The 121,896-nt window shown below is 41.4% G+C and overlaps 3 protein-coding genes across 3 annotated transcripts; 2 read left to right on the top strand and 1 right to left on the bottom strand.

The window, feature by feature from the left end:
- The first annotated feature begins 220 nt into the window (after nucleotides 1–220).
- Nucleotides 221–22,423, top strand: fam53b (family with sequence similarity 53 member B). The gene is made up of 5 exons (XM_074663319.1): nucleotides 221–373; nucleotides 9,100–9,320; nucleotides 10,133–10,193; nucleotides 15,623–16,383; nucleotides 21,327–22,423. Exons 2-5 carry the CDS (start codon nucleotides 9,231–9,233, stop codon nucleotides 21,675–21,677), a joined length of 1,263 nt encoding a protein of 420 aa, XP_074519420.1. The 5' UTR covers nucleotides 221–373; nucleotides 9,100–9,230; the 3' UTR covers nucleotides 21,678–22,423.
- Nucleotides 22,424–32,419: 9,996 nt separating this feature from the next.
- Nucleotides 32,420–64,565, bottom strand: lhpp (phospholysine phosphohistidine inorganic pyrophosphate phosphatase). Its single transcript, XM_074662503.1, has 7 exons — nucleotides 64,422–64,565; nucleotides 63,986–64,173; nucleotides 63,705–63,858; nucleotides 63,557–63,620; nucleotides 63,372–63,464; nucleotides 59,620–59,711; nucleotides 32,420–35,464 (listed from the first exon to the last, which is right to left on the bottom strand). The coding sequence occupies exons 1-7, from the start codon at nucleotides 64,550–64,552 to the stop codon at nucleotides 35,371–35,373; spliced, it is 816 nt and encodes a 271-aa protein (XP_074518604.1). The 5' UTR covers nucleotides 64,553–64,565; the 3' UTR covers nucleotides 32,420–35,370.
- Nucleotides 64,566–67,233: 2,668 nt separating this feature from the next.
- oat (ornithine aminotransferase) lies at nucleotides 67,234–73,629 on the top strand. Its single transcript, XM_074663186.1, has 10 exons — nucleotides 67,234–67,364; nucleotides 68,606–68,824; nucleotides 68,924–69,148; nucleotides 69,223–69,318; nucleotides 69,763–69,890; nucleotides 70,541–70,663; nucleotides 71,852–71,980; nucleotides 72,109–72,222; nucleotides 72,317–72,461; nucleotides 72,553–73,629. Exons 2-10 carry the CDS (start codon nucleotides 68,611–68,613, stop codon nucleotides 72,711–72,713), a joined length of 1,335 nt encoding a protein of 444 aa, XP_074519287.1. The 5' UTR covers nucleotides 67,234–67,364; nucleotides 68,606–68,610; the 3' UTR covers nucleotides 72,714–73,629.
- The last annotated feature ends 48,267 nt before the right edge of the window (nucleotides 73,630–121,896 follow it).

The following is a 121,896-nucleotide window of genomic DNA, read 5'->3' as shown; positions in this document are numbered from 1 at the left end:
GACTCCTCGATACATTTGCTGTCCAAAAACCCAAAATTTCCTCTAAACGTGACTACAAGAGACGATAAGAAAAGAAATGTAAAAAAAATTATGATAAAGCGACGGGTAAAGGAGTAAAAGTGACCAAGCGGACACCCCTCTCCCTTCTGTCAGTAGTGGTATCGCCTGTGTGTGTCGTCACGGGCTCGCAGTAGAGCACTGGGCTAATGTTGTAGTTTGCAGGAGCTGCTTAGAGTGGGACGTGAAGTGACCTGCTCGCTCCTCTTCCTGCCTTGTTCTACATTTCTGCAGAAAGAAAAACACAGCATGGTCCAGAGAAAGTAACCAGCAGCCCTGTTGGTGTTGGAGCTCCAAGCCTCTCACTGTAATGCTTGTAAGTTGTTCTTTTTTCTCATAGTGTAATAAGTTTTGTACTCTTTCTAACTGAGGAAGTGTAAACTAGTTGTTTAAAGTGGGAAGTGTTTTGCTCTCTTTTGTTTTGAAAGTGTGAGACTCGTAGGAGTACTTATTTTAAAGCTGACAAATTTATTTTAAAGTTTTTTTTTTCCTAAAGCAGTCTTCTTTGTTGGTTGTAACAGTTCCCTGTGGTTAGCTTAGCAGCTTTTCCTCATGGTTACAGCCTTATCTGTGTCTTCTCTTGGGTGTTACTTGCATAAAACTGCTTTATTATTCTTTTATTACACTGTTTATGTCATTCAAGTGAGTAATAAAGACACCACTAGGATAAAAAATGATAGGGGAGGCTAATATAAAACATGTCAATACAGTGTGTGAGTCTATAACATGTTAAAACATGCCAAGTTTCTAATTCTATTACTGGTAATTACCACTTTTCATGTCAGTATCATCCATTCATCTTCTACATTCAAGCCTAGAGAGCATGCCTGGCCTGTTTGTCCTCACTCTGCCAGAATAGTTGGCAAAGTGATCAAAATTCCCATGATGTTTGCAAAGAGACTACTCTCCTTGGATCAAAAGCATTTTATGTGAATTGGCCAGCTTTGAAGCACTCTGATCACACAAAGTGGGTTTCCACCCATGCATGGCAGGATAAGTGCTGAGGTACTTCTAGTTTTAAAAGCAAATGGGTGCATGGCCCTTCATTTAATGCCACATCATTTGGTGGCAGTGATATTTCATCCTCTTTCATGTGTGTTACAGTTTGTGCTGTTGGTGAGGAATGCTGTCTTATCTCTATCGAGCTAACCTTCCCCTCAGGTATGAAGACACGGCTGGCTGACATACAATCCAGCAGATTCTGCAATTTGTGCTCTGTGGGATCATAAACACAGGAGCTTGTTAAACCTGAACTCCTCACAGCGTCCCCTGGCCATGAGTCTGTCTGCTTAAGTTCACAAGTGGCTTAACCATGCATAAATTACAAGCATAAAGGAGAGAAAGGGGAGATTTAATGTGAGAGTATCATTTTACTTTTTGTGCATGTATATTTCATTTTTCACATCAGCTCCTTCTGGCCTTTCAGTTGAGTTCAAAATCCTGTTTGCTCTGTAGCCTGCGTGTAACATTCTGTGAGCTCCCGTCACACCACTTTCTTTGCCAAACTCATTTCCCTTTCATGAGGGATTTTGGAAAAGGGGGTTTAAGGGACTGTTTGTGCTGGTTACTTGGGCAAGCTCAGTTTTCAGGGCCTTTTTTTTCCTTCTCTGAAACTGAGAGGCATCCACCTGGAGGGCTGGCAGGCTCATCTGAAAAACTGTTGAACAGCTTTAGCTGGAGTACAAAAGAGGCTTCCTATCAGAGTTTGCAGATGATTCCTTTTTCCTTTTTCATATCAGCGAGGATATTTTGACATTTTGAGGCTGTCTCTGTTCCTGTGCATTGTAAAGGCAGTGTTGTGACACTGTTAAAGCACTTATCTGGGGGGAAAATGGTTCCCTGGCTTTGTCATGAAGTGTCATGGATGCATATATGGTCAGTGTGGGGGATGGATGAATTCCTGCATATAAAACTCAAGAGTGCTCTTTTCTCTCATTCTCAACTTGGAATGAGAGTTTACAGGCTTGTATTCACTGGATGTGGCTGGTCTCATATGGGACTATTAAAATGCAATGTTCCTCTGCTGTGAGAGTTGGAATATGTCGCTTTGTAATTAAAAGATTTGGCATTCAAGTGGACAACATGTCTCTCCCTCTCAGACAGGTGTGTTGAAAGCCTCGATTACAGCGCTGAACAAAGCTCTCGTTCCGGACAAATATATACAGTGCGAGTGATTATGTATGAGATAATTAAACAGCAGGCCTGCTTGAAAACGCAGGCCTCCTTGGCTGCCATGCATAGCCATGCTGAGCCTTTGTGTTTATGGTAAGTGGGCAGCTGCATGCTTGTGGGACCTTGGCTGTACCCCAGGCCCTCTACTGAGCCTGATAACCAACTATTGAAGCCTCCCAGCCATGCTCATTTCTGACTATTCACTGCCTGCTTTAAATGTAGAGTGTGCCTCCTGTTTGACATCCCCTTAATTTCTGTGAACGCGCAGACAGCTGTGGACTAGCCGGCTGTCTACAATGAGTTTTCATACATTTCTTTTCAGTCAGGCAGCCGTGGCAAAACGAGGTGGCACCTGCCCTTTGGGGCAATAAATTAATGGTGATGACATAACATAAAGTTTTGTGTTTGGTCAACTTCACTGTGAAACATCATCACTCTTTTAAGATCAATGTTTTAAAACAAATAAATCAAATTTTTCTTAGCTTAAATTGCTGGTCATATGTTGTGTTTTAGCTTTAACGCAGCCTCAACCTCTAGCAGGGGCTGTAGCTTCAGGCACCGTTTACACGACAACGGTTCATCTGAAAACGCTAAAACGCAGTGGAAAAAATCAGCATTGACACGGAAATGCTGATGGACCGAAAACCCTGTAGTTAGCATGCCAGGCCTGTAGGTGGCGCTATAACTGTCTTGTCCAGAAGCCACTTTTGGGAGACCTCCACCGAAGTAGAGTTGAGCCGGTCATCTGGTGTATTAGGGAATACTAAGTTAAAAAGTGGAGCAACAGATGCTCATTTTGTTGAACGACAGTCAGCAGACACAGCAGATTGAGCAGCACAAGCACAACACAGTAGTTCGCAAGGATCGTAACAACGGTACTGCTGTCCTGTTGTATGTGCGTGCGCGAGGCGGAGTGTGACGTCAGCGTTACCACTGAAAATGCTGGCTCACTGTTTACATGGCAACGGTGTCAGGAGCGTTTCAGAAAAATCCCACTCTGGAGGCCGTTTTCAAAAGTTTGCATTTTAGGTCAGCTGAAACGCTGTTTCCGTGTAAACGCAAGGCTCAAACGCAACAAAACTTTTGCGTTTCACCCTAAAACTGTTGTCATGTAAACGGTCCCTCAGTTTATAGCTACTCCATGTTAGCATTATTGGATAGTGACCAGGTTGGTCTGTAAAATAGAATCCAAACAGGGTGAGACAAAACCCTCTGTTCTGTCTTCATTCATGTTAAAGTCAAAACATTAGCATGCTAGGGATGTGAGCGTTAAGTCGCTACACAATTAGCCATCATAGCAAGTTGACATCAGAATGACTTCTTGTTTGATAAACAAGTTACAAAGGATGTCCCAATTCAATACACTGATCAGTATTGGCTAGCATTGAATTTTGTTACGCAACCGGGTCCAATCCAGTTTTCATTTGTTTTCAGCAACATCAAGCTTTATGGCTGCTGTAAATCAAACCATGTTGCAAACATGCTGGTTGGGACTACTTCTCTTTGGAAAGCAATCATATTAAAACAGTGTCTTGAAACATTTGTAAAGTGAGTTTACCTCAAGGAGGTACCAACAGGGCTCACTTTAATACAACAAATATGATTCGTCATTTATAACGGAATCACCCAACAGAGTACGAGATTCATCAAAGAAAGGTATCGGATTGGTATTGGCAAAACATATCGGGAAAAATCGGATCAGGAATTTAAAAAATCTTTATTGGGACATCCCTACAAGTTACTACTATGCTATCATCCTAGGCTTGAAATGCTGTAGTGCAGGTTTAAACACACACAGATGACTGATGCCATCTTGCAGTGTAATGTGTCTTAGCAGTAGTATGATTCAAAAAATGTTGATAAAGTTGTGCATAGGTTGTGGGTGGTAAACTCAATCAAAGTGGCGTGTAACTAACTCAGATATGTGGACGTTGATCTGGCGCTGCTGGCGCTGCTAACGTAGCAACACTTTGGAAATGTAGGATTGCTTGTGTCTTTTCTTACAAATTTAGCCGTGTTACATATAATTTGCTGGTTTTTGATTTTGTTCAGTTTTTTTCTTACCTAATGAGGAGTTTTTGATATTTAAATAATTTCTTCAAACAGCTAGAAAATGAGTCACTTCAGATCTTTCCTAATGAAACGTTTACTCTGTTGACACTGTCAACTGATGCAGAAACTACCAGCAGCACCTGTATAAGGTCCTCTTCTCCGTAACTTTAAATTTATTGTTTCATTCTTACTTAACCTGTCCTGAAACACTTCCAAAATTTGAATGATGATGTGGTTTGTGGTTACATTGTTTGACTTTTCTTGAATTTGTTTCGATCTGCTTCTTTTGTCTTTTAACACCCTTGGCTAGTTTCTCGCTATTGCTCATTTTCTTTTTTATGTGCCGGTGACTTATTAGTCTTATGTTTTGTGCTTTCCTAATAAATCAAGAGTGTTGTAAGCAATATTAATACAAGGAAATAATTTTTTTTGACACATTGTCAACAGGAAAAGGTGAAATCATACATATTCTTAGACTGTTTCTGTGGATTGATGAGATTGTTCCTTGGGTTGTTCTCGCTATTTAGATTTAATAACCACTGAGAGGAGGGTTTGACCAATCAGAATCAAATATTTAACAGAACTCGTCATCCCAGTAAAAATATTTCCCAGTAGTACAAGAAAAGCAGAACTGGTTGGTCATTAAATCATCAGCCTCACATGCCTTTTCTTCTTTTAATAACATGCTCTGTCAACACTCACCCCCCATGACAACATGAGAACCTGCAGGGTCCAAATACAACCTCTGCAAACCATTACGCTTCAAGATGTACGCTAATAGCGTGGAGAAACAAGCTTTTCTTGAACATACATACTTTCTCAGAGAGAATCTTTCAGTACAGTGGGGAAGCTAAACTTTTTTTTTTTACCCAGCATTCCTTTCTCAAGCGGCATGGTGGGGAAGAGAAGCACAAATCCTACAGGTTGGGCCGTCTCAGGTGCTCGGCAGATGCTCGGATTACTGAGAAGGTTACAATCCTTGGATTGTTGAGAGAAAGACGCAGATCCGACCACCGTGCATCGTGGAATGCTGAAGAAGGGATGCTTGAAAATGCAAATCATTGACATCAGAGCATTTATGTTAGAGTGATCAGTTGATTGTTTGTACAAGTTGTGAAAATGCTGTCAGACTGTGTTGTTTTCCACCAGCTGTCCAAGTGCCATAAAATGGATTAGTATTAGCTCTAATTGTCAGTCAGACGCAAAGCTGCCAAATCCTTATGTAATGTTGGGCTAACCAGCAGGATTACAGTCTGAGCAATGTATGGAAAAGCTGCTCTAATTGGGAAACGCAGCTCTGATGGGTGAACACAGTTCACATGCTTACTGTAACAGCTAAACTGGCACTTCTCAGTCTTAAAAAAAAGTTTTTTAAAGTGCTGCTTTGGCAAATCTTAAGTAAGCAAACAGGAAAGTTGTTGTGTTTGTGGACGTTGAGTTCTCTCATGCTTTACTCTTGACCCGATCTACTCTGTGGTTTCCCTCTCGTCCTATCTAGCGCTCTTTCAGAACATGCGATAGCTTGCTATTTCTGACACCCCAAAGCTGCGACGCTTGAAAGGCTTTCGGCGACCACAAAGGATGTGTGGTGTCCCATCAGCCCGTCCACGGCAGAGTCCTCTGCGTCTCTTCTTCACCGCCGAGGCCGCTGTCACTGCAGACTTTCTTGCACTGTTTGCAACATGACAGCTGAGGGAAACGCCGTGCAACGTTCTTCCCCTTCTCAGAGATTAGACTTCTCAGTTGTCACGGTGGCTGCTGCCCCGGCCCTGATAAAGAGCTATCGGGCTGCAGAGGCATAAAAGCCCCCACTGATTCCAGATAACAGCGGCACCATTATGGAGGGTGATTCAGGTTTTGACGTCAAGTTCTAGATGCATCTTTTGACGGCTGTAGCTCTGAAGCTAGCATGAGGTGAGGAGTGAAAGCCAGGCTTACATTTGCTCTGTATAAGAAAACATGTTTCCTATTCACAAATTGTCAAGGGTGCTTTTTAAAGGCTGTGGGGCTCGCCTTCTATAATTTTGCGTTCAACTTATGTCATGGAGCTGAGGAACGTTTATCATTAAGTTATAAACCTCGCCCATTTAAAGCACTGAGGACAGATTTATTGAGGTATAAGCGTAATGCCTAAACCCAAGAAAGATGAATGGATTGTCAAATCTCTGTTACAGAGTTATAGATGTTGTTAAGAGTCCAGGTTTTTTCTCTTTGAGTCAAAACCATCTACATCCATCACTGAGCCATTAAGAGCAACATATAAACAACTCCTTCCTCCAAACCAGAAAGTCCTGAGGTCCCTGTGCTGTAAAACACACACTGGTGTAGTTAGCAGTCTCACTCTTGATCATTGCTTTGTGCCAGACGCGCTTGAACCTCCCCGGCTAAAAACATCCTTGTGTTTAAGCTGTTTTCCTGTCGGGGTAAGTGTTGGTAATGGAAATCATATGCTCAATGCAAACACCTCCTCCTCTTGTATGTCAGCTCCCTCGGGGTCTTGTGATGTGATGCTGCACACCCCCTTCCTCTCCCTACACACACACACACACACATACACACACCACCCACAACCTCTGATGTCGCCTCTTTTGTTTCCCACGGTGTCTCATCTTCTGCACAGAGCCCCCTTTTGTCTCCGACTGTATCTCCTTGTCCCCCCTCATCAGTTTTGTGCTCGCAGTTGTCCCGTCATTCAAACCCTCAGACCCCCTCTGACCTCGCAGGCATCCTTACACCGTCTTGTGTCCTCTACCTCGGCTATGTGAGAACTCTCTGTTACTATTACCTAGATTTACATCTGTGGCTAATCAGCTGTTTCACTGTAACCGTGGTGCGGCACTAATACGAGGAGGGTTGTTTTGATAACCGCAAGGTCAGCTATTCCCAGCCAGCCCCTGAGTATTCAATTACACAACTTTGACTTTGCTCTACTCCTCTCTGAACGCTCCAGTGTGGGACACTTTGAGGAAACTCACTCACTCAGATGACTGATAATCCTCCACATGGACAGACGCGAACAAAACAAGGTATAGGGTTCATGTTTTGGTGACAAGGTCGCACGGAAGTGAACTTGCAAAGAGCATATGCGACGCACACAGCAGCTTGCAGAAAAAGTGCACTGATGTCAGCTGGGATGAGAGTTTTCATCTTTAACTCCTGTTGAACAGATTTGAAACTGGAAACTTACAGTAACCTGGATACCAAAGAGTTAAAGTTTCCATACTTTGAATGCTTGTGAGATTAGCTTGAGGGTTCATCTTCGTTATCCACCAAAAATCAGGTGTTTCAGCCTCAGATTCTCGATGCCTGCAAGCCTGACAGGTGCTTCTGGAAGGTTTGCAGCCCACTCCTTAATGAAGCCCTTCAGCTCTGTGCAGCCTGGTTTCTGTAGCTTGTGAAAAGATGAAATCCTCTCATACTACAGCTGGGGACTAATCTACTGCTCAGAAGCAGTGTTCCAGAAAAACCACGACTCAGCAGTTTCTCTAGAAGAGGGGTTCTCAACTGGTCTGGCTAGACCTGCCATCGCCTGTTAGCAAAAAAACTACAACCCAAATTTTCCCAAATTGATTTCTGTAGTTGGTGTTACACTAAGCACATGAAAACAAACTCACAGGTTTCTGTCTTCACTATGAAAACTACAGGTGTCAATAAGGGTTACAGGCTTTTATCGTTATGTACTGTTAATGAGTGTAAACAAACAGTAAATGAGGCTAGATTTCACAATAAAAGCACAGTATTATTTTCCTCCAGATGTTACCTGAATGATGAAAACAGTTCACTTTGCTTCTCATTGAACGAAGTACGAAGCACATTAATGTGCATTAAGTATAGCACATTTAGTAGGGTCATTTCATACCATTCCAACTGTCAGAGTTTTCGTAATTTTCAAAATAAACTGAAGTGCAAAATAAATCCGTTCAAGTGTTTATTCATGATGTCTAAAAAGGAAAATATGCACATTTGTAATGCAATATAGCGCCAACTACTGGGGTGGAGGACTAACTCAACGTAAGATTTTTTTGCCTTAAGTATCAGCTGCTTGTATCGGCAGCCTTCGTGAGTACTGATACCTTGAAAAAAGGCTGGTATCAGCCCGATATCGATACCAGTACTCGCCCATCCCTAACATTAAGGGCGACGTGCCTGTTGTGAGAAGTGAGGCCAAAATAATGGGTGCTAGCATATAATGCAAGCAGAGCCAAGGCATACAGAGAATAATCTGGCTTGTAGAGCAACAGGGCTGACATCAACACATATGTAATGCATTTCATAGCTGAAACTTCTTCTATGGAACTTTTAAGAAACTTTTGCATGAGTTTTTGTGGCTTAATCTTGCTGCTAGCATTTGTCAAAAGAGCCGTCTGTCATCACCTATCATCAAATAATAAAGCAAACATATTTGAGAAACTATATAATAGTTAATATGGAGGAGATGAGCTTTGTGTGCCACCAGAGGGAGCTCTACATATTATGGATTCACAACTGTTGTTGTGATGCTGCAGGGCTATAAACATCACGCCTTGAACCTGTAGTATTAATAAAGCAAAAAAATAAATCATAAGCATATTTAAATGACCATTTTCAAGTGTTTTTGAAAGTAGAATCTGCGATAACTGCTCTGATACCATCTTTCGCCCTTCATGAACCCTGAAGAGAGCACTGAGTTTGCTCTCCATCAACAGCCTGTTTCAAACCCTAAACCAGAGGGATCTGTTCTGCTCAATTCAGCTGGATTGCTCTCCGCTTATATGGTCGACAGAATGTCAGAAATGTACTGAATTCTAATCCCGTGCTCATCCCTGTGTGTCCGCTCAGGATCGGGCCGAGGAGTGAAGCGAATTCCTGCAGGAGTCGAGGCCCGCCGCCTTAAGCTGAACCAGGGACACCGTGCTCGCCAGGATGGCCGCCAGCTTTTCCTGCCCTCACTGGAACCACTTGGGACAAGGATGTGTGTTGCCATGGTGATCATATTCAAGAAAACACTGGAAAAGAAGGGCGGCGACGATGTAACCTCCAGGAGTACAGATTTGGGCCAGGTGAGAAGTGACTGGTGTAAGCATTTTCTGAAATGTGTCACTTTATTTTCATGCCAACAGGCGTCAGCGCTGCTCTGAAACCACAAACCGGTGCCAGTTCTGTTTTATATTTTCCTATTTTCACTCAACTTTAATAAGGACTCAAATTTGACTTTGAACTTCCCCTGGGTCAGAGGAAAATTCACACACGCTGCTTCCATGACTGCAGGGAAGTGATGCCAAAAGAAGTGTTTGGATGGTTAAAGAAAGGGATGTTTATTCTACAATCACTAATAACTGCATCATAATAGCTGCCGGTCGTTATCAGCAGGGCGTGTGTCATCTAGACCTTGAATTCCCAGTGCTGCATTTATTTCCCCCAAAATCACAATGGAGTGTTTTAGTTTCACTTGGCTGAGAAACTCATTTTGGAAGCCGGCAGCAGAAAGCCTCTTTCTGTGAGCGCGGAGTCAGACCCCCCCCCCCCCCCCCCCCCACACGACTCATGTGGACTGTGTTTGCACTCTCAGCCTCGTGAAATGAAGTCACCATTTTTCGAAAGGCGGCGTGTCAATCAGAGGCATTTACAGTGGAACTCGCTCTGTTGACGGGTTGTACTTACGCCTCATTAGCCACAAATGTGTTACAGCATACACCCTTGGGAGAAATACCACACAGAAAATCTGACTCTCCAATGAGTCTTGTCTCTAATTTGTGGATTTATTCATTTTCTTGTGAATTCGTCTCTTCATGTTTAGCTATTTACGCTACTTGCTGAGTTTTTTTTTCTCGGCTCATTGACCTGATCTGGATCTCTCTTTACATTTCTGCAGTTCCAGTTCCAGGCACAGACCATGACCCAGGGGACTGCACTTTTCTCTTGTGGACTCATGGGTAAGAGTCTGCTGTTTTTCATGTCAGTACAAGAAAGATAGTAAAAACCAAAGTAGTAATTTAGTAGCAGTAAAACTTGTGGGGTTACAGTTGAAAAACAAAAAAATATGGAATTGATTAAAGTTGTAAACACCAAAATACAGCTCCTCCACGTAATGCAAAAAAACAGCTCAACAGGAACAGAGACATACGACAACTTTCTATTTCCATTTCCTGTAACCATGTGAAAGGACAGAATCTCTACTTTTAGAAGCTTTAACACCAGCTCCATGCTCATGCTTCAGGTTGTCGGTTTTACAATGTGCAGAATAATGAGTAAAGCCCTTCACTTCTCTTGACTGGCTTCACCTGGAGCCAGCATTGTAGTCTCGTCTCCAAAAAAGCAACTGAACGTTCTGCAGGTGTGTTTAAAGTTTCCGTTTCAGTGAATCAGCAAAAAAGAACCAACCAGAGCAGAGAGCAGAGACACGCTCAGAGCTGCATGGAAAGCGAAACAGAAGGCTGTTTTTACACAAGGCAGCCACTGAGAGAAGCTTCAGGTCATCTGACTGGCAAACGCTTCAGGACTCACAAAGGGTTTTCAAACTGGCACGGTTCTGTCCTGGTTCCAGTTCCCAAACCTGCTGTGTTCAGAAAAAAATGGTTTGGAACCTGAAAAGCTGGTTCCCAAATGAGCCAAAAAAAACTTGGTTCCAGATCGTGAAGCTTGAAATCATTGTTAGGCATGTCGTATTCTATGTTGATAAAATGAGCAGGAAGTTGAGAAAAATGGAGGAAACAAAGTGTGCAGTACACTTAATTTACTTTTGAGTGTTACTTTATGTTCAGAAGATTTTATTTATTTACATTCATGTTTATTTTATTGATAAGTCTTCATTTACATTTTATACTAGACATGCACTGAATCGGTTGGCTGATCAATCGATGCCGATTTCCTTAATTTTGGGAGAACGGTGATCAGGGATCGGTGATCAGGGATCGGTGATCAGGGATCGGTGATCAGGGATCGGTGATCAGGGATCGGTGATCAGGGATCGGTGATCAGGGATCGGTGATCGGCTCATCCTTACATATGAAACTGATCTCATATACCTCTGAGAAGGTCTGACAGCCAGCCATTGTTGCTTTTTGCTCTGAGACCTAAAACGCAGGACAGTTTATTGGTTGTTTAAGTTAAAACAAAAAGATTTTATTGTTCAATGATTTTCAATAGAATAAGATTGGAAAATTGAAGGTATATGCTGCTAGTTCAAAAAAATAAAAATCAGTATCGGTCCAAATCAGTATTGGCAGGTCAGGCTTTTCAAAGATAAGTGATTGGTGATCGGCCAGAAAATTGTGATTGGTGCACCCCTATTTTAAACCAAGAAGGAGATGGGGTTTTTTTTTCTCTCAACATCAGACAATTGTTTTTTAATTTCAGTTTTGTTAAAAAAAGAAACTGAAAAAAAAAATGTTATTAAAACACTTTTCTAACCAACTATAGCGTGGCACTTCTCTGTTGCACAGAGAGCTGGCTGCACATGGAGTGGAAATTAAAGACCTATTCTGCTGAGACAGCACTGCTTGTTGAACGAAGATCATGCTGCATCAAAACTATCATACTTCCCTTTATACAGAGTTAGCAAAACTCGAGCAATGCTGCTCTCACATCAGCTCCTTTTTCCTGGGTAACACTGAGTAATACCCTCCCATTTTGCACCAAGGTTCTGAGAATCCAGAACCTGAACCGTGTGGGTGTGAAAGCCCTTACAGACACCTGTTTGACCTGGAAGTAAATACCACAAATATGGAACAAAAGAAAGAAATCAATTCATTATGGAATACATTTTTAAAAAGGGTCAACAGGCAGCTAAAGACGACCAAATCCAATGCATAAAATAGTAATAGTACCCATACTTGCTGAGAATTTGCTTTGTTTGTATGCAATAATGACTGATGTTTTAATCCTGTAAAGCACTTTGTGAGCTTTCTCTGTGAAAGATGCTAAACAAATAAATGTTACTTACTTCATGCAGTAGATTTTCTTCTTCTGTAAATGTTTGCATAGGATGAAACCCCAGATTGACGATTGTGATCAGGTCCAAGTTGAGGCGCTACTGTCTAAGTCTGAGTCTTCATTTATCATTTTTTATACAACTGATTTATATAACACGTCATTTGCTAACATTAGATTATGACTGATTCTGTTGGCATTCCTGGAGGTTGAAATGATCAGTGCAGTAACTGTGCTTGTGTCCTTTTTAAATGTGCCCAGTGTTTTTCTTAATGGGGAGACACTGTCACTAATGTTAGTCAGATCTCTGTGAGATTTTTATATTTATTTACTTAATCAACCTTTAATTAATCAGGTTGATCCCAGTGAGATTAAAAACCTCTTTTTTTTTAAGAGAGACCTGGCCAAGATGAGCAGCAGCAAAAACACAAAGCTACAGACAGGAAGCACAAAAAAAGACAAAGCAAGCTCAGTAAAACAAAACATAATGGATTAAAACCACGTTCTTATCTTGTCTTGATGTTGGGTTTATGTTTATTAAATGTTATTTACATTAAGGTATAGACCTGTTAATGTTTCTGGAAAGTTTCTTGAGATAACGTTTGTTTGGCGCTTTACAAATAAAGACTGATTGATTGATTGATTGACTAACTTAACAAAACATCTTGGACCCTTTGGTTGAGTCTCTTTAGCTCATGACATTATCGTTGTGTTGCTAACTAGTAGGCTAGCTTTAGCACCTCATTTATTTTTTCTTTGCTCGTCCGGGACAGATGTCGCTCAAAGTCTCTACTTGTGTTTTCCTCAATGCTTCTTTCACATACTGTACATGTACATGCCCTGCTCTGCCTTTACTGTAAAATCTCTGAAATTAAATACGTGGTTCATTAGACTTCTTCAGGCGTTTTGGCAGTAACTGTTGCTGAACATCCAAAAACGTGCAGGTGAACACACGTAGAAACTGAACAAGTTAAAGAACAGTCATAAGAATCAAACCAAGTCTGAGTCCCCCTCTTCATTTTCTGAGAGAGGAGCTGGACTCCCACTGGATAAATACTGTGTCAGATGACAGCCAGTGGGCTCCAGTATCGAAGGGATTCCCACCTTTCCCACACAATTAACTTTCCCCTTTTAGCCTCTGTTTTCAGCCAGTGTCACATCCCTCCCATCACAAAATAATTACCCTCCTGCAGTGTCTCCTGCAGCATGCTGAGGCAGGAACTTGCCACGTGTTGGGTGACAGCAGTTGTTTGGGGGTGCTCGTCTTTTTGTAACGTTTCTGAGAAATTACAGGCAGCGAGCCAGCCTCTGCTGCATCTGGTCTGCGGTCACACGGCGTTATGTGGAACATGTCTGACAGGTGTTTCTGCCAAGATGAATGTGAGTTAATGACTGTGTGTTAGTGGCTTTTATCGCTGGCAGGGATCTCATGGCACTCCTGCAGACATGTTGTCCTGAGGTTTGAAATATGGTCGTGACTCTAAAGGTCTCTAACCTGAGCTTACCCTGCATTATGACTGAGTGTGTTTACAGTCTTTGTGTTGTGAGATTAAATGGCACTCTGTCCTCGGGTAACTTGGCATGGAGTGTGTAAGGCTGGCAGAGCACATCAGCTCCAGTAGGTGTTGTTAACACTGCCCTTTGTTCCTCACCCTGCAGATGGTATTTTGGGGATTTTATCTCTGGCGCAGAAGAATAGACTTTTTGCATACCAGGAGTGGGCAGTGGCTTCGATGCTGTGTGTCTGACTCAGAGTTGACTGACCAGTTCAGTTGGCTGACCCATTCAGTGATTCAAGGGAGTTTCTGTTGTAGCAATAACAGGTGTTTTCCTGGCACGGCTGCTACAGCGCTAATGTGGAATCAGCTCCTGATGGCAGACGATCTGATACAGAGTCAAATAAAAAAACAACACGAGCAGCTTGAGCCGAGTGTTTATGATGAGTTATTCAAATGTTATGGAGCTCAGCCCCAGCAGGTTTGACACAGAGTCAGGCAGACATTGAGCTCTGTTCTCTTTCCCAATAAGCTGTGCTCACAGACTGTGACACTGAAGCAGCGCCTGGAGGACAGGATTTATTTTTAGTGCCAATTACGCAAAGCAGCAAGTAGTGTCAATACAAAGTACACATGCTGGCATCAACGCTCTGACCCAGACTGGAGCAGAGTCAGGGGAGTTCTCTGTGCTAAGGTTGCTGAACATAACCTCTCATGACTGTGGACCCTTGGCACATAAAGCTGTGCTTTCCCCTCATTAAGCTCCTCAGAGATTCATGCTTAAAGTCATTCTCAAAAATAATCTTTTTTTAAGCTACGCTAAAGCTAAAGCCTTCAAGCTGCCAAAATGACAGTCTTCCTGATGGGAAACAAAGGGAATGTAAAGACAGGCGCAGAGTTAGTTATCCATTACTGCTCTTGTTGGCTGTCAAATGAAGAGACGTAAATGATTTTGGGGACTGTTAAGACAACAACGGTTTTAGGATGCAACGCAAAAGTAGTGTTGAGTTTCGGCCGTGGAAAGGGCAATTTAGCCAACCTAAAACGCAAACTTTTGAAAGCGACGTCTTTCAACAAAATGTGCATCTGTTGCTCCATTTCTGTACTTAGCGTTCGCCAATACGCCAGATGATTGACCCAACTCTTTTTCCGTGGAAATCTATCAAAAGTAGCTTCCTGACAAAACAGTTATAGCGCCCACTACAGGCCTGGCATGCTCACTACAGGGTTTTCCGTCCCTCAGCATTTCCATGTAAATGCAGATGTTTTTCACTGTGTTTTAGCGTTTTCTGATACAACGTCATGCCAACAGGGCATTTAGCCAGGCTAACATCTTGGTTTGAAGTTAATGAATTCATAAAAACACTGGAAATAAATCAAAACAAAGTAATGAATGAGCTAACTAGCATGAGGATACACATGCACAATATTTCTTTTAACCTTTTGTTGGCTTAAAACCATCAACAGATCAAACTGTTCTCTACATTGTTCAGACCTTAGGAGTCTTAAAGCCCATTTATACTTCCTTTACGACTTTCACGCTGGCATTGCTGTTGACCAATATGTCCACTAGGGGAGGCAGCCCAGAGTTTCTGACATCAACAAACCCCAAAACAAACTTTGCGGCTGTCGAAGAGGTATTAATTATGTACCTCTCAAAAGACAAAAACAGATGCAGAAGTTCCTCACCAAGTCACAAAACATTTCTACAAAAAGTTCCAACATTGTTATTTCTTCTTCGTGTCTCACTAGAGCTATAGCGAGTAACAGCAACACTGCCCCCCATGGTTTTTGGTGGTACTACTCTGTTTGGCCTGTATTTGTAGGTTTTATAGAAATACAGATGAAATGAATGCAGAGCACAGACAGAAGGCTGAATGTTGAGCAAAGATGTACATGTTGTACTGATCCTAGTCTCTTTTCTGGTCTTCTTTCAGAGACAGGCCGCTGGCATGAGGTGGGTCACAACTGCTCCGTACAGCAAAGGCCGGTTGGCGCCAGCCTGGAGAGCCTGTGGGACGTCTTGCCAGAGGTGCACAAGACCTCAGCCCACTGGGACTGGGATGTGGGCTCTACCTCCAGCACAATCACCAGCCTGCTGCAGGACCTGGACCTCACAGAGACCGGGTCTTCACACTCCACCGCTCCCCCCAGCAAGCGGCAGTGCCGCTCCCTGTCCTGCTCGGACGAGCTGGGCGGCTGCCGCTCCACCTGGCGCCCTCAGAGCTCTCGCGTGTGGACGACTGTGGAGAAGAGAAGGTGCCACAGTGGTGGGAGTGTGCAGCGTGGAGGCGTCACAAACTCTGTGCTGGGCTTCCCGGGGATGCAGCGCAGCTCCAGCTTCAGCCTCCCTGCTCGCTCCAACACCCTGGAGCTGCCCTGCTTCACCCAGCGTCCCCCGTGCCCCTCGGCCTTCTCCAGCCTGACGCCCTCCTCTGTGCCCCTGGCCTCCGAGCCCCCGGCGCAGCCCCTCTACCTCTCACACGAACAGATCTGCCTCCCTGAGCAACGTGGACCCTCGCCACCCAGTTCCCCGGACTCCACCCCAGAACTGGAGCGCCGTGGCGGACAGGGAGGCCTTGCTAGAAGTCGCTCACAACCGTGCGTCCTGAACGACAAAAAGATTGGGGTGAAGCGCAGACGACCAGCTGACACACACAAACAGAGGCCCTCTTTGGACCTGGCCAAGATGACACAGGTTGGTGTTGAACAGATCGCTCTTTAATCAGGGTATTATCGCCATATCAACTCTGTTTGTTATTAATCTAAGAAGTGTTAATCCTGTAACATCCCACTCTATATAAACTGTATACAAAACAATTTCTAATATCACTCCTGGGCCCAGTGTTGTGAATAAATCAGAGGCTATTATGAGGCGACCCTCACGTGATCCAAAAGATCAGAGTCTGCAGCATGAGACCAGACCCCTCAGGAAACAGTCGTGCCAGCTGGAAGCTCTTCTCGCTCCGGCGCTCTCACAAACATTAGCTGGTTATATTCTGCTGTTGTGGCAATCTGCCCCCTTCCATGTTGGATAAACAAACACTTCCAAAGAAGGTCACGCCATTGTGTCTGTTCTCCCTCAGCACACCTCAAAGTGTTTCTGCAGGCGCTGTCACTAAACAGCAGCCACCCATCCATTCATGCGGGCCTCTCTGGGTCACAGTTTCCTGTGAGGGTGTGTGTAGTTTTGCACCTAAAATAGAAGCAAAACTCTTTTTTTTGTGGTAGAGGGATGATTTGATCAAAGCATGAATTTAGGAGTCAGATGAGCTTGATTTCACAAAAGAAAAGATCTAATCAGCTCACTAGTCTCAGCTGATCCTCTTCTTTAAGTCAATCGGTTTCATCCACACGTCCTCTGCCTGAAAGCCACACACACATGTAGAAAAATATCACACAAACAGACCGGATCATAAACAGAGGGTGTCACACAGAGTTCATGGGTGTCCTAACAACTGAGCTGCTGTGTCACGACGAGCAGGCGCCACACACGCTTCAAACAAGGATGAGGTCAGCGTGGAGAGAAGGGCCTGAGGCCGAGCCATGGACAATATTTTCACATCAGGAACATCAGGGTGCAGAGAGTGTTAGCACAGGACCAAACCTTTGAAATATGAAACAATGAAATCAATTCTTCTTTACTGAAACGTGCTGTGAGGAGGATCTGTTTTAATTGGACTGAAACTGAAACTGAAACCTTTTTGCTCGGAGTCTTGCGCACACTGTCGTGAGGATATGACTCCTGTGTGTTTTGGAAATTTATAAAGATAAGATCTTCTTTTTAACTCTACTTTTATTTGTTTGAGACAAATTTTTACCATATACAATGCCACAAGGTTTATTTTATTTATCAACAAACTTTGCTAGTTTGTACTGTAGTTTAGTTGCTGTTTATATTTAGCGCAGTTGGCAGCACGGTACTCTAAGACATGTCTGTAATGTGTAACTTAGTGAATCCTGGTTATGTCCCTCCAGTCATCTACCAATCAGAGCTAACGTAACCTCACTCTTCATTTTATTGATCAACTCTCAAGTTTGAACAGACCACAACAGAATAACTGCTGGCTGTGGGTTGGAATCAACATTAGCACAAACAGATTAGCTCTTTAGCCTTTAGCTTGTGCTCTATCACTCGCCTGTTTAACTTTCTTCTGCTCTTCTGTCCTTTTTCTGTCTGACAGTTAGGCTCCAGTGTCCACCATCACTACAAAATTAATCACAGAAATAGTTTTCAGCAGAGAAAAACACAGATCTCTCTTCTCTCTACTAAATTTTGTCAGCCAGCATTCAGCAAACTAAGAAGTAGCATTTAGAAATAAGCGATATTGGTGCTAATAATCTCATTTTAAAGTGTGGATTACAATCAGGTATATATCTAGAAGAAAGACTTTCAAAATCACTCAGAAACTCCTCACAGTTCCGTTTTAGTTCTACTTTTTTAGCGCTGCTCCAAAACTTTGGAAGTGCCGCTTTGTTTTTTTTTTAAAGTGATGTCTTTGTCTCTTTAAAACTTTAAACTACCAGAACTTAAAGTTAAAGCTAGTTTGAAACTTCATGAACTCTGTAAATGATAATTTAATCAATCAAAAATGTTGTTTGAATCAGAGTGAGAAATGTCAGAAAAGATGTTCGGTCATGGAGGTAAACAAAAACTTTCTTCACACTCACTCAGGGGCTTCACCGCCCATCAAATGTATCCTCGTATCAATATTCAAAGTCACCTTTCTATTCAAAGATTGCTCACAGTGCTGACTGTGTCTCTCACACACACACCACTCACACGCACTCTGCGGTGTAGTTTACTCTAGGAGGAACGCGGCTTGCTGTGGCTCCATGACTGTCAGGAAGTAGAGCAGCTGTGGCAGAGGTTATGGATCGTCGCACTGGGGAGATGCATGTTGGGTAAAGAGATATTGATTTCTGTAAATTCAGCTTGGTGGGTGGATCACTGCCACAACCGGGCCTCATGAGCTATTGATCAGCTTTTATTGACGGAGAGTCAAGGTCAGTATGGATGAGGAGACTTTCTGCTCACTTCTCCATTTCATGTGAAGGGGAGCGATGGAGGCAGAGCAACACGGCAGCACAGATTCAGAGCCTCAGGTTGAAACTCTTCCTCAGTCTGAGTCTTGGTTTACTTAATGTCAGTGGAACTTTTTCATACTGTGGTCTAGACTGCTCCTGGCCTTATCAGCTTGCTCCCATGCTCTGGGCCAGAGGCCCGACGCTTCAGACTCAAGTGCTAACGCAGAAGGCAGCAATGTGACACTGTCCCGGTGCTGACAAATGTACCCGCTCGACCAGCGCCAAGAAAAACAGCAGGGCCTCATTTGATCTACAGCCGCTGCCTGGCGTAGAGACCTTTCTCACCGCTGTCAGGTCACAGACACATCAGAACTTTACATATGAGCTAGTCTGATCGCACTATCAGCAGGTCTGAGGTTTTGACGAGTGGGTCGATAAAACCATGAAACATATATGTTGTAGATTTGGTCTAGACCAGTATACCTTTATACAACAAATAGGATGATTATTTGCTATGATGTTCATGGTTTCAAGTTCCTAACAGCTGTAGACCTGGGAACATTCCCATCAGCTCCATCTGTCATGTGTCTTCAAGTGCTTTAAAGCTCCTGTGAGGATCTTTTAGGTTGTGGTGAATTTGGCGCCCCCTTTGGACAAACTGACTTATGAAACCCGTGTTTTCTAACATTTAAATCTTGTTCTGCTTTCTTTTGCATCCATCACTAAGAATATTTGCTGTGTCAAAAAAATAAATAAAAAATGCTTTTTCTTTAGCTTGTTGACGCCTACCCCCTACGGTGGTTACAACCATTAAAAACAACAAAACAGAAAGAGGTAATTCTGTTTTTGGTTGTCGAGTTTTTCTTTTAAGATTGTTTAGACGCAACACTGCTAGTTTCAGTCTGTTTCATAACCAGCCAAAAACTTCTCACAGGAGCTTTAAAGTCAGGTGTTTACTCTCAATATTAAAGGGGCATTTAGTGCAACCAGCTACATTTTGTCTCAACTATCATCAAAATTTGTGGGGGTAGCTTTTTAGCTTTTACAATTTTTATGCAAAATCATACCATTAAATTAAAAGAGAGTACACAACAGCTGAAAATTCATTCATTTCAAATACATTACCAACATTTGCTCTGGTATTTAGCTGCTGTACTTATTCCAGCATATTTAACTGACACATCCTGCTAAAATTCTTAACGTGCATTTTCTGAAAAAATATATACATATATTGTTATAAATGCAAAACATTTTAAATTCCTAATCCTTCTCTGGCAGAAACATAGGTTGACAGACAAAGAGGGGAAACGTTTCTTTATTTTCTACCGTTTTGGAATAGAAACCAACACACTGAACTATGTAAAGCACAGCTTGATCTTTAACCCATCACTTCGTCACAGTTGTAGTTCATACACTTGGCTTTGAGCTCCATCTCTAACAGTCCCATGCCTGTTAGTTATTACGTAAGCTCACAAGTGACAGGAGGTCTCACAGAGGCTTTATTCTCCAGCGTCCTCCTGCGCTCACACGGCACCGCCCGGGCATGAGGCAGCTGTCCTGCCTCCTCCACATTAGCTGGATAAGCCTGTCATAAAGCCCCCCACACCACCACCACTCCAGCAAGCACAGCTGTCACAGGACCTGCCTGCAGCAGTGCTGGCACATGTGGACGTAGCCTGAGGAAGTTTTCCCAGATGTATGTGTTCATTGTGCGGTGCCAGTGAAAGGCCAGCAGAGTCAAAAGGCTTACATGAGTGATGTCTGCCTGCGGGCTATTTGGCCACTCTCTGCCGGGATCCAGGTCCCAGAGCGGTCCTCGTCCAACTACCAGTTGCTCCAGTATGTAAGGCATGCTAAAATTATACATGCTTTTATTTTCTGTTGTAGTGGTTTCTGCTCAGTGTCCAGCTCTGACCTCACTGACTCACCCACACATGGTATGAGTACAGTGGAAGGATTGTTTCCTTCTGATGGCTGTGTGCCTTTAGCTTTTGTGCCCTTGTTGGGACATGGCTCATAGTCCAAAATGAAGGAAATATGTTTAGAATTCCTTACCAAATATGTCATCACCGTTTAAGCTAGCAGACCAAAGGTTTAACAAATATGTTAAAGGCTACTACGTCAATTTCTGCCCCCTAAAGTGAAATATATAAAGCAGCTATTGTCATATGTAATGTCCCTGATGCTCAAGGGATGTGCTCTCCCCACCTTAGGCTTTGGCTTCCCACACAAGCATGTGGAAGGGCAGGGAGCTCCCAGAACAGAGCTGAACTGGTAGATTTATCCTATTGTGTGCAGAGGCAGATGTCTGTCTAACATGAGTCTGGTTCTGTCCGAGGTTTCTGCCTGTTAAGGGAGAGTTTTTCCTTGCCATTGTAACTTGCTAAATGCTGCAAAGTCCTGTGCTCATGGGGGGTTAAGATGAGATCAGACTCCTTATCTTGTCTTAATGTTGGGTTTCTATTAATAAAGTTGTATTAACATTAATGAGTCTAGACCTGTTAATGTTTTTGGAAAGTGTCTTAAGATAACTTTTGTAATGACTGGGCGCTATACAAATAGTAAAGACTGACTGAAGACTGATTAAATAATCTTTATTCTGTTTCATTACAGAAACTTCGGAATTTCCACAGCCTGAGCTGCCCTGGAATCACGGGCGATGACGTCTGCGAATCCAACCAGACCCTCTTCACTCTCAGGAGCCCCGTTCAGTGCGACACAGACAACTCAAATGACTTGGACTGCATTCAGCCTCGGACCAAAGAGGGCCAGACCACCGGGAAAATGACGTCAGATCGTACTATAGAAGAGGCAGACTGGAGCTCTTCAGACTACGGCGACCTCACGCCTGGGACGACTAACGGGAAGGACAGTGAGCCTCTGTGGGCGGGGCTCTGTAGCATGAGGAAGGACGTGTACCAGCTAGGAGGGGAGCTGGACATTGAGCAAATCGAGAGGAACTGAGCTCGACTGCCTTCCTCTTGTGAGGGAGCTTATGTAGCAGACTTTACGTGTATCTCCAGGTGGTACGGTGAGCAGTACTGATAGTCTTAAGGACAAAGCAGGTGAAAAGCTAACGCCATGGGCGAGCCAGCACTTGTTTTTATTTCTCAAGGAGGGACTGAGCAGACCCTTAGTCGGTGAAAAGCTACATTGTTTTGGGACTTTGTGCCGTCAGAAGCTCCTCCCTCTCTGTGGGGATTCTCAATGTGTCTCAGGAGAACAAGGAAGTCTAGAGAAGTGGATTCAGGTGGCGGTGAATGACCTTATAAATACAAAACGATATTAAGGTTGGCCCAGAGACTGGGGTCTCTAACATTTCTGTGTAACCCTGATTCCCTTCCTTGTACTACATTTGGAGAGAATTTACAGCAGGTTTGTACGAATTCTCTGCACTAGAACACGCGACTGTCCCTCTGACCATCGTCATTTCTACGTTGGTACATGTTGGACAGACACTGAGACTACTTCGAGCTACTGTTAGCAAAGCCTCTTTCACTCTTAAATGAGCAACAAGCTGCACGCACACACAGCCTGTAAAGCGTATGGAAGAGCTTAACATTTCACACAGTAACATCAGGCTACTCTTTGACATCCATGCTCCTGTTTATTCAAGAGAAGCTATGTGATGCTAATAGCGTTAATATTCTTTTCTTTTTACGATTTGTAACTACAAAGTTATGTAAAACGAGCATATTTCTGTAAGAATAAAGCACAGTTTGAAATGTGTCTTTTAAAATTGCATTATTTGTGTTTCTTTGATTATGAGATCCGGATTCCAACACTGGAAGCACTCATGCACTCTATAAACCTCCTCTACTGCTGCCATTCTACGAGGTCATTGTCACTAAGTTGGATACAGTATCTCTATTTAAAATCAATAATTGTGTTATTTGGCTGAAAGTCTTGGAGCACAAATTGGACCTGGAAGGTTTGAAAATGGACCAAAAAAATCACCAATCTGTGATGTCATGAATTGAGCAAATCTCATGTGGATCTCACTTAAGTCCCGTTTTCACCCAGCAGTCTGGCATGGATTAGTACAGTTTGGTACAGGTCAGATCTGTAAAACCTGATCCTGTTTGCTTTTCAGAGATGGATGCTGATAGCTGAGCAAGCTATATAATAGCTTGACGATAGCTGTGCAACACATTGTACCCCCCAGTGCAGTTTCAATTCAACAGCAGTTTCATACTCTCTGTTTCATGACACCATTTCACTAACAAAAAAGTTTTCTTCACGAAGTCGACTGGAGATTTAAACATGGCAGGGTTATGTGTTCTTCTTTATTATTGCTGTTGCACAGGAAGTGATGATTCTTTTCACCAATCAGTGGACAGCAGTGTTTGGGATTGGAAAACCTGGCACCTCAACAGAAGGGTACCAAAAAGTGGGACGGTGCGTACCGGTAATTTGGGGACCTGTCCCAGGTTTCAGTCTAAGGAAATGCCACAAAATGTGTGCCGTACTGAGACAAACTGAACTGGACCGCTTGATGGAAACAGGTCTTGGGTTCTTGTGGGACTATTTGAACAAACTGTTCAGGGTAGCCTGCAGGCTCATCCTGGGATTACTCTTTCACAAGTTAACCTCATAATCTGAAACTTTGTCCACACTTATTGCCTGTGATAATCTAAAGTAAATCAAATGAAATTACCAACTTTTGCTTGAGTTAATTCTAAAACAGGACTTCATTATAAAACAGAAACTGTTATTGTCGTTAAGTTACTAACTGTAAGAAATCCTGGACTACAGCTCTCTGCAGAGCAAATGCATTAACAGAAAGGTCATTGTTGAAGACTTCTTTAATGCAACAGCGCAGACTGACCCAATTAAGAAGCAGGAAAGACAATCACAAGTGTAGTGGAGGCTCCACTGATGAGCCTGTGTTTGTGAGCTGAAGCGGCGACTGACTGAGTGAAGAGGACGCCGGGGCAGGGGTGGGAAGTCCGGTCTCTGCTTCTTTTCTTCTTTCCCCCTTCTTTTTTTTTCTTTGGATGGCGGGTGGAGTGGTTGAAGCTGAGCGGAGCTTCACCCCAGAGACCTCCCTCCCCTCCCTCACTGCGCTGACAAACAAAAGGGGCTTTTTCTCTGAGGAGCACAGTGACGTGGGAGGCGGCTGTGAATGTGGGCCATGTGTCAGGGCTGCTGCTGCTGCTGCTGCTGCTCTGTTTGTCTGCTCCCCCTGCCCCAACTCTGGTGCATGTGCAAACTCTTGGAACAACACCGTCATTAACTTTTTGATTTGCTCAACCTGCAAGATTGCATTGAGCATCTGCGTGTTTGTCAAAATGACCGACTAGCTGGATCAATTCTTTGTAGCTTTGCTACTTAGAGAAGTAAAATCACCTGATTCAAGATGGCAGAATAACTTGAAGATAGGATATATATATATATACATTTTTTTTTTTTTACCATGGTAGCAAAGTACATAAACAGTTCAGACTATGAGACATAAATATCAGAGCAGAAAAAAAAACACTCAAAATTGTTTTACATAGAGAAAAGTGATGATGCAGGCAGAGCACAAGGGCAAAATCCAGACACCTCTCAGGACGATGAAGTGTTTGAATTACATATTATTTGATGCATGTAATAAATCAGATTTGAGAGCATGGCTCTGTTCTGGGAGCTCCCTTCTCCTTCCACCTGCCCGAGGCAGAAGAGCACACCCCCCTCGCTTTCAAATGCATACATAAGAAGCCAAGGCAGGGAGAGCAAAAGCAAAGACAGGACCTGGTGACAATACGTATCACTCTGGTAACATCAGACACAGCACCAAAGGAGGATCTGGAGTGGAAATGTGTTGTAAGCCCAGCAGAAGCCATTCACAGCTTTAATATATCACCAGTCAATCCTGCTGACGACCACAGAAAAGCTCAAAGAGCGATGCCTTGAGGATTCTTAATGCCTGCACTGTAAAGTCATATTTACACTGTTACGGATCTGCCCGTGCTACATTCAAACCGCTTCTTTTCACCAGTTGAGCTTTTTCGGGTAATGAGTGGAGGAGGAGATGTGTAAACAGAGGCCTTGTAAACGTGCTGTGTGGCAGACTGACACACGGAGGGCCCCTCGCCTTTAATCAGCCCAGTGACAGAAGTGAAAGGAGGCTGTGTTCTCAGAGCAGATACGAGTACAACAGGAGGGGCGTGCCGTGCCAATGTTCTGCTCCACACTCGTCCACAACCCCCACCGGCACTCGCACAACAGGGTGGTGGTCACTCTCAAGCTGTTGCTGGAGGTTGTGAACGGGCTTATCTGCTGTGATGATGAGTCATATCACACTTCATTCAGCTTTCAGGCAGCAGATGTTTGACTGCACGCAGGAGGATTTGGGTTCAGATGTTTCAGATGCAGATCATACTTTCACTTTCTGTAATGACGTGGTCACTAAAATATTTTTCCTCTACAAGTTAATTATCAGGAAGTTACATAAAGCATGTTTAAACTTACAGTAGGTCTTTGTTTCTAACATCGACACTTTGACCATGGAGGGCAGCGATGTTACATCTGCAGGGGATCAGTTTGCTCAGAGTTTTGTTCAACATTTTTGCAACAGATTCTTTTTGAATGAAAACAAACCAGAGTTTTATTTTGAAGCCCTTTGTTTAAATGTTGTGCAGATTTCACTCCTTACCACAAACCCTCTCCCACACTTCATCTCCAGTCAAACTGCTGGAGGGTTAACAGAGAAGTCCCTTCCTTCAACTTGTGTTTCCAGAGAGAACCAGCCAAACACAGGACATTGACATACTCAGAATAAAATGGCCAAAAAATTATTGTTCCTAACGTTTGTTTACATAATGTTAAAGCCTTAAACAGTTTGTAGGTGGGCATTAACAGATGGTTCTAGACAGAGCTACACAACTGCATAGAAAATGCAAATTGCTACATATATGTGTGTGTGTGTGTGTGTGTGTGTGTGTTTGTATGTGAACCTGGGAAACAGCTACTACCTGCAAGTCAAATCAGCGATGACCTACCAATTGTGCTCAACTTTAAAGTTTTAGAAAGTGAAACTATTTTTACAGCCTGGTACAAAACATACTTAATTCTGCTTTAGATATTTGCCATTTTATAATACAGGATAAGGGGCATGTTGAAGCCCAAAATGCAACAACAACATAAAATATAATAAAAAAAAAATCTATTAAAGCCAAAAATGAAAAAACTGACCCAAAATGTATCAAAAGTGCTGAGCCCGAAATGTAATAAATTTTTTTTTACAAAACACAAAATGTAACAACTTTTGCCTAAAATGTAAGAACTTGTTACATTTGGGGTCAAATTTTACATTTCAGGTTTTATTTCATTTCTCTTATTACATTGTGGGCTCAGAACTTTTGTTACATCATCAACTAGTTATTACATTTCAGTAGACATGGGTACCAAATTAGGTACTTTTATAAGTACCAGGTACCAATTCATGAAAATAAAAAGGTACCATGTTTAGGTACCTAAACACATCATTGTGACTGTGAGGGAGTGGAAGAGTAGCCAATTTTCCATGCTGGACATGAAAACAGCATCGCAGGGTTATATATAAAAGGATTAATATGTTAAATGAAAAAAAACTTTTATTATTAAACAAATGTATATGTTTTTACCACACAAACACAAAAAAGTACCGAAAAGTGATACTGTTGTGTACCGGTTCAAATGTGAAAGGTACCCATCCCTACATTTCAGGCATTATTACTTTTTTTTAAATTACATTTTTGGTCATTAATACATAATGACTTGTTGCTACATTTTGGGCTCTAACAGGCCACATTGAGGAGTGAAAAGGTAAATTTGCCAGATTAATCTTATATTTACAGGGACAAAGTCATAAATTTATGAGAATGAACTCACCATTTTAGTCTAAAGCTAGGCTATCAGACCATCTTATAAAATGATAAATGTGAGATAACGTGTAATATGATTTTGATGACACTACACTTCTCCTGCTTGAAGTTATTTATCATGTATTCTGTGTCATATTTTTGCCCTAGTGTTGCAATTTGCAAACATTTCATTTGAGCAAGAGCTGACTCTGCACAGAAGCCAATGCAAGTTCCCCAGCATGGAGGAAAGCTTTTGAGGAAAATAAGTTTGTAGCTCTCAGTCTACCTTCCTGTGATTGCAGAGAGGTGTGGATTTCGTAGAAGCAATGTCCCAATGATTGGTTATTGATCTGGGAAAGCAGTATCTGTGAATGTCTGTCTGACTCTACCAGAGTTCTCAACAAAGCCCAAGTCTCTTTGTTATCTTTTCAGGATCCTCATACGTATGACGTTGTGATACTAATGTGCCAAAGATGAAATAACACATTATTTGTAAAACTTAATATAGCTGCAACAAGATGATCTATGTTCCCCATTGCTGCACAGATGGCTGTATAGGTCTTCTGATATCCTAGTTATAGGATATCAGAAGACCTATACATTTATGAAATTATTATGTTTTTGTAAATTTACGAGATTAATGTAATAAATTTATGACTTTATTTTTTGTGAATTTATGAGGTTCAACTATGTGTTCCATTTTTTTTAGTACAGGTTCCTACATAGTTTCTATGTCTTTTTGGGACTGGCTCGTGTGGACACTTGTGGAACAGCAGTTTATTTTCTGCTTCCACTTAGGCTTCATTTTTGTATCACTGGCATTTGCTGCTTGGTTTAGCCTCATTCTATAAAAGAAATGGTTTGGAAGAATTGGGACCACAATATTTGGTTTCCTAGAAAGATCCATTATTGGCATTATTAAATGTTACTGTGCAGGATTAAACGACTTTATAATGTTTTTCACTTGCTACAAAGTTTTGGGGGATTTTATTTCTCACAAAGAGAGAAACAGAGAGAAAAACTTCCCTGCAGGCATGGCAAGTTTCTGTTAATGACTTTCCTCTTCAGTAGTGGAAATTTTTCAATAAACAACATCAACCAAACACTCTGTGCAACAGCGAGTTCTTGAGGTTTGGTGCCTGCCTCTGCTTGGCAGTTTCAGTGTGGTCAGAGTTAAAACCTTTTTAGCAGTCGCACCCGGCCACAGAACATTTCCAGTTTGGCAAGTCTTGTTTGAAAGTTTTCTGACTGAAAAAAGAGAAGCTGGGGAAAACCTCTGCTTCTTTGCAGTCACTCTGAATGAGTCTGCTTTTCCACATGGAGTCAGTTGTCATCTTGAATCTGATCCATGAACTTTTCAGAGAGCATGAAAGGCTAAAACCCACAAAGTGTCTGAGGTACAAGTGACATATTAAAGTTCAACCAATGTTTTGTCTGAACAGAAACAGTCTGAGATCTATCAGGGTCCGACATGCCGTCTCAAGTCAAATAGTTAAGAGCTTAAACTAAGAAATGTCCCTTCAGCGACAGGTTTATGGGATCTACAGTGTGAACGCTTTGGCTTTCACAAAAGGTAACTGGAAACCCTCAGAGCAGAGAGTCCCGCACAGACAGACAGAGCGTTTTAAATGGAGGTCAGCTGTAAGCCTGCAGAACCTTTAGCAGAACAAGACGGTTGGTTTACACAGCACGCTGACATACGACCACCCTCTCGCCTGGATTGTACACACGCACACGCTCAGGGAATGACATCACGGGGTCATGCTTTGTGTCCGGGGACTGAGCCCCTCTGAGGCTTTAGTGGGCAGTTGAGCAGGGGTCGTGTCCCCTGAGGGGGGCCTGTGACGACTGTGACCATGTCAGCCAAGTACAGACTGCTCTGTGTGTGAACCGAGACACTCTCAGAGCGCTTGTGAAGACTCTGAGAGCGGGAGTGGGGTGGGGTTAAGGGGAGACGGGTGGGGGTAAAAGGGAGGAAATGCAAGGCTCCACTCCAAACCCGACGACATCTAAAGTTTCACGGCCCTCCCACGCCACTGAGCACTGTTGGCATGGCTGCCCACAAGGGAAGGAGGGTGATGAAATGTGGGGAAACTGTGTGGCTTGGCGGCTGCGAGAAAGAGGCCTCCATACAGGCCGGGAAGGGAGGGGACACATAACGGACTGCTGTCATAACAAGTGCGCGTATCCATGGATAAGATCACTCCAGGCTGCAGGTGTGCAGCGTTGTCTGGTCAGCTGACCAGCCATTTCCTGTCAAACAGGAAGAGTGAAATGAGCAGAGATGAAAGCTCAAGGTAGCACACAGCTGGCAGTTGTTAAGGTGGGAGAGTGCAGGTGTGACACAAGAGCAGCTCTGTGCGTGCTGTGTAAGAGGAGCTGCAACCTCAACACATGACATAAAACATATAAACGCTGCTTACAGAGCACACTGCAGCCGTGTGTGTACGCTCTGCAGAAAGTAGAACGATCTCCTGGGGCCTCCTTTCTAAAAATAGCTGACTTTATTTTCATTCCACTTCAACTACCCCATCAAAAATAAAAACAAATAATAATGTCCTGAACCAGATTTAAAGTTAAAGAATGTATGCCACTCTTAAATAAAAGATACCTTTCCTCACAGGGGACAAAAAAATAGACAACTTTTCTGAAACCTGGCGAAAGTGCAGGGTATAGTATGGGACACAAACATTCAGCAGAGTATTGTGTTATCAGGTTAGTTAGGACAATTTCCAACAAACAATTAAAAAAGTGCACCTCATTGTTTTGTTATTTCCAACACCTACCTGTATTGAGTGGTTCATTAAACTGTTAACTTTAAGGAGTGGATTAAGGGGCTGTGTACCTGACAATGGTTTTAGGCTGAAACACAAAAACATTATAGCGTTTTGGCCTCTTGTTTACACAGGATGAGTTTTAGCTGACCTAAAATGGAAACTTTTCAAAATGCCCCCCAGATTGGAACTTTTCTGAAACGCCTGGCACCACTGTTGTTGTGCAAACAGCAAGCTTTAGTTTTCAGTGGTATTGCAGACAACACGCTTGGCTTTGCACATTACACTTTCATCATGGCAACTTAAATCGCTATGCACGAACTGGACAACAAGAGTAAGAGTTGTAGACTATCTTGTTGTGCTTGTGCTGCTGAATATGTTGGCTGCCTTTTAACAAAATGTGCAACTGTTGCACCACGGTTGTACTTCAGTTTTTTTTTATTTGCAGCTGGCTTGACTTCTTCTGGTCTGTGGAGGAGCTACTGGTATATCGCCAACTACACGCCTGGCATGCATACTACAGTGTTTTTCAGGCTCTCAGAATTTCTGTGTAAACACAGGTTTCTTTTTACTGTTTTTTTGTGTTCTTGGGTGAAACGTGTGAACATTTCAGCGTAAACATGAAGGTCGAAAAGCATGTGAATGCATTGAGGGGGTCAAAGTCTAGTGTACCGTACCTTACCATACTATACCGTATCATATCGTATTGTACTGGACCGAACTGCAGGGTACCATAGTATATTGTGTTGTATTGTATTGTATTGTACTGTACCGTAGCATATCATATTGTGCTGGACTGGACCGCATGCTACCATAGTATATTGTATTGTATTGTATTGTACTGTACCATATCACATCGTATTGAACTGGACCAAACCTCACGGTACTATAGTATATTGTGTTGTATTGTATTGTATTGTACTGTACCGTATCATATCGTATTGTACTTGACCGAACCGCACAGCACCATAGTATATTGTGTTGTATTGTATTGTACTGTGCCGTATCATTTCATATTGTACTGGACCGAACCGCACTGTACCATAGTATATTGTATTGCATTGTTTTGTACTGTACCGTATCATATCGTATTGTACTGGACCAAACCGCACGGCACCATAGTATATTGTATTGTACTGTATTGTACTGAATTGTATTGTACTGTATTAGGGCTGCATGATTATCGCAATCGCAATCGCAATGTCAGCACATGCAATTACGTAATCGCAAAAGAGGATATCGCAATCACAATGTCAGCACATGCAATTCAGATTTTTCTCCATGATAACCAAGCAAGTCTGTAGACTCATCATGACACAACTTTTTTTATTAAATCGCAAGCACAATCGCAATCGCAATATTGTCCACCTAATCGCAAATCGCACCAAATCATGCAGCACTATACTGTATCATACCCTGTCGTACCTCACTGTACCGTACCAAACAGTATAATGTTGGACAGCACCAAACAGTACGGTACAGTATCGTATCATATCATATTGTGTTGCGCCTTATCGTATTGCAGCATATTTTATCGTACCTTATCGTCTTGGTCTGTACGCTTTATGTTTTGGACCACTTTAAAAACAAGGTGCTGCATCTCAAGGGGCTATTCTAAATAAATCAAATTGAACTGTTTGTCCTGGTATATCTTATCACATCCTATCAGACCATTTGTGTTGAATTGTTAACACTGTTACATGTTACTATTACATACCTGAAAACAGAGAGCTGGACTCTATGTGCAGCATGCGACTGTCTCCTCATACACGACACATTGAACGGAGCTGTGCATCCCTGTGGTGTCAACTTAAGACGGAAATAAGATCAGCTCAATAAGCTGAGGTTGAACAAGGAGAGATGGGATGCTGGAGAGGACATACTCTTCTGGACAGTCATAATCATGTTCTAGGATAACTGCAGAAGCTAAGATAGCACGCATGCATAGTTAAAATGATGCATGCCAAGAAGGCTTAGTGGAGATCATGTTTGGAGGAAGGATCATTAGGAATATGAAATCTAATTTATAAAAATAGAGAAAGGGGTTTCAAATTATGATTTGGAGACTGTTTGGTCTGTTTACAGCCATGGTAGCAGCCTTGTCATGCTGTGCTAAGCTATAATGGTACAAGCTGAAGTTAGCTTAGGAAGCTTCTGCTCATAACAGTCAAATTATCTCCTAAAGTTTTTTTTAAGTCCATCCCCTCCTCATGAATGAGAGTCATTAATGTACAATGATCAGGATCAACATGTGTGACCCAGACAGTCCCACAGTATTTAGCCATGACCTGGTTACTGAGATAATTTTCCATTTTAGCATACGGCTAAAAAGCTGAACCCCTGATTATTTCTCATCTTCATTTTCCACATCATTTACTGATTAAAACTGTGTAATGTGATACAACTGGAGATAATAGTATCATGACGACTGAGGGAAAAGTCTCAGACATAATTGTGTTAACTTGGGAACAAGTGCACCTGTAATGTAAGGGAAACTGAACACTGAACAGAGTAATGTGCTCATAACCTCCAACTGGAAACTATCCACAACAACAGCTTCAGTCAGTCAGGGCTTTGACAGTATATTAAGTCTGTCAATACTGTCCTGTGTCAGTGAGGTCATACATGCCCAGACATGTCTCCTGAAATGAGGTCAGCTCTATTATTTGAAAGGTAATCTTGCTTAACAGTCTGCGGTCACACAGAGGGATCAATGTGCTTCTCACAGAGAGGAATATCTCTGTTTACATCCAGTGACAGCCAGCAGAGGTGAACTGCTGCTAATTTGTAACTTGTGTGAAACGGGTGGATGACCTCGTCTAGCCTTAGAAGTGTGGTAATCAACGAGCTAGCTCTGTGTGTTTTTGTGTTTGACACTTAGTGATGGTGAAGCTGCCAAAAGGAGTCGTTAAAAACTGTGGCCTTCATCCCTCATAGTTACTGCACACAAATAACCCGGTTAAAGCCAAGTGAATTCATTTGAGAGGAGTCAATCCATGTTTAATAGCTGCATACAAGGCCAACAGACAGTTTAATGGACAAAACAGAGATTCAAACAATGTGTAAGCTGTTAGGAAAGTGGACACCAGCTGCCAGTACTTCCCTGTATACATTAATATTTATTCTCCAATCTGAAACAGGAGTGGTACAACCAGCTCAGGCACAGTTTCATAATACTTCTCAGCTTTTCATTACCTTTAATTGCCCAATAACATTCAAGCTTGTGTCAGCTAATGGTGAAGTGAACCAGAAAGACCTCAATGAATCACTTGGCAATGGGCTTTTGTTCTTGATGAATCTGTTTGGAGCACTGAAACCTCGGGGGCAGCGATGGGGAATCGTTTGTTTTACGCCCTACTTCCAGAGGCCCCAACGATCCAGCTGGCAAACTAAAGCCCGATAACCAATTTTTTCCCCCTCATCATCTTATTTAACCCCACTGTGAAGGCCAGAGTGAATGCATGACTAATGAGCGGCAATTAACCATGCAAGAATGACAGAGCAGTCCCAGCAGAGGCCGCTTACAGTCAGGTAAATAAAGATAAGCAGCTTAGGATTTGTGATTCTGCGCTCTGATGATGAAGAGAATGATTCATTTTTGTTTACGGAGGGGAAACATGAGCTTGAGCACCAGTGTAATTCATCACACTCGGCAGGGTTCTGCATTTATCATCACTCAGACCGGCTCACTTCCCATTTCCCAGCTATTAGTTTTTGTAAGACAAAGGCTGCTTGATATAAACTCCAGTGTAAATCTGAAACAGTGCTTAGAGACCTTGACCTCTTTCACAAAAAACTTGAAGTGCTCCAGCGAGGGGTTGGACGAAATGGCAAACAGAGGGAGATAAATGTTCTCAACACCTCTTAGAGTATCAGAGTACAAAAATAACTTTATTAATGTATTAGCAGCATTACAAACTAGCCATCACTTTTCAATCAATGATGTGCAATTTTTTATTTATGTAAACAGAGCGAGAGACAACATCATTACCTTATTGCAGGCTCGTTAATTAAATCAATTAGTGTGTTACACAAGCTACGGTTGTTACATCAGAGTGGAAAGCTAAAAGGCTGCTACAGAAATACTGCTGTGTCTATAGGCGCTGTATAAATGTATGAATATCTGAAGATTATTTACGATCTAACCACTTAGTGATTTATTATAAGTCACAATGAAAAGTAGACCTGGGGTGGGAGCGCTGGACCTGATGTCCGTATAAATCACTTGCTACTGATATATCTGAGTTAATAATAGAAATTTGCTAACACAAAAAGACAATTTAAAAGAACTGAAACAGCAACAGAAATTTTTCATATTTATTTTGGCAAGAAAGTAAGAGACACCACGTATTCCCTTTTTCTCGGAACACCGTCAACCTGTAAAAATTAATGCTATGGATTTATTTAATGCTAATGTTAGCTGAGTTTTTAAAAAAATGACATTTTTGGGTGTATTTCATTGAATGACAGAACAGCAGAAGAGAGACAAATGATGTAAAAACAGTCTCTTAAAAGGGCTTACAGTCCATCAGTAAACAAGAAACTGGTTTTATTGCAATTTTAAGCTGTTAGCTGCTGTATAGAATTAGCAAGCACAAGCACGGTTAGCTATGAGGTTGTATGACGTTAACAATAGATATTGCAGAAAGGCAACAAACGGTTAGCTAGCAACCTGTTAAGAATATTCTTAGCTACTGTCTATAATCAGCTAACAGTCTTGCAGTTAGCCAGGGAGCTGTAAAATGTTATGATACCTTCTGTCTTAAAGTAGCTTACAGCCTAGCAGTTAGCTAGGAAGCTGTGTGATGTTAACTGTAGCTATAGTCTAAAAACAGCTAACAGTCTAATAGTTGTACAGCTAGTTGTTTGAGCTATCAATAGCTGCTGTCCTTGAGCATTAAACTGTCTTGAGTTAGCAAAGGAGTTGCTTAATTGTAACTTTAGCTGCCCACAATAAGTAGCTAACACTAGAACAGCTAGCAGTTAGCAAGGAAGTTGTTAAATTGAAAAGTGTTAGCAATCGTATGAAAGAAGCTAACAGTCTAACAGTTAACTAGGAGCTGGTTTGATGCAAATATTAGCCGTGTTAGTTGTTGGATAGATTTAGCAAGCAGTATCACAGTAAGCTACGAAGTTGTATGATGTAAGCAAGATGCTGATGAATCTGTAAAAGCTATTGTTAGTTGCTGTTTATAAGCAGCTAACAGTCAAGCAGTTGGCTGGGAAACTGTATGATGTTAACTGTAGCTGTAGTGTAAATCCAGCTAGCACTGTAACAGTTATATGGCTAGTTGTTTAAGCTTTCAGTAGCTGTTGTTAATTAGCTTAGAAAAGTCTTAAGTTAGCTGAGGAGTTGCTTCATTGCAGCATTAGCTTTTCAAAATAAGTAGCTAACAGTTGAACAGCTAGGTTGCTTTTCAGTTGCTGATCCATCTGGAGGCTAAAAATCATGATTAACCATCCCTGGTGTTCAAATGAACTTCATTCCACAGCTGAGCAGGTCATCATCTCTTTGACTGAGATTTCCACCTTGAACATGACGTCAGAGGCTATCGTGGGAATGTGATGAACAGTACATTCCTACTCTGATGACAAGCTGCTTTCATACGCGCTATCTCTACAAAGAATACAACCATCTCATAGAGTGCTTGAGCACACAGAAGTACCCTGCCTTTTTAACCGTCAGTCAGCAGCTGGTTACAGGAGCATTCATGTCAGCTCCAGGTATCTTATCTATGTCACTCATGTACTAAAAAAAATGCACGTTGTTGCTGCTGTAAAGCCTCCCAGACTATCTCTTGTACACCTGGGTTATAGTTCTGCAAATTGATTTGTTATGCACTTTGTGGAGCACCAGATGGGTGGGTGTTTCCCATATTTGACAGTATAATGAGTTGACAGTTACAGGATATGCACTCTATGGGGGGTATTTTCAGTTTATACTGCTTTGAACACCCTTCCCGCTGGAAACAGCACTACAGAGCTATATTAAAATCCTATTGTGCATCTTCCTGTGTCAGTTCAGGAGAGTTTGTAGTGTCCAGAGCTTTTTACTTAGATCCTTTGATTTAAGATCATGTCCACAGCCTGGGCCAGGTTGTCCACAGTGCCGTCTGCCGTCACTGTCGGGTGCCTCTCGTCGCTGGGCCTGAGGGAGGAGGAAAGAAAGCTTTACGGACCCACTCCTCATGAACAAGCAGGAACAAACAACTGCCACATACCAGTCGGTAAACAAGCAGCAGTAACAGTTTGATGCTATCAGATGAGTTAACAATGCTGAGTGCATGAACTGGAGCAGTCTCAGCAGAATCAGGAAAGCCAAAGCTTGAACAAAATCCAGCGCAAAAAAAACAGGCTGTCTCATGGGAGGTCAAGTGGAAAGTTTTGGTGATACATTGCCCCTGTGTCCTTAGAGCTCACTTGTGATCAACCGCGAGGTTTCACGGTGAGTTTTCTCTTTGCTTTGTTGAAGCCTTTACACTTACAGGTGACTGTGTTTGCATCTGCTTGCCAAAAGCCCCTGCAGGGAAGTGCATGCTTTCTGTCTCTGTCACGAGCTGTCAAACACCGCTCCAGACTATTCTAAGGCAACTGAAAAAGACCAACTGAGGACGTGGATGAGAGCTCCCATTTCCAAAAAGCTTAATTCCTCTAAATAGTTGTTAGAAAGAATTTGGTTTCCAGAAAAAAGAGCGAACAAATACCTGTCAGAAACTCTTTCAATGAAAATAATTAAAGGGGCTTGTTTCTCCTTTTCACTATAGCGTTCTCAATATCCTCAGTTTAGGCCATTCTGAAGATCTCGTTGAAACGCTCCGTTTGGAGAATGACCTCCAGTAACCTCGCAATGTCACAGCCCTTTGTGCTCTGATTGGTCAGTTCTATCAGAGGGGCGGAGGGGGTGGAGCCAGGGGGCTGTTTTTGCAGCATGGCAGTATTTACAAAATCGCCATATTGGATGGGGCAGACCAAACGAGTTTGCTGTTTGTCAAAACTTCACCGTAAGGCATTGATAGCACTAATAAAATGGCAGAGTGTAGGATACGTCCTTTTGTATTGGACCCTGAGTCAGACCCGGACGGTTCTGCAGCTCAGGAAGAAGAAAATCCACCTTGACACAGATCATCTCAGGACGCCTCAGTGAGGTGAGTCAAAGCGGTACTGTAACATGTATAGTTTATACTTGGAAATATAGGCAGACTTCACCAATAAACTATTTCTATAACAGGGCTCCATCCTGCTCCTTCACTTTTCTCTGTCTGTTTTATCCATCATGCTGAAAGTGTAGTCCAAAGATCGCCTCTACCGTCAGTTCCTCACTATGTTATTACCACAGCATTATAGTGGTCCAGGTTCACAGTGCATGTCAGAACAAGCATGCAAATATCACAGAGGCATCAAATCTCGTTCTAGGATATCAGAAAAATACTATATCTCATTTTTCAAAAATTCAGGGGGTGTAAGGTCTTGTTTTCAAAATTTATTATATTATATGTAAGTATTACATCAAGGATCAGCATGATATTTCCCCTGTAATAATTTGTCAGCTAAATTTGTTGTTTTGGCTTTGTTCTGGGAGCTCCCTGCCTTCCACATGCCTATGACAATGTGGAATGCCAAAGCAAGATGCGGGGAGAGCACACCAGAGATGTCCTGATACAGATTTTTTTTACTTCCGATCCAACCCAATTCAGGTCATTTTGTATGTTTTGCAGATACTGCTCAGATACTGATACCATTCTCTGATAAATCCTGTACTCTGATGTGTGATTCTGCGGTAAATGATGAATCATATTTATTGTTTTAAATTGAACCCTGTTGGTACCTCCTCGAGGAACACTCACTTAAGAAATGTTGCAGACGCTGTTTTACTATCATTGCTTTCCAAAGAGAAGTGGTCCCACACAGTGGACATGTTTGCTACATGGTTTGATTTACAGCAGCTGTAAAGTGTGACAGTGCAGAAAACATGTGAAAACTGGAACGCTCCAATCACGCAACAAAATCTGATACTATCTGATCCACCAAAATGCAAACATAAAAGCCAAGGCAGGGGGAGCAGCAGCAAAGACACACCAGATGGAGAATCGGTGACAATACCATACCACAAGCACATTAGCGTGTTAGCAATGAGGGGACATGGGCTACCTTTTTAAAAAAAAAAAAAGTAGAACACCATGTGTGCCGTCAGGATATTCAAGATGAATTGAATGCGACTATTTTATATTGAAGTATGAGTTGGTTTGGTATATGACGCTACATGAGCTGTTTTGCTAGTAGCATACACATTAAATTGGTAGGAAAATAAAAACAAAGGTTAAATAAAGGTTAGCATGTTAAGATGCTAAACAGAGATTATGAACAAGGTGCAGCTGACATTATTTAATTAAATGTCACCCTGTGTAGCCATTATTTCCAAACATGGCAACGTGTCACTTGACTTATGAGGACCATTTAAGCTTAGGTATGCCGGTTTTTAGGGCTTTTGTGCCTCTGCATGTGAATATTCATGAGTGACCATGGGAAAATTGAGACAAAGGTCACAGGCCAGCTGAGCAGCATCATCATTTTGTCTAAACTGGGCTTCCTAAACGCTGGAAAATGTGTAGAAGGCGTAGGTCAGCCTTGCCCATGTCCCCCTGGCTGCTGCTCTTATTTGGCTCAAGTCCCAGCGAAGGATGCAGATACGTCTGTTTAATCAGCTGGTAGGGGAAATGTGATCCATTTGGCGTGGCCCCAGACCCCGGCCGGCATGCATGACCCTTTTCCTCCTCATCACATCAAAAGACTGTGAAGCCCACTTCATTTATCTGCAGGCCATTTATGAAGGGGTGCTTATAGATCCAGCCCCCTCTTCTCCCTTCCCTCGACCGGGCTCTGTGTGCTGCCTCTGTTCCCTCAGTCACACGGCTGGAGCTCCAGATGGGGAGGCTTTGTCTGGCCCCGGGTGTGCGGCACACACCGCCATTAATCCTGCCCTCTGAGAGCCTGCAGAGCACCGTGGCAAATATTTGTGAACCGCCCAAGTGTAGCGTCAGAAAGAAGAGGCCTGTGGGGGGGCTGCCGAGGAGAGGTGTTGAATACTGAGGCTGCGGTGAATACGGAGAAGCGGTGCCATGTGTTTACTGATGTCTGTCAGCCACTAGTGCTTGGGTTATGTGAGCCGCTTCACTAATGGTCTGGGTGTTATGTCTCCTGTGCTGGATTACTCCCACACCCTTCTCTGCCCTGGGACTGATTGAGTTCACACACGCACATTCAGTCGCAAACACACTAGTAACTAAGTCACATGGGTCTAACGTTTCAAGCACTGAAGCCAAAAGCATTGACTGCACCGTCTCTCCAACCTCATGCTCCTTTAAATCTCCGGTGGCCTTTTGCCTTTCAGATATGCATGCATGCATGTGTGTATTCATTTTGCAGCTTTCCTCCGTCGCCATGAATAATAAAGGAGTAACCAGGTCAATGTGACCATGCAAAATTCAGCACAACGCAGCTAGTGTTACTGATGAGGTAATGTGCGGCACACTGCGCGTCCTTCAGGTCAATGCAATATCAATACACGTGAAAGAAAGGTCTGGTGTCTGAGTTAGATGGACTGTGTGGCCTTCATGTAGGTGAGGTAAACTATGATGTAGAAGGTGGGACACAGCTGAGTGTTTAGTTTAACACAGCTGCCACCATGATGCAAAACTCTATCAGAGAATGAGTTAATGATCACAGAGTTTGGTGAGAATATGGACAAATAACTGCAGGAGAAGAATTTGGATGGGTTTGAAAAACAGTTTAATCATTAGTTTACCATTAGACCACATGAACCCAACCTTTAGTGGAACTGGTTGAAATAAATATGTTCTCAGGTGAAATGTTGTAGATTCGGTCTACTGTGCAGGTTTTCAGAGCACTACATGTTCCTGAAATCCCTGGATCTGTCTGTAAAGCGCTCAGAATGTCCTGTTCTAAGATTTGAACAAGATCTTCAGGAGACTGAAGACATGATGATTTCACAACACAAGGATCTCCAAACTACTTCAAGAGACTGAAGGGTGGGCCTCAAACACCAAAACCAGCCTCAAGAAAGCTGGCCAATCAGAGAGAAGGGGGTTTGTGGAGCAGGGGGCCTTAAAGATACGGTATAAAAAATCTTGAATGTCTCCAAAAGAGGATGAAATCAGGGTTTTCTAAAACACCAGTTGGAGAAAAAAAGGTAGATTTTTTTAAGCAGTAAATCAAAGAAAGCTACCATAGGGTGTCAGAGGGTCAGTATTTAAGCCTAAAGAAAAGCATAACAGCCCCTCTAACTTCACTCTGACCTCAACAGCTGATCTGATCTAGGGTCACCAAAGGAAAGGGGCGAAGAGTTACAAATGCTCAACATCCAGTGTACGCTCGAAGTGTACCCACTTGGTTTTGGGTGGGGCTTAAATCCAGTTCGAAGCAGCATAGCCCAGACTAGTGTCCATGTTGGTACATTGGCGAAAAGTTACAAATGAGTCACTTGATCACGATTACCATGGAGATCAGGTTAGCTTGTGGCAGTGTGCTCACTTTTGAAACTCACCGTAAAACTTACTTTTACAGGTACTGACCAAAAGCTGTCTGTGGACCGAGTACTGATTCATGTAAAATCAAACCATATGTAAACGCATCCTTGTGACCATGAGGGAGTAGAAGAGAAGGCGATTTTCCATGCTGGGCATGAATACAGCATTACAAGTTTATATATTGAGAAATAAACATGTTACACTGAAAAACTCTAAAATTTGATTATCAAACAATTGAATATTTTTTACCATATAAACACACACAAAAGTACAGAAAATTGGTACCATTGAGTACTGATATTCATTGTCAGGTACTAGGTATTGGTATCATGTCATATCAAATGTAAAAGGTGCCAACCCATATATAAAACCAAATCAAACCAAATCTTTTTCCAGTCAACAAAACGTCCACCACATCAGTCACCAAGCAATCTGTGTTGTGTGTGTGTTTCCATGAGCTTTAGAACAAGTACATACTGGACTCATATAATCTCTAACAGCAGCCAGGACATGACAGTGGATTAAACAGTAATGTAAACTGGACACAGGAACATGGGTATCATGTATACGCTGCACAGGCAACACAAGATTACTGTGGCTTAGAGTGTCATACAGACTCAAATATAACATGATGCTCAGCTCTGTAAAAGCCATGGATGCATTTTTATAAGGACAAACAGTGGCTGCATCATTGAAAGAGGATCATAAAGAAAGTGTGGTTAAAAGTCAGACAGAGACGAGGTTTGATACAGGAATGGCAGGAAGGGTAGCTGACCGTGAGGTAAAAGGTTTGACAACCTTCCTATCAGTTAATGCTTAACAGGCTAGCACATACACAACAACACAAGTGTGCACACAAGGAAGCAAAACTGTCACATACACCAGATTTCGATTTACACTTCTCTTAACCTCTCCACCTGTGCTGAGCGTGCATTTCGGCTGACACCGTGCAGATAGGGCAGATAACAGAGACATGGGGGCAGAGATGAGACGCCCAACCTGAGCCAACAGAAAACGACATCCAGAGCAATGTTTACGTGTGCAGGTGAGGACTTGCTGAGCAACTGTTATGTAGGAAACAAAATGTCAGACAGAAGAGCTGTGAATAAAGAATAACTTTATCAATCAAGCACATCTAAAAACACAAGTTCTCAAAATCACAAATTTATAAAACAGTTCAAAAGAGTCAAACCAGTAACCATGGCCTCTGTACATGGGGCGCACCTCTGTTTTAGCATATAGCCAGCCACTCACTAAACATTAGACATCTGATGCAGATTAAGTCTACATCAAGTCTGTTGGTCTAAGACCCCACTTGGACATCTATAAATATTCAAATTAGGTCCACTACTTAGACGTCTAACCAAGACCCCACTTGGATGTCAATATGCAGTTCAACACTTGAACATCAGCATTTTTGGACGTCATGTGGACTTTGGAGCAGCAGTGAGTGAAAGAGACCGACGTTCAAAGGAGTTCCATTAAATGTTGTTTTTGAAAGTCTAGTTTTGGTTTCCTGAGGAGCAAACTGTAACTCCAGATGACGTCTTTTTCCTGACGTCTAGTGAACGTCCATTTATGATGTTCCCAGAACCTCCTCACTGCAGATGTTCAAAGGACGTCCTTTCAGTGTCAAAGTTTAAACATTAGTTTTGATTAAAAGTAATTTTTTGATTGTTTAAATTTACTGTTTCCCATTCTAAAACCATGATGTGTTTTCCTGTAGCTTCATTTGGTGTGACATGCTGAGAAAATTAAATGAAATTACAGGAAAATGAACCAGTACAGCTAACTTCTGAAATTGGACTACAGTTATGAAAAGAAACTAGAAATAGGATTAAAAATAATAAGAATGCCTGAAATGGCCACAATGGCATCAGTAGCAACAGTAGATCAGTTGGTTGGGACTTTGCTTTTGAACTGGAGGGACACTAGCCACGGTTACATGAGGAGTTTTTCGTCTTTCCGAATGGAATCTTTCCGAATGACTTTTCCAAAAACACTAGTATTCATGGAAAGGAATATTCCAATCTCTGGTCTACACGCGCCGCTATAATCAAACAGAATAGTCAATGGGGAATGTGCAAACAAACGTAAACATCACAAGATTTATCAAAGCTGGAGGACGAGTTTGTTTATCATGGTGTTGCAATACTCTGTATTGCGAGTTTTTCGTCCGTCCAGTCTTGAAATTATGTTCATTTCTTTCAAAGTTTGGAACAAAAACTTTCCGCAGCAGTCCAGTGCTGACGGCTCACCGCCATTTTTAAAGTTGAAGAACGTCTCTAGTTGCGCTGAAAGAACACACCCAGACAACTTTCCGTTTGGGTGGATACATGATACATCAATCGGTTTGGGGAAAGGAATATTCCACCCCTGTAAAACCGATTAAATGTCCATTCCGACTGGCACTTTTCTTTTGGAATGAAGTGTATACAAAGGTTAAATTCTTTCCGTTTGAGCAAATAAACCGAATGCAAGCGGAATATTTGGGTCCATGTATACGTGGCTACTGATTCAATGCCTAGCATGGATAAAGATTGATTGTTTTCATCTTCTGGAGTAACAATCTGCACTACCAGAAGACCAAAGTTAGACCTCCAAAAAATGGCGTGGCAAGGAAGTCTCTTTGCTCAGTGGGCATAGTCTAGATATCCCTGTCATGTCATTGCCTCCATCTACAGTTCCTGTCTCTCTATAAAGCTATCCTTACAAAATGAAAACAACAAGCCCCAAAATATTCCAAGAGTATTAATAATTATGACTTTTTGGGGATTGCAGGTTTTCATGATGTAAAAATCGTCTGCCTCAATTAAAACTAAACTGCTAACACTTTGAGTGTTTTGTAATGGGTGCTGTCACCTGGCCCTGCTGCCAGAAATCACCTTTGTGAGGGCCACGAAAACTGGCCGAGTGATGGAAAAACACTTAGGCCAGCTCACTGTGTCAAAGGGTATTTTTCATACCAGACAAGCGGAGGCACGGTTAGTCAAAACATGTCCTTTTCTCACTAAAAAGCAGACTGTATAGCCCAAACCCCAAGGAGAGCAGGATAACTATAGCCTTTATGTTCAGCCAAGCCTTGTGGGTGACATAAGATACTAATGCAAGACAAAGCTCTCTCCCCGGCCCCGTGGGTGGGAAGGTTTCTTTCTTTCTGCGTGTGTTTTTGCTGCTCTGTGACGTTGCAGGAGTCTCGGCCTTGGGGGTGAGAATGTGATCACAGTTTGACTCTGCTATAAATAAAAAGGTCATGGGAGAGATTTATAGAGCATAAAGGTTCTTTAAAAATGAAAGAGTTCTTCCTGGATTTATCATCATTTTATGTTTATCTCTTTTACCTTATACTAACAAATTTGCAATGAGCCACAGCTTTAATACAAAACAGCTGCAACCTCTCATGACAAACAGCCCAACTGAAGAGAGGAAACCACCATGATTCGTGTGTGTTATGGCAACAGACATGACAGATGCTGAGCACATCCTCTGCTCAGTTTGTGGCCACGCAGCAGCCGTTATCACTTCACCGTACCGAGGCTGCATAATGTTGTGTCATGATGGGCAAACAGCTGCAGTATGGTTTCACACCTAACACAGATTAACGGTTCTTTCCACGCGAGACGGACACAAAGGGGATTCCCTGGTCGCTGCCTGAAGAGCCACTTGATTTTTTCCATCCTGTAGCTCTGAAAACCTGTAGTATGTTTGTGTGTGTGTGTGTGTGTGTGTGTGTGTGTGAGAAAGAGAGAATCCTGAACTGTTGAAAACCACCCACTGGAAAGTTTCTGCCCTCAACCACAAAAATATCTGAGGCTAAACAAACAGGACCTAAACAATGAACCTTCACTTTCTGTCTCTGTGAATCTGAAAGAACAGTGCTCATGTGTTGGTACACTTTTAAAAAAAAATGTTGTTCCCAATCAGATTTTATTTTTTAGATGCGGTTGTATTTTTAGAAGCCAAAGATTCATTTTCGAAAACTTATCTAAAAATCAAGCACCAGACACTTGAGACAAAGGTTTTATTGTAGCTCCCCTAGCCTTAGCAGATGAACTAAAGTGCCCCTACATGGAGTGGAAATCTTTCTAAGAATAATTCTTAAACTGGTCCAAAACTCCAGTTTCAACACCAGCACTATGTTTCTCTGGTAAATTGCACTTGAAGGATTGCATTTTGTTGTCGTTGAAGTTACAGGTTTCAGTACTTTTAGCGAGCTATCTAAACAGGAAAACACTAAAGCTGTTGATTTTGTTCTTTCAGTTTTTAAACTGCCAGCAGTAGAGAGTGGAAATTTTCCATTCAAGCGACTTTTCAATTGCTTAAAGTTCAACACTTGTACTATGTTTTCTAAACTCCGTGCCAACTTTTCTTTTGCTTGTTTTGCAGTTAGCACTCATTTCTCACTTATTACTTCTGAGCAAACCATTGAATGTGATATGGTCTGTTTTGTTTACCTCCTTAGCTTTATTTTATTGAGGGTTATTTTGGTGGTTAAATTCAGTCTGGGCGATTTTATAAAAAAATCCTAAATTTTCCTGTTTTTGTTCAGCTTGTTCTACAGACCATTAACATTTATAATAAATCGCCACACTGGCATTATTCTGATGTACCTATCTGTCAGGATGTTGAGCATGCACCCCGCATGCGTCATGATGCAGCTCAAAACAGAAAACATGCTCTGACCGCCTGTGCCGCGCTCTCGGACGGAAAATGCTGAAGCGTAAAAGCACTTTTACAGACGAACTGCAGAAAGTGTCCCTCTTTTCATCGTGGTCGTGTACTGTCTTCAAAGCTTGAACTGATGTGTCAGGTGCAAATAAAGACTCTGCCAGAACCTTTATTAATTTAGCTGCCTCAAAATCCTACTTAAACTTTAAGTTTTTGAGGCATTATTTATTTTTTTGTGCAAAAGATCACTTCATTTTATCACTACAATGAGAAAAGGGAAGTTCTAAACTAGTGTGTGGTTTGTAAAGCTACTTTGTGGTCTTTGAGTATCTTTGGGTATTATTGCAGTATCTCCAAGAGGCCGGGACGGGGGGGGGGTTTCAGTATATGCTCACCCAACTCAAGCTAATTATCTTAGAGCGTGGTCACACCGGCCCTCCAAACCGTGCCGTGCTAAAGCAGGATTGCCCCCCCGCAGGGCTGTTCCCCAGCTGGAGAGTACGGCCGGTAGTCACACTGCCCCTGTATGAACCAGACTTTAGCAGGTATCACACACGCTCATGGCCTGCCTACGTCATCGTGAAGCATCTGTTTACATGAAGCACGATCTCATCAGAGTCAGCCCAATGAGACAGAGAGAGCACTGCTGCAACTTTTGGACTTATGCTAAGTTGTTTTCGCCCGGCACAGCCCTCTAACACCCCCGCTTTGTTTAAAAAGATTGCCACGAGATGCGCTCACGGCGATCATACGTAATGGATTGCACGTGCTGTCCGCGTGCTTGTGCTCGTGCATGAAGTAAACCGTGCCGAAGCCCACCTCTTCGAAGCGTGCCGAAGCACGGAAGCAAATCGTGCTTGAGCACGGCACAGTTGCGGTCACACTGGCCTTTCCAAACATGCTTTAGGGCTGAAGCATGCTTAGGCACGATTGGCCAGTGTGACAGCGTCCTTAGCTGCCACTTTTAGCCACCCCATTAAGAACCAAACATCTAAGTGAATATTGCGACTGTTTTAAAAGTTATTAATTATTTGTATTTAGTTCAGCAACCGTACTAAGTAAACTTTAGGCTAAATATATTTAGTCTGAATTGTTATTTTTTGCTAACTTTTGTAAGAGTCAAATGTGTCAAGTCACTTAAAAATGATATTAAGGCATCATTTTCTCTAAGCATCAGGCTGCATTGTGGGTAATGCAGGTGCCAGATTCATAGAGTAAAACTTTTGACATTTCTTGTTTTTCTGAGGTGTTTTGACCCTTTTCATATTGTTTATCCTGCGCCTCAGGCTGATTGTTATCTAGTACTCTTCAGGAGCCAAATCACATCAGTGATTAAAAAAAGAAATGATATAAACTTTTGAGATGTCATCAAAGAGTTTCAAACCGATTCACTTATCTGACTAAACTCTGATGAAACCAACTTCCTGAGTCGTTTTGCTGCTATTATCAGTGTCATGCTCAATATGCGAAGCTTCATGTGACCCAGATCGAACCACATCTTTTCATCAGAGTGTTTTTATTAGCCGTGCTGTCGCTGATGTCTTGCAGAGTCTTTGTTGTTTACATGTCTGTCTGTTTCTCACTGTGTAGGAGTGTTCTGTAACCCATATGGGACTGCTGAGTCATTTGTATCTGGTACAGAAAATGCAAACACACATGTGCTAACATGCAAACACATCCACACAAACCATGAGGAGGGAAAGTGGCTCCATCTGAAACCAGGCAAAAGCCCAAGTCCCCCCAGCCAAGCAGCCTGTCTTCTGGTAATTGCAAGAAGGATTGGACGCCCATTGAAGGAACTAAGGGCCTGTGTTCATGTATTTAAGAGGCAGTGCTATGTTTCAGCCTGCCATCTGTGGGCTTTAGCGCTCCCATTCTCTCCCACTCTCACTCCTTTTCTCTTTTTCACTCCCTCGCTCATTCTCTCTCAGGGTGGAAAAGTACCATCGAGGGGCTCAGCGGCCAAAGCCCGGCCTGTTCCTTTGTCTCGCCGTGGGAGTCTGGTCTCACTTTGAAAAAAGCTCAGGTTAATTATTAATATCTCATTGACTTATAACGCACAGCAGGCTTCAGAGGAGCCTGAGGGACAGAGGAAGCTTTCACTCTGGGGTGGTGAGGGACTGTCGGCCCGGCTCGGGCATCCAGCGGCGTATCAGGGCTTGTTTTAGACAAGAACAGCTCCACTAAAGGAGAAGTCTTTTATCTGCGTTTCTCATAAACTAAGCTTCCTCGTTAACTGAAAAACAGTCTGCATGAACAGAGGTCGGATAAAATGTTGTATGTATATCAGGCCAGTAGTTGGCAGCATACCTTTGTGATACGATACAGTACAACACAATACTGGAGAGGTCAGGATGGGACAGGATGGTTGTTATTAATGTGATTAAATAGGCTACAATACACTGCAGAGTCTCCTGGTCAGAGCCAGAAGATACGTCTGGATTCCTTCCCCAACATTTTATCAAAAACCCTGAAGATGTCCAGAGTGGAGCAACACTGAATATGTACAGGCAAGCATCCATAAGGTTAAGTGTCGCTCTGGGCCAAACCTGCCTAAATACCACATTACGTCACTTTCACAGTGTAGGTAACCTCGCCTAGTTCAGTAAAAGGGCAGATTCTTCCACCAAAGACCTGGAAATGGATCTCCAGGTATTAACTCAGCTGTACATTTTATTTACAGAAACTTGATGTGCTCTAATCATTAAATCCAGTTTTCTTAACCCTTTGATTACAATCCTGTGGGTGCTGACAGAAAATGACCTACTTTCTTAGTATGTTCTTCCCTTTACTCTCTGAATGTTTATGCTATTAGCTTAACTCCAACAGATTCTGAAAGCTGGGAACCACAGGTTTCCATGTTACATTAGTACAGTAGTTTTGCCATTGTCTGCCTTTTTATATATTCACTCAGTTGTTTTAAAACAGTATTAGTCATACTGAACATAGTGGAGGAAAAATGTTGAGGCAGTCTACGAGGAATGATCTCCGTCGATTTTTCTAATAATGGCGCGCTCTTTCTCTCTGAACTACCGCGACACATCCTCAGTTTGAGCGTGAGCTGCCTGAACTTTTCTGACTTGCAGCATCCCCCTATGATTCTGTCATCTTTCATCTTCTACTCATATCCATGCTGATTTCTCATCCAAAGAGCACACCGCTCTCACCCACACTAGTTAAGAAGCAGGATTTTGATTGACGAGCTCCACCAGATCTAGCCTCCCCCCCATTAAAAAAAAAATAATACACTTCTATAGACACAGTAAACAGTAAATTGAACTGATGTCTATAGACATTAATGGCGGCGAACACGGACATTTTAATATTGGTCAGTTGAAAAAAATGTGGATTTACAAACCTTCTCTTCTTCAAATATTCATTTGATTAGTCATGCACTATAGTTTTGTAATGTCCTAGAATTCAAATTCTTTATTTGGGAACTTTAAGCAGATATGAAATTGAAATGCGATTAATTTGATTAATTAATCACAAACCCTGTAATTAATTATATCTTTTTTTCAATTTCCTGACAACACTACTTTCAATACCTAGTGACTTCATCATAAATTGCTGTGTTTTTGCTTATTTTTTACTTTAATGTCTCATTATTTTTACTTTTATTTTTCTTATATTGTTGTACATTTGTTCTTATACATGCTAACTGAGATTCCTCTCTAAACGCAATCTGGACTCTGCCTTTGACTGGACAGACACTTCATAAGAAAAACACCGGCCATCACTGGACTTTATCAAGTTGTTACAGTAAAATTAAAGTCCAGGCAAACAAAACTTCTTGTGTTGTTGCATATTTGTTACAAATTTAATTTTTGTTATCTCAAAACTTTCTGACCTGTACATCTAGAGCGTTTATAAAGAGAAAGCTAGCTTTAAGTCAATTTTTTTTTTTATTTCACATATTTTAAAGCATCTAAAACATAAGAAATGACAAATTCTTGAGAGACTTTGAAAGTTGAATTCATCCCTAAAAAGGGGCAAAAGAATTAACACGAAAAACATCTTTTGAAGCAGGGCAAGAGTGGGGAGCAAAAAGAAAGAGGTGGGAAAGCGGTGACAGGCTGGACCCGAACCCAGGACGCCCGCGCGAGGAGGAAGCCAATGGAGAGGAACCCAGACCAGCAGGCCATCTGTGCTCTACAAAAGATATTTTCTGGTGAAAACTGTTAGTAAAAGCTTTAAAGGGTTATGGTCGATTTCCATTTCACTAATTCAGCCTTTCACAGCTCCTCTACTGTTGATTTATATGAGTCATGAGTCCTGAGAACTGTTTTTTCTGAATTGTTGTAAAAAGAGCAGCTTCTGTTGCTTGCATGTCTGCACAGAGCTGTTATTGATACATCAGGGGAAGTGTTTGGAGTGAGCATATAGAACAGACATGCAGATGGATCGCACTTGTGGTTTGACGAGTTTCTATGGACATTTCCTTGTAACTTTTTATGCCATGAGTCACCATCTGAATCTAATGCAGCTGTCCGATCCCGGCTCCAGTTTATTCCAGCTGTCATCCTCTGTAAGCACTGAGCTAGCAACCAAGCCTACAGGCGGTAAACGTTGGACTAGTTGGATATTCTATGAAAAGCAGAGAAATATAGATGTAAATGTTGGAGATGGAGAGACAAAGCAGCTCTGGGTCTCCAGCCAACAACAGAGTGCTGGCTGGATAAGGGGAGCAGAGCGATGGCTTGATTGTGTTTACATTCCCCACAGAGCTGCCGGTTCCAATCCGTGGGAATGGGAGAAAATGTAGCTTACACTAATTTAATCAGCGGTATTGTATGGAATTATGGTAAATGCTTCCATTAAGCTGAAGGCTGATGTTGTCTAACATAAGTAAGCATAATATATAAACAACAAAAACCCTCTCCAGGTGAGCATGCAGAAAGATCCAGCCCTCATGTGTTATCTGTTAAAAAGAAGACAAATCCAGGGATGGGAGCAGAAATCTTATGAGTTTTCCTGCGTTTCCAGGAAAATATCCTGTGGACTGACAGAGGAGAGGCTGCTCAGAGTTACAGGAATGGAATGGACAACTGTAACAAGGGCAAGTACACTTCAGCCTGCAAGGTATTTTTGTGCCACTATGGCAACAAAAATGAATGAACAGTCTCTCTGTGATGTTGCAGAAGCAAACAAACCTCAGTGACACGTTAAGAAAACACTGTAGCTGTCAAGATGATGAGCTTTTAAGCCCACAGCCTGTACAGAGGAGGGAGACATGAGATAACTTCTGTTGGTACAGAGCTAGCATGCTAATGGGGGTTAACAGGACAGGGCGTGGGACTGCTGTTGTTGGACTAGACTTTATAAAATGCATGAGTGCTTCTCTGCAGTGAAAAGAAAAACATTTGGAGAAGCAAAGACGAGACAAAAAGTTCACCTCATGACTAACCTGCTCGGACGTGACTGAATCTGTATCTACAAACGTGTGTGACATAAAGAGAGTCAAAGGTATGAAAAGAAGCTTCATAACCGTCTCTGTGATCCATACAAACAAGGCTTTGAAATATGGTAAGTGGTATAAGTTGCAGACAACACTCCCTGTCTGACGGGCACACACTTGAAACCATGTGTATTATCACTGCCTCTGACGCTATAGGACACCAGAGCAGCTCTGAAAGATAAGCTACGCTGAAATACAGTATGTGCCTGAGAGCCATCCCAGGGGCAGCTCATAAAGGCCAAACCCTCAGCCGCCCTTTCAGGGTTCAGTGTCACAGATCTGCAGAGGACAAAGCCCATCCATTAACCCAACACTGCTCAGCTGTGTTCAGTCTGATGTCTGTTTGACTCTGAAGAAAGGCGACCTGAGGAGGAGGGAAAGTAAAATCCAGTGAAAAGTCTCACTCTTGTTTTTCTATAGAGACTTTCACTCAGTCAGTCATTCAACCCGTGTATTTATCCAGGGTGGAGAATTGTTAACTGTCTTTTGCATAAGTGTCCTGAGTACACTGAACAATAAAAACAGACGTGTAACATGTTGCAAACGGTGTAAATGCAAACAAGATAAGAGAGTGAGGCTAAAACATGCAAAGCAGAAACTGGAACAGGGAGTTATAAAAGATACAAAACCACGATGAATAATCCTTTGGGAATACAGGGGGTTCAATGATATGTAATCTTTCTTTTCCCAGTGTCTAATAATTACAAAAATCAAGCTGAGCTGAGCTGATCTCAAAAGATCGACACCCAGATCTAGCTGAGTAATATGTGTGTGTGCAGTTTTCAGAGGCGTCCTTTGTAACTTGTGAAAACACAAGTTAAAGATTTATTACACTCATGCAAACCACTGTTACATCAAGCTGACAGCAAAGACATTTCCAGTATAAGACTGTGTTTGTGCAGGCTGATGAGCCATTTGCTTTTCTAATGAGCTGCACTTCCTCCTATATGCTGCACTGATAATGGCTGTATTTGCATGACTTCAAACAAAAGGGCCAGCAGAAATCTGGAAACCCCCATTCATCACAGGTCATGTGCTTATTTCCCCTGGTTATCTGAAGGCGGTTTATTGCAGTTCATTTTCACCCATGGATGTTAAGAAATTGTAATAAAAAATCTTTATTACCACTCGATTCAACGGGTTCATTTGTACACTGAAAATTCATTTTTTCCACATATTTTAAACAGCATCAAACCACATCCCTTCCATCACGCTGGACCCTGATACCTGCTCTGATGAGTCTGATTACAGGTGTAGCAGTTACAGGGATAGCTATGAATATTTGCACAAGACCATCTGGTGAGAACGGTGTGTTCTTACTGCTGTTATTCAGTGCATGAGTGCATACATCTGTGTGTTTTGCATGAGCATAACACTGTCTTTGATAAGCTGTGTACTTAGGTGTAGTTTATACTGCATTTAACTCTGTTTACTCCTGTCATAAAAAGTACAGGTGACATAACGAAAGGGGAAGCAGGCTGAAGGAGTCTGGAGTTCCTTAAAAGTAGTTTGACCCATGGTTGGTGTACACGAAGCCTCAACACAACCTTTTTCCTTCTTGCTAGGTTGACTGAAAGTTAGCATCTCCATAATGGGGACTGCTGTCATTAGGCTTCAAAACTCCTTTTTAAAACCAATGGGTGACATCATTGAGACTACATCCATTTACTTATACAGTTTATGGTGTAAGCAGTGCTTGACATTAACACCGGCCAAATGCCGGTGGATTTCAGCAGTGGCTGGTAACACCGCCACTCCCACTGGCCACTTTGGCGGGTTGAATTTTATCTCAAACATGGAGCAGAGAGACAAGCAAAAAGATGATTCTGATGATAAAAGCTCTGAGGAAGTTTAATTTACCTCTCCATTGTCATTCTCATAAAAAAAGAAATGATTTTCTGATTACAATCGTTAATAAATATTTTAGCAGACAGTCTCTCTTGCTGAGTTTTTATCAGTTCAATTAATCCCCTTTACCATTTTATTATAAGCAATAACAAACTACTATTTTAATTACTATGTCTTAATAGACTGCATATTTTCATATGAAAGGAGCACAATGTTACACACAACTTTATCAGAGCTGAATACCTGATTAAGGACCTGTGGATTTTAACATTGGTGTAGTCTTGTTTTGAGTGTGCATAGGGGTCATTTACATTTAAAGAGATTGTAAATCTTTTTTTAAGTAAACTTTAGTATGTCATCATCGGCTTTAATCATATTGAACAAAATTATCCAACAACAACTTGTGGCCAGTGAAAATACTGAGTGGCTAGTAACTCAGAGATACCACTAGCCACAGTGGCGGGTGAGCAAAAAAGTTAATGTCAAGCCCTTGGTGTAAGTAATAAAACCTAGAAACATCTTGCTGGTGCTGAATGTTGCCATATTTTGATGTAAGTTTATGTTTCTGACAGTTGCAGCTAGGGATGCCCTGATCCCGACTGATGGAAATCATGGGGCAGTGCCAAGCAGGGTAGTGACAACAGTTCAAGCCAGACCAGCAAGACACAATGAAAAAGAATACTGCGGCCAATGGACAGATTGTGTCTATGATGTTTGTTTATACAAACCTGGCAGAGATCAGTCAGGGACTGAGCCTTAGTTGGTCAGAAAGAGGGACGTTTGTTTGAGCACTCTCTAATGAACTCATTGTTTAGCATCCATCCCAACATAAAGGAGGTTTAGGAATATGTGATGGCTAAAATGTTCAAAATATGTGCATCTATTTTCATACATAAAGGGATCATAAATGGGCTTTAAGCCACATGAGCTTGCATCTATACATCTCTACATTGTAATTCAAAGGCCAAAAACGTCCCTGATGTTCGATTTGGCTGCAGAGAAGTGGCACGAACCAGGGTGGTTTCAGCAAACCGTTCATCATCAGGGACTAGTTCTCTCTGGGTATATTTAATCTGGTTTGGCCTTCTTGCAAAACAGTTTCCCAACACTCACATTAGCAGCCAGACGCTGGCCTCAGAGGGAGGTTTACTATGTAAACTATTCTGAAGATGCTTGCTGCTGTGTGAAAATGTCTGTTGTGCTCTCTCTGCCAGATTCAAGCGGGAATCCAGTGAGGGCTTCCTCTAACTCACTGGCAGTTATTCAAAATACCCGTCGATGCTGATCTGACTCCCAACACATCACTACACCAGTTTCTCCTCGGTAGACTTACAAATGCCAACGCTGATGGTGTGAATTTGAATCAAAAGCCTGGAATCCAACTCATTTGATTATCACAGATACACAGAGACAGACTGCATGTCTACACCAAAGGGTGCAGAGGCTAATTGTGCTGGCTAGCAGTAGCTATTAAACTGGGTTACAAATAGTGCATGAAGCAACGGCATGATGTGAACCTGCTTTAATGGAGCTGCAAAGCTCCACAGCTCTGCCCTGGAGCAGTTTCTCCAAGATGAGATAACAGGAACAAGAACACAGGACCAGATGAGGAAACAAACTGCATGTTCTCGAAAAACCCAACATATAAGAGGGAGCAAAGGGAAAACTTAACCATAACTCCCTGCTCTGCCAGTATCAGAAAAGTTGAAACGTAAAATGAAGAAGCACAGTTCCCAGCTGTAAATTGAGCTAAGCTAAACTTTAAAGTTGAAGATTACTTGATTAAAAAAGGAGATACTCAGCAGCTCCAAAGGTACATATTTGGGTGGTGGTGACCCAACCTGAGCTCTAAGGAATGTGAGGTTTTAGGTGGCCTGAAACTCAAAACAAAGGCTAGGTAAACTTTGTAATGACTACAGATTCTGCTGTAAAATGTAGCATCTGTGAGTAAATAACCAAATTTTGGAAGTGGAATTTAGCTGTTGACAAGAAAACAGTTTGATAAGAGGTGGAACACAGTCATGCAGTCTTAAAATCCAGCCATCCAACAGTGGTTAATTAACGTCTTGGATATTTACTCTCAACTCACAATAATTCTCACTTCGTAAAATGCCAGTTGCACAGTTAAAATGTCAATGCGTTTAAATTAAAACCCTACTTTTATTGCTAACAAGGGTCATACTCTGGAAAGTTGCTCCCAAAGGCAACGTCGCTATCACACGATAGCTAATCGGTTCTATGCTCGAGTTCTCTGTGACGGCTAATTTTAAAAAAAGAGGTCAACAGTTTGTGTCACTGTTGTGTTCTCTATGAGCTCTACTGCCCCCTAGAGGTTAAAGGTATACTTGAGAAATCATAAGATTCTGTAAGTTTCCATACTTCACCAAAAGAATGATCAGAAACCAAAACTAGGGAATCTGTTTCTCAGGATAAAGAAAACAAAGCTTCTGTGTTTTGTTTATCTTGGTTCTGATTTGCAGCAGTTTGGGATATTTTGGACAAAATAAAGAATTTTAGCCCTAAAAGTAGATTTTCAGTCTTTATGTTTGGGTTAAAGTTGAATACAGAGAGCAGCTCCAGAGCGAGAAAGCCGAGCAGTGGTTAGACAAGAGTGCAGAGTTAGCAAATTGTTCCCATGCTGATCAGCAGTCAGATATCCATACTAACAGTCCAATTCCAAACCACTTTTTGCGCATAGGCCCCCATTAAACCTGCTCTATATTAAGAGCAAAGGGTTCTCTTGCTCCCTAAGGGGAGTGTGTGAACTCAGGCTCATTATTTCAGAACAAGGGAAAGTTTAAGCAGAGCACTACTCTGCTACAATTACCCCTGTAAGTGTTACACCTATAGTCCCCAACAACTTTTTCTAGCAGACGCAAAAACACAGTTTAGCTTGGCTCCAGGTCTTGTGGAGCCCTCAAAATCACATAATAAGCCGATTTTAGAGTGCATAAAAAACAAGCAGCTATATGTGAAACCACCAAGACTTACATTCATTTATTTAAAGCGCCTGTGAGAAGGAGTGGATCTGTGATTAAACTGGGCAAAGTTAGCAATGATGCTTCTTCATATATTTACCATGGATTCATATCATATGATACTGTTTTATTAAAGAGAACAATAAAAAAAACTACAAAGGAGATGACTGGCAGATCTAAAACAGGCTTTAAGTGTTTCAGGTCTTGTGGATTCTCTTCTGAGTAACAGTAAGTCAAAATCTTTCAGAATAAGCTGATATGATTGGATTTCTCTGTGATTTGTATCTTTTTCCCTTCCTGTCTTGTCACCAGGCCTGGGCTGTGTTTTCCACAAACCGGAGGCCTGCTCAGCATCTGGTTGACTTGGAAACAGCTGTGTTTTTAGAGACCTGACTAACGGTTTGTAGCTGCTCCCAGCGAGCCCGGGGTTCACGGGGCCTGTTTTGCTGAAAAATGTTGAATCTCACGTCTGCCTCGCTCTTTCATAGCTGCATGGAAACGCAGTTCCTGTCACAGCTTTTCTTCCTGGGAATGTATAAACTATAACAGGTCTACGAGGTGGAGCATCAGGGACGTCAAGCCAGAGAGTTACAGCCAAGGGGCGCCATAAACTCTAACAATTTAACGCCTCTTTCTAGTGTTTCTTTGTGGCTAACATCCAAAATCAGAAATGTCTTTTATAGTCCCTCTCACACAGAAAGAGAATGCATGTGTAAGCCAAAGAGAGGAATGCAGAACTTGGCCAAAAGTTAGTGGACACCTAACTGCCGTGCTGGTGTGAGCTGACTGGACATCCCATCCTATAACTCAGGGGTCTGCAACCTGTGGCTCTGGAGCCTCATGCAGGTCTTTGACTCCTTTGCAGTGGCTCCTTGTAGCTTTAAAAATATTATTAAAATAAAGGGCTTTTAACATTTTAATAACGACACAGACACTAAGTAAAATCAGAATATAAAATTTGGACTAAAAATTCATCATCTCTTGAAACAAAGCTTTAATTTTTTTGTGATTTTTTGTAGTTTTTTATTTTTATTTTTTTTTTAAATTATTATTATTATTATTATTTTTTTTTTTTTTTTTTGGGGGGGGGGGTTCAATTTTTGACATTTTTGCAAATTAAGAAAAAGAATTCCACATTTTTTAAAGATTTTGCTAATTTTTTAATTTTTTATATAAAACCCTCTTTTTTGCAATTTGAGAAAGTTTTTACAATTTTTGGAACTCAAGCAAAATTTTGAAATTGCATTATTTAGTTTTTTTTTTGCAAATTCATGACATTTCATCAATTTCTTTGAAATTTTGCACATTTTTTAAATTCATTTTTTATTTTGCAAATTTTTGATCTTTTTTTTCAATTACCAAATTTTGCAAAATTTATAAAATCTATGACACTACAAATTTCTTTTTTTTCTTTAATTTGCAAATTTATTAAAAAATAAATTAAATAAATTAAGTAATGAAAATAAAAAACTAGGAAATCACATGTAAAAATTTATAAACACTAAAACTTCTCGTTTAGATAATTATTCACCTGATTATACACTTTTTTTTGTCTTAATGTGAAGATAAGGTAGATTTTGCGGCTCCCGAATGACTTTCATCCAGGTGAGCTGAGGCAAAACGGCTCTTTTGAAAGCAAAGGTTGCAGACCCCTGCTATAACTGGAGGATGAGCATTTCCTGAGGTTAGGCACCAAAGTAAGACATGACAGCCTGGCTCTGAACACATGCTCCAAATCCTCCAGAAGGTGTGTAGTGGGGTTAAGGTCATGGCTGCAAGCCAGCTGATCGAGTTCATCCACAGCATCATCCCATTACCACAGAGTGGGACAACCACAGCTGAAGTGAAACACTTGTTGCCCACTTCATCCTCTGTGATGTGGTTTAAAGTTTTAGCAGGAAGAGCTGAAACGAGCCAAATAAACCTCCTCCAGGCGGTGGAGAATACACAGACGGTCTCTACACTCAGCTCTGAGTCATCGCATACTATCTGCTCAGGAACTCATTTACCAGCACAGAGTGTACATGTAACACACATCCACATACATGCCAGTGACATATGCAAACCCTCACACACATGGGAGTGGAAACACAAGCCCACACGCTTGTGTCACACAGACAGGAATAACCATGCTCTGACTGAAGACAGCTTCCACACTGGGTGACTGTGCTCTTAGTGCGGGATTAGAGCCGACTGATGCTCAAGCAGATTACTCAGCGTGGTCACATGACCCCAGACCTGCATGCCAGTTTGAGGCATTGGAGCAGGTCGTCCGGCATGGTGCTCTCTGCACTAATCTTTGGGTTAGAGCCAAACAGAGTTTAAGGAATATAAGGGAGGAGGTTTGAGGTCTTCAGCAGCAGGGGGTAGAAGTTTGATGTCGGGTGAATCTTCTCTCCTTTGTCTCCATTTTACATGTGCTCTGATGTGATGCCATCCAATACGTCACTACATGTGCTTTAACAGATGAAAAGTGCTGTAAACATAAAGTTGAGTGTTGAATAAATTATTTCCATAAATATCTCTAAGTAAACAAATAAACTTCAGAGTTGAGGTCATATTACACACACAGAAAGATACATTGTGAGTTTAAACAGTCTAATGTAAATCACCTTTATCATTTCACGAGTTGCTATATCTGTGTTTTCTAGTCCTCCAAGTTTTCCTCTTTCCTTAAAGTCTTAAGATACACATATATCTTCTCAAATATTCAGCCATATGTTTCTGTAATTACGCCGTGTGAAGGGCGCCTCAGTAATCTGCAGACTTGGGATCGTAAATCTTTGGTGACTACGACCGTGTGGGAGAGAAAAAGTCAGAGAAGAAGTCAACATGTGGAGTGAATAAAGTTATTTTCAGAGGATTCTCAATCAAATAAACAAATCTGGAGGAGCTGGAGGACAGGGAGACGGAGTGTTGAGGAGGAAACTTTGGTTCACAATACTGGAGTTAGGGCGCCCTCTATTGACAAGTGAGGGAACAGATTTTTTTATACTGATGTGAAAACGTCAAAGTTTGTTTTTTTTATCTTAAAAAGAGACTCTCTTTAAAGATAAGTTTAATTTGAATAGGTTTGATAAATGTATTTCATATTTTAGGAAAATATTGTTGGATTGTGTAGGATTTTTTTAAAGTATTTTTTTAGGGGGGGTTTTATGCCTTTTATTAAGAGAGGATAGGACAGTGGGCAGAGCAGGAAACATGGCAAGAGTGGCTGGATTCAAACTCTAAGGATCTACAACCTTAATATCAAAGGAGCCACTTTGCCTCACCTGGATTCAAGCCATTCTGGAGCCACAAAATCTACTTAACCTTCACCATAGAGACAAAACAGTGTATAAAATTCTATAGTTAAAATACCATGCTTATTTTACACTCCCAAGAATAAAAATGAATTAAAAAAATAAATAAAAAAATTAAAAATCTTGCACTTAATGTCAGCACCTGCTGCCAATTAACTTGAAGCACTATTGTCACACTAGCTAGGTTTTCCTTTTGTCTGAAGTCTTGTTGTATGTCACTTTGGACAAAGGCGTCTGCTAAATGACACTGTAGATCTGTAGAACTGTAGATCTAATCAAAAAGTTTTCTGCACTTTATTTAGTGTGGGATTCATAGAGGAGAAGATTCATGGTTTATTTTGCACATTACTGTTCATACAATGCCTGTTTTTCTGCAGTGCTTTTCTTCCTTTCTCTGATTTTGTCTAAGATATTTAATGATAATTATATGACACATCAACAAGGCTTGAAACTAAATCAATCAGTCAGTATTCTGCTGTGACTGTAATAGTAACATAAAGATATGTTATTCGTATCAATTCATGTCATTACATCTTAACATGCAGACCTGGCCTACAGGAAAGAACTGTTTATATATTGACAGTATCCTTTGTCATATTGGTTGTACTACAGAGTGATTTATTGCTTGAGTTTAGTGAATAATGCTGAAGATAAATGTCCCCCAAAAAATCGAATGCTAAATTGCAATCGCAATATTGGTAAAAAAAAAAAAAATTGCAATTAGATTATTTTCCAAAATTGTTCAGCCCTAACAAGTATTGATAATGTCACCCGACTCATCATTTTTTTGTTGTTTGCTAATTTCTTGCCACATATCAAGCATGTTTATTTAAGTTAACAGTTAAATGAATCCATCCACACAGACAAAAAATCTCTATATTTTCCAGATTTGTCTTTTTGTTGATTTAGTTATCTTACCAAGGGTGTAAAACTTCAGGTGGCAGGCTTCATTGGCAGATGTGATGCGTAATCAACAAAATGTCAAATCATGATTTCATTTAGTGTCAGTGTCATTAATCATTAATACCCTGTGTAAGAAAAATAAAAAGTCTTTATTTCAGTAATACGTTTTTGAAACTGCAAGGAACCGATGCAAATAAGTCAAAGAGCCACATGAGGCTCCAGAGCCACAGGTTGAAGACCCCTGATCTAGCTTAAACCCACACCCCAATTTTGTTCCAAATGTTCATTTTAAAAAGTTTGAGCTACTGCTCTCTGAAGCATAAAGAAATGATCATTCATCCATTTATTAGTGTTTTATAGGCAGCATTAGCTTTCATACATCCTAAACAAGACACAGATCTACATTATAAAATTTGTTATGTGCTCTTGTGTGAAGGATTCATGGTCTAGATCGAGATCAACCCTGACAGTGAAGGCACAGACTGTGAAAGTTACATAAGGGTTAAGCAGCAGGGCACACACAGGCACGGTTAAAGAGAAGCTCAGGTTTGGCAGACGGTGCAGCTGAACCAATGGTTTACTCCTTTAAAGACGCCACTAACCTGTACTTTCCGGTCCTGACTTGTACGCCTCGCATTCCACAGTGCTGGGCGCCACCTACATCGTTCACCAGATCATCGCCGATCATCAGCACCTGTGAACGCAGAAGACGAGTGATGGACTCGTAGAGTGCAAGCTGAGAATATTACGGAGAATATTACGGTGGCCCTGAGAGCTGCAGCTTAAGAAAACACATGCAAAAACACAAAACACACGCAAATTGAGAAAACATCTTCATCAATTTGACAGCATGTGCGCAGCATTTCGAAAATGCACAACACATTAGAAAAAGTGTCAATGTGTTGACAAATTGATGAAGTGTTTTCTCAGTTTGCTTGTAATTTGTCTTTTTGCATGTGTTATCTTAAGTTGCAGCGCTGTGAGCTCTCAGGGCAACTGTAGAATATGCAATCTTTCAGCAACATGAGCTGGAACAACAGAGATTTTTCAGGGGGTTGAGGCTCCAACATAAAAGTGATAATGGCACAACTGCACGCCAAACTACCTTGTGACTTTACCACATCTACCTCTCAATAATGTTACATCATAAATAACACGCCATGTTTGAACGGTTTGTTCCTTTGAGAAACCACAAACTTGATGTGTCCATAACAGTCAATCATTGTGTATTTTTTTGGTTAAGTCACATTAACAATTAAAAAACTCTAAACTTAAGGATTGTTTTTGGATAACTTTCTATAAAAGTGTTTTATTAGAATTATTATAAGTCACAATCACCTAAAAAGGAAAGAAAACAGCTTTGTTTTGAGATCATCTGTGCCGGAATAAGACCTTGAATGGCTTGAAATAAGTTTAAAAAGCTGCCAATGTGACAAAATTAAATGATTTTTCACATTTTTTTATTTATGAGTTAAGTTTATTTTTAAAAAAATTGCCAAAACAGTAATGTTTTCTTGAGGCACATGAAGTAATTTCTGGAATTGATTCATCTTTCCTCATTTTTTCAGGATTATGTAACGCCCCTGTATGGGCATTATGCCACGGTTTCCTCACCCCGCATTAAAAAGACTCACAAACTTAGCCACACCTGGATCTAGCAGGTTCAGTTAACACCACAAAAATGTCAAACCAGCACTGACATCAGACACGTATTATGTAAGTGAGTGCCCAGGTGGTGGAGCTCTGTCAATGTTTCTCAAAGCAGCAGCCAAAACCTAACCTAACCTAAAAATGACATTAACAGCCAGTGAAACACATTAGGAGGGCACGCCTGTCTGTGCACACTGCAACATGAGCTGAAGAGTCTGAACTAGGATGAATTTCTCCTCCATGGTTCCACAAGGACACTCATAACCAAGCTTCAGATAGTGCTAACTGTTCTTTCAGCTCACGACCTCAGCATCAACAGCTTCTCTTTAGTGCCTGTTACTAAAACTGAATTCACAGCACTGACTTTTCACATGATTTCTGAATAATGCCCTGATTTAAAAGCTGCTGACAGGGAAGAGATATTTTGGTAGAGCTGCACTGAACAGTTTGGATCTTCTGATAAATACTTCTGAGGAAATCAAGTTTCGGTAAAACCAGGCTTTCTCAGAATGAGAAAGAAATGATACTTCAGTTTCATTCTGATTATTTAGTGACTCAGGGTTAGGAGTTTCTCTTTTTGCACTACCATCTCTGCACCAAAGCCTGGCTAAATAACTGCAGGCTTTAGGAAGACAAAAACTGCATCTTTTAACAAATTCAAAGTCACATTCAAGGAAAAGAAATCCAGGGGAATTTGCAAAGCTTTAACTTAAATGAACCCAGCTCAAGTGCAAATGGCCAACTCCAAAAATAGAAAAGCTTGGACAGACTGATAGAGCCCCATCTTTCCTGACAGGACACATAGAGATCAGCTGAGACCAGGGGAGAGTCATTAAACACATGTTCAGACACCTGCTAAAGGGAAAAAAAGACACAGGAGGGTGCGTCTATGCTCTGCGCTGTGATTGGTTAGGGCATGGAGACTCGATCAAGTGTCAGAGCGGCCTGTGCCAACTCCTGGAGGTTGAATGTATTCATCAAAAGGTGAAAGAAGTTGTGTCCAAGTACATCTTTAAAGTGAATGAGCAGAGAGAAAAGTTTATTTTCAACTTTTTCAGTTTAAGTGTAGCAATGTTTCTCAAACAGACAAAAAAATGCAATCTTTTTGTGAACGGATAGAAGTGTATTTCTTGGTTCGACAAATTTTGTTTTATTTATTTATTTATTGATTTTATAATTTGGAGACATAATGATGTGCTGTGGAAAGTTTTGTGGCTTATTTCACATCTTTTTTACAGGCTAAAATTTTTGTGCATTGGCTATTAATGAATCTAACAATAAATTAAAGCTCCTGTGACAACTTTTCCACTGGTGATGAATCAAACTGAAATTAAAACTGTTGCCTCATTTTGACCTAAAAAAGCCAACAATGCTGTCATGAGAAAAGTGATTACTTTTATAGTTATCTTTAATAATCCAATGCTAATGTGGTAGGGTAGGTGTCAGGGGAACACAAGAATGCTGACAAAACTGCCTTTAATGCTGTACTTTGCAAAATATTTGAAATTATGATACATTTAGACATCAAGATGACAATCCTTTGTTAAAAAAAACAACTAACAGTTTTGTCCGTGGGAGGCACCAAAAACAAGTATAAACTGAAGGTTTCTTAAAGGAGCTTTAAAGGGTGAAAGTAATGGTTCCTACCCCTTTACAACAAATTTTCAATTTATTGGGGAAACATGAAATGTGGCCTAAAAGTGTGTTTTGGTGCAACTCTGTATGTATCATAGACTGTATAAAACATGGACGTAGTCTCGCCGACGTCACCCGTCTGTTACTGAAACGGAAAATGAAGCACATCGGCTATAGCGGCCATATTGGTAGAGGCAAGGGCTTTGCCTACAGCCATAGGGCGCTGGCCGTCACGTGACCCTCAGCTGTGCCTCTATTGGAGGAGCTCACGATCTTAATATCCTCTGAATGGCCAAGTTAGAAAAAAATTAACCCCCTGTACAGTGGGAGCCGGTAGTAAAATTAGCGACTCGGACAGGAGACGTTTTTTGAACCAGGCTGTAAATAGGTTGTTTTCTGCTTTGAAAACACCTTTTTTTTGGCTTGGTGTGTATGTGACTTCCGCTACTTCCGGAGCCAGCCTCAAGGGGACACTCGAGAAACAGCAGATTTTAGCACTTCCACATTGTCTCATATTCTTAGACCGGAGGTTGCTGCTTGGTATGTATGTAGTGTACAGTTTTACCACATTGATAGGAGAGTAACAAGACAATCAACACATTGTGTTAATCATACAACTTTTTTCCCTTATTCTTTTTATTATTTCCTCTTTATTTTTAAACTTTCAAACTTCAAAGTGTCATTATTTTCCACTTCTCTTTTCAACTTGATTCCTCCTGTTCGTGCTCTCCATTGCACAACATTTTGCATCATTTAATCAATTTCATTTCTTGGCAATGCAAAACTGTAGATGCTGACGGCTACATATTTGTCTTTCGGTATTACGTGACTAAAACTGTAACCTTGTGAATGGTGGGACAGGGTAAAGAGCAAGCCCTTTTTTTCAAAGGCTTCCACCTCTGTTAGAGCAACTCTGCAACTCCCTGGCTTGCTGCCCACTGCAGTCCAAGGTTGAAAGGATTGGCAACATGGATGAATTCCCACAAAGTTAAGCTTAATGTTTCTCTTTTGGGTTGAGATCAAGGTCTGTATCATTGCACAACAAGTATTTCACTCCCTTGTTACCCACCTCATGAGGTTGTAGCCCCATGTCATTGAGGACACTCTGGAAGAACATTGGGGAAGGCTTCCCGATCACTTCAGCCTTTAGATCACAAGCATACTGAAGGGGAAAAAAAGGGATAAATGTTATTACAATCCACTGAACTGCTGATATTGATAGATATATATTACAAATTGTTCATCCTACTGTACCTCTAGAGCTGCCATGTAAACACCAACATCAAGTTTCAGACCATCTGTCTCCTTGTAGTATCTCCTGTGACGACCAGATTATATGTTTAATGGATATGATGAGAAAGATGCATAAAACACTAAATACTACTGATTCATACTCTCTTACCCTTGACCTAGAGAGAACAGAGTTGGCTTCTCCAGACCCATAAGGACTCTGAATGCATCATTAAGGTTCTCATAGGTGAACTTTTCAGCTGCGTCTCCAATTACTACACAGTTTGGGTTGTTTCTGTCAACAGTGTCAAACTCAGGGAGAAGTGCTGCAGAGGAGAAAACACAATATGTTAGGTTGTTCATTAAATGGATGCAGTAGCAATTAAGTGTAACACTATAGATGAGGAATAATGAGCAAGCCTGCCTGGTGTATCTATTAAACTAGAGCATTACCATCATAAACCAGCAGGTGGGGCCGTAATCCTCTCTCCTTCAGGACAGCCACGGCAGCAGGTGCAGGAGAGAAGACCTCGGGCACAGAGATGTCAAAGCCCAGTCTTCCCAGTTTGGCAACAAACTTGTCTCTGCTGGCCTGCGTCTCATTGGTGCAGAAGCGAAGCTGCAGGTCAGATGTTTTGAGCCTTTAAACGGAGAGAAGGAGGGGTCATGTTTTGAATGGAGCAGACAGTGCATTTGCAATGGAGTGACAGAGAGTTGTCTGACACTATTCACATTAACAACTACGCCATAAGTAGTCTGTCCATAGTCTTCTAAAGATACCAATACAGATACTCACAGTGCACGTGCACTTTTCTTGTTTAGCTTACTGGACATGCATGAGCTAAATTCTAACGCTATGATAGAAACTACTCGTTAAATATTCACTCACTTTCTCACAGCTTCTGCCGAGCCACTAATAACGACACCGTCACCTTCCCCGCTGTCGTATAAAACGCCACACATGTCCAAAATGACACCTTTCAAACTCTTTGCACAGTCTGGCCACTTCATGTCAGCCATGGCGAGAGTTCAGTCACTGTGCGCATGCGCGTAATGTTAACCCGTTTAATCCCATTTTCCCCCCAATGAAAATAAGTGTGGTGCGTTCATCAGAGCTCCTTATTACAAAGTATGTATGATTTCCCCTCATATTTTCAAATTTTTACTATTATTATTATTATTATTATTATTATTATTATTATTATTATTATTATTATTACTACTACTATTATTATTATTATTATTATTATTATTATTGCTGTGAATGCAGTAATGCATTCACAGCATATGTTCTTCTGTGTCAAAAAAATTTCTTCTTCTTCTTCTTCTTCTTCTTCTTCCGCCCGCTTTTTTGGACCGCTAAAACTTCTGCAAACTTCAACCGATTTTCACAGTTCAAACTTCAAAACGTGTGTTTCAGTGGGGACAAGGGGGCTATGACTCTTCAGAAACTTTTCACAAACACTCTCCGAGATATTCAACGTTTTACGAGATTTTGGTCCCATAGAGATGAATGCGGAATTTTCTAAATTTTCTCCCCTCAGGACATTTTTTCAGCCTTCTTCAAACCCTCCTCATTCAGTCATAAATTCAGCTACTAACTCCATTCAAACTTCAAAATATTCAGCTATCTTTTGGCTTCATTCAGTGGGTTTCAAATGTTTCCTAGCATTCATAGTTTCTTCACAATGAACCTTCAAAGGTCATGATGCATTTCAGCTCTTCAAGCCATTTAACATTGGTGTGTATTGGACGGAATGTTTCAGCTCAGAGTGGGAGATTCAAACGACAGAGCAGGGAGAGGGGGAAACAAGACCTGGGAAACTTCTGGGTAAACTGCTCTCTTGGCCACATTTTTTGAGCTATCAACACAAATAAGCCCTCAACATGTAAGTAGTCTTGTCCTGCCTCTGACAAAGTGGTTTTTAAAGCAAAAGGATGGAGCACTTTTTCACAAAATGGCCAACTGTCGGGCAAAGTCAGCTCCGGCACCCATGCACCCCAATGTTAATTCCTGAGGGGTTTTCTCAGAGATCAGTCAAATTTCCCTCATCTATCTATCGCTGTCATGGGCCTATTTCTGCATCTTTAGACATGAAATTAACACAGACAGCTTCCTCAGGGTCTCAGGATTCCTACGGTGTGATCATTTTTCTTATCGGCCCTTTGGTTTTGTCACAGTTGCAGGCAGTTTGACACCCTGATTTCAGTGGAAATGTGTTGGGAATCAACAGACTCCACCAGCTCTCTGATGGCAGTTGGTAAACAATGATCACCATGGCAACATCTGGCCTCAGATGAGCCTCAGCTAAAAGGCTTACATGATTAAAAACTCACACACAGGACACACATAATTTCATTTTAACAGCGTTTCAGAGATGAGACTTGCATTTTCCCTCAGTCAGGTCATTATTTCCATGACTGTTCTTTAAAATTTAATTCATTGCTTCAAATTTTGAAAAGATGCAGCCATTTCAACTTTAAATTCATTTATCCATTTAACTGATTCATCCATTAATTTCCTTTCATCCAAGAGTTCATGGCAGGTTAATTTAGCATTCTGCATTAGCAGTTGAGTGCCAGCTTTTCATGAATTATTTCAACCATTTTCAGACATAAATTCAGTCATTCACGTTTAGCATTCTGCTTTTGCAGTTGAGCACAAGCTTTTCAAGACTTAATTCAAATGATTTCAGACATAACTTTTGCCATTCTTGTTCAGAATTTTGCTTTAGCAGTTCAGCGCAAGCATTTTAAGACTTCATTCAGCCATTTTCAGACAAACCTTCAGTCATTAATGTTCAGCATTCTGCATTAGCAGTTGAGCGCAAGCTTTTCAAGACTTTTTCAACCATTTTCAGACATATCTTCAGTCATTCAGGTTCAGCTTTCGTTGCATTAGCAGTTCAGCTCAAGCTGCTTCAGCATTCTGCATTCACAGCGCAATTTCTTCAGAAATTGCTTTTCTAGTTATTATTGTTGTTGTTATTATTATTAATAATGATAATAATATAAATATTAATATTAATATCAATATTATTATTATTATTATCCTGAATTTCCCCTCGGGGATAAATAAAGTATTTTTTATTCTATTCTATTCTATTCTATTCTATTCTATTCTATTCTATTCTATTATTATTATTATTATTATTGTTATTATTATTATATTGAACATAAACGTAAAATTTTTACAACTTAAATAAGATACACGATGTAAACAATTAAAGTGATTCCAATTGTTCAAAAAATAAACAAACAAACAAACAAACAAACAAACAAAAAGAAAGAAAGACAGAAAAAAAAGAAAGAAAGAAAGAAAGAAAGAAAGAAAGAAAGAAAGAAAGAAAGAAAGGAAGGAAGAAATGAAAAGCGTGACATCTATTGTTGCCACTGCTATTTATTTAAGGGTTAATGATTCATACCATACATCGTAATTAACAGGTGCACTCAGAGTTTACATTCCTACTAACACGCACGTGTGCCAAAAGTGTCCTGGCTTTCTTCCAACACGTTTCCACGAGCTGTAGAATATTTTTTTTATCAATTAAAGTGTTCTTCAATGAACCCTAGCCATTAAATTCGTGATACTTGAGCTTGGTTGTGATTTTGTAGTTTTTAAAGGTGACTTTGCAATCATCGGAAATGTTGCAACATGGGGGCGTGTTTTCTTACGTAGTCATCTACGTCATGGCCACAGTCTTGTCTTTACACTGCACGCGCCAGTCCTTTATAAATATAAGCCGCACCGGGGACACACCGCCTCTTCTACCGTTGACAGAGCAGACATCATCCGTTTTCGAGACTTTTAGCATCGCTTCACTTCCTTTGGGTATTGTTTTATTTCATTCTGTGTGTGTTTTATCCATTTCCAAGCGATTTTCTATGTTTTATGTTGTGTTGGGAAGAAAATAGAGGAGGAATGAGCTAATCTCAGCAAGCTAACTGTATTCTGTATTGCTAGCATCCTTGTAAGGAACGTTCACAATCTGAATCAGATGAAACGTGTGTTTCGAATTATAGTTTCTACTTTGTACCCTCATCTCACATCGTTTTAGAGGGGAGTTTCAAACGAGGAAGAGCTTCATGCCAGTGGCGTGTGTCATGATGCGGCATTATGTAATACATGGTGGCTAGTTTGGAGACTATCATCCGATGGGTGCTCTTGCTTTCGGTCTTTATTTAGCTACTGTCTGTAATAGGGGTGTGTTGTGGAGGCAGCTCCCCTGCAGCCTATCATGTCTCGAGAGCAGTATTAATGTTGTCTGGGTGTCACAAATAACTGGCACATGTCCAATGACCATGCTGTAGCTTGGTCCAGGTGCTGTCTGTTTGCTATGTGTGTTTATTCACTGCTCAGGGTTATTGATTATCCTGAGCAAAGTACTGGATAGTGCATGTTTCACTGAAGAAGCCTTTTATTAAACACTGCTGTACTTTTCTTATCAATTTGCGTGTGATGTCATGGGATTTTTGTGCAACTAATGCCTTGTGCAATATTTATTCACTTGTAACAGTAGACAGTCAAGCAGGGTTTGGCTGAAGACTTAACTTAGCTTAGTCTCTGACAGCTCACACTCCCATCTAAAGAGACAGTTATTTATTACATAAGTCATTACAAAAACCACATACTGCTTCAACACAATGAAAGTTTCGTGGAACTTTCCCCGTGCAAAAACAATAAATAGATTTGAATGTTTTAAAAAAAAAGCTTCAATGTGCATGCTGTGGCCCAACAGAAAGGTCTGGATCATCACAGACCAGTTGCAACGCTGTAGTGAGATTAGCTTTTGTAAACCCACTCGCAGTGAAGTTCCTTTCCTCTATTGTGTGGCCTGTGAAAGAGAAGCGTTGCTCAGCAGACCTGCAAAGCCAGTGTGCTCCATGGAATCTCATTACTCTTTCTTGTTTTGGCTTCAGGACACTTTAAAGGGGCTTTTTCTAAATTTTCAAATAAGTTTCTTGCATTATTTCCTCTAAAGAAAGTCTGTTTAACAAACCATTCTCAATTTGGCTTAACAAAAAGTGATACATTCTTTATATTTGACTGTCATCCCTTGTTTTCTGTTTCAGGCACCATGTCTGGAATGATTGTCAAGCTCAGCCGCAGCGTTGGTTGCGCTGCCCCTGCTCTGAGTCGCAGCGTCCACTCTGGCAAACGTTCGGCCTCCACAGCCGCCTCCAAACTGAGAGCAGAACGTCCCCTCAACTCCGAGGAAATCTACACTCGTGAGGAGAAATATGGCGCACACAACTACCATCCCCTTCCTGTGGCCTTGGAGAGAGGGGAGGGTAAGTTAGTTTCCTTTCAGCTTTAACAAATTCCTCATGAGTCATCACCAAACACTCCCAAGAACTTTTTTTAAACTTTGTTTCTCTCGTTAACTCCAGGCATCTACATGTGGGACGTGGAGGGAAACCGATATTATGACTTCCTGAGTGCTTACAGCGCAGTAAACCAGGGTCACTGTCACCCAAAGATCATCGCTGCACTCACTGCCCAGGCCTCCAAGCTCACCCTGACCTCCAGAGCGTTCTACAACGATGTGCTGGGAGCATACGCAGAGTACATCACCAACTTGTTTGGTTATGATAAAGTCCTGCCCATGAACACAGGTACTGCAAGGACACACACAGACATCCTCTGTGGTTAGGTGGGTATAGGTTTGTTGACATTTGCTTTTTTGTAGGTGTTGAAGGTGGGGAGACTGCCTGCAAGCTTGCGAGAAGATGGGCGTACGATGTGAAGGGGGTGCCCAAAAACAAGGCAAAGATTATTTTTGCAGGTATGTATTTATGATATGTCTGAAAAAAATCAAGAATTTATCACTTCAGAGTTTATTATAAGGGGATGGACTAAGCTGATAACAGTCAGAAGTTACACACAGGAGAGGTAAAACAAAATGCAGAAGGAAGGAGGGGTTGTGTAGCAAAAGACAGAGTTCTGAGGTTTTCTGAGACAAAAACCGTCAACCACATGGGGATTTTTCTGTGTAGGTATGAAAAAAAACAGTGAAAACAAAAGGTGATGTTACTAAGTGAACTTTAGATTAGATTCATGTTTGAGAATACCACAAAAAAAAACATGAACAACGAGAATAATTGAATGAAAATAGTCTCTTGTTGTAAAACTTAGCTGTAGCTTTAGCATTCGCACCATTTCCTGCCCCCTGTGGTTTTGCAATCCTATGGAAAATAAAGCCAAATTTGCTTCTTCTTGTGTTTTTCAGATGGAAACTTCTGGGGTCGCACCATGGCAGCCATCTCCAGCTCCAATGACCCCAGCAGTTACGAGGGTTTCGGCCCCTTCATGCCAGGATTTGAGAATGTCCCCTACAATGACACCGCTGCACTCGAGGTATTATTTTTTTATATAGCACTCTCATACTGCTTTAAGTAACTTTAGTTTAGAAAAGTTCCTTCTGCTTATGTTCCACCCAGTCATGTGAAATGCAAACACACAGAACAGAAATCCTGTTCAGCCCCCTCGGACTGCTTGTACATTCAACATGCACAGGTTTAAGCTCATTTGCAGTAGTTGTAGTAACTTTTCTGTACACATCAGCAGCATCATGTCACAAGCAGTGGAAGTTTCATCATTCTTCAGCTCAGAGTTAATGTGCAGGAGAAAGATCCAACCAGCAGGATCTAAACATCTGCTGCCAAATTACAGAGTGCTTTTTTTCCCTCACAAGACTTTGAGGACACACAGTAAAAAGACGAGCTGTTACAACGGCTGCTGCTCAAAAGTGTGTTCAGTGAGGTCAAATATTTGCACCTTACACAGACTTGTATTTGATCAATCAATATATCTTGAAGTTTTAAAGGTTATATCTCAAAAGATCCCTACACAGCACTTTCATAATCCCTGTCAACAGGAGGACTCAGAGGCTGGATGCTGCTGCAGCTAGTTTTCTGTGTAAACTAAGTGACTGACTGGAGCAGCAGGAATTTCTTGACCTAGTTTTCTTCGGTAAATAAAACCGTCTGACTGTTTTTGTTCCACAGAAAGCTCTTCAAGACCCGAATGTCGCAGCTTTCATGGTGGAGCCCATTCAGGGGGAGGCTGGAGTGGTGGTGCCCGACCACGGCTACCTGACCAAAGTCAGAGAACTTTGCACCAAGTACAACGTGAGTCTCACTGACATGAACAAGGAAGTATGAAAAAATAACAACATGTGAATCCGTATCTCTCAACTCAGCATGTTGAAGATTTGATCATGTCGTCTAGAGATCAAGTGTTTGTTGTGTTTCCCATGGGCTGGGCTTCTTGTGTGTAGCCTGAGGTGTGAATACGTTTTAAAGCACTGCAAACAACATTCAAAACAAAACAACAGCAAGTTTGTGCAGAGCAACTCATTTTAAACTGAGTATATAGGTCAAACCACTGTGTGCTTAGGCTAGTATAATAATGTTTTTTTAGGTTCAAAGAATAGAAAAATTGCATTGCTTCTTAAGGATCAGCATTATTGAATTAGTGAGACACTTAAAGCTCCTGTGGGAAATTTTTCTTCGTATTAATTTTAGTGCCCCCTGTGGAAAAAGTAGTCTTGCCGCCTTTTTCAAGTACATGTTTAATAAGTGTTTCTTGAAAAAAAAAAAAGCCATCTCATTCTGCTGCATTTTAATTCTCAAATACTTAAAAAAAAGCAGAGTTAATCATTTAGCCTGACACCTACCCTCTTACACTAGTTTCAGATATTCAAAATAACAATGTAGAAATGGTTAGTTTTCTTTTTGATGGTCTTGTTTGCTTTTCTAGGGTCATAAAGAGGTGCCTACATTAATTTCACTCTAATTCATGACGAGCTAAAAAAATCCTTGCAGGAGCTTTAATTTTACATGTTGATTTTTTTTTTTTACTTCCACAGTTTTGAGGAAAAATGAGTTGAAATTCCTTTAAGTCTATTCTCTTGGAGGTTTCTTTAACCACTCTAAGGATTATTCTTAGTTCAGGATGCCGGTTCAGCTTAGAGTCAAGGCTGGAGCCCTTGAGGTGGTGATCACATGTTGAATTCCTACCACCGCTGCATGCCATTCCCCACTCTCTCTTTATGACTCAATCCAGTGTTCTGTCTTTTCAGTAAAGACATGGAAACACTCTAAAAATAAGCTTTGATTTATAGCTTTGGAAACAAAACTCCCCATTTTTTGTTTATTGTTTTTTTTTCTCTAATAATCTTCTGGGTCTTTTTGTCTGTATTTATTAAACGGTTTGGAGTCGAAGCCACAAAAATCTTGGAGCTAGCTTAGTATCTGCTGTTATAAAGGATCTAAAGTAGCAGAAAGTTAAAGTTACTGAACGTGTGTTTCCTCCAGGTGTTGTGGATCGCTGATGAGGTGCAGACAGGCCTGGCGAGGACTGGCCGCCGGCTGGCTGTGGACCACGAAGAAGTCCGTCCAGACATTGTGATTCTGGGCAAAGCTCTTTCTGGAGGAGTTTACCCTGTAAGCATTCTTGCAGTCACACTTTATAGATTTATTAGTGATCAGTTATAAAGTCCAGATTTACTCAACAGAGGATCTTTGTTGTTTTGAGACTTCCACCTTTTACCTGATTGATCTGTTTATGCTAGGTGTCTGCTGTGCTGTGTGACGATGAGATAATGCTCAACATTAAGCCTGGAGAGCACGGGTCCACGTTCGGAGGAAACCCAGTGGCCTGTCAGGTCGCGATGGCAGCACTCGAGGTCAGTATATCTAAACTAATCTGAGGGAGGGGACTTAAAATACAACACACTAGAGTTGCTTAATCCACATACTTAATTTTTTTTTAATCCAAAGGTGATGGAGAATGAGAAGCTGGCTGAAAACGCTCAAAGAATGGGAGAGATTCTGCGGACTGAGCTGAACAAACTTCCTAAAGACATCGTGAACACCGTCAGAGGGAAAGGCCTACTGAATGCAGTCGTTATCAAAGAGACCAAAGGTAAAGACTTTCAACATAAACAGCTGTCGTCTTTAATTATATCCACCCTGCTGTCAGCAACTCTAACGTACCCTTGCTTTAATCCCCCCAGATTACGATGCCTGGAAGGTGTGCCTACGCCTCCGTGACAACGGACTGCTGGCCAAGCCCACCCATGGGGACATCATCCGCTTCGCCCCTCCCCTCATCATCAAAGAGGACGAGATTCAGGAGTGTGTGGACATCATCCAGAAAACCATCCTGTCCTTCTAAGCCAGCAGCGCTCCACTTTATCAACATCACACACACACACACTCACTAACCTGCAAACTGACATTCACTATCAGCCGAGGCTGCTGTAAAAAATCACCCATCACATTTAACAGTCGTGTTTAAATGAAGCTGTGTTTCAAAGATGAGGGTCTTTGAAAGTTTGAATGCTGTGTTCAGACTGTGCCGTGTGCCCCTATGAGGCTACACTGACACTTAACTACAGTAGAACTGCTGTAAGAGAAAAGACTGAAACTTGACAAACGTTTAAAAAGGGTTAATCCACGTTTCTGCTGGTCATCGTTGATGTAAATAATAACTGTCCTGTCTTTAAATATTCCTTTTAATTCTAAAAGAATGTAACGCTGTGTTGTAACAGAAACTTGTGCTTTCCAAACTTCTCTTTCTAAAAGACTGAGTCCAATGTCTGGGTCAAACAAGAAGTGAGTCATGTTACATCTGAGGTCAGTTCGTCTGGGTGTTTTAACTCCAGAGTTGGGTTTCTACACATCTTTGATATGTAAATGAATTCCAGATCTTGAATGATCTTTTTTTTGTAAAGAAAAGGTTAAAAAAACTTCACTTTCAAATTTCTTTTCCATACTTGTAGAGCTTTCTTTTTAATTGAAGATGTTACTGTGAAAAACTGCTTTCTTGCGACTGTAGAACTTGAATTCTATAATTGAACTGATGTTTTTTTCTTTATGCTATTTAATTTGGTGTATTTTATGTCTACATGAAACATGCTGTAAGGGATGTAAGGAGTTTGAAGAGGACTCAAGCTGCTAGCTAAGGCTGGTTACACAATCTGTTTATTGTTCTATTGAGTTTATTATGTAGCAATGCTAATATTGTCTTTTCCAAGACAATATAACCCTTTGTGTTGTTATATGATCCTTTTTTCTCCAATAAATTATTGCAGGTCTTATCTCTTCCTTTTTTAATTTCCTCCTTTATAAAGACACTGAAATGATTTTTACTTCCAGAAAAAAACGAGGTCAGATGTCTCTTCAGCTGACAACATACCTGACCTGTTAAAGGAATGAGTTTGTTTGTTTTCCTGTTAAAAACAGGTCCTGTAACAGACCCTGCCTGCAGCCCTCGGATGTGTCAGTTAAACCTGCGGGCTAATGCTAATGACGTTTTCTGTGTCACACTTCCTGTACATCCTGCAGGTGGTTTCCCCTTTGTGCATCATTTTGTAGTGTTTGTGACTTAACACTAGGTGGTGCTGTGCCCTCACAGTAGAAACCCTCATGATAAGTCCTCTGTAGTGACACATGCAAACGCTGCCTGTGTGGTTACTGAAAGCAAAGCAGATTTAAAACCTGTAAATGTTTTTAAATTATGCTAAACTGCAGAATAATTTAGTAACTCTGGTTTAACTTGCTTTTAGTCTCCTCCTGTTAAAATGAGAGATCCAGATGTTTTAAATGATACAGGCCAACTTCCAAACTCCCAGTGTTAGCAAAGATTGTAGAAAGTTTTGTGTTTGATCAGTTAAAAGAGTTTTTATCTGCTAATAATTTTATCAAAATTTTAATCAGGTTTTAGGAAGAAGCACAGCACAACTACAGCAGAAGGAACATTGAACATCTCTGTTCATGGACCTGACAAAAGCCTTTGACACTGTGGACCATGTGATCATAAGACAGACTCAGCATAGGTCTGTCAGAACAGTCTCTAAAATGGTTTGACAATCATCTATCAAACAGATCATAGTGCAGGCTGATGGCCACATGAGCCCTTAGAAAATAAGATATGGTGTACCTCAGGGTTCAGTCCTGGGACCGATTTTGTTTACAATTTATATTAATAATATTTACACTTCTACGCAGATGATATTGTTATTTATGGCTCTGCTTTAACACAGCACCAGGCTCTGTGTCATTTACAGGATGCTCATAGCATCGTACAAGTCATGTTCAGGGATTTAAAACTGTTTTTAAATCCTGAATAAACTAAACTTATGGATTTAAGTAACTCAAAGACTAAACCAGAGGACTTTGCTTCTATAATTACGTCTCAGGGTGACGTGATTGAGCTCATCTCATCTTATGACTATTTAGATTTCTTAAATGATGACACCCTGTCTTTTCTCAAATTTATTCATTTTTTAATTTTGAATATTACGTGCATTAACATTAAACACATTAGGATTGTATATATTGAAACAAACAACCCCTGTAGAAGATTAGAGGGTTTGTTGAAGAATGTCAGGAAAGATCTCCAGATTTCACTAATTTCTTTTCAGAACCATGCAGTGTCCATGTGATTTTTTCAAGTTTCAGATCGATAGGTGCATCCCTTACCCAGTGAGAAATCGAAGGTGGGGCAGTAACCTTCCATCTCATGAGTATCAAGTGGCCAAGAGGGTGGTAAAAGCTATAACTGTTTCCCCCCCAAATGGTAACTGTGCCCCCTCAGGAACTAGTCCAAGGACAGATACAAGAGGATCTGGGTTAATTCTAACAATCAGAATAGTGGAGAGGGCTTCAAAAATGGCTATCCAAAACCCCTCTAGGTTAAGGCATAACCAGAACGTATGAATTAGAGTTGCTTTCTCAGTCTTACATCTGTGACATCCTAGCTTTTAAGTTTCACATTCAGTGGCTTGTTCGGTAGCCCAAGCTGTCCTGTTTTAATTTGCCACAAAAAAGACACTTGTAGCTGCAATTCTCTTGCCCCTGATTGACTTTGACGATGTTTTATACACTCATGTGCCTTCACAACACCTTCACCCTCTAGACATTGAATATCAAGGAGCATTGAGATTTATTACAAGTCTTTGAGACTCAAACTCGTCACTGTGACTTGTATTCTGGAGTTTGTTGGTTGTCTACTTGAAGACAAAATCACTGGGATATCCCCGTTTTTAAAAAGGAGATTTTGGGCCTGAGGGTGCAGGTCTCTTTAAACCTTCTTAAAAGTAGACTTAAGACTCTGGAGGATGTTGCATCAGGTTGTAAAAGCTTCATTGCTGATTTTCCCAATGTTGCATTAGATATGGTGATCTGCCGCTATCATGGTTTTGTGTCATTTATCTATAACTGTGTACTCTGACTTGCTGCTATCTTGGCCAGGACACTCTTGTGAAGGGGATTTTTAATCTCAATGAGGCTCTCCTGGTTTAAGAAATTTAAGATAAATACATAGACCCAAAGCTGACTTTTTATCTCTCCAAGCTTCCCTCACATGACTCCTCTCTAAGCCTCACACTCTGATGTATCTGACACCCGTCAAACTGCTCAGACAAGCTGCTCTGAACTGGATCTTAAGGCAACAGACTCAAGCAAGCCAAGGGCACTTTGCCCTGAGTGCTGACCTACAGGCAGCACAGAATGCAAACACCATACTAATACAGATATATAGGTCATAGATATGTATGGCAGTAAACATGCATTAGCACATATTGATGAAATAAAGACTTTATGGAAAAACATCAGTGAATGGAGAAGAAAATTCACCTCAGAGCTCATTACTCAGCGTTAATCCACACAGCCATGTGGCCTTCACTTCCCATCTCGTGCGACAGACGGCCAGTATTTCAATCTCAATCAGATGTACAAGGAAACATATTGCCTGCTGTTAAGGATCAATAAAACGCACTCTAATTAGTTTAATGCTTTGCACTTTTAATGGCCCACTCTGTGCCAACTCCTGTTTAAAGGCTTAGTATTGAGCGCAGTTTATTTTTTGGGACTTATTAATCCAGAGGAGTCTCCAATTAGTTTTTACAGAGCTTTTAACCAAATTTCATGGCTATCAAGTGCTTTATTTGGGTAAGCTAATCAAAGATGCCATTGAAAGCTTCCCAAAAGGCTAGTTTTCATGTTTGTTTTGTTTATCTTTTAAATGTTGAATCATTTCGTCTTTTCTTTTCTGATTCAACTTAATTGCATATATATATATAGGCCTATATATATATATATATATATATATATATATATATATATATATATATATATATATATATATATATATATATATATATAAAAAAACAAAAAAACAAAACAGCAATCATCCCTTGTTTCAGGCCTAGTCTGGTTATTATTTCATATCGAGCTGAGCAGAGAGATGAGCGAGGTCTGCAGTTTGCTCGTGAAGTATGAGTGGAATCCAGCCTGGCAGCAGAAATGAGGGTTATCGCTGGGTGACACCGAGCAATGTGCTGCGTGTCCCCCACCCCCGCTCACGCTTTGATCCCGCACTCTGCATCCCCTCACAGCCACCGTAGGAAGGCAGATCCACAAATGAGCTCCAGTTTTGGCAGGGGAGTGACAGGCCACAGGCTCCCAGGTCAGGGCTCTGGCGGAGGCTTTGACAGCTGAAGCCAGAAACCTGAAGATGCTCAGGTAGAGGAGCTCGATTTTCCTCGCTTGGCTGTCAAAAATGAGCCTGGTGCTGGAGAATCTGGTGCAAATCTGGCTTCAAAGACTGACGCGTGTGTGTTCATCATAATTCCTCTTACAAGAAGGTCAAGAGGGGCTCTCATTGCACTTGTCCAGCTCTTTGTCCCTCGCCTTTTTGTCTCTTCCACTGACTTATTTTTGTTATCTCTCCCTGTGTCCCTGCTCTCTTGGCTGCCACTTCGTCTCCCCCCTCAGCCGGCCCATTTGTATTCATTCCTTACATAATGGAGAAATCAGATTGTGGTACTTAGCAAGGACGTAACCAAAGTACTGCTGCTGAGGTTTAATTCAGGTAAAGTTGCAGCTAAGAAGAAGATAAATTATAAGACTCTATATCCATTAAATGTGTAGGGTATGAGGTGCCAGAGTGAGAATTATGACTGATGCAGTGCTGGAGCAGGATAAGCTTTAGATTTTTTTTGTACAACCTCAGATAAATCAGAGAAAACCTGCCGCTGCTCATATTAATGGACCTTTGGTGTTAAGTTTATGACATCAGAGCGAGCTGATAAAATGCATGTGCATCTTAAAGGGGACATAATCCTTAAAGAGTAATGTGCTCATGCAATTTTCCTCTCCCTCCAGGTGCTGCTTTCAGTTCTCACCGCGGGGTGATATTTATCGATCAGGAGCTACAGCAAGGTCCTTAGAAGGACATGTCCCTCGCTGCAGATCTGAGGAACACTCGGCGAGTGTGACAATCGTTTTAGTCGCCACACCCTCAACTGATTTATTCCAGGGGTCTCAAGATGCCTGCAGTGTTTACAAATCGTTATGGAGATAAGGACTACGTGTTCAAAGACAAAAGGTGCTTTTCAACCACAGGAACCTTACCCCAGAAATATGTGCTGTTTAACTGCCAGAACTAACATCTAAATTTAGTCCCGGGGTCATAAATTAACCCCTGGAACCTTAATTTTGCACCATTTTGTTTCTCCATATGTCACTGGCCTGGTTAAGATAATCTACCCAGGTTTTCAGCTTGAGAGGAACCAAAGACAACAATGTACCACAGGAACCATTTAGTTCCTGGCAATGTTTTATCAGGTTCTAAAAGTTCCTGGGCCCTCTTGTTTGAAAATACCTAAATGTAAAGCTTTTAAATTGTTTTTTTATTCTGCATATCAGAGTCTTGAAATTGACAAATCACAAATGGAGGATTCAAAAAGAAGCCGAGTGATCAAAAAATTAGTTCTTTCTTGGACCAAAGTTACGGGCCCAGTGTCACTGGCCACCGGGATTTATTAAAAAAACGATGTTTGTCATGAATTATACATCATGTCGAGTGTACAGCAGCAAAGTGTGCCAAAGTCAAGGAAGTGTACTGTGCCTGAGCACTGTACAGACAGGTCCCACTGGCCAAACGAACTGGACCTCAGCGCTAAAGCCTGTTTAAATGGTATGAATAGCCAGTGTGGCCATGCCCTCAGGCTACCATGAGCAGAGCTCCCTGTGCTTGTCACACTTTGCCCATTCAGGTTGTCACAGCATTAAACTTGAATTAGTAGCCCGGGCTTTTAACTGCTTCATTCCTTAAACTCACCCTGCCTTTATTTGAGGCAAGCTTCTAATTATTTTCAAACAATACTTCTGCTCAGTAAAAAAAAAAAAAAGGTTTTAATTGTCAGATCAGTGTGTTCCAAGCCCACACAAGCAGTGAATTCCTCCCTGTCCCTCCCGTCACTCATGGAGTATACAGTCCTCCAGCTTTCATCTTCGTCAGCCCAAGGGAGACCATAACACCAGATGATGTGCTCGCTGCCTTGCTCGCTGTGGATTCACCCCAGCAGATCATTATAACCCTCCTCCTCCTGCCACTCCACAGCCTGCTTTTTACCTCCTTGTTGAGATAGAGGTTAAAGTTCAGCTTTATGTTTCCTCTCTGAAAAAGGAGTGGGATAAGTTTCTGTCTGCCTGACAGCATTCAGGTCCCTCTGTTTTCTCTGTAAACATTATGCATAAGGCACTTTACTGCATGGTCAGCAAGATAAACAGTTAAAAGATACAGGCTTTTAATTGAGACCAGCCTTTATTTATCTCAGGGTACAGCTACATAGTGCTAAAAAAAAGGACTCTGCTTCAAATTGGGGTTGTGATATTATGGTAGTTATCCTCACTAATTGGTAGCCACTAGTTGTTTGATAAACAAACAAAGAAAAACATTAATATTTATATTGTAGGTTTTAAAATGCTGGTTAAGCTGAAGTGCAACTGCCTGTCTGTACCTCCATTTAATGGCTACTAATGCTATAACGCCTTACTACCCAGATTTAAACAAGCACAGACTACAGCATCTCATAAGCTGTTTTTAAATTCAGATACTATACTATCATTCTCACAAGGGTAGAATATTCCTTTTACCAAACCTATCAAAAGTAAAGTTTTTTCATATAAATAGTGAGAAAGAAATGTGTCTGTCTGGGTTCTGCCTGGGCATGCTCTGTCTTGGCCTATGCCTGCAAGACAAGTACAACTTGTAGCCACTGCCAACTTTGGGACTTTTAGACCCCTGTAGCAACTTTATTTTTTTATTTTTATTTTTATTTTTTATCAAAAAAGTGACTTGCAGCAAATAGCAAATAGCCACCATTCTGGAGTTTGGAGACTCTGATGTTACAGCACTGTTAATCTCGCCTCAATGAGTAGCGGATTCTGAGCCCCCCCATCCCTGTTCCAACACACTTAGAGGCCGTTTACATGACGATGATTTTAGGGTGAAACACAAACGTTTTGTTGCATTTCAGCTTCACGTTTACACAGAAACTGCGTTTCAGCCAACCTAAATCGCAAACTTTAGGAAACGGCCTCCAGAGTGGGATTTTTCTGAAACACTGCCAACACCATTGCCATGTAAACAGCAAGTCCAACCATAAGTCCAACAGTAGCCTTGTTACGATTGCCGCGAACTACCGTGTTGTGCTTGTGCTACTCAATCTGCTGAATCTGTATTTAACAAAATGAGCATCTGTTGCCCCACTTTTGAACTAAGTATTCACCGATACACCAGATGATTGGCTCAACTCTACTTTGGTGGAGATCTACCAAAAGCAGCTTCTGGACAAGACAGCTATAGCACCACCTAGAGGGCTGGCATGCTTACTACGGTGTTTTCAAGGCCTCAGCGTCAACAAAATATTTTTCACTGCGTTTTAGCATTTTTGGATGAAACTTGGTCGTATAAACAGGGCCTCAGAGGCAGAGAAATCCTCCTCAATCTCAGCAGTCTCTCCCAGCTCACGCATCGTGTGTGCCTCTTTTGGGTCAATTTGGCTCAAGTGTGGATAGAGGAGGAGGAATGATGTTTGATTTTAAAATTAAAAACAAAATGTTTTGATGTTATTTCTCTCTCCTACAGCATCCATGAAAATTGCATGCAAATGACTCATGATGCAAATTAAGTGATAGCGTCATTTTACTTCTTATAACTTCTGGAACAGCCAAAAGTGGCTTTTCTTTCTGAAAAGTTGGCAACACACATCCATAGCTTTGAGGTAGTGTTAAACAATAGGAGCTACTTTGTAAGTAGATGGCAGACCTCCATCTTTGATAATTATTAGATGATATTTTCAGAAATCTGCGCATGGCACATGTCTGTAAAACGGCTGTTCTGGTTAAACGTCGTGGCATACGTAAACACCAGACTGAAATAGACCACGTCACATGTAAACAGTTAACCTAACATCTTCAATCGGAGTGATTTTATTCAGAATGAAAAAAAAAATGTCTGCATGTAAACCTGGCCATTGTCTGGTGCAGCCAGAGCAATGTGTAACCAGCACAGGTATGTGAATATGTGGCGCCCCCTTGTGTACACAGCAGTTTATCTTATTTCTTTGTAGGCTCTGTCCTGAATCCCTAACTCAAATTCCTGTCCTGTTTTCATTTAACTGACTCAGTATTCCCTCCTGAAACTCCTGCCTTTGTTTTAAACACCACTTCTGCAGCTCATATAGACGACTCAGTATTGAACTGAGTTTTTTCCATGGTCTGATAAAAACTCACATTTAGCATCTCTGAATGTTTCTCCCATGTAATTCCTGATGCAGATTTCATTAACACTGAGGCTTTTATGAAGCAGAGCAGCACCCCGCCCTCGTGATGGTGCAGCATCATCAGGGCGGGATGCTGCATAAATCACACTGAAGAGTATCTGATGCATTACATTTCTGTGTGCATCTCTGACCCCTGTGGCTCTGAATGCAAAACGCCTGGCACTGACTGCACTCCTATACGCTGGAGGACCATGACTCATCTACCTGTTGTTCACGTCTTTGGGCATCCTCATGTCAGAAAATAAACTCAATTATGATTTCGTTTAATTTTATGACCACAGCAGAGAACATTGCTGTCTGGGTTTTTTTTTTTCTTTTTGATTGGAAAGAAATAATGAGAGTCAAAGTGCTCGCTCCGGTCGAGACTCGCTTTGCTGTAATGAAGGAAGAGAGATTCACGGCAGAGGTGAGAGCAGGTTGAAACTCCGGGCGGTGAGTGAGTACCCAGAGTGTGATTAATTCATCTGATTTTCAGATCCATGCGAGCAGGCCCTGTCCACATTTCTGCATTAAGAAAGTGAAATGTGTGAATGTAGCAGAGACGCCAGGAGTGATACTTGGAGTCAGTTCATGTCAGCAGCAGTGTTCCAGGTTTGATCATGTTCTCTGCTGCAGGAGCCAGAGGAGCTTTAAAGATAGATTAACCAGACTTCTGTCAGCATGCTAGCAGCATCACTGGAGGGACGATTGGCTTGTCCACTGGTTCAGTCCAGACTGAAATACTCTGATTTTAACGTCTAAATATCTGATGAATCACATTTTAAGTTTTGTTCAAATATCCTTAAAGTAATGGCATATGCTGCCTTAAATCAAAACTCCTTAAAGCTGGCTCTACAGGGGGGTCAAAGTTTTCATGTACCTGGGGATAAGTCAAAATTTAAACTTGAGATGACTTGGATTTTATGGTTACTTTCAATTTTACCCCCCCCCCCAAAAAAAAATAAAAAATAAAAATAAAAATAAATAAATAAATAAATAAATAAATAAATAAAATAAAATTAGTCTTTCTAAACAATAAATAATTAAAAAAGAAAAAAAAATCCATCTCCATTTTTTTTCTCATCACTGACCCCAACACTTGAGTTTTAAGCTAATGCTTGTCCAAGCTAAAGCTAATATAATTTTGGCATTGAGCCTCTAGTCACATCACAAGGTGCCATTAAACTTGCAATAATAAATTGTTATGTTACACCTGTCCATGTGAAACTGTTAGCTCTTCAGCATTGACACCTTGTCACATGACTGGTTACTGCAGAACTGTATTTTCTGTTCCCCCTTTATGTTGTGTTCACACCAAATGCAAAAAACTTGTTTCATTTGTGAATCTATGAAAGTGTGTTTTGTGTTTACTGGCATAATTTTTCAGTAGTTCTGGGGCAGGAAGTATGTTAAAGGCTTCATCAATTAGTGCTACTTAAGCAAACCATGCATTTTTTGTAGCCCAGTCTGCATGATTCACCCTTTGTCAGCCTTCTGATTGGTCCCTGACTGACCAATCAGAAAAATCCTTTTCTGTCGCCACCCACTGTTTTTTATGCGGTCAGACAAACACTTACCACAAGGTCTATTGTATACATTAATCCAGCAACATGGGAACAATAACCAGCAGCCCTGTAAAGTATACATGATAGGTGATTTTTAGCATGTGATATTGAATAAATAAAGTTGCAGTTTTTAGCATGTATAAATATAATTTCTGGGGTATATAGAATAAATAATGAATGGACTATTACGAGCTGTATAATATAATATGATTGGATTAAGTTAGGCTACTCACCTTGCAGTACATTTGCAGTATTGACCAGTGATCCTTCATCACAGTTACAGCGACAGAAAGTGAATGAGGTTTCTCTCTTTTCTCGTAAATTTGTAGCATTTTCCATGTATGGAAGTAGCTGTGAATGTTATGTCATGTACATAACTTTCCAATGCATGTTGGAGGCCCTGTTGTCGACATTTAGAAGATATTTGAGAGCCCTGGCTTGAAAAATAGTTACAGATGGTTTTTAAAGGTAGGTCTGTTGGAAGGCTGCAAGCAGCCCTTGTTTGAGCTGCAATGCTGCTAAGCTAAAAAAACCCAACAAATTAACTATACTGCATTCAGACTTTCCTCAACGCGATGTTGTTGTTATGGAGTGCACATGTGTACAGAAAACCGCGATACAAGCAGATATAAAAACTGGTCTGTACAATGGGAGCGGATGGGAAAACGGGTGGGAATCCGCGCAGTTGTCCGACCTAGCAACAGAGCCACAGGAGGGCGTGGCTTGACAAAGGGTGAATTGCACTGTCTGATGAGGGCGGTTTGTCAACACCAGAAGACGACAGCTAACCATAGCCAGGGGCGGACTGGTCATCTAGAATACCAGAACGGCCTGTGCCGCCAGTCAGCCAACGGGCAGTGCTGCTGGCCCACAGGCTACTTATACGTGTTGTGTGCAAGTGGAGATGGGAGAAATACACCAGAGAGTAAACACCATTATGGGCGCTAATCGCTAATCCTGGGGGGAGGGGGCGTGTCCCGTTGTTGTGGGCTGGGCCGAGTCAAAGTCCCGGTCTGTTTTCCAGTCCCAGTCCGCCACTGACCATAGCATTTAAAGGTAAATATCGACTTGTTAAATGTTTTATGAGGTCTTTCTGAAAATCATTTGTATTTCCACAGCAAAACAAAACAGCAGCAAAAACAAAAACAAAAACAAAACAAAAAAAAAATCCAAAAGCAGCTCTAGAAATTGTCACAAAAAGAAACTATAGCAGTACCTCAACTTACGAGTTTGATTTATTCTGTGACTAAGTTCATAACAGAAATTACTGTCTACTATTTTCCCATTGAAATGAATTGAATTGTTATTTATCCACTTTGGACCCCCCAAAAAACACATTTTTTTTGCTTGACGTTTTCAAATAAGAAAAGATGGGGGGAAAAGAAGAAAAAGCTCATACAGCCTGTTCTCACCAATAATTTCTGCTTTTTTTGAGGGCACTTTCATGTGCGTTTTTGCCAATCAAGAAGGCGGTTCAATCAAGTTTTTTCCACCAAAAAGGCACTTGAGTATGCGTTTTTCAATAATTGAGCCCCTCAATTATTTTACAAGTTAGTTACTTGTAAGTCTTGCCTCCTTGGCTTTTAACCTCAATGACACTTACTTCCTTTGCCTCTTCTTATTTGCTTTTGATAGCTTTCAATATGTCTTTTTTACGTGGGTCTGATTTTCTTTTTCTTTCTTTTTTTTTTACTTAATCTCTCAGTGCAGCACTTTGTTTTCAGCTGTGGTTGTTTTAAATGACTTTATAAATAAAGCCGGTTGGTTGGTAAGTCACAGTACCACTGTATTTGTGCTACTTTAACATTAGTGGTTGATTTTGAGTCTCCAAATTCTCTGGGTGTCCTTGAAAAAACAGAAGATTGTCCCATGACTTTGAATTTGGTTTAGTTGTGTTTTTGTAAATGAAATGATATAAATAACCATTAAGTCTGTTTATATCAGAGTTAGTTCAACATTTCCATTGATTCAGTCCTGTGTTATTCCAGGAGGAGGTTTAAGCTCACATGTGGCAGCCACAGCACCTCAACAAGGACAAACCGCCACTTGTGCACATGAATTACGCCTCTGGGTATTTGGAGGGTCCTTAAAACCGCAGACAGCACCAGTCACAGCGGCTTTGCCTCTTCGCCGCCCTCTCTTCCCTGAGGTCAACCACAGCGGCCGTCCACTGACTTGGCGGAGGACGTACACAAACTGATGCTCAGCGAGGGCTTGGCTTTACGCGACAGGCCGACCACAACAGCTGCAGACAAAGCCTCAGTGTTTACAGAGATCATAGCTGAGGGGAGGAGAGAGGAGGCATCGGCAGGAAGGAGGAGGAGGACAGGAGGGGGGAGAGATGTGGGTTTCAGCTTCCTCTGCGGGAGGGAGAAAAAAAATGACCAGGAGGAACGGGACCATAATGGTGCCCGCAGGAATTTAAAATCTCAGAGACTGAGAAAAAAAAAGGAGCGACGGGCCTGTGAGTGGATTCAGAGACAGGAGAAATAAATGATACATCAGGGATGAGGAGGGGAGAAAAGGATTTCTTCAGCCATGTCAGAGGATGTGCTGCTTGTTTTATTTTTAAAACAAATTGTAAAGGGAAAGAAAAACAGTCACAGTATATAATCCCATTCCCTCCAAAATCTGCTCTCTTTTTAAACCAAGGAGTAAAAGTTATTTTCTCCTGAAAGCATTCTCCACGTTGACAGGGAATTTAAAGTGGAAGGATTCCTCCGAGGCTAACACTTCAGACTTTTTTCAACGCAACTGACAAATCTTTAAAAAATGTGTGAAGCTTTTACTGACAGTTTTTGGAACATTTTCTCGGTGCAAATATATGAAAGGGGGAATCAATTTTCAGGTTCAAAGGCCTCGAGATTAAAAAGCCCATTCCGTTTTAAAAAGGCAAGACAAGAATATGCCTCAAAAGTTTGATTTCTGACATAAAACACAACAAAATGTCAAAACAAAAGTAAAAAAAATGAGCGGTGTGCTCAGACAGGCCATGAAGTCAAACTTGGCTGACAGAGCATCAGCTGCTTTTCTCAACAACCACTATCAGCTGATTACGTCCTTGCAACCAATTAGCAAACAGTGCAATGGGGGCTCTTTTTTAACAGATGCGAACTCTGTTGTGTATTCTTCTGTCTTTGCTGCTGCCCTGCCTGCCTCAGCTCCTCATGTAAGCATCTAAAAGGAACAGGAGATGTGCTCTCTCCAGGCTTTGGCATTCCACACGCACACAGTGAAAGGCAGGGAGCTCTGAGAACAAATAAATCGGCTACAGGAGAAATTGGAAAACCCAGACTGGCACCCAGCTCTCCCATCAGGTCGTATTTCTGTCCATCGATGCTCTGGTTTGTTTGTAACTCAGACCCGGGGTGGTAAATCAATCAGAAAACACATTTTTAAGCAAGGCGGCAGAAGCAGGAGGAGTCTTTCAAGTCAGACTGGCAACCTAAAGTATCCCACAGAGTCTCTCTGTGACAAGAAGACTCCAGTCCTGGGCTGGGCAACCTGCCACAGAAGCTCTCAGTGTCATAAAGGATAAATCACCGCACTAAGCATCAGTGTGGCGCTCTCTGTCTTGATGCAGCACTATTTCTCTGTGAACAGCAGCCGAAGGCAAACGTGAAATGTCACTTTTTACCTTCAGCGGTGTCTGTCAGCGTCTTTCAGCGATGAAACCGTCAGAGGTGCATTAGTGTGGTGAAATAATGCACAGCGCCAAAGTGTGTAATGCATGCATGATGCAACGCCGTGTAAAAAGGGACGGGGGCTGTCCTTGACCTGAGGCTGAGAGGACTTTCTCCTCCTCTCAGATGAGGTGAAATGAATCAGCAAAGTTGTTCTTGCTCCATGTCTGAGCTAATGAATTACTAATGAAGGACGTCAAATTTCATTTTCCTAACAGTGCCATATACTGTGAGTGCCGTGGAGTAAAAGACTGCGATAGTTAGGTCCTAGACTTTGAAGAAACTTGGACTTGTTCACAAAATCTCTGATACCCAAGAGTTCACTTTGGGTTTATCTGAGGCTTTTCCAACATCGATAAATGTGACCCAACAACTCATTTAGGAATACATGAGCAACACAAGCACATCTTTACTACTTTTAAAGAGGGGTATGGTGCTTTTTCAGGCTTTACATTATCCCACTGTAGTAGCTTTAGGTGTTTCACAGCTTAAAAAATTAAACATACATACAACATATTTTTTCTTAAACTACGGTTCGAGAAAACCCCAATTTCAGTCTCTATCTGAAACACTGCTGTCTCTTTAAGGCCCCCTGCTTCCAAAACACTCTCCACTCTGATTGGCCAGTGGCGTGGTGAGGGGATTTTTTTTCGAGGGAGCCAAATCAGACAAAGCCTCTAATCTGTATGTTTTTTAGGGATTAGGGTATGTAAAAGACTGTATATCACAGCTTGTGTCTCACTATTTCATGTAATGGAATGTTTTAGAGTGCCAAGAGAGCGCTTATTTTACTTACACACGCTTGTTATGTGACCAACACTTTGAACACCGTCACACGCCCTTTCACTCTCCCACCCTCAGTCACTCATTCACACACGTACATTGTCCTCTTGACTTAGCTTAAATATATTATTTATTTACTCAAACGCCCACTCAAATGCACAACCCGCCGCTTCATGCTCACTGCTAACGTGCTAATCTCCCTGATTTCATTTAGTGGCTTGATGATGACGATACTGTGATTTGATTGGTTTGAGGCCAAAGATGGGGTGGCTTCCCTTGACACAGTCTTAGCCAATCACAGGTGAGCAGTGTCATGACCACAGCCTCATCTGATTGGTTAATCATTCTTGTTTTTTTTCACCAAGGGACGCCAACTTGGCTTGGCCTCCTTGCGGACAACAGTGTGCAATATCGTATTTTCACACTCATTCACCACATAACATTTAGGAGGGCGCTGTTTACACATCGTAAAATGCTCAATAAGTAGAGGAGAGAAATAAAGAAGAGATGACAGTGACGGAACACAGGAGAATTATTGAAACTGTTAAAAAGGACTATTTTCATTAAATCACAGCTACAGTCTGAAAAAAGAGAGGAAGCATGGCTTCCCTTGGCCTCCGGGAGAAAACGCCACTGATGTGGGCAGACCTTGGTGTTTGAGGCCCGCATTCCAACATGTCAGGAACCAGTAAGGAGAACCTTGGGTGATAACTTTATCATTTCAGCTAGTCTCATGAAGATCTCTTTAAAATCTGGTGCTATTTTTCAAACCATTATGATCAGTTTACTGACAGATTCATAGATTTCTATACGATCAGAATGTGTAGTGGTTCCAAAAATCTGCGCTCACTGAAGGCCAATCCCAGCTGTTCCCTTGGTCGTATGTTTTGAGGGTCAAGGGAAGGGGTGAAAACACATCTCTTAGAAATGAGACGGCACTTGATTTCCGCCACATCATCGCCCCAGACGCTTTCTGTTGCTGTCGAACGCAGAGCTACTCTTTATTCACTCCCAAAACAAACACATTTTTACAAAGTGATGATAAACTGATGTCTGATTAGAGTGACAAACTCACAGCAAACAGACTTCAACATAGTGTACTCAACTGCATGAGTAATGAGACCGCTAATATATGAAAAGCTAACATTAAGCTAATGTTACAGTATTCAGAAGCTTCTAAATAACGTAACAATAACTTATCATAGCTTATGAAGCTAAAGCAGCTCCTAAATTCAGCTTATCTGTCTAATCATTCCTGAAATGCAGTTGATTGTAGTTAAGTCTGTTTGCTGTGAATTTGTCTGGCATCATTGTAGCTATTATTAGCTGTAGCTATAGCAGCATTAGCTAGATCATTATGACAAATGATTTTAAAATATAACCAAAAATTCAAAACTTGGCTAATATTTCTGTGGAGTAGCAAAGGATCTGATCAAAACAACATTGATATCATGGAAAATTTGTCATAACCTTTGGTTTCAAGTGACGTCCCTAATCGTCTTCATTTCGAGGTCTTAGCCCTCCCCCTTACCTAACAGAGAACTGGGAGGCCCCAATTCCCAAACCAAGGGCCAAGGGGTGTGATTGGGATTGGACCTTAGTCTGAACATCCATTATTAGTGCTCTATCTAAAATGTGGAAAAGCAACATACCCTCTCTTTAAGTTCTGTCGAGACACAAGATTTCCTCCTTGAAACTCACTGTCATTGCACAGCTTTTCCAATATTTCAGAAAAACAAACGCTAGAAACATCTTTCACCCGCATCCCGGTGACACACATAAAACAACAATCACAAATCAAAGCTCTCCCAAAGGGCTGCACTCCTCATTTATAATGATTAGGGTGGACTAAACACCTCGCAGTAAAACACAATTCATCAGCAGCACAAATTACCGCCTCACCGTGAAAAGCACTGTTTGATGAAAAGCAATTTCAACCAAAATAGAGGCGTGTAACCTCTGCGAAGGTAGGATTTATTATCGTTCATTAGCTCGAGCTTGGTGTACACATGGAGCAGTGACTGAGTATACATCGTATTATTCTCTGTTTTATTTTAGCACAGCATGGTGTGAGTTGTAATCGTAATAGATCCCTTTCAAATGGAGGTAGACTGTTTCATACATTTATCCACGCCTCAGTTCAATTTAGCATAATGTATTATTTCATACAACCAATTTACCAGGTGTGTTTTTTTTCATCTTGGTTCCAGCAGAGTTCATTTGTCAGAGTCTTCCAGCCGTGGAGGACGTAAACTGAGCGGTGACATCCTGCAGCAGACAGAGGCATAACCGGAGAGTGATGCTTTAATTACAAGCTATATGCCAGTTTGTCAAACGCAATCCCTTCTGACACATGGTAGGTAGAACGACACACACACACACTCCCTGAAAATGATTACAGGAGCAGCTGACATAAAAATGACAACCGAGTCTCCTCCTCAGTTTGTCACAACATGACAAAGTGTGTGACATTTCTAATACATGTGAGTGAATGTGTGGAATCCAGATATGGTTAGACTCCAGCGCATTCACATCATTTTTTTATACCTCCTTTCCTCTCCTATATTTGAATTAATTTCCTCCCAGGCAGCGGATGATGAACACAATCTCACATTGACTCGCAAAACTCTGTCATTACAGGTACCTCCGACTTTTCGCTTTCAATTCTGGCTCGGGAATTCAAAGACGTTCTGCTGAGCTTTGATCCTTCACTGTCCTCCACAATCCTGCTGATGCTGCACATTCAGACCTCATGGTATGTTAGCAGCACACTGGCCTTCCTCTGGGAGAATTCAAAGCAGTCCCTGCTCTCCCCCCGTACCGCTGCTCCATGCCCCGGGGGCGATCAGCACACCACCACTGACAGCACCGCGCTGGTCCTGATGATGCTACAGGACGACAGCACAATATCCTCCAGTCTTTGCAGCAGCCAGAGAGTGGATTACCCATAGTGCGGTGTGTTGACTTTACTGAGGTTTATATGAATTCTGTTGTTGTTATTAAAAAGTAGAGGGGCACTGGGAGAGCACAGACCTCTGCTGAAACCAAAAACCAATCTACATGATATGCAAGTGAGTCAGATGTTGTTTCTTTGTCATCCAGGTCTCCTGAAAATTCACTCGTTGGTAAGTCCTCCTTCCATTGCCCGTGCTACAACCCCGGGCTGGGGGAGCTGAATGCCTACATTTATTCTCAGAGCTATGAATGCAAAATTGATGACTAAATGAAGCCAGTGCTAAATTATTGCTTTGCTAAACTCCCCCCATCTACATATGAAATCTGCTGACTGAAATAATTATCTTCTACAACTACTGCTATCATTTTAAGGTCTCCTTTCAGTGTTTCCTCTCTGACCTCTGTCATGATGTCTTATGTAAGAACTCAAAATTTCCTTGTTGCTATTATGTGCTGTATTAATAAACTTGCCTTACGCCTGAAATACAGCCTGCAGTGTGACCCCGACTGCGTTTGTCAACTTGCACCAGCTGTGGTTCAGTCTGACAAGCTGCATGACTGACAGCCAGCTGGAGTCACAGACCGAGGAGATCCCCCTCCATTAATAAGTCCCTCTTTATTCATGTTGGGCTGTAAAACCTCAAACCTGTTGATTCCTGGTCTGGCCCCGCTCATTATGTCTGTTTGTCATCGTAATCAAGCTAAATAAGAACTGATTTTGGCACAATTACAGTTATTTTTGAAAGTCACTGGGTGTTTTTAGGTCGTTCCCAGTCATGACTTCCTGTCCCGCCTAATCTTCCCAACACTGAATTTGTGCGTCACAGCTCCGCAGCCGTCAAAAATAGCTGCGTATTACTATAGACTGTTTAAAAAAAAAATAAAAAAAATTGACATCATCTTGCTCGCCACAAAAACTGCTCCCCCTGGTGGCTGGCTGCAGTATAGGTAAAAAATCCAGCTCTCCAGTCATTCCAGATGGGCTGTGGTCAAACTTTAAAAAATTAATACACCTCATAGAAATGTTTCTCACGTCTGATTGTTGTGGTGATTTGAAGATGATGTTTGGCTGCCTTGTAGTCAAGTCCTCTTTTTTTCGGAAGAGTTTTGTTTTCATTAGTTATATAAGATTAAAAACAAGGTGCCACATCACGTTTAACGATGATTGACAGCTGATGTTCTTGTGTATTTTTTTCAGGGATTGTTAAATATGTCGGGAGTTAGAGTCAAGACAAGATTGGACTCTGGAAAGAAAAAAATATATATATTTTTGTCACCCGGCTCCACTCAGATTCTCCCAGAATCCTTCACAGTCTCTACTGCACAGACTCTGACTGCACAACTGCTTCAATGGCTGCGCCTGTGACGGGGAATTTTGGCTCAAAAAAACTTCCAATGGTAAATGGCGAAGCTACACTGTCCACTTTATATACAGTCTATGTGTATTACCTGCTGCATGACGGACTAGCCACGCAGATGTACTGCAACAGAATGGATCCAGTGTAAAGGATGATTTATGCTTGAGGTTATAATGCTGCACAGGCAGCATTATAACCGAGCGCGAGGACACAGGGTCTGCATGGCTTGGTTCGGATAAATGATGTCATTTTCGCACCTCTGCCCCTCGCACCTTTTCACATGCAAAATTTCTGTGAGGCACACACTCAAAAACTTCTAACCTGCTGGACGGAGACATGCAGATATGATGGCGGAAGTGGTTGAAGTGCAGAAATGCAGGCATCTGTATGACTCTTCAGACAGAGATCACTTTGATAACCTGGACTGGGAAAAATCTCTGGGACAGAAATGTAAACGTGTTGTAAACAAAGGCAAACTTCTTCGACTCTCCTTCAGTACCCTGGTAGATGTGAGATTGTGACACACTGCCCCCTGCAGTTTCTGTGTGGTGTTCAAAAGCATAAAAGCCTCACGGGTTCTCTCCCCCCAAATCTCATGGGTCTCATTTCCGCGCATCATGTTCGTGTGGAAAGCATAACACAGCCTTAAATTGACAGATTGACTTGAATGTAAACCTATCTGATCTGTTGCCATGATGGAGCGGAGACAGACTGCAGACGCATCTGGTGGATTTCAGCTGTAATTCAAAACAATCTCTTTAAGATGTTCACCAAGGCTCGACAAATCTGGTTGCGTATGCTCCAAAATTCAATCAATGCAACCTCAAAAATATTTTTTTGGTATAATGCAAGTGAAAATTATAGTGGCTGATGAGATCAAACCAAAATTGCAAAGTTTGAAACACTTTGACAAACTTTAAAAAAATTATATTCTACAAAATATTTTTACAAAAGACAAAACAAATTTACAAGACGCAAAACACTTTTACAAGCTTTGAGACAAATTTAAGAAGTCAGAACTTTGACGGAAAGGGAATGTACTAAATGCTGAACCAGCACCTCTGACGGGGGTATTTTGGCTTTAAATAACAACAAATTAGAATCAGACAATATCTTGATATTGCAAACTTTCACTTCAGATTTTAGATCCGTCAGTATTAGCCATCAATACGCATCATTAGCAACCATACCTAGTATGGCATCCAGAGAGTTATAGATGATGATGGTGAATGTGAATGGACAAATGCGAGAGCATCCATCAATAGTGGATTCTCCCAGTGATTGGAGGTTATCCTCATTTTTGAGCTCAGGAGAACCAGAATTAAGCTGTGGGACCTCATTTGTAGGTTTGAGCTTCCTCTGGTTTTGACAAAATCTGATACATGAGCTTTTAATGACTTACATATCTATCCAGAGATATTCAAATTCGAGAGTTTTCTGACCCAACATCAGTGTTTATTTTGGATCCTCACATTGATCCACCTCCAGTCTTTCTTCCAACCTTAAATCTAATCCACAGGATCTGGTTCCAGCCTGAAATCGCTGACCTTTCTGCTAACTACACTTTAATGGCGTGTTTAGGTCTACGTCGCTCTACTTTCAAAGTGTACATCCATCTTACTGAAAGTGTTGACACTGCAATAATCGAGCCTTTCAGCCTCGGTTCCTCACAATGCCTGTTTGCTTACCAGTGAAGCAGCCATAAGCACAGCCCTGACATTTTTGTGCACCACCTCATGAAACCTATACATTCTGAGTATTTACGGTTGGTGGGGAGAGTTTGCTTGGCAACACTCTGACCTGCTGACCACAGGAAAACATACAGTAGACTTTAAGTTATTCAAGAAATGATGTCACGCCAACTTGGATTACTTCTTTCCAGCATATTGGCCTTACAAGAGTCCTTGTGGAAACATTATTTTAAAACCTCGACAGAACAAGGCCTGTGTGTGTGTGTGTGTGTGTGTGTGTGTGTGTGTGTGTGTGAAGTCGTACTTTCAGGATGACTGAGCCAGCTGGAGAGGAGGTAGAGGAATGCTGCCTGGGAGGAATGAAGCAGTGGTTACAGTAGATTTTATTTTAAGATTTGATCGAATGTCTTCACTGAGGAAACAAAGAGGCTTTACTGACCAACACTGGTTTCTTCACGCTGATACATCGGTGCATCCCTTTTATTTTACCTTCCAGCTGAGACTAGCCTATGGAATGAATTTCATGTCTTCATTCAAGAGCATTTTTAATTGATTTGAGAGCAGTGTTTTATTGATTTCATGCTCGAATTCCGTGATATTGTCCCTCAAAACTCTGCTCTTGCGCTCAAATTTGCTCTGAGCATGCTCAAACTGTGTCCTCGCGCTTGGTTATAATGCTGCTCACGCAAATTTCCTGCGCTCACACATGGGTTCTTCCTCTTGTGCTGAGAGAATTTCTGCTCATGGATCTCTGTCTGCTCTTGATTTTTTGTGGATCGACCAATAGAATGCAGACTAGTATTGACCAATCAGATTATCCCTGTTTGTTCACAGGGGCGTTTACAACGTTCTTCAAGGTCTTCGCATACAGGTGGGCACTCTTTCAACCTGGTTCATAACCCTCTGGTTAGCCTACATAAATACATTTTTTGTATAGTGTTTATGTATCTATAACACTAGGTATATGATCAAATATTCAGTACACAGCCCAATATAGTTTTCATTCAAATGAATTTAGAACAACTTGGCTGGTTTCCTTGACTTTGCTCGTTCATTTTTGCATGGAAGCTGTTGTTCCGCTAGCTTCATGATGTTGACATATTTTTCCACCACTGTGTGCACTGTGTCCCACTGCTATGTTTATATATCAGGGGCGAGCAGTCATAATAAGCTATAAATGCAGTGCATGCCCAAGCCCTTCAATAGAATCTTAGAAAATATTCATCTGTCAGTGTGTTCTATTATGCAATACCTTAGCACTACTGTTTTGGTCTTAAATTCCTGTCTTATCTGTCCCGTTTTGTTTGAAAAAAGCTGGAAAGCTGACAGCTTGTTTTGCACATGCGCGCTGCTATACCGAGTAGTATCGCAGCGCACGTAGTTTTTTATTCTTTGGCTTTTAACTCCAGCGAGACTTAGTTTCTTTGCCTGGTCTTATTCTCTTTTATTTTCTTTTATTCCCTTTTACTTGCTTTTTATTTGCTTTTATTGTTTTTACAATTTTTTTCTTTTATTTGTCTGTTTTTATTGATCTGTTTTTATCATTTCATTTTGATCTACCTGTACAGCACTTTGTCTGCAGCTGTGGTTGTTTTTAAAAGTGCTTTATAAATACAGCTGGTATGGTATGGTATGGTATGGTATGGTATGGTATGGTATGGTATGGTATGGTATGGTATCAGTGCTAGAGGCTGTGTTTACTGAACATGAGCATTTTGAATGGCACAAAAGCTGTCAGTGAAGCAGCCTATCTGCCAGTGCGCATGCTCATAACTGGGTTGACTTCATTACTTCATAACTTCATTGCCACAGCAGCCGAGTCAAAATGAGTGAAATCAATTCAATTCAGTCTTTGCGTTCAGTGCCGTTTTCGCTGAGAACTTTTGAGTAAAAGAAGAATATCATTTCAAGTGGTTGGCTTACTCCTGAATTAGTCATCACAAAAACGGCAAAGAATTTTGTCCGTCACTTTCAAGCTAGCACTTATGACGAACATAAATGGCTAGCTGGATGTCCACAGGTTTGCAAATTGTTTTGTTAGCCATTTCTCCTTTTTTTCCATAGAGCACACACTCTGAACTACCACAGGTTATGGTGATTTAAACAACCTTCACACTGCAATGAGCAAGCATGAGCGCGCATCTTCACACATACTATGATAAAACTGCAGACACAAACACACGGATCGATCATCAGCTGAATGAAGGACTGCGACTCCCCACAGAGCAGCGCAACGGAGCCTCTGAGGTGTCTCACTATAACATAGCGAGGTAATGCTTTATTTACCCCTTTCTATCACTTTACTGTAGTGTGGAGGGAATGCTTAATTAACGCGTACAAGGCGTTCCCTCGCCTTAATAAAATATTCTGCAGCCTGACACTTCTGGAGCTCCGTAAAAAAACATAAAAAACATATTACATGTTTTTATTGATAAATAGCTAAAAAAATGGGCACTCGCTGTAGTTAACACTTCAGCATGACCACTGTAATAGGTCACTGCTCGCCACTGTTATACATTATAGCTATTTCATGTGTGTATTGAATATTTGATTTCAACAGTAGACTAAAAAAATAAAAATAAAAAAAGAATCACATTTGATGTGGCCGAAAATCAGGGAGTGATGAACCAGGTTGAAAGAGTGCCCGCCCCTATGCGAAGAACATGAAGAACGTTGTGAACTCACCCGTATACAAACAGGGATAATCTGATTGGTCAATACTAGTCGGCCTTCTATTGGTTGATCCACAAAAATTTGAGAGCAGACAGAGATCTGTGAGCAGAAATTCCCCTTAGCGCAAAGACACAGATTGAGAATGCACAGAGCAAATTTGAGCACAAGAGCAGAGTTTTAGGAGACTATATCACAAAATTTGAGCATGAAATAAAAAAAAAAATACTGCTCTCAAATCAATTAAAAATGCTCTTGAATAAGAACAGGAAATTAATTCCATACTAGCCCCACTGTTTGGCTCACAATGTTGGGTTCAGGGACTTTTTGGGACTGAGTGTACTGTGAATTTAAGAGGCAGGTCAGAGTCAATACAGATGCGAGTGGTAACAAATATATACTTAACTTGACTCAGATCTCACAGAAAACTCCCAAGCTGAGAATATTTCAATTTCAGTTTAAAATAGTGTTTCTTTCCTGAAGCTGTTTGACGAGAGATAAGAGACAGGAGGTAAAGAGAGACGGGTCTGTAGGGAAATAAGAGAGAGAAAAGGAGTGCTTGCTAACTTTTGACATCAATCAGAGTCGGAGATCTTAGACTTTTATATATATACACCCATTCTTCACACTGGAGCTAGAATATACGTCGGCAGAGTAAGTCCAGTGGCTGTCTGCTCTGGCAATCTCGAGGTAAATTCCCCCAAATGAACCCCGGCATTTCACTCTAAAAGGTACCAAAGGCCAACGCTCAGATCTCACAGGGTAATAAGCAATCAGACACCTAAGAGACAGGATCCTTCACTGTTACATATTGGCTGGCCCCTCCTTGTATTGTGGCTGTCACCTTTGTGACACAGTTCAGCGGTTTGTCTCAGCGGACAGGGGCTTCTGTAATGTTTCATAATCAAGCTGATCCATCCAGGCGTGGAGAGCAGCTGGACTGAGCCGATATTAGTATGCCCCTGGTGTGGCTCGCTGACAGAAGCTGGAGCTCCGGCTCTTTCCCCACCTCTCGTTGCGTGGTGTCGGATGGAGAATTTTATGTGACAGAGGCCTGAATGAAATGTGCCCGTTCTCTCCAGCGACCTCAGATTGGCTTTGTAGCTTTTACTGTTTGGAGGATAATTGATGGTCGGAGCGTATGTCAGAGTGAGCCGGGGAACACTCGGCCAGACAGCTTGTTTGCGGATGCAAATGTGATCTGATTTGCGGAAGGAAAGGACAGAAAATATGACCATAGGTTGGCTGTGAAAGATGGACGGAGATGTGGAATAAAAATGTGTCTCTGAGACTTTAAATCCAGTCGCTGACAGTGAGCGTGGCAGGCAGGTGGGCTGCTGGTGTGGAGCCTCGCTGTAATCTGACAAGCTGTGATAAAATCAGCTTTGGCATTTGGATGGCTGTACCTGGAACAGCTTCCTTTCTCCTCCACCGTGACAGATGCTGCAATTAGTGATATTGTCGACTGCCAACTGCTGACATGGCTTTGTCTCACCCACCCATCACTCTGTTTGTACCTTGTTTGGGAAGGGATCATTAGCTTATCTCCATACTGGCATCTAATGGAGAAAAGCCAATCACAAGGACAACAACGGATTGACACCAGTCGATTTTTTAGAGCCAGACCTTTTATCCAAAGCTCATCTTCTTCTAAATGCTGAGTTAAGATTTGATTCAAATGAATCTGAATGGGACATTACGGACCATAACTTTCACTGCGATGGTTTTTATTGAGGCTGTTCTGTTGACAATGAAAAAGCACACAATAACATTTACACGCCTCTTCGGCCTGACACCGGTAATTTTCTGGTGCGCTCGCTGTTTGAGGAGAACAGAGAGTGAAGCCAGGAAGACCGATGATCAAAACACCTTCCACAAAAAGGTTGTTGTTGTTGTTGCTCTGAATGGATTGCGGTGGAAATTTAGAGGATGAATCATTTCAGGGACACGCTTTTCAAAGATTTTATAAGGTGAGGAAACTAACAATCCTCCAGTGAATCCAGGTTTTGTTTCTCTAATTCCACACTGAAACAATCCTGTAGAGGATTTGTGGACTACTTCAGCTCCTCGTTTCTCTCTCACAGCTTGAATGACTGCCCTCATAAACTTGCACATTCACTTATGCAACAGAAAAAGTGAGAAAAAGCTCAACATTGATGATTCAAGAACTAACTCCCAGTCGTGTTTCACAAAGCGTACTTTCAAGTCCGATTTGAAATCAATCCAGGAGCTGAGGAGGGGAAAACCACAGAACCAAAATGGCTTTTCACTGGAAAAACCCTTTTTTCTGCACCGCTCCTCTGTCCATCCATTAACAGTGAATTCATTGGTTGCCAAGACTCTGCTCGAACCCCAGATAGATAACAGGTAATGTTATCCGCCTTGACATTTCCAGAGTAAAAGGTAATCTCCGGAATTTAGAGGCCATTTCTTCAGACCCTCTACCTGTGCTGTTTTTCTCAGCTTTTATATTGATCTAATACTGAAATAAGAGTGGCAAAGGTAGAGACTGAAGAGGGAGGCACACCTTTATAAAAGAACAGCTTTCAAAATATATTCCAGTCAGGACTACTTTCATTAAAAATATAAACTATTGCTAAAACGGTTGCTAGGCGCTACCCAAGTAGCTGCCTGTTGCAGCAGCTCTCTCGTCTTTGTCCGTTTCTTGTAATTTTTTCGTCTCTTTTTCAAAATCTTTGTATTTGGAGTGGATCATCACTTTGTATGGTTCATTGTCGGTCACGGACACCAAACTTTTTGTGGCTTCGGCGATATTTTTGACTACTTTTCTCCTGTGTTTGTCTGGAGATCCTACATGTAACCATGGCTGCATTGTTTACATGCGAAATTAGCTGTTAGCAGCCTGTAGCATGTAAATGCTACCTAGTGTAGGGCTTGATGATTTCCCTCGAGCTGAGGAGAAGGAGGTGAGGACGACGTGCTGGTTCTCGGATGTGAGCTGGGAGGTGACGATGTGGACCTGTCCTTCCATCCATCCTTGTTGGGAACGTGGGATCTCGCTCCGGGGGATGGACGAGCTAGCTGTGCTAACCCAGCGGCATCGTGCTGTTCACGGACGTGGCTGACGGAGCTGATATCGGACGCCGCGACACATCGGAGGAGCTTCGCCTGCTGTGAGCAGACAGCATCCAGGAGACAGAGACTGAATAGACTGCTGGGGAGGCTCAGTCCTGGACCCTGTGGAGGTGGAGGCTGGCTGGGCTGGAGAGTGGTGGACGAGTGGTGGACGGGATGTCGTCATCTAATTTCTTATGGACATTTTTGCACTTTCTATACTCTTTCTTACTTTTGTTTTCTTAAATGCTGCGGTGACTCCTGAATTTCCCCTCGGGGATAAATAAAGTATTTTCTATTCTATTCTATTCTATTCTATTCTATTCTATTCTATTGTAGACAATAAGTTACTTTGTTCAGGGAGATTCACAGCCCTTCCATGTACATATGTAGCACGCCAAATCCAGAGTAACAGTGTTCTTGGAGATCCCTTCCCTTCTGCATGACTACCTGGAATGCCAGAGCCAGAGTAGCTCAGTTCCTGAAGCTCCCACATGCCTATTAGAAATGTGAAAGTTCTGTTCTGGGAGTTCCCTGCCTTTCCAAGTACTTACATGACATGCTAAAGCCTAAGAAGCGGAGTTCTTTCCTCCCACCAAGCCTGAGTAGCTCTGTTCTTGGAGCTGTCTTCCCTTCTGCATGACTACATGCAATGCTGAAGCCTGAAATGCTGAGTTCTGGGAGTTCCTAGCCCTTACACGTACCTACATTCAACAACTTTGTTCCGTGAGCTTTCTTTCCTTTCCACATGCTTACCTGGAATACCAAGCCAGAGTAGCTCTGTTCTGGGAGCTCCCTTCCCTTACACGTATCTATGTGACATGCCAAGGCTGAAGAAGCTGAGTTTTGGGAGCTTCCTGCTGTTCCAGTTACCACTGTGGAATGCCAAACCATGAGCTGGGGGAAACATACCTCCACTCCTTATTGTGTACTTGCATGAAAAGCCAAAGCAGCCAGAGCAGCAGCAAAGTAGGTGACTTAACATAAATATTTTCCGCATTTAGCTGGGGGATGGATGGACAGCAAGGAGCAGATTTTCTTGAAATCCTCTCTCCAAGATACATATGAAACAAGAGAAAAGTAAAGCGGCAAGCAGCATTAGACGGGTCCTCAGGTCTTTTGCCGGTCCGTCATGTCGTGCGTCTCAATAAAACCAACATTTTGGTGTTGATTTCATCTCTCTAGGACATTCCTACTGGCTGCTATGGCTGTTTAAGTGTGCCTAGATGGTGAGAGCATACTATGGGATGCTTGGGAGTCAGTTGATACCATGGTAACGTATCCTCTGCTATGCTGAGTGACATCATCAGCAGCTGCATGGATGGAACTCCTAATTAGTGGGAGACAGAACTGAAGTAGAGTGTAGACTGAGAGTTTATCAGCCATCTAATGTAAAGAGGTCCTCATATAGTCCACAATTTTACCCCAATCTGTGTAAAAATACCACCTTGTCAGGAATCCATTTTTGGCATTTTTAAAGCTGTGCGACTTTTGTTTTTCTCTCTAGAGGCCCAAATGTGTCAGAAAACCTGAAAAATAGAGGATTTGTTTCAGAGAAATGTCCGAACTACTTGTCCTATGGGCCAGAATGTTGACTTAACCTGTGTTAAAATATCATGTTGTAGGAAATTTTGTCAGGAATCCAACCATGTCATTTTTGAAGCTGTATAAGTTTTAGTTTTTTGTCTAGAGGCCCAAATGCGGCACAAGGAAGATGCGTGCTTGGAGATAAAATCTGTCCTCCTCATCTGCTAACATGGAGAAGGCTGAAAGCGGCTGAAAGCGGTCAGCAACTTTGAGGGCTCGCCATTCGAAAACCGGGCCCGAAATAACAACTTCCTTCAGAATTTTTGTAGAGCAGGGTCTAGTCTGTCACGTGAGCCAATTTTCAAGTCAGTACCATTTTTGGTTTTTGACAAGTTAAATTTTGCAGAAAGGGTAAAAATGCGGAAAACTCTTATTTTGAAAGGCCTATTGCCGGCTTCCTGTTGGAGCTACCCGAAAATACCTCGTACCTTTTTTGTGTGTCTCAATGAGACGGACGTTTGGCATTGGTTTCATCTCTCTACGACATTCCTAGCTTGAGCTAGGGCCGTTTTTTTTTAGAGGGTTTTTGATCTAGAGAGCTTATTATGGGATGTCGGGGGTCCTGCGGCCAAGGACACCTTCTTGCTTTGCTAGAAGGTGTCCTCAGCTCAGGCCTCGAACCCTAATAATAATAAGAAAAAACAATAAAATATCACACTGTAACTGAAATACAAAAATCTTTATTGATAATAAAGCAAACATTTGAAAATCTTAATTCCAGAGGTTCCTAGGTGTGTTTTTTCTTCATCAGAGAAGCAGGGCAAGTGTGCTTAAAACTATTTCATACAATATTTGAATTCAAAATCAGCTGAATGGTAGCTCAAAGAAGAAGGACTGTAACAATACCTGCCTCACAAAAGAAAAACTGTAATTCTATGTCTGGTTATTTTATCTACGTATATAAAAATTTTTGTTTACCTGGTTAAAAAGTATTAAAAATCACTAACATCAATTTTAACAGAAGTTGGGACTTACACAGGTAAATGTGACTACCAACTGATAACAAGCTAGCATAACTGCGAGTAAAACTTCTAAATAACATTACGCACTTACCTCTGTTATTTTGGCGTTTCTCTCCGTACACAGCTCCTAGGGATGAACCAAGCGCCCCTTTGCAATGGATATGAAAAAACAACAAAGAAGAGAGGGAAAAAATAAGGTGATTCCAGACTATTCCCAACAGGGGGTGTAGTTTGAGATTGAGAAAAAAATACCTCAGCATATAAGCACATGATAACAACGAACAAAAGCTCAAGACTTGCAAGCCCATGGACTCCATCCCCACCCATACTTAACAATGTTTGTGCTGTCTGATGGTGACAAGGCCATAGCTATTGCCGTTGAGTCGACCTCGAAGAGACAAGTCCACAGGAGAAAGGCGTGGGATGAGAAGGGGTAGAGCATCTGTCTGCATACCATCCAGAAGAGTAGGGCGCTTATCAGCCTACCAAGGCCGACGCGGAGGAGCTGAAAGAGAGACAAAAATTGTTTGGGTCAGGCAGACACATTAAAGATTTTTCCATCTGCCTTAAAGTCCAAACTGGTCAACTCTGTGGCGTGCCAAATGACCTAATTTGGTGGTCCCATTACGGCCGAGCCAAGCTGACAACTTCTCCAAGTCAGTATCCATCCTGCGAAGAAGTCCAGGAATCACATCCTGCCTGTGATTAAGTTCGCAAATCACTTGAGTCTGACTAACTTGATTTCTCAGCCCTGCACAGTCCCTCTTCAACATCCGAACGAAACAGATCGACAGGAATTGTTCTTCAAGTATCCGAGGAGTTGATCATATACCCGGCTGCAACCATTCCCCGGGGACAGGAGGGCCTCCCCTTTGCCCAGTTTCCTTGTTGAGAAATTTGATCAATTGCGTTGAGAAACCAGCCAATCAAACCCAAGGTTTGAAGTTTTGGATAGGATACAAAGAGGGGCTCTTTGGAATTTTTCCTTATTAAAAGCATCCACAAAGAAAAACTTGATTTATCGCCTGTGCCTACATTTAGCTATAGCCTTGCTGCGCCCCCCCCTGCAATACTCCCTAAGGGCCATGCCCCTCAGTTTGGGAACCACTGCTTTAGCGTATGATTGACCTGAAGCTCTTCACTTTAAACACCAAAGCAAGTCTTTTAACTCAGGCTAGCTACTGTTAGCATATTACCTGCAAAGCTCCTAACAAATAAAAACATGTACATTTTAAAGCCTTTATACCAGGCACCAAGAGCCACAAAAACCACTGTGGTACTTCAAAGAGCGACATCACACATAAATAAAAGGACATAAGATGAAAATCAATACACTTCCAAATACTGAAGTGACATTGCATTTGTAAGCGTGTTTCAATTTGTACTTGGAGCCGTGTCTAAGACAAGTTTCTGTTTTCACTGCGGAAGAGACAAAGTTTCATCCCTCTATCTATCTAGATTGCAATGATGCTCATGTGAGATGTAGAGAAAAGAAACTGAAACTTAAGTATCAATCTCACCACCCAAGCATTGATCATTACTGATCACAACAACAATATATCAATAATTTAGATTGATTGGTACACCACTGCTCATAACAATAATGAATGGATCAAAGAGCGGTGCATCGAAAGGCAAAGAGTCGCAGGTTGGCCACCCCTGTTATATACAATTTGCTACTTGGTGTCGTACTAACTGAGTTGCCCTTGCTACTGCATGCCAATGTGAAAGCGATTTGTGCAGAGAGCCTATATTAACTTTGTAGAACTTTTTGATCTAGGAGATTGAAAAGATTAATGATACATGCATAACAAATATATTTTTTATATTTAATTGGAATTTTTTCTCAAATTTTTTTTTTTGTTTGTCTTCATTCACTCACCTACAGACAATTTAGAGTGACTAATTAACCTGGTGAGAATGTTTTAGGACTGTGGGAGGAAACCGGATTACCCGGGGAAAACCCATGCATGCATGCGGAGAACAAACTCCACGCAGAAAGGCCCACCGGCCGAGCTGGGAATCAAACCGGTGACCTTCTTGCCGTGAGGCTGCAGCGCTAACCACTGCGCCATCCAGCGGCTATTTACTTAAAACTTTTTACGGTATGGAATTCATTAAATGTAATTATTGCAAATGTTAAGGAAAACTGATTATGTTTGGTGTGTATGTGTATGTTCTTTCTGTTCCTCATCAGTGAGCGGTATTTCGTTGCTGTGAGGACGCAGATCTGCTCAGATACTTTGCAACAGACTGCGCCTTTTCTGGTTTTGGATGTTATTATACCTTCCTGAAGGTACAATCTTTGTTTTCTTTCAGTGGTGTCACCACATACTGTTGAGCAGCCTTGGAGTGCTGGTGTTTATGCTGCTCCTCGCCATCCTTTGTTTTTTGCTCTGTCTCTGTTCAAATTACTGTTGTGATCCAGTGCCATAAAACTCCAGACGGGCCTCAAAGAGTCACGGTAAGAAGACGTCTATTCCTTTGGAGGATTGCATCAGCTGTGATTGCCTCTTGCTAAGCGATCAAATTGCAAATGATGCTGAATTATTTGAGTTTAAAGACGGTGTGATTTTTGGTTGTGGTTGCTTCAGCAGTCATTTCGGACCTACTCTGTGCTGCAGGGATGTTTTCTTCATTCTTTGGTTCTTTCAGAGAGAGGAAGGGATTGGTAAATGCTGGTTGAGCTGAAGGCTTTGTTTAATATAATGCTCAACTGTCACTCCTCTGTTTTTCTGGCGTGTTTTCCTGCTCAGTCATTCCGGTGGATTGATACCTCTGACCCACTGTTAGAGTACGTTGGCCGGTCAGTAGAGCTCAGGTTATAGGCTCTGAAATTAAAAACACTCAGAGCATTTTCAGTCAGCTTGAGTCTGTTGCAGACCACTTTAAAGTCTTTTGCTCTATATAACGGTCCTCCAGGAAAGAATCACTACAGACCCTGGAGTCAGGGCCCATCAGAGGATTCTTCCACTTCAATGCTGCCAGCTAGCGCAGCAGTACTGGTTTCCTCTTGCAAAATTAACTGTTCTGTCCTTGCTGTCTACTCTTTCCTCCTATAGGTCAGGATGTACGCGGTGTTACGACGCTCCTCAAGCACAGAGGCTCTGCTTGTTTCTCTGACCTCTGTGTCATTAAATGTCATCCACCTGTCCTTCTGCTCCGTCCCAGACAGATATGGATGCTCTGCATCACAGATGTAGTGTCCACTAAGGGCGCTTGGACCAAGGTGGCTGATCACACTACTGAGAGCAAAGCGTTGACTCCCAGTTTTGCTGTGAATGGTCATCTCCTCTGAAAGCTCCACTGGGTCTTTAACTTTCTGTAGTTTTGAAACTTGCGAGTACTTAATTCTCTTCAGGTGCAGTATGAGATTTTTGGGGAGGGTAGCGAACGATGAGCGCTGTCTTGAAATGTTAGCACCACATTCGCAGCGATACTGCAGCTCAGTCTCCTTCAAATATTCCTTCAGCATGTCCTCGACTGTCCCGCATCCTGGTGTTAAATCAAGGGACAGGTTTGTGAATTCCTCCCACCTTGAGGATTGTTTCCCACATGTTTTGCAGGTCCTTGTGGTCTCCACATTGATCATCATGTTTGCTTCCACGGGGCACTGGTAGGTTTGGCCCATGCTGTCTGCCATCACCTGCAGCATTGGATCACAACCTCTGATTTGAGCTAGCACCGTAGACAGGAACTCGTGTGCATCCTTCTGGTCATTATCCGCGAACTCTGGAGCTTCAACAGAGACAGCTGTCTTCAACTGTTTGAGAAGGTGTCTCTTCTCATTGAAGTCCTGTGAGTTGTGTTCCCAGTTGAGTTCAGTCAGGTATCGCATGACTGATGCGTCGGGGTCTGAATCCCAGACTTCCTGGGAACAGGCAACATCCCCAATAAAATCTTTCATAGAGAGGAGGCTCTGCAAACTCGAGTTCATATAGCAAGTTTGCCCAAGATTGGGCAATCCAAAAAACGTCTCTACTCGTGGCTTATCGGTGACATCTGACGTGTGATCCTTCTTCACTTCCTCCTCAGGAACAGGCGGGGCAGGTCGGTCTTTTAATTCCAGCTCATCTTCAACAGGGAGGCACAGTTTTTTTGCTGGTACGTCCTCTTCATGTGAAGCGACATGCTTCCTCTTCCTACTAGGCAAAGAGGTCGGCTGAGGTGCCAACTGTACCCCATTGACCTCAGTTTTGGAGGGAAGAGGAGCATGGTTGTGCTCATCACCTCTGCTACAGTGTCGCTTGGGCTGGCAGCACTCCTCATCCTCACTTTCATCGCGCTTTCTCTGTAGAAATAAAAAAATGAAATTCAGTTATGTTTTAATAATATTTCAAGATATTTTCTTATTTTCACTAAAAACATTGCTGGTTTACAAAGATAAAAGTTGGGTTAACAGCTAAGAAAAGCTGAAATCTTATCAAGTGTTTTTGTCTCATTTTAAGAAAAAATGTCTTGTTAAACTTGATATGAGCCACATTTAAATGACCGGTCCAGAAAAATGTCGTGTTTCAAGTTAATTAAAGACAAAAATGAGGTCTGAATTGCTTGTGATAAGTTAAAAAAAAATCTGCAGATGGAACAAGAAAAAATTGCTTGAAATTAGAATAATGTCTCTGAACAAGCAACTTTTCTCTTGTTCCATTTGCAGATTGTTTCAACGTAAAGCAATTCAGACCTCATTTTGTCTCTAAACAACTTGAAACAAGACATTTTTCTGGATGGGTCAAGTGATTGTGGCTCATTTTAAGTTTAAAAAGACAAAAGACAAAATCACTTGATAATATTTCAGCTTTTCACAGTGTTATATTTGGTAGGCTGGACATTGAAAACATACCTTGTCACCAGATTTGAAATCCATCTTTGTGATTTCTTTAAAAGTAAATCTCACCGCTAAAAAGTATTTTTGCTTTTGCGATCAAGTGTTAACTGCTTCTCTATCTAAGGTTTGGTGAGATGAAGGCTCCGTAAGATGAGGGTCACTCTAGAATGTTTCTATTGTGATGTCATCGTAGGGTTCAAATGAAAACAAGACCACACATCAACATTCTACCTGAATGTCAACAACTTCCTTTAAAAGCTGACATGTTAAAAAATGCATAAAATAATACCGTATGTACCTTTGAGTTTCACTCTCCTTTCTTCAATCAGCAGACACTTGATGTGTCTCTGATTTTTTTCTGTTTTTATTCAGAAAAAACTATACATGACCCAGTTAATGAATAAAATAAAAGGACTGAGGGTGATCTACAGTCCAAAATCAAGAAACCAAATCATCAAAACACTGATTCCATCCATCTATCATCCATCTTTACTACTACTACTACTAGTAGTAATAAAAAATCTGATTGATATAGTGCTTTTTAAAGGTACTCAAAGACGCTTTACAAAACAGATATGAGCTCAAAAGTACAGAATTGTCCTTCCTGGGTAACGTCCAGGCATCGAAGTACAAAATATGCTTAAAATGCCAGAAATCTTGGTTAAAGCATCAACTATGTACTGGGGCATAATTTTGTCGGGATGTGTTGTGTCCATAGACTGTATATAGAGTGGACAGCGTGGCTCCGCCATTTATCATTCTACGGTTTTGAAGCCAAAATACCCCCGTCTCAGGCGCCACCATTGTAGCAGTTTGGAGCCAGAGTCTGCACAGTAGAGACGATGAGGGATTCTGGGAGAATCTGAGTGGAGCTGGGTGACAAATTAATATATATTTTTTTCTTTCGAGAGTCTAATCACCTCCTGACTCTACCTCCCGACATATTTTACAATCCCCGAAAAAATACACAAGAACAGCAGCAGTCAATCATCTTTAAACATTACATAAAGCCTTGTTTTGAATCTCGTATAACTAATGTAAACAAAACTTTTCAGAAAAAAGAGGACTTGGATACGAGGCAGCCAAATGATATCTTCAAATCACCACAACAATCGGGCGTGAGAAACATTTCTACGAGATGTGATCATTTTTTAAAGTTGGACCACAGCCCATCTGGAATGACTGGAAAGCCGTATTTTTAAACCTATACTGCAGCCAGTCACCAGGGGGAGCAGTTTTTGTGGAGACCTCAATTCAAGCTAAGCAAGCGGACGTCCATTTTTTTTACAGTCTATGGTTGTGTTCTAGTGAGCTGCTATTTTGGTATGACATCACTGTGTATGTAAGGAAGTTGGTTGGTTCTTTGGCTGCGAGTTGAAGCCTCAGGTATTCCTGGCTAGTCGACACAATAGTTAACGAGCTGTGATTCACTTGACAAGAGGACAATGGAAGATGAAGTCTAAAGACCAATCAAGTATCCAAACCCAATTGCCTACTTTTTTGAGCCAATTCACCGTGTCACTCGAGCAGCGATACAGAGAGAGGAGCGGATTGGCAATGCTTACCTGGTGTTGGTGTGGCTGGGGATGGTGATGCCCTCGATCGTCAAGTCCATCTGCTGTCAGGAGGCTGACCTGGACCATGTAATGCGTGGTGAATCATGCATTACAAAATGTTCTGTCTTTTAGTTTACTGTGCCGGGAGATGGACGTTTTGGAGGTGGCCATGCTATCCCTGACACTGGAGTGTCCGGTCAACAGCAGATAACTATAAGTCAAGACAGCTAGCATTAGTAATTGTCTGTGGATTAACGTAAAATAAATTAATAATGCAGTGGCGAAGCAGAAATACCGTAGAGAAGATACGAACAATATTTCCCAAAAGGTTTAATTTTATTTCGCTCCCTGCTTATGGTACCAACTATTTACTAGCCAAACATTAGCATTAGCTAACAATGGCATAAATAGCCGACTTGGTTGGGACTCATGTAGCTAACAAAACACTTTTCTTTTGGATGAGCGAGTGTGATGCAAAAAAAAAAAAAAAAAAAAGTCAGAAAATCTGGCATAACAATATTATGACACATGCACTGAAAGGCTTGTTTTGTCATTTGCATTTGAGTTGGCATGCACGTCATGAGAAAGGGAGGGGTTGGGAACATTTCTGGGGACGGCACCAGCTAACGCTAGGTACATGTCCCTAAAACCAGGGACTGTCACCCTTTTGGTTAACCTTATATTAGCTTAAACAACTACAAAGTAGTTAATTAACTTAATCATTGAGACAGCACGATAATCACTTCTGGAGTTGATATGTATGAAAACATATGGTGATACTAAATCTAACAAACACTTATTTTTTGTCTGTCTCTTTAGGCTGACTGCATACAGGCAGTTTACCCTTTGGGCCAGGGGGCATCTGGGGAGGAAGAACAGGATCCCTATTCTGGCCTGTGTTGGTCCGATTCATCAGGGCTGTGTTCCTCTCCCTGGAACATCATGGATTTGAGTATGCCAATGATGAGTTGTAAATATTGCATGCAAGTGTTTTCTATAAAACATGATTTACTGTAATATTTTTCTGCACCATTATTATTATTATTATTAATAATATTATTATTATAACCATTGATAATAATAATAATAATAATAATAATAATAATAATAATACAAATAATAATAATAATAATAATACAAATAATAATAATAATAATAATAATAATAATACAAATAATAATAATAATACAAATAATAATAATAATAATAATAATAATAATAATAGTAATAATAATAATAATAATAATAATTATTATTATTATTATTATGGATAATAATAATAATAATATAATAATAATAACAATAATAATAAATTATCAATGATTATAATAATTAAAGCTGCAAGCAGCTGCGGCCAAGGACACCTTCTAGCTCTTGCTAGAAGGTGTCCTCAGCTCAGGCCTCGGACCCTAAAAGGAGACGGATAAAAAACAATAGAAAAACAATAGAAGGTGCCCTCCGCCAATAGAAGGTGCCTTCTGCTCAGGCCGAGGACCCTGATAACATCTTTTAAATCTGTTCCAGTAAAATCTGGCTCTTGTATCAATCAAAGCAAATGTTGTGTTGTTGTTGCTCTTTCAAGATGTAAGGGAGTAAATAAGCCCTACTGGACCCTCTCCTCTTTTCCTCCCAGCTGACATGGGAATAAATGAAATACAGTTTCAGCAGCACAAAGAACTTTGAATCTTGGAGAGGGAGAAGAAAGGAAAGCTGTCGAGCTTGTGTGTGCAGCATTAGTGCAACATCAATTCCTGCTGAGGGGGGGCTGGACCGTGGAGGACCCAGGCCCTTTGTTAGGATGTGAAAGATGGACAATACCACTACTGTGTGCTGTGAGCGGGAGCCATGCTACTGCTGGTCCCAATGGGCTGCCAGTGCTTGTCACAATTATGCCTTTCTTTTGTTCGTCGAGCCTTTCTTTTATAATCTTCCCTTGTGCTCCCCATTTTCCTCTCTCTTCCTCTTTCCCCGGACACTCTGTGACATTTTTGAACCTCACTTTTGACAATGAGGATAGTTTGCAGCACCTTATCTCCATCATACGGTCTAGCCTTTGGTCCTGCAGTAATCTAATGGGAACGTGTGCAAACATCCAGTGATCTGACAGTCGTTGGCAAAGATCTTTTCATATTGCAGGGTGAGAAAGAGCGCTGAAAGAGCTGGAACAAATCCACATGCAGATGAATTTCACTGCTGATGTGTAAAATATCCACAAACTTTTGATCTGAGTTTGGATTAAAGGTGCTGTGAGGACAATTCATGTGGTGTGGGCTGCAGTGACACCTCTGGCAAGAGTTGGTAGTGTTTTTCCTGGGGATGTCAGATCATGCTCACAAAGTATCAGTTTGGGGTCATTTGTGGCATTTTCTGATTAATCAGTGATCAGCATTTTGGCTGATTTTCTTTCTATTTTTGCTTAACCTTGTAAAGTTGATGATGAAATAATAAAATAAGGTACGGTTCAATGATGTGGACAAGCAGCCACTGTTAGTCTTATTACAGAATCCACGAGCACAAACGGACACATTACAGCAATAGCATCTGCTTTACACCACCCTACGGTAAGTCTCCAGGGACATACTGTTCAAGAAGGCGAAAAACAAACAAACATGGAACAGTTTTATAGCTAGCATTAGCATCTCTGTGGCTTAGATATCAGCAGTGTAGAAACACATCAAGCTAGAATGAGAAAACAGTCCAACAGCCACACGTAAATATCTTCACGCACTAAGATATTTTCACGTTCAGTACGACAAAACCCTAAGCTAAATGGTATTAGCAAACTCAAGACGTATTTTTGCTTTGATTTTTTTTTATATTCATTATTGTTCAAACACAAAACAAAACAGGTGTGCAGCTTAACTTTCCTACCTCTTCAGAACAGTTAAGCTCTGCCAACCCAAGAATTGGATCAGGACTCAGTATCGGCAGATACCTCTTCATCCTGGCTTTTAATCAAAGTTTACTGGACATCTGGCATGATTTTTAATAAATCTAATTTTTTTTAAAGAAAATCTCTTTTATTCAATTTTTACTTCCTCTAGTTTCATGGTTTTATGTATCCTCGTATTGTGCCCTATTATTTGTTCTGTTTTTAATCTAAACAGCACTTTGGTCTACTTTGGTTGTTTTCAATCTGCTATATAAACAAAATTGAGTTTAGTTAAGTTGAGTTGAGATATTAAATATTAAAATTTCAGATTATTATTGGGGCAAAAAAAACCTGATCAGGACATCCCTAGATTTTCTGGTTGTGATTTCCCATTAGTACTTTATCACCAATTGTTAAAATAATATGACTGTTGCCAAGGTGAGCATTTGTTTTGGAAAAAAATGAATGGAGAGAAGATCTTATCAGCTCCACTTTTCTATAGCCTAATTTCCACCAAGTAAAGCAAGGCAAGGCAAGTTTATTTATATAGCACATTTCAGCAAGGCAATTCAAAGTGGTTTACAGACAGAACAAATTAAACAAAATAATTAAAATTCAATTAAAGAGAAGACTAAAATTAATAAGATACAATACAACAAAATTAGATTAAAAGAATAAAGTTAAGCAGATTTTAAGATTAGAGTCACTAAGAAGTCGGTAAGTTGTTTCATTCGGTTTGACTCACACTATTTTTTTGGTGTTTCCTTTGAATAAAACTGTGACAGGTTCCCAAATTACCAACCCGTATAGTCCCACTTTTTGGGACTCTTCTGTTGGGGTGCCAGACATACCTATGTAACCTCAGGAGGAGGAGCTAGAAACACTGCAGTCCGTTGATTGGTGGAAAGAATCGTCACTTCCTGACCGACTGTGGCTAAAAGGAAAACGCATAACCCTGCCATGTTTAAGTCTCCAGTTGACCTTCTATGTTGCGTTTTTCTTCTTTGCTAGATTTACTGGCGGGGTACACAGTGTCGTGTTGCTATGCCATCATGCTAATGACACACTGCCTACCAAGAAGGGCACAGTTGGCTGTGGAAGCACAAACAGAATCAGGCTTTACTGATCCTGAAACTGATATTGATCCATACCGGACTACTTAGTAAAAACAAGGCTTGTTTAATCAATAAACATCACACACTAGAATCATTTATTTCTTAGGGTAATATGTACAAAAAGAGTTAATTGTTCAAAGATTACTTCCCACACGGGGAGGTATGAAAGTAACCTCAAACAGCACTAAAGCACCTGTGAGCTACCGAGCCCTGTGGAAGGTATTCTGCGTTGATTTATTTACTTCACACACAGCTGCGACTCTCTGCTTACGACAGAAACACAGGAATAATATATAATCGTGTAGACAACAAGGTGGGAGCACTTGTTCTTTTAGATGCACTTGATGTGCTAATGAAAAAAGGAAACATCAAATACTTCACATAAATGTGGAAGCAGCCAGCTGTAGAATATGGCAGCCATTAAAGCGGAGAGGGTATTTTTTATTGAACAAAGCCTGAACGACCGCTGAGGAGAGGCACGCGGCGCCTTTACCTCAAGAAACTTTCAGGAACAACCCTCGAGTCTCATATTCAGCACACTATAAAAATGCGAACAGCTCTCGCAAAAAGGTACCGTGGGAGGAAAGATGAGAATGGATTTGAGAGGAAAGTGTGTGTGACTGTGTGTGTGTGTGGGGAGGAATATAAAGAAGGCAGAGAGATCAATGAGTTCTACATTTCTCTCTCGCAATCTAAAAATTATTGTATATTTAATTGAGTTTGAGAAATGAAATGGCACAGTAAAATGCAGCACATTGATTTTTTTTTTACTGTTGTGTGCAGGCTGAGTGGCCCGAGTAAAAACAGAGCTGTGGAAAGAAAGACAAAAGCGACAGATCCCTGAAAGAGAGCAGGGTTGTTTTCTGTGACTCTGCTTTGTCATGGCGGAGCGTCATTTGAATAGAGCTGCGGGCTAACACAGAGTTTGTTTTGATGAGTATGAATGAGGATTCGAGGGCAAAGACAGAGAGTTCACTGTGAGTGTCAACTGCAGCTTCATTCCTTAACTTTTAAAGAAGTTTGTGTCGTTACGAGCGATGCAGCTGCGTCACACGAGACGCGTCCTCAAAGGGAGACTGTGGAATCTGTGTTGCCTTCCAGACGTCTTGGGAAAACATGAATATTGCATTCAGTTCAAACCCAAACACTGACATTATTTATGAAGGCGATCATCATCAGGCGTGAAGTGAGCCCTGTCTGCAGCTGACCTCCCACAGCCTCCTCTGTGTCCCTCTCTTTGTGGGTTAATCCAACAGGGACTCATTCAGCACTTCACTATCTTTCTGTTTGACATTTGTTACAAGTGTCAGTTTATATAACCGCACCTCCCGCGGTGTGAAATGATCCGTAAGATGTACATTTTCCCCATCATCCCCGGCTGTGTCTGGTTTCTTCGCTCAGCAGTTTGATGAAGATCTCTCCTCTTCCTTCACCCGCAGACTGTCTGTGTGTCTTCATTGTGCGCCTGATGAGGCTGTCAAAGAGACGGTGTCTGGCCAAGTGATGTAACGAGACAAGGGCGATGACTCGACTCAGTCAGTCTCACCTGCAGCCGCTGGCAAAGTCAAAAAGAGTGTGTGTGTGTGTGTGTGTGAAAGTGAGTCATGCAGTGTTCAAGTATGTAATGGCAAACCACAGGTATTCACTTTTATCATGATCCTAAAACAGTAATGTGAAGGATGATTACCAGGCTGTAATCACAGCTGTCGGTTACACACTGAATGAAATCACTGAGTATCGTAAACAAGGAGAGCATGTTGACTTTGAGGCTTTACGCTGAGTGTTTACATCAGCGATGCATGAAGAAGGATTCACTGAGGCCTCGTTTTGTTTAGAGTAAACAGAGCTACAAAAATGAAAATAAGAAAGGAATCAGAGGTTGACTGATACTGCTTTTCCTGGGCTGATACAGATATTAATCATGGTTTGCAAAACAGATAACATGTTCAACTTTAATTCTCATTAAAAGAATAAACGTTTTTCATGCAATAACATGAATTTGCTGGTATAACTCTATTTTGGGAGCTCCTTGCCTTTCCACATGCCTATGTGGAAAGCCAAAGTTTAAAGTAGTAGAATTAAGGTTTTGGACCTAACTAGTAAGGTTACAAAATTACAGGAATGATCAAAGTTAAGAACTCCTCGCAGGGATTTATGAGAGTTAACTGGAAATTTATGAGGAACTTGAATATAGTTAGAGTAACTTCTCTAATACACCAGATATGTCTGCGGTCCAACTCTGTTCTGATGCGTCTTGACCAGAGATGGGTACTGGATTAGGTACTTTTACAGGTACCGACCAAATTCTGTCAAAAGTACCGAGTACTGATTCATGTAAAACCCAAAGGTACCATGTTTAGGTACCTAAATCCATCCTTGTGACTGTGAGGGAGTGGAAGAGTAGGGGATTTTCCATGCTAGACATGAACACAGCATTACAAGGTTAAAATGTTAAACTGAAAAAGAAATATATTTTATTGTTAAACAAACTGATATTTTTTACCACATAAACCCAAAAATGTACCAAAAATTGGTACTGTTGAGTACTAATACTGATTGCCAGGTATCGAGCATCGGGACAGTGCCGTTTCAAATGTGAAAGGTACCCATGCCTAGTCTTGACTGCGTTTGTCAACTCACACCAGCTCCGTGTTCAGTCCATCAAGCTGTATGACTGAAAGACAGCTGGAGTCACAGACTGAGAAGTTCCCACACTTCCCACTCCATTTATAAGGCTCTCTTCATTCATGTTGGGCTGTAAAACCTCAATCCTGTTGACTCCTGGTCTGGCTCCACTCATTATGTCATAGTCAAGCCAAATATGAACTGATTTTGACATGATTTGTTTTATTTTGAAAGTCATTGATACATTTTAGGTAGTTTCTGGTCGCGACTTCCTGTCCCACTTGATCTTCCCAACACTGAATTTATGTGTCACAGCTTTGCGTCCTGCAAAAATAGGATGGCTGCGTATTACCTGTGACATGACGCACCAGGGGCTGCACGGTGGCGCAGCAGTTAGTGCTGCAGCCTCACAGCAATAAGGTCACGGCTTCAATTCCAAGCTGGTGGGTCTTTCTGTGTGGAGTTCTATGTTCTCCCTGTGCATGTGTGGGTTCTCTCCAGGTTCTCCAGCTTCCTCCCACAGTCCAAAAACATGCTCACCAGGTTAATTAAACACTCCAAATTGTCCCTAGGTGTGAGTGTGTGCGTGAATGGTTGTGTGTCTCTGTGTCAGCCCTGTGATTGGCTGGCGACCAGTCCAGGGTGTACCTCACCTCTCGTCCAATGACAGCTGGGATAGGCTCCAGCCACCATGACTCTGACCAGGATAAGCGGTTCAGAAAATGAATGAATGACGCAACAGCCACGCAGATGGCCTGCAACCAAATGGATCCAGTATGAGTTGACACATTGACTTGAATGTGAACCGATCTGATCCGTTGCTGTGACAGAGCAGAGATGGACAGCAGATGCATCTAGTGTAATTCAGGAGTAAGTCCATTGTAGCCAGTGCTTTGAAACTGAATTTGTCCCAGCCAGTTCATGCCAAACAGAAACAGTTTTTCAATGTTTTTAGTTTTGGGATCCAACTTAAAACTGACGTTCTCGAGACGGTTAGAACCAACAAATATTGTTCCTGAACTGGTGAATATCATTCCTTACATAAAGAGAAGTTTTTTCTTTTTTAATTTGGATTCTGAAACCAGAACTTAAAGCTGAGTTTTAAAAAAAATGTAGAAACGTATGACTGTAGACACCAGCATGACACAGTTTAAGAATTCATTTTGGATGCAGGAACCTTGCAACCTTATAAGAACAGCTCTGGTTGTACAGACCATGCAGCATCATGTTTTGCATGTTTTACAGAAAGAACTAAGCAATAACTTGAAGTCCTTTATTAAAAAATAACGCATAGTGTTTCATTATCCAGGAATCCTCTTATTAAGTTTTTAAACATTTAACCTGTTAAGACCTGAGCTTTTGTCTGGTGTGCCTGTTTAATTCAACTTACTATTTTGGGATAAAGACTTTCCAAAAGGCCAAATGAGGTACAAAGCTATCCATAAACACAGTTTGCCGTAAGGTGCTCCAAGGATGGTTAGAAACATCACAGGACTGATGAGGAGGTAGATTAGAGACATCCACCACCCAAATATGAATACATAAACTATGTTACCAAAGGTGACGACTGAGCCTTCTTGTGGTTTCACGATGCTTAGATCAGAGTGGAGCTCTGACGATCTCTGATTGGTCCTCAATGGGTTTTTCTGACCTCATAAGTATAACAACTAAACTTGGTCTTTGCACAGGAGGTTCATTTGTGTTATGAGTTCTCTATTAGTCATTTATTAGTGTTATTGAACTTAAATACCTTGTTTTTTATTTTTAAAAAAATGAAGTATCATGTGTCTGAGAGGCAGAAATGTAATGTCCTCAGATGTGGACGCTGGGTCTTAAAAGGTCGTTGCAAATACAACTTGATCTGAAAGTATCAGATCCTCTGCCGGGAAGTTTCTCAGTTATTGTTTTATTCATGATCTCATCTTCTGGAGAGCAGAACCAAAACAAACGAAAATGAGTGTTTCTGTCCAAATAGTTACGGAGAACACAGTAGGTGTAAAGTAGGTCAGGAGAAATGGAAAAGTGGAGCTCTGGAGGACGGCTGGTGTGAAAGTGATGAGCAGAAGAGAGCGGAGCTCAGGATGAGTCATCATGGGTGGTGAGGTGCTACACAAACAGCCGTCCTGTGTCAATAATGAAGGAGGGACTCTGACGGAGGGAGCCATCAGGAGGCCAACTGTGAATTAGCAAGTCCCAGACGCTCGCAAATGAAACGGAAAAATTTAAGTGTGCTCTCACCTTTAGTGAGGGAGGAGAGAGCGGAGGGGAAGAGATGAATTCCAGTTAATTTCCACATCTTGAACGCACAAAACGCAACCAGCTCAAAGCTTCTTATTGACTCTGGGTTGTTAAGGTGCAACGCCAGCTTTCGCTGTAAACAGCCCACCAGGGTTGAACGCCTTTCCTAATGAGCATGTGCACCGCTGTCAGCACCACAGTGCACGTTTGATGGCAAACATTGTGATGCATTATTCTGTTCAAGTGAGAAACAACAAACACTGCAGAGGGAGGGGGAGAAAAAAAAACCCAGGACACGCAATCAGGCCCCTGCAAATCCAGTCCATGAATAAAACATCAGCAGAACAGGAAGATTTCTGCATTGTGAAGTCTCTCCGTGGACTTTGACTGTACTGAAGAAACTCTGGCAGGCACTGGGTGATAATGCACAGTGGAACACTTCATGAGCAGTTCGTATTCACTCTGCAGGTATTCATGCAGACTCACGGCTGCAGCTACAAGGAGGTTTTCAGACTCTAAATATGGAATATGCAGAGATTTGGTGACTGTCGCAGCTCAGCCTCCTGTGGATGTTATTTAAATATTCTATAAAGGGCCTGAAAACCTATTTTCCCAGCCAATGTCTTACTCAGAAGAAAGGGATCCTGCATGAAACACAAAATAAACTCCCACTAAGCTCTACATGAGGATGTTTGTTTTTCCGAATGTTGATTGTGATTGGTGCATAGTTAGAAGTATTATATATTTTAGGGATAACTTCCCATCTGAAGTTAAGTTCCCTTTAAGTTTCACTTGAACTTTATTATGTTGTTGAATTAGACAAAAAAAAAAAAAAACTGTCCATAAACAGCTCAAACAAGTCTGTTGTCAAAAAAAAGAAAAAGAAAAAAAAAAAGCACAAGATCTTATTAAAATTGTGTTTTTTAAAATTTAATTGTGGATGTTTCCTCTGTATTCCTTTCAGTCGCCATCTGTAGCAGCTCTTCTCTGTGTACTTCGGTTCATACAGGTATCCTTTTGGTGTGAACGGAAAAGTGAACGGAACTTCATCGTCGCTGTCATAGTCACTCATTTTGAATTTCCTACGCTGCCTCACAATCCTTAGAGTACAAACAAAAGAAGTACGATACTTGATCAAACTTACTCGAGGCTACAACCGGCGCCTGAAGCATAGCTTGTTTACATTCCCTACAGCTGAAAGGAGGAGGGGGGACGGAGCGCACTAGCGCTGCGCAGAAGGACACATGACCAGTTAGTTAGGTCCAGATACATGTTTATATTTCCGAAGACTTAATGCACTTAAAAAATATTTTATGTATCGTACTCTTATACTGTGGTATTACTTTTTGATTTTAGTTCTTGTAGCAGAGAAAATAGCCTTTGAATTTGGTACCGTCTCTCCCTGTTACCGTCTATTTCCTCGTCACCATCGATTACAGTCTGTGTCTTACTGAGGGAGAGGAGACGACTTTCTACTGTATCTAATGTTCTTAGTGGTCACATAGAGCTCATACAACCCCACTTCAAAAAAACTGAACTATCCCTTTAACAAGACTTGCTCAAATAATGAGGTCATCACTTAAGGATTTCCTTTTAATTCAGGACATGTTGAGGGGTGGGCCTCAAACACAAAGGTCTGTCCTCAACAGGCCTCCAGAGGGCTGGCCAATCAGAGTGAAGGGATTTTGGGAAGCGGAGAACCTTAAAGAGACAGCAGCTTAACCAAAGCATTCAGACACAGGCTGAAGTAAAGAGGACTATCTTTTTTTGAAATGCAGCAACACCTTTAGCCCGGGGTTGCCTGTACAGTGTTGTGAAGAACAGGGTGTGTGTTTGTTTCGGAAATACATGGAGATCAGATCTTTTTGACTTAACTTTAAACAAGAAAACTTTTCGCCAGATAAAAGGTAAAGTATTTACCAGATAGCGCTGTAATTTGTAACATGACACCAAGCTAACTTTGTCAGTTTATACTGTAGTTTAGTAGCTAGCTACATTTAGCTCTACTCACAGCCTGGTGCTCGGAGACGTGTCTGTAACTTTACCGTATCCTTTGAAATCGTTTAACTCACACTATCAAGCCTTTCATTTTAACTTTCACACTCACGTCTGTAATTCTGCATCCTTTGCTTTTCTTTGGGGCATGGGGCGCAGTACCAAATGCAGCCACAGACATGTTTACTTCTGATTCCCTCTGACTTTCTCTCTACCAATTATTGATGAGCACTTATTCCACGCTTAAAATCAACCAACCAATTGTTGTTTCTAGTGGGTGGATGCCTACGCATGTTGAATCCAGGCAGAGTGGTGCTGCGTTCAAGGCAAACTGAAAATACGGTCCAAATTGCGTCCCATATTGATTTCAAACGGAATGCAATGTTTAAGTGTGAAATACAGGACGATTCCGTATTTTACAGGGTGGGTGGCAACCCTAGTCCTGCCATTCATCTACCAATCAGAGCTAACTTAACCTCACTCTTCATTTTATTGATAGACTCTCAAGTTTGAACAGACCACTGCAGAATAACTGCTGACTGTGGGTTGGAATCAACATTAGCACAAACAGTTTAGCTCTTTTAGCCTTTAGCCCGTGTTTTATCCTTTAGCTCATGCTCTATCTCTCTCCTGTTTATCTTTCTTCTGCTCTTCTGTCCTTCTTCTGTCTGACAGTTAGGCTCCAGTGTCCACCATCACTACAAAATTAATCACAGAAATCGTTTTCAGCAAAACACAACATGTTTATGACGTGCCGTAAATCAATCTTGCCCTTCTGGACTCAATCGGGAAGCTAAGAAGTAGCATTTAGGAATAACCTTTATTGGTGCAGATAATCTCATTTTAAAGTGTGGATTATGATCTGACATATATGTCAAAGGGAGACTTTTTCAAGATCACCTTGAAACTCCTCACTTTAAGGGTTTTCTAAAACACAAGTGTGAGAAAAAAATGAGACTTTCTGGGGGAGTTGTAAATAATGTAAAGGTACGACAGAGGGATAATATAAAGTCTAAAAAAGAAATCCAATAACCCCTCTATAAGTTATTAATTTGCTGAAAGGCTGGGTTACTTTTGGGGGATGTTTTCAACCAGTGAGGTCGCCCCCTACCGGTTACTAAAGATAATGCAGATTCAAGACACTTACTGTATTCCCACCCAAAGAACACAGAGCAGTAAATATTTATCCGACCCTGCTGTTTGCATTGTGACATGTTGCTCAAACTAGAATTTCAACCCCAATCCTTCCCAAAATAAGCAGAATCAGATTTAAGTGTGCAACCACATGTGTGACTTGCTGTCCCAGGGCACAATAAACATCATCAGATGGTAGAGAGCACGATGACATGATGAAATATGAAAGTGCAGCTCTAGCCCGCGGCGGCTCCCCTGACCATCTTACTCCGTGAAGGTGCAGCGATTCTATCTTGAGTCGCTCCCCCCTTCAGCCTCTGAGAAATCTGTGAGAAGTTTGCTTTTCCACTCAGCCCGCCTGCACCTCGGTGACAGGCCTACCCAGAGTTTACATCCATGAGGGGCCCACAGTTTTCATATTACAACATCAGACATTCCTGCGGCCTTGTTGCACAGTGCTCTGCCTGTTCAGACTCCTGCAGGCCTCATAGTAACAGACCAACCTATATTTAGACGTGTTTACGGTCTGCTGGAAAACGCTTAAAATAGTTTGGAGGGAGACACGTCTATAACGCGGGCCCACAGGGGTCCATCAGACTTGGGAATATGAAAACTGCATAAACATTGCTCTTCTTGTGCTGCGGCTTGGTCTTGGCACTTGAACATGGATGTGATTGTTTATCCGTCTGTGAAGAAGTCCCAGAACTAAAAGTTTCTAAAACCTCATTGAATCACTTACCTCTAAAAGCTTGTTTGAAGAGATTTCTCCTGCTCTGCTGAGGGATACGGGGGATTTTGAGCCCGCGGCTACAGGATCAACTCCAGCCAAAATGCGGCGGACTTTTAATGCCGCCTTTGGCCTGGGTTCTTTTATCAAACAGGTTCAGCTCTCGAAACCTGTCCGTAGGGACTTCTGCAGCTTAAAGCAGAGCTAGTGCCAGAGTAAGTCTATACCTACAGGAAACAATGACTGACAGTCCTCGGCACTAAAGGTTTAACCTCTCCTCAGGAACAGAGTCACAAGAAGAGCAACATCAAGGATTCACCATCTCCAGGCTGCGTGCACATGCAGAGACAAAGAGACCTGACTCAAATGGATGTCAACCGTCCTCCTACATTTTAGATGAGACTTTCATCAGCATGCAAAATCAAAGGCTCAAAGGGAATTATAATATAAGAGACACATGGGCTGCACCTCCATAGAAATACATTACTGATGAATTTTTAACACTCGCATTACAATCACTTCAAAGTTACCCTCTGGAGCTGCTCGAACTCTGCACACAACACGCCATTGTCTCCACCTCTAAGTACACCTTAACAGCCTGTTAGGAAGCCGTCTTTCTGATGTGAAATGTTGCACAAACACAACTCTTTGCAATCCGTTGGAACTTGCAGGAGGTAAAACCCGGATCAGGCTGCCAACACGCACAGAATCGTGAAATTACAGAAAGCTGAGATGAAGATAAAACAGAAATTCCAACTATTGTAAACAGAATCTTATCGTCTCTGTAATTAGACTTAGATCCAAAGAGTGTGTGCGCTGGCGCTTTGTTGATAGCACGGAGTTGCATAAGACTGAGTTTCAGCTAAGTGATCTGATTGGACGAGAAGCATTTCATGTGTGCTGATACAGACTGTAACAACACTGGGACTTTCCACTTTGAAAATCACTCTGCGCCACAAAGTTGCTCTAATTACAGTTCAAAATGAGGGGGGTGGGGGGTGATGAGTATCAGCGGGGCAGTCTCACAGTAGATATGAGATCACGACTTTCAGCAGGGCAGGCTGAACATGAGCAGAAACAACAGACCTCTCTCTTTGTTCCTGAATCATTCATTTGGTTCCAGCTACAGAACGAGCTCAGGCAGAGAGAAACATGCAGAGAAAATCTCTCTCCTCTTGTCTAAACTTGGTCAGAACTCACAGATTAATCATGACTGTTACAGCAGACAGAGACTGAAGAAAACCATGAACAGAACAACAGGTACTTCAAGTGAAGCCAAAACTGTCAGAGCAGTATAGCTGTTAAAGCCCCACCTCCATGCTGTTGG

The sequence above is a fragment of the Halichoeres trimaculatus genome, unplaced genomic scaffold (genome assembly GCF_033239565.1).
Source record: "Halichoeres trimaculatus isolate MK-OKI-2021-1 unplaced genomic scaffold, fHalTri1.1 fHalTri1_scaffold_23, whole genome shotgun sequence".
NCBI classification, from domain to species: Eukaryota; Metazoa; Chordata; class Actinopteri; order Labriformes; family Labridae; genus Halichoeres; species Halichoeres trimaculatus.
This window is presented reverse-complemented; position numbering and strand designations above follow the sequence as displayed.

What these genes read in the sequence shown, in the direction of transcription:
- lhpp (XM_074662503.1), bottom strand. Translation starts at nt 64,552, where the DNA reads ATGGCTGACATGAAGTGGCCAGACTGTGCAAAGAGTTTGAAAGGTGTC. An exon ending in CTGTTCTCTCTAGGTCAAGG is followed by an intron (nt 63,621 to 63,704) that starts GTAAGAGAGTAT and finishes TGGTCGTCACAG; the next exon opens with GAGATACTACAAGGAGACAG. An exon ending in TGGGGCTACAACCTCATGAG is followed by an intron (nt 59,712 to 63,371) that starts GTGGGTAACAAG and finishes CTGCGTTCACAG; the next exon opens with GTGCTGATGATCGGCGATGA.
- oat (XM_074663186.1), top strand. Translation starts at nt 68,611, where the DNA reads ATGTCTGGAATGATTGTCAAGCTCAGCCGCAGCGTTGGTTGCGCTGCC. An exon ending in AGTCCTGCCCATGAACACAG is followed by an intron (nt 69,149 to 69,222) that starts GTACTGCAAGGA and finishes GCTTTTTTGTAG; the next exon opens with GTGTTGAAGGTGGGGAGACT. An exon ending in TTTCTGGAGGAGTTTACCCT is followed by an intron (nt 71,981 to 72,108) that starts GTAAGCATTCTT and finishes TGTTTATGCTAG; the next exon opens with GTGTCTGCTGTGCTGTGTGA.
- fam53b (XM_074663319.1), top strand. Translation starts at nt 9,231, where the DNA reads ATGTGTGTTGCCATGGTGATCATATTCAAGAAAACACTGGAAAAGAAG. An exon ending in TTTCTCTTGTGGACTCATGG is followed by an intron (nt 10,194 to 15,622) that starts GTAAGAGTCTGC and finishes GTCTTCTTTCAG; the next exon opens with AGACAGGCCGCTGGCATGAG. An exon ending in ACCTGGCCAAGATGACACAG is followed by an intron (nt 16,384 to 21,326) that starts GTTGGTGTTGAA and finishes GTTTCATTACAG; the next exon opens with AAACTTCGGAATTTCCACAG.